General features: G+C 36.8%; 8 protein-coding genes, 1 long non-coding RNA gene and 1 other non-coding gene across 30 annotated transcripts; 5 read left to right on the top strand and 5 right to left on the bottom strand.

Annotated features, from left to right (window-relative positions):
* Window positions 1-585: 585 nt before the first annotated feature.
* On the bottom strand, window positions 586-5,824 carry LOC103331061 (disease resistance-like protein DSC1). Its single transcript, XM_008233676.3, has 7 exons — window positions 5,557-5,824; window positions 4,803-5,430; window positions 3,257-4,352; window positions 2,800-3,102; window positions 1,629-2,711; window positions 1,464-1,553; window positions 586-1,362 (listed from the first exon to the last, which is right to left on the bottom strand). The coding sequence occupies exons 2-7, from the start codon at window positions 5,297-5,299 to the stop codon at window positions 838-840; spliced, it is 3,594 nt and encodes a 1,197-aa protein (XP_008231898.3). The 5' UTR covers window positions 5,300-5,430; window positions 5,557-5,824; the 3' UTR covers window positions 586-837.
* Window positions 5,825-19,863: 14,039 nt separating this feature from the next.
* LOC103331062 (putrescine-binding periplasmic protein-like protein) lies at window positions 19,864-23,517 on the top strand. Of its 2 annotated transcripts, XM_089052731.1 has the most exons (7): window positions 19,864-20,324; window positions 20,447-20,607; window positions 20,742-20,990; window positions 21,660-21,794; window positions 22,089-22,271; window positions 22,566-22,727; window positions 22,826-23,517. In XM_089052731.1, the coding sequence occupies exons 1-7, from the start codon at window positions 19,928-19,930 to the stop codon at window positions 23,246-23,248; spliced, it is 1,710 nt and encodes a 569-aa protein (XP_088908857.1). In that variant the 5' UTR covers window positions 19,864-19,927; the 3' UTR covers window positions 23,249-23,517. The 2 variants fall into 2 exon arrangements, with proteins under 2 accessions (XP_088908857.1, XP_088908858.1); XM_089052732.1 differs by lacking the exon at window positions 22,566-22,727.
* Window positions 23,518-24,043: 526 nt separating this feature from the next.
* LOC103331065 (uncharacterized) lies at window positions 24,044-28,435 on the bottom strand. Of its 18 annotated transcripts, none has more exons than XR_016127100.1 (5): window positions 27,178-28,424; window positions 25,788-25,840; window positions 25,250-25,312; window positions 24,621-24,672; window positions 24,044-24,404 (listed from the first exon to the last, which is right to left on the bottom strand). XR_016127100.1 is itself a non-coding variant. In XM_089052733.1 (2 exons), the coding sequence occupies exon 1, from the start codon at window positions 28,321-28,323 to the stop codon at window positions 27,205-27,207; it is 1,119 nt and encodes a 372-aa protein (XP_088908859.1). In that variant the 5' UTR covers window positions 28,324-28,426; the 3' UTR covers window positions 25,487-25,840; window positions 27,178-27,204. The 18 variants fall into 18 exon arrangements, 1 of the variants encoding a protein (XP_088908859.1); XR_016127097.1 differs by having other exon boundaries at window positions 24,548-24,672; XR_016127104.1 differs by having other exon boundaries at window positions 24,548-24,672; window positions 25,788-25,835; window positions 27,178-28,412.
* Window positions 28,436-32,601: 4,166 nt separating this feature from the next.
* Window positions 32,602-32,708, bottom strand: LOC148916802 (small nucleolar RNA R71). Its single transcript, XR_016127550.1, has one exon. It is a non-coding gene; the product is annotated as a small nucleolar RNA R71 (small nucleolar RNA).
* A 6,914-nt stretch (window positions 32,709-39,622) lies between these two features.
* On the top strand, window positions 39,623-56,860 carry GYRA (DNA GYRASE A). 2 transcript variants are annotated; one of them, XM_008233680.2, is made up of 27 exons: window positions 39,623-40,176; window positions 40,287-40,356; window positions 40,440-40,505; window positions 41,560-41,661; window positions 42,316-42,360; window positions 42,446-42,544; window positions 42,661-42,747; window positions 44,111-44,181; window positions 44,685-44,793; window positions 44,902-44,964; window positions 45,366-45,431; window positions 45,619-45,707; window positions 46,689-46,737; window positions 49,266-49,352; window positions 49,647-49,740; window positions 50,629-50,699; window positions 50,780-50,869; window positions 51,510-51,635; window positions 51,773-51,930; window positions 53,408-53,489; window positions 53,576-53,740; window positions 53,825-53,926; window positions 55,160-55,296; window positions 55,865-55,985; window positions 56,079-56,133; window positions 56,221-56,320; window positions 56,510-56,860. In XM_008233680.2, the coding sequence occupies exons 1-27, from the start codon at window positions 39,752-39,754 to the stop codon at window positions 56,619-56,621; spliced, it is 2,841 nt and encodes a 946-aa protein (XP_008231902.2). In that variant the 5' UTR covers window positions 39,623-39,751; the 3' UTR covers window positions 56,622-56,860. The 2 variants fall into 2 exon arrangements, 1 of the variants encoding a protein (XP_008231902.2); XR_016127437.1 differs by lacking the exons at window positions 56,079-56,133; window positions 56,221-56,320; window positions 56,510-56,860 and adding an exon at window positions 55,531-55,599 and having other exon boundaries at window positions 55,865-55,943.
* Window positions 56,861-59,679: 2,819 nt separating this feature from the next.
* Window positions 59,680-61,593, bottom strand: LOC103331067 (DNA repair REX1-B protein). Its single transcript, XM_008233681.3, has 3 exons — window positions 61,128-61,593; window positions 60,443-60,730; window positions 59,680-60,013 (listed from the first exon to the last, which is right to left on the bottom strand). The coding sequence occupies exons 1-2, from the start codon at window positions 61,497-61,499 to the stop codon at window positions 60,461-60,463; spliced, it is 642 nt and encodes a 213-aa protein (XP_008231903.1). The 5' UTR covers window positions 61,500-61,593; the 3' UTR covers window positions 59,680-60,013; window positions 60,443-60,460.
* Window positions 61,594-67,736: 6,143 nt separating this feature from the next.
* Window positions 67,737-68,534, top strand: LOC148916803 (uncharacterized). Its single transcript, XM_089052292.1, has 2 exons — window positions 67,737-68,109; window positions 68,209-68,534. Exons 1-2 carry the CDS (start codon window positions 67,737-67,739, stop codon window positions 68,532-68,534), a joined length of 699 nt encoding a protein of 232 aa, XP_088908418.1.
* Window positions 68,535-86,858: 18,324 nt separating this feature from the next.
* Window positions 86,859-88,531, top strand: LOC148916804 (uncharacterized). Its single transcript, XR_016126655.1, has 2 exons — window positions 86,859-87,477; window positions 87,863-88,531. It is a non-coding gene; the product is annotated as an uncharacterized LOC148916804 (long non-coding RNA).
* A 2,264-nt stretch (window positions 88,532-90,795) lies between these two features.
* LOC103331068 (NADP-dependent D-sorbitol-6-phosphate dehydrogenase-like) lies at window positions 90,796-95,286 on the top strand. The gene is made up of 6 exons (XM_008233682.3): window positions 90,796-91,130; window positions 91,899-91,993; window positions 92,108-92,225; window positions 93,660-93,792; window positions 94,519-94,738; window positions 94,865-95,286. The coding sequence occupies exons 1-6, from the start codon at window positions 90,998-91,000 to the stop codon at window positions 95,093-95,095; spliced, it is 930 nt and encodes a 309-aa protein (XP_008231904.1). The 5' UTR covers window positions 90,796-90,997; the 3' UTR covers window positions 95,096-95,286.
* An 889-nt stretch (window positions 95,287-96,175) lies between these two features.
* On the bottom strand, window positions 96,176-100,842 carry LOC103331069 (TRAF-like superfamily protein). Of its 2 annotated transcripts, none has more exons than XM_089052715.1 (4): window positions 100,689-100,842; window positions 100,018-100,090; window positions 98,474-99,412; window positions 96,176-97,825 (listed from the first exon to the last, which is right to left on the bottom strand). In XM_089052715.1, exons 2-4 carry the CDS (start codon window positions 100,024-100,026, stop codon window positions 96,689-96,691), a joined length of 2,085 nt encoding a protein of 694 aa, XP_088908841.1. In that variant the 5' UTR covers window positions 100,027-100,090; window positions 100,689-100,842; the 3' UTR covers window positions 96,176-96,688. The 2 variants fall into 2 exon arrangements, with proteins under 2 accessions (XP_088908841.1, XP_008231905.2); XM_008233683.3 differs by having other exon boundaries at window positions 100,181-100,703.
* Window positions 100,843-101,574: the final 732 nt, after the last annotated feature.

A 101,574-nucleotide genomic window follows, 5' to 3' on the forward strand; every position in this document is an offset into this window, starting at 1 on the left:
CAGCTTTCCAGGGTTAATAGTGTACTAGATGAACGGGGCAACTGTCGTACCAACGAGGAAGAAGTTGGCCAAATATTTATACACATGTTTCCTTCAGGGGAGGCACCATATTTTAAGGAAAAATGACTACCAACATGTTAGGTCAATTAGGTTAACAAGTTAGAAGGATCTGAGTGGGATTAGCTAGGTGATCGATGTCCTAATGCTTTATCATGTTTATTTTCATCTATTACATTATTTACTTATTCTTAATCTACTTCCTTAATTATATTTTTGTCATCGTATTCCTCTTATTGTTTAATTCAAATATAATTAAGAATAAATCACTCTAATAGATTAACTCGATCAATTACTACTATATTAATTTAAGCGATATTATCTACTTGCAATTAATCACATCATAAAACCCCTTATTTTTCTGGTTGGTCGAGCTTGGTTTGATTCTGTCATGCGGTGTGGTCATCGAATAGCTTTGTTTTTTTTTCTTTTGATGTATTGTCCTTTTTGTTGGCTTAGCTCCTTGGAGCTCTTAAGTTGCATTGTAACTGGTTCCCTGGTTCATTTGTTATTTGGATTACCCCCAAAGAATCAAATATTAATCATTCTGTAGGCGAGTAAAAATATATACATTTATCAGCAATTTTGCATATCAAAAGGCAAGGTTCTCATCTGTGAATTTCACCTTAGCCTCATTCTGTATTGTACCAGCACTGATACTAGGGCATCCCCAGGCTTGACAAACCCAAAAGCATCCTCAGCTACAGCCACAGCACTAACACTCGCTTAGAGCTGAGGAAGTAGTTCATCTTCTTGTTCCAAGTTCGAGCAGAAAATTTCTCAGCATGACATCACATTCTCAGCATCTTTGGCGTACAACAACCATAACCCACACTTCTTCACCTGAACTTTGTAATCCTTAAGGGGAAACCCGTTTAAATCCATCAGGAAGAAATCAATAGAAGCCTCAGTGACATTGTAAAAACCAGTGCCACTGGAGTATTTTGCTGCAGCTACAAGCATGGACGCAGTATACCATGCAAACACATAATCTGAATTGAAATTGTTCCGTCCAGAGCTGCTTATATCCTTATATAGACGATGCAAATGACACCTGATTTCATGGCCTTCACCGTTACTGGATTTGAAATTGGCTCTACATGCAAACTTCAAACCCGCCCGTTTAACATAATAGTTGTTGAATTCAACGACAAGGGATAGAGCTAAACCCAAGAAATCTGTACGAAACCAATTTGGAGGAAGGGTGATATTTATTGAAGATCCCTCGTTTTGATAGCTGAACCAATTTGGAATTTCATTTCCTGGACAAACAATGCTAACTGAAGGACTTGCAGGACCATAACCCTGTACCGTGGATGGAAGTTGTGCTTATTGAAGGCTTAATGAGAGAGAGAGAGAGAGAGAGAGAGAGAGAGGGAGACAGAGAGACAGAGACAGAGACATACATAATATGCATCGTCTGTAGGGTTTAATGATGCAGTTGCCATTTGCATAATTCTAAGCTGTGCTTCACCCATCATATTCCTCCAAGCATTCTGATGCAATATTAGAAAACATAAGTTAATTCCTTGCCAAGTTGTAGAAAAAAAAATGATCAAATGCATCCAAACCTTCAGTGACGTGCAGCCATGTGCTTCAAGATGACGCAGCACAGGGAGCTCAGGTAAAGATGGAAGTCCCTTGCAATTTGTTAACCACAGGTAACGCAGCTGAGAAGCTTGTTTGATGCTTGCAGGTAAGCTCTGAATCATGGTTCCACTTAGATTTAAAGATCTTAATGAAATTAAACAAACAAGGGGATCCGGGACTTGTAATATATTGCAGTAACCGAGGTCTAGTTCTTCCAAAGAGCACAAACCGATCGAGAACGGAGGCAGGCTTTTAAGTTTCAGACAGCCATAAAAACTGAGAGTTTTAAGACAGTTTAGATGGTAGATGCTGTCTGGGACAAACTCAAGGTCCTTGCACCGGCATAGATTTAATGTTTGAAGCCCAATCAGATTTTCGATCTCCAAGGGTAGCTCTTTAACTGCTGTTTTAGATAAATTAAGAAGTTCCAGATGTTCAGTAGGCTCCAAGATGTCGGGGAAGCATTCAAAGTTAGAGCAACCATTGAGATCAAGGCTCTTAAGAGATTTCAGCTTAAAAATGCTGGTTGGCAGACTCACAAGCCTTTTGCAATCATTCAGGTAAATTGTAGTGAGACCAAAGAGACACTCGATTGATGAGGGCACCACTTCTATTGCTGTCCAAGTCAAATCTAATACACTTATATTCCTGGGAAGTTCTGAAATCTTACCGAGAGATGAGCAGCCCCCTAGACGAAAACCAAAGCATTTTAGCTTGCAACTGCTGCTGGGAAGATTCTTAAGGTATTTACAGCGTTGAATATTCAAGAAAGAAATTTTTTTGTTAGACCAAACTGATGAAGGCAATTCCTCAATTGCAGTGCTTTCTAAATTCAATAATTCAATATTGCCTGGCATCTCCTGGAGATATTTGAGATTTGAGCAGCAACCCAGGTCAAGAAAAGTAAGATTGCCAAGATACTGGAAACATGAAGGAATTCGAACCAAACTTGTACAGCCATAAAGATTTATATGCTCCATTTTTCGACTCTGAGAAAGATCTGGAAGTTCTGTCAGATGTTTGCAGAAACTAAGATCAATCAATTTTAAGTTCCCGAGATAAATCTGTAACAAATTAAAGAGAAATTGCAAGAATTAGTAACTTGGTCTAAATAACTACATTTTATACAAGAAGTACAATAAGCATATATACCAAGTCTTCTTCCCAAAGTTGCTTAACCAGGCTGCGGGGCATTTTGAGCTCAACAAGATTTTCTGGAGAAAATTTTGATGGCAAAGATTTCAAAGGGTATCCATCCCAGTAAAGATACCTAAGAGATTCAGGAAGAGTCTGAAGACCTTGAGAAAGGTATAATTTGCAGTACTTCTGGCCATAGCTAGAATCATAAATTTCTAGCAATCTTAGATTGTACATCTTTTTGAAGGCTGCACGACTCAAGTGTAGCTCTCTAATGTTAGACGTGTTAAAGGATATGGCTTGAACCATTGCAGTTGCCTGACAATAAAAGAGCAACTATAAATGAGAATGATAATACAATACACAACAAAATTTACTCAAACTATATCTGTAGACATAAATTTCCTACCTTTCCATAGAAATTTTCATGATAAGAATTTTTTTAGAGAAAGCGAATGCATTTGGATCTTACTGTATTGTTTTTGAGTACATGACAGACATCCTCAGCAATGAACAACCTATCACGCTTTCCGGGCTCAATACATTGTTCGCGAACAATTTCCCAACCGATTTCTTGTACCAAATCATGCATCTCTAGGCAGTAACTTGTTGAAATTGATATTAGAGATGTATCAATGAGAACTCCAATTCCCACCACAAAGAAACCACGAATGTCTAACATTCTTTTCACAAAATCCACATTCATTCCTTTATAAAAACATGCTATATCAAGGAATATCTCCTTCTCATTTTTTTCTAATCCATCATAACTTAGTCTCAACACATTCTGAATTTTTTTGCTGGGAAAGTTTTTCAATTTTTTCAATTCATTTTCCCATTCTTCTTTGCTCTTGCAGTGAAGGAATGAGGAACCAAAAATATTAAGAGCTAACGGAATGCCTTCAGCATAATCTACCACCATTTTTGACAACTCTGCATAATCGGTTCTAGGAGAGTTATTTTTTAAGGCATGCAAATGAAAGAGCTGAAGAGCTTCATCACAATTTAATCCTTTAACCTTGTATATCTTATCATCATCAACCTTCTTCTTAAGCAGGCGCCTATTTCTAGTTGTTATAATGATTCTACTTCCGGGGCCAAACCCAACATGATCTCCAGCTAGAAGTTCTAATTGGCTCATGTCGTTCACATCATCAAGAACAATGAGGACCTTTGTACGGCAAAGCCTCTCCCCAACAAAAGTTGATCCTATTGATGGAGTGTCGATTGTAAGATTTTCGTCCTCTAATAACACATGAAGAAGTTTATTTCGCAAGTGATTTAATCCATGCTTTTCTGATTCCTCTCTAACATTTGCAAGAAAACAAGAAGCCTTGAATTTAGAAGAGAGTCGATTATATACAGCACCAGCAAGGGTGGTCTTGCCAATACCACCAATGCCCCAAATGCCTACAAAGCAAACCTCTGGTGAATCAATGCATAAGGATGATTCAATTTGCTCAATTTGGCTTTCAATTGCAACCAGGCCCTTTAAATCACTTGAGGATTTTCGATTCAGTTTGGTCAAAATATCTTCAACAACAGTCTCAACTAAATATGCCTCCGTCCTGGTATATTTGATTCAATATGGACAATTAATAGATAGTAAGTATGCATCAATTAATGTAATTCTCATAATTGAAACATCACACCTAGAAAGTAATACAAATACAGACTCTTACCTCGCTTAGCTTGAATTATCCAAAGTAAATGCTCGTTTGGAAGTGATTCGGAAGAGTCCAACAATCACTTTTATGGAGAATCACTTCTCCAAATAATCACTTTAAATGATTTTAAGTGATTTTATGGAGAAGCACAGGATAAGTGCTTTTTCTCAGAATCACTTAAAATCACTAAAAGTGATTTTCTGGAGAAGTACTCGGGAGGTGCTTCTTCCAAGAAGTGATTCTGGCCTATCCAGAACCAGAATCACTCCCAAACGAAACATAAGGACATGAATAACCAATCATCTCATCTCATGAATCAAATAGGCACAAATTAGAGGAGGAGCTTGTTACCTAGTTTTGTTTGAATTATCAAACCCAGATAGATTGGCTGCTTTCTCCAAAGCATATCTCCACATGAGCACCTTGTCCACACTGTCCTTCCAACGTTGTTCATGTTTAGCAAATGCATCTGCATAACTCCCCAGCTGTTTTCGTACATGAGATGAATCAATGTCGTAAAAAATGGGTACAACAAACTGTCCATCTCTCTCTCTGCATCCTAGTATATGCACAAGTTCATCCAAACACCAAGTAGAAGAAGCATAGTTTTTCGAGAAAATGATTACTGAAAGCTTCGATTTGTGGATTGCTTCGACAAGGGAGGGTGCAATTTCATCTCCTCTCTCAAGTTTATCGTCTATGTAGGTTTTGATTTTCTTCCCACATAAAGCAGCATGAAGATGGCTGGTAATAGTGTAGCGTGTATCTGCACCTCTGAAACTAAGAAACACATCATACTTGTCTTGAGGATGGAGGATAGGAGGAGGAAGAGCAGAAGAAGCAGCCATGATCAAGTTGGAGCTTAAGAATCAGGGGGATCGAAGGAAGAGAAGTAGAAAGAGTTGCAGCTGGAGAGATTGTTCAAGCGAGTGTGGAGTTTCAGAGACTAAAGATAAGCTAGCTAGCTTTGTTGACTTGACTGGGATTGTGTGGTATGATTGTTCAAGTAAAACAAAATTACAAAATTCATCCAACCACTTCAGAAAAATGGAAAATGGAGAAGATAAGAAATTACCCAACAAAAGATTCAAGCATTCACACTCACCCATATCCGCGACATGCAATGGGGCCCTTCTTTACGCGTTACAAAGTTTTGCTTTTCTATTTGCAAAGAACTTCACTTCCACTTGCTTCAGACTCATCATCACGTTGTCTTTTAGTTTTAGCATCTTCGTCCAACATCATCAAATCAAGTTTTTCAGCATCTGTGGCATTCAACACTTTTCCGCATTCAATTTGGGGAACTGATGCCTGACTCCTGACTCCTGACCTTCATAGCTTTAAGAAATGAGAAAATCAATGGGACAACCCAAGAGGCTAGGTGAGTAAGAATTCATTGTTCTCTCCTCTAATTTGTACAATATATATACAGAGCAAAAAGCAAGGAATTGTGAAATATTTAAAACATTATAAAATGTTTTTGATTAATACAAATTGAAATTATTAATTAAATAAGGATAATATGGTAAATTCACACATTTTTATGTTTTTAAAAAAATTAAAAGGAAAATCAGATAATGGTTTCTATTCTTTTTTAAAAATAGTATAGCCACGCGGCTCTACTCGGTTTTTTTCTTTTTTTAAAAATAATATAGCCGCACGGCTATACTCGGTTTTTTAAAAATTTCCTTCTAAGAAATTGTATTGCCGTGCTGCTATGCTTAGTTTTTTAAAATTTTTCTGAAAGAGATAGTATAGCCGTACGGCTATACTCGCTCACTCTCTTGCGGGTTAGTTGATGGGTTACTTATTCCAGGGCTACTACTCCGTTATACCCTTTTTTCTTGGTTTTTCTATTTTTTTTTTTAAGAAATAGTACAGCAGCGTGGTTTTAAAGAAATATCAGTTTTTCTAATGTTTTTACAAATAAAATAATATAGCCACGCGGCAACACACTGTTTTGTTTTTTTTATAAAGAAATATCGGTTTTTCTAATTTGTTTTAAAGAAATAGCACAACAGTCTAGTTGAAGGGGGTTACTTATTCCAAGGCTACTACTCCTTTATACCTTTTTTTCTTGGTTTTTCTATTTTTTTTAAATAAATAGTACAGCAGCGTGGTTTTAAAGAAATATCGGTTTTTCTAATTTTTTACAAACGAAATAATATAGCTGCGACACGCTGTTTTTTTTATTTAAGAAATATTGGTTTTTCTAATTTGTTTTAAAGAAATAGCACAGACGCGAGGCTATACTCGGATTTTCTAATATTTTTCAAAGAAATAGTATAGGCGTGCTTTGTATACGTCTTAAAAACTCGGTAAAATTCACAATTTTGAAAAAGCAAACATTCAAATCTCGTATTGAACATGTACGTGCGTATTTTTTCATGTTTAATACACATATTTCTTTACAACATTTTCAATAATACTTAATAAATTCATGTATTATACACATAATTTTCACATATTATTGAAATTGTATCTACATATAAAGCAAAAGACAGAGAATTGTGAGATGTTCAAAATATCATAAAATGCCCTTAGTTAATGCAAACATTAAAATTAAAATTATTAATTAAATGAAGATAATATGGTAATTCACACTTTTCCATATTAAAAAATTAAAATTAAAAGAAAATCAGATAATGAATCCTATTTTTATGTAACATAACTACCCATTATCTTTTTTAATTCTAAAATAATTTTAATTTTTTTAAAAAAGCCTCTCGCAGGCGCGGAAGCACGTGCGTAGAGGCTAGTATAATTGAAACCTAAGACCAAATGCAACTGTAACTCAAGCCCATTATTACCAAATTTATCAAAACTTGGAGTAGTTTAGTACAAGAGTATCATTAAGGGATATAACTCATCCATGTGTTATAATATAGGTGGATATTTATTGATAAGCTCCATTTGGTTCACGAATGGATTTGACGGGAAATCACTTCCTATGTCATTTCTTAAGGGATGGGAAATGGAAGATTCTTTTCTCATGTTTGGTATTGGTGGGAAAGTAACTGAGAGATATCATTTTATTTTATTTTCCATGTTTGTTTTGAGTAGGAATGGAAAACAAAGTTTGTATAATTTTCCAATTATAACCATATTAAATCAAATTAATAAAAAAAGATTGCATTTAATGATATATTGTAATTCTAAATTTTAAATGGGGACAAAATGGTCATGAAAAATGTGCATTTTATGTTGGCTTATTTTCCAAAACTTTTTCATGAGGAGGGAAAACAAAACCCAAGAGGGGAGGAGGACTTCACTTCCCCCCTACTTTCTCATGTGTCAGGCAACCATATATCATGCCTAGACTTACCAAACATAAAAAATCAATTGATTTCTCATCTCCAAGCCTCCTTTCCCAAGAACCAAACGGGGAAGGAATTTTTTTGCAGAAATACCACCCCGACTATAAACAGTGTATGCAATTACCAGCCAATAATTTTTTAGGAAAATTAGGAATTAGACATAATTAACTTTAGTAATTTGGATTTGAGACATTAGGTATTTTGGTTTGGGTTTTAATACTCATAAAAGAATATGTATTTTGGATTAGGCCAAAGAGGAGGCTCAGATTCGTTGGCCCACCTTCTATTAATCACTGAAAAGACAATTATACGCTTTTTATTAAAATATTTATTGGTCTCCCTTTTTTATCAGATTAGATCTATCTCTCTCTCTCTCTCCGCAGCAACGACGACCACACCTTCACTTGCAGCTGGGATGGAATTCTCAAGCTGCTCATCCCTTCGGCCTTCACCAGTAACTCCAAGGTCTTCTAAATAAAAATGTTGACCGTAGAAAAACTTTGAGCCCAAGTAAAATAGAACAGCTTCAACTACGAAAACTCATTTTCCTTATAGGATTGAGAAAGATTTACCCCTTTTCCTTATAGGATTGAGAAAGATTTAGGCTATAAATAATAGTCGGGCACCTTTTATTTTCTACCTTGAGTGAGTGAGCAAGCCAGTAGGAAATCAACTAGGTTTTGCTTCTGGGCAAACGTCAATTTCCATATTTGACGAAAGCTCTTGAGTTTCCAGTAACAAAGAGAGAGTTTTGTTGGGTCTGTGTTGTTTTCTTGAGATAGTTTGAATAGAGAATTATTGGTTCCTTAAGCCGCTCGGTGAAGGAAGTTTTGGGGTTGTATGGAAGGCTTTGCACAAGGTGACTGGTGAGATTGTTGCAATTAAGCAACTGAAGAATGAGGTATCGAGGTTGACTTCATGGGAGGAGTTTCTCCAAATGGCGGAAGTTGAGTCTCTGTCTCAGTTGAAGAACCACCCGAATATTGTCAATTTGAAACAAGCTTTCATGGAAGTTGATGGCACGGCTTCCCTTGTCTTTGAATTCATGGAGGGCAACGTATCTCAATTTATGCTTGCAGCATTATATTTCTTTATTTTTCAGTAGGTGAAATTTTATACAGGTTATACATTGCAGTTTTGGAAACTACATTGCAGTTTTGGTAATTATAATTGGATTTTTGCTCTTTCCTTGGCCTTCAACCTCACCAATTTGAAGAGTAAAGGCTACCCAGATGAGGAATTAGGTGGGCAAGAGAAGAGTAGAACTACCCAAGAGAAAGGGAACTCAAAATTGGACTTTTAGAAACTGGAAACTGCATTGCAGTATTGGAAACTGCATTGCAGTTTTTATTTAATTACAATTTGATTTTTGTTCTTTCCTTCGCCTTCAACCTTACCAATTTGAAGAGTAAAGGCTACCCAGATGAGGAATTGGGTGGGCAAGAGAAGAGTAGAACTACCCAAGAGAAAGGGAACTCAAAATTGGACTTTTAGAAACTGGAAACTGCATTGCAGTTTTTATTTAATTACAATTTGATTTTTGTTCTTTCCTTCGCCTTCAACCTCACCAATTTGAAGAGCAAAGGCTACCCTGATGAGGAATTGGGTGGGCAAGAGAAGAGTAGAACTACGCAAGAGAAAGGGAACTCAAAATTGGACTTTTAGAAACTGGAAACTGCATTGCAGTATTGGAAACATTGCATTATTGGAAACTGTATTGCAGTTTTTATTTAATTACAATTTGATTTTTGTTCTTTCCTTCGCCTTCAACCTTACCAATTTGAAGAGTAAAGGCTACCCATATGAGGAATTGGGTGGGCAAGAGAAGAGTAGAACTACCAGAAACTGAGATGCATAAAACCAAAACCAAAACCAGCGAGATGAAAACTGCAGAAAACCAAAACCAGCGAGATGCAGAAAACCAAAACCAGAAACGAGATGAAGAATCGGCTTCGATCGTTGGTGGTCTTCGATGATGGTCGCGCGAATGGGTTGGTGGTCTTCGATGATCGTTGGTGGTCTAGAGGTTTCTGGAGGTGAAGTTGAAGAGGTTTCTGGAGGTGAAGTTGAAAGGTCGCGTGAATGGGTTGTGATTCAATTTTGGTTTCGGTTGATGTCGTTTTGGTTCAGTTTTGGTTTGATGTCGTTTTTCAGATTTGGTTTAAAACTAAATACTGAAAATGGCATATGTTGTAATTTTCATATTTTGTAATGGTATTTTTGTTACATTTTGGTTTTTGGCCTTTTGCTAATTAGACTAAATTGTATTTCTTTCTACTAAATTAGTAAACTATATTATGGTTTAAAACTAAAGCTCCCTAATTTTTTTTCTTCACAATTTGCCACGTAAACTTTCGAGAAAGGTGTCAAACGGCCTAACACGGCCCGTTTAGAGTTGGCTCATTTAATAAACAAGTTGTGCTGGACTCGTCTATTTATGAAATCATCGCCCCGAGTCCACAACCCTAGCCCATATGGGATCTAGTTGTGTTCATGTCAGGCCACTAGACAGGCTGATATGGGCCCACGCCAAATTTGACTTATGTATTGCTATTTTATTTGTAATGTAGAGTGCTGCTATTTCCACCCACATGTCTTATTTCTTCACCTACCTTATCTTTCCACCCACTATGTAAATTTTGAAAAACATAATCCTATCTTTTCACCCATCATTAGTCCTAAAATACCCTTTATTAATTCAATTAAGTTCATGAGGCTCTTCCCCAATCTCACGGTGGCTTCTCTCCATAGCCAGCACACCCACCCGACAACCACCTAACCCCTTCCCTAATTTGAAATCAAATCATTCATGGGCACCTATTTTTGAATTAAGATTCTATCACTACTATAAAAAAAAACCTAAAAACTTGGGCTAAAAGCATGAATTCCATTCGTGCTCTTCATGTTAAATAACAGGATTTCGTGTTCTATAAAGCTGACCACGCTGCAGCCACTTTAAGGTTGTCAATGCTCTTTATAGGAGTTTTCATTGATTATAGAGCACAACAGCTCTTTGAGAGAGAGAAGGGAGGAGGTAGATGAGAGAGCTAGGAAGCAGAGAGTGAGGAAACCCAAGCCAAAATCAACATGCAATACAAAATTAATCAATAAACCAAAGAAAATAAAAGAGCAAGGAGTGAGAGTGACAACAAGTAAAAAGAAAAGAAAATTGTAAACAAAGAGAGTTTTAAGCACGGTTTAAAGTTTTTCATGCCTTGTTGAGGGGTTAATAGAACTAAGGGTGTTTTCGAAAAAGGCCAAGCAAGAGAAATATTTTAAAAGAAGCCAAAATATTTTGTACTTGGACAATAATGCCCTTATTTATTTTTGGATTACCTAAGGAATCCTTTTTCTGCTTTTCAAATGATGCCAAGGGATTGTTGCTTGATGCTTGCAGTATGGAGCTAAAAACTTGCTTTGATAGTTTTTAGATTGATGTTGCATATGCTACTATGTTGCTGGGATGATCTCTTCACATGAAAATGTAGTTGATGATGCTTGGCTTCACATGGTCTTCTTGTGTTTGTTGCTATGGCTTTATCATGCTTCCATCATGTTGTCTACATTATGTAGCTCTTCTTCTCCTAAGCTATTCCAGTACGAGTTATCATTGTCTTTTGTTTCAATTTGTTCTGCTATCTGGCTACAAATTTCATCAAAAACTTTTGCTCATTTCGTGCTTATCTTGAATTCATATGTGTCATCTGGTCTCCTGAATATAGTCTTTGAATAAACCTTAATAAAGTTAGATTGGTGAAGGAGGTTCAGACGATCATTAGTAAATAATTGTTGCTCAGCTATTATTGCTCCTCTATGTTTTTGAATGTCCTACTTGGTAGGGATCCATGTCTTTGTTGATTCTGCCGAACTAAGCAATTCATTATAAGAAATACTAATACTATGTTGTGCTCTGTCTAGGTAAATACTATCCTTAAACCATTCTGGGAGTATGCTTGTGAAATCTAATTTTACGCTCTTCCATAGAGGAATATAAAAACTTACGACTTCTTTCGATTTTGAGGAAAATGAATATAAATGATCACTATTTTCAATATAAAGTTGACCTAAATAACCATACTCTACTAAAAATGCTGGAATAACTGTGATAATTTTTTGTTTATGCTCTAAATGCAATTCTCTATATTCAACCATGTTAATACTAGCTAAGTAAATAGTATAATGAGAACAACTTTTGATAATAATTTTTATACCAGGATATGAATTATTTTTTAAATTAAAAAGAAAAGCTTGAATGTATAACTAAAGGTATGTATTTTGCTCATACTCTAATCTAAGCATATAACTCTTAACATCTTCTGGTAAAAATCTATATCTTTCTCTAGCTAGAGTTTGAAGAAAATATGGATTTTTAGTTTTTTGCTCAAAACAAAATTCTCTATTATGCTCAAGTAAGTTGGGCTTAATAGCCCCTTTTTCTTGTAGATTTTGACATCTTAAATTAATAGTTCTAAAATTTCTTACTATTGTATCATACTCTTTCTTTTGCTCTTCATGTTTTTCCTGCAAAAGAGAAAGTTATTGTTTTGCTCTTTTATAATCATAATTATATGCTAAAAACTCTTGCTCAAGGGCTTTAGTAAGTTTTTCATGCCTTCTTCTCATGCTTTCATTGTTAGTTCTAATGTTCCAAAAGTTGTCTACAAGAACTTTTTGTTTATCTCCTAATGATGCTTGAGTACGATATTTTAAAGCAGGATTTCTAACTTCTTGTACTGGCATTCCATTATTAAAAAAAAGTATTCATTACTGGTCTTGCTTGACTACTTATGCTTAATGGATTACCACCTTGTGATGGTGTATCACTATTTTTGCTGCTAGAGGAGGATACTCCAAAATATGGCATACCTGTTAATGAATAATACGGGATAAGATATCTGCTAAAGTATTATCCATACCTTTAATATGCTCAAATATAGGTCTAAATCCATTTCCTGTAATAGAATCAATAAAATTGACCAATCTTCGGGCTGCTTGTTTATTAGTAGTAATTTTATTATAATGTGAAACAATATTCTGACAATATGTCCTAATAGTAAATATCTCATTATGTAAAAACAATGAAAATGCTTCAAGGGAGTTAATGACCCTTAATATTTCTAAGTCAGTAGCTAGAAGTCTAGCATGTATATCACTAAATTTTCCTAATGCATATCTATAAACTTTTTCTTTAGATTTTTGTTCTTCCTTATGTTTCTTCTAGTATAAAATTCATGCCATCCTATTGATGATGTGTCTGTCTCAACTATCCTGTATATTCTTGAGGCCATCCTAAATTAACATATTTAAATTCCTCATGCTTTTTTTTGTTCTTCAAACATACACATATATTCATCTAATTCACTCTCGGAATTACTAGAGTAATCTGATTCTGAGTCTAATGCATTAACACTATAAATACTTTCATTATCGCTTAAATTATCATCAAGACTATAAATTGATTCTAAGTCTTCATCATCTTCTAATTAAAATTGCTCAATTAATTGTATTTTTTCTCTGGGTTGCTTTCCTAATTTGGGACACTTAGGTCTAATATGTCATACTTCACCACAAAGATAACATGTACATGTACTTTTATTAAGTACTTTATATTTTCTAATCCATGGTTTGTTCTTTTCCTAAATTGTTTAGGGATATATTTTCTTCTTCTAAAAATTTTTGAAGGTTGAATTCTAAATTTTTTATATTGTTATTTATAAGGTCTATATTTTTTTTTTATAACTCTATCTATATGGTTTTTTCTACTTAAATTTTCTATGACATCCATATTGTTTAGGTAGATCTATATTTTTACAACTCATGTAAAACTATTTTCTAATTTGTCTTTTTGCTTTTATTTGACTACATTCTGATCGTAATATATCATATACATGTTGTATTCTTACTCCCATGGATACATCTAGTTTCCTAGGGTGTTTTTGCCATTCATTCCAAATTCTTTCTCCTGTGGGTCCTTTAATATTTGTCATATAAGTATCTAATAAATTAAGATCATCAATTCTGCCTATTCTACCTAAATACTTGAAAAAGGCTGAAGTATATTCACTTATATATAGTAAATCATAAATTTGTAGTTGTTTTAAATTTCTTATGGCTCTAATTTGTTCTTGTTCATTTCTACCATCTAATCTATTATGATATAAAAATTCATATTTGATAAATTTAACAAAAGCATCTATATTAAACATTTCTTTTGCTGCTTGATGTTCTCTTGGATTTTTAATCTTTCATGCTTGGAAGTAATCAAAAACCATTCCATCTAAAGTATGCTCAAAGTAATCTAACATATCTTTATTATTACTAAAATCTAACATTAATGCTACATGTACACATCCTTTTTCCCATCTTTCTATAGTTTTTTCCCAATCTTGTGGGTCTACGTGATCTGAGTTTAATATATTTCCTACTAAACTAATTTGTTCAATTCCTTTATAAGGGATTCTATTTTTTCTTAGTCCAAATGTTTCTTGTTGAAAGGCACTCCTACTGGTTTCTTCATTATTTTGTCTATATGGTTCATTAGTTTGCCTAAGATTTTGCTAGTCTGTTCTATTGGCATGAATTATAGATGGTCCAGTTGAACTATATTGATCTTCTGCTGGCATGCATTCTACTTCAATTAACATATTTTGATATTCTTTTTCTCCTAGAATATGTTCTAATCCTATATTTAAAATTAAATCTTTCATTTCTTTATCGAATAATCTATGTAATCTTAAATCATAAGTCTTATATTTTTCTATATATTCTTTTTCATCTAAATTATTTATGTCATCTATGAGTTTATCAACTATATTATCAAAATTATGCTCAATCATATTTATTTCTAAATTATCAAATGCCATATGTATTTATTCTTCTAATTCACTTTCTAAGACTTTTATATAATTTATTTGTTTATAATTTGTAAATCTTACTATTGCTTCACCTATATGATTTTCAAAAATTTGTGCTTTATCAGGTTGTCTATTTTTTGCTACTTGTAAATTGGGTAAAATCCATTATGTTCCTTTTAAAAAGCTATTATCTACTGGTTTTGCCTCTATCATATTAACATGTTTACTACCAAAAGTTTGTACGAAATTTTGAAATTCTACATTAAATTTATAATTATAATTATCTGAACTTTTCTTACATACATATGGTTAATACTTAAATTTTTGTAGGCTAATACTTAAATTTTTGTATTCACCTTTCATATTATAATTTTTGATTTGTTTTATTCATTGAAAACTTGAAGGAGGAAGTACTGAGATTTTTTCTTCTCTGATGTTGTACTTCTCTTCTTCGGAGCTATAAGCTATATACACTATTTCACCGACTCTATTCTTTCTACTAAGTATGAGAAGAGATACCTTCCTTCTTTGTGTACACACACACTCTTCTCTATGCACTCTTCACTCTTACACTTCACATGGAAATGGACAAGACACTCTTTGCATGGCTTGTTTGATGGCAGAGTTTCCTTTACATACCTTCTTTTTTTTTTTTTTAATAGTAGAAGAGACTTGCATGTCTTTAGTTCTAAAGATGAGGGGGTTTTGTGTCTTTTTGAAAATGTTTGGTTTTGTTTGTGGTCTTTTACAAAAAGCTAGAGTTTTCTTGTGCGTGAAAAATGAAATTTCGTTAGAACTAAGCACTTTGTTATACTTTATATATATATATATATATATATATATAGTCTTATTCTGTTGAGGGATCTCTCAAATAATTTTATTTGAGGGACACCTTTTAAGGTACATGACAATTTCTTTTTCCAGTGATCCAAACCATCTATTTTTTAGGTCTTCATTCATAGATCATCCTTACAAAAAAATTAGATGAATTGGAAACCGTTTCGACATCCAATTGTGTCTTACAAAATCAATGAACACGATGTTTTAAGAAAGTACTAAAATTTCAATAACTCAATTGAGTGGTCAAATGATATCGGATTCAAGTGATTTTTTGCAGAGATTATCTTTGAATGAGTATCTACAAAATAGATGATTTGGATTAGTGAAATACAATTTGGAGTGAGACCTACAAAGGTGTCTCTCAAATAAACTAATTTGAGGGATCCTTATAAATCGTTGTAAGTGTGTCCTAAAGTTATTTAGCATATTAATAAATAAAAAATTTGGCATTTCCACCAAAACTGGTTCTTAAAAAATATATACTAAAGACGCGAAAATCAAGAATTTGTACTCTTTACTAAGCACAAATTGGTTTGAAATTGGAAATTATGTATATTTAAGCATTTTATATAGACTATAATATGCGTGCAAAACAAATTTTTTGGGCACGAATGATATAAATATGGCTTATATATCCAGTTTCTCGATTTATGAGACAATTTTCCTTATTCATGCTCTATAGGCTACCTAAAGAGACACATTTGTAGTATTCATGCTTTATAGGCACAATACTTTGAAATGTGTGCAATACAAAGACACAAAAATTTAGTATCCGTGCTTCATATAAGTCATGAGACTTTAAAAAAAAAAAATTGTATATATATATATATATATATATATATAGAACCATTAGGCACAAAAGTTGTCTATTTGTGCTCTCTATAGGGCACGAAAGTTGTGCCTAAATTAATTAAGCACAATGATTTCCTCCTTATGTTCAAGTTGGGCACAAAACTATTGTATTTTCTCTGCATATGACACAAATACGATATATATATGTGTCCAATGTAATTCAAAATAACATGACCCTATTTTTTGTGGCCTTTGGATCATGGTTTTTGCCCAATTTTTTAGTAGTGTGTGCAACTGGCCCGGCATTTGTGTTCCACTTTGTGTAATTGCATTCTTATTTAAGGTTTAGATGCATTTCTTTTAGACCCTTTTGTTTTTGTTTTTTGTTCTCTTCACTTTTTTCTTTCTTGAATTATTGCCCTTTCACACTGTATGTGAAGAATTTGGGAACTTTATGATTCATGAGGTGATAGTGGAATTAGGTTTTGGGAATTATGTAGGTTACAATAGCGTGAAGAGGGGGCAAACCGGGGGTGAGGGAGAGAGAGAGAGAGAGATAAGGGGGTCAGTGCACTGGCGTGTTGGGGCAAGTGGGTCATGGGAGGGGAGGAGGGCGACCACAATATTTTCTACAATTTGTCTTCTTGAAACAAAGCTAACTTGAGTTGGACTAACAAGTTTAGCCATGCAAGATCGAAGCCTACAAGGATTTTAAAAACAACCTTGTAAAGCCACATAGAAAAACTGATAGGCTTGAGTATAGCCATAAAGACAGGTTTTTCCACTTTGGGGACCATAAGGCCATCTCCAACCCAAGGATCAAAACTCAAAATATCCCAAAATATTGCCCAAAACCTCTCCCAATCCAAGAAAGTGAAGGGGCTAAAATTTCCCAAATATCAGTCCAAGTATTGCCTAGACACAAAACTATTCAGTGGAGCTCACCAAAAAAAAAAAGGCACAGCCCATGTGCATCAGAAAAACAGTGGGGCCCGCGCTGGTGGCTTTGTTTGCTGGCTCATCCCACGTGTCTGCTCCTGGTCAATTGGCCGTTGCAATTCCAATGCCTTCTTAAAAAAAAAAAAAAAAAAATCATGCAAGTAACTTCAAAAAGGAGTATGTTTACTTTTTAAATCATGCAATTCCATTGGCTGTTGCAATTCAATCCTCCTTTTGTGTTTTTTTTTATGTTATGTGTTTATTTTTGGAATAAAATTAAATTTATGGAATTTCAATTTTTTTTAGGTCAAATTGTTCAAAAAATTAAATTATGACGTTATTTAAAAAGATAAATGAAGAAAAAAATTTCATTAAAAAAAAATTAGACTTAAACCATTATTAAACAATTTAATAAAGTTGTGGACTTAAAATTTGAGTTCTGAGGGTTGGGAGAAAAAACAATTTGAGTCCGGGTAAAACCCAAATATTCACTTTTTGGAGAGGGGAAATTTAGGTTTAGCCCCTCATGGGTTGGAGAAGGCCTAACTATCAAAGTATCATTCACTAATCAGGTAAAGAAGCAGTAACAAAGCCATTCAATCTTGACTGTTGGATTGTATGTATATTGCATTCACCAACACATTTAATGAAAGGCTGAGAATATGAAATTATAAACTCCACCAATGAGAAAAATTTGAGCTCCCAAAAGGAATGTTCCACTCACTTTACCAACGTCACCATTCAAATTTCAATGTCCTGATCTTTCCTCATAAACCCCAAATTTTCCAAGTGCTACTTCAGTGTTATTTACACTACCACTTCCTGAGGTTTTTTTTTTTTTTTTTCATAATGTTTTTACAAAACCCCCTCAAGTTTGAAAAATTACACGAACACCCATTAAAGTTTCAGTTGTTTTCACAAAATCCTTTATTGTTGATTGTTCATCCAAAAATTGATGATTTCATTAAAAAGAAAATTATGCAAATGACAAAAGTAACATCAATGAATGTATATGCAATCTAATCTAAAAGGTCAATTGTATGGGTTTTTTTTATTCCAGCAACCTAACAAATGGGCTTGGGAGGGTAAAGTGGCCCCTTGTATCTGAGTTCAAGAACCAGGCTCCAAGAAGGTTTTGAAAAAGTTCATGGTAACCTTAGCAAACACCCTGGATATCTTTCACCGGTAAGCCAAATGCACGTGGCAAATTATTAATAATACTTGCTTGAGGAGCTTGTGGCATGAGAAATAAGTCTTCACAAGTTTAGCAATTTGAGAGAGAGAGAGAGAGAGAGAGAGAGAGAGCATGAACTTCTTATAGAGAGAATAGGTTCAGAATGGGAAAGAGGAAAATTAGGAGGATTTCTATCTCAGGAAGAGAGAAAACAATGGAAGTAGAAGATAGGGTGTCTTGAGTAAATTTCCAGTTGCTTGACAAATCTTGGTCGTGCTCTAGATGATGGTGTTTTGCTGGGTAGAGGAAGCTCCCTTTCATAGGCACTTAGAACCCCTAATTTTATCGACCTCCCCTCTTCCTTTTCCTTCACTTCCTTCCATTCACTCTTATTTGGTGAAATTTCCCTAACCAGAGCGCATGGGTCACAAGTCCTTTGGGGTTCCAAGATTTTTATGCAGCTAGACCTCTCCATGTGGGTGAGGCGCCACCCACTTTTCTCCTTGGTTTTCTTGTTAGAGCTCGCCGTGGAAAAGGAGAATGGATAGAGCGTTTACCCAACATGTATTCCTCCTACACATATGAATTTCCTTTGGTTTTTGCAATTGCTTCTCGTTGACTCTACTGACAAGGGCTGAACACAACGCTAGATATTTTATAAGGCACTGGGCTGGGCTTTTCCTAAGGTATTGGGTCATTGATACTCTATTTCCAGCGCGCTGTGAGTTTGGTTTCGTCAGGCTACTAGAAGTTGTTCACTTGCTTCGTTTTTGACAAGGTGTTGGATGCTTTAACTAATGTGGGATTTTCTAAGTGTTGCAACAGACCATTAGATATTCTCCTAAAACATTTGGATCACTTTTGTCTCTCTCATGTTTACCCATGTGCTTGGGCCCAAGAAATGGGCTTAAGTTTTAATCTCCCAAAACTTCCATTCATTGAACCATCAATAGGTCTTGTGAGTCTCGTACTCATCTATACCACAACCTTCTCAACAAGTCCCAGATATTTACGTGGCTTGGGCCCACTTAAGCCTGTAGCATGGCTTGACATTAGAATAGCGGTCTTTTTGCTTGGCATCGCGTGTTTATTTAGCATGTTTGTGCTTGGGTTCTATTATGCCGTAATAAGCTATGATTGGGCCAAATATCACTTGATATGTCAGTAAGCGTGAATTTATAGAGCTGGTGCATTTTGACCGTTTTGCGTGGTGGGTGCGTGTGTTTACTTGGCATGGCATGTGGCCTATAACTTGTGCAAGTGCATCCCACAAGTTCTCATATGTCCCAGTTGGGCCCCTTCTGTGGTTAAATATTTGTGCTGGACTAGGAATAAGTCTGGGTCTAGCCTTTGGATTTTTGGGTCTTAACACCAACTTTGTCATTTGGAGAATTTTTTTATTATAGAAAAACATTAATTTTTGGACCAAAAATCAATGAAATTGAATTTTGTGAAAATAATTTAAAACTTGAGGAGGTGTTCATATAATTTCTGAAACCTCAAGAGTTTTGTGAAAGTTGGATTATATGAAACTCTGCTCCCTCCGTCATCACTCTTTTTATGTTCGATTATTTCTCTTCCATGGCTGCTGCTGCTGCTGGTGCCGTTCCATTGGTGCCACCACACATCTCGTTCCCCTTGGACCTCTCATCTCTCCAAAATCCTAATAAGCTTACCCTTTTCTTCCCTCGCCTCCATCGCTCTACCAAATCCCAACCGACTCTCCGCTGTCATAGGCCTCTCTCGTTCTCTTGTGGCCTCAGACTCACTCCACATTCTCCGGCGTCGGAGCAGCCCACCTTTGCTGTGCCTCAGACCTTGCTTCGGCTTGCCGCCTCTGCCGCCCTCTTCTTTGGGCTTGGGCTTGGGCTTTGCTGTTGGGCCGCTTCGGCCCAATGTCCGCCTCTTCCTCTCGGCGACCCTGGGGCGGTCCTAGAGGAGGAGCACCCAGCTCAAGGTAATTTCCCAAAGCAGCTGACATAGTTTTTTATTATTATTTTATCAATACCAATAAGGGCGGGCTGTTTAGTTTATGTTTGATTGTTGTAATTGTGGTGATTGTACATTTGTTGAGCACAGCCACAGATGATGGTGATGAGGGTAAATCTGGCAATTTGGAAAAGTCAGAATATAGCAAGTTGGAAGCAGCATTTGGAGCTTGGAAGTCTAAGACATATGCTTTGACTGTACCTTTGAGAATTGCTGCTCTGCGTGGCTCTGTTCCACCTTCATGGGTTAAGGTCTCTGGCGCATTTCTTTCTCTGTATTTTGTCATATGACATGGAATTTAGTATTTGGTTTGATGGGTAGCTGGTTTTGTGCGAGTTTAGGCAACATGCGTGGTTCATAACTTAATTTGCTTTTTGACCTGTAGGATTTCATGCAATCTCAAGGAAAAAGATCAAAGGTTCACTTGAAGTCCCATGGAAGTCTTGAGGGCATCTTTTCTGATCTGTCAATGGCCTTTAGCAAAGGCAAAGTTGGGCCTTCATCTATTGTAGCAGCTGACCTCGTTAGTGTTGGGGATTCTTGGCTCAGTTATGCCATTAACAAGGCTTTAATTGAACCCATTCAAGGGGTAGAAGACCAGGACTGGTTTAAAGGATTGAGTGACAGATGGAAAGTAAGAATACAACTGCTCTTTCGTGTCCTCTTGTTTCCTGATTCCTGAATAGTGTGTTCTAGTGGATCCCCTGTTTACACATTAAGTGATGCTATCTATGCCTATTTTCAAGCTATGCCATTTTATGTTGATGTCTGTCCTGTGCAAATTATTGAAGGTCACAGGTCGTGTTGAACTGCAACACTTGTTTTCTTGTCCAGAAATCAAAGGAATAGATAAATTTATTATAGTTTTAGTAGCATCCATGTGATGGATTATACCAGTAGCTTTATTATAAATCTTAAATGAGCTACCAAGAGGGCAAGCCCTGATTTCTAAGATCTGTGTTGTGTAACTGGAAACTCCGGAATCACGCATATTCTGAAGACTATATACATGTAGATGATGTGTGGATTGAAAACCTGCTTAAATGTTTCAACTGGCATGCCAGACCTCAGAATCAATATATGTTAGCTGGTGTTGTTGTTTTCCTGCTGTCAACAGTGTGTTATATACCCGTTCTTAGTCAATATCAGTTAATTCTATGAACTTCCTGAGTTTTATTGTGCATGTTTCCTTAAGTTGTTTAACCATTTGCTTTTGCTTGGTGTACTGTTTCGAATTGGCAATGCCTTTTGGCTCCATAAAAAATCGCTTTATGGTGTTTTACTTTTGCTAAAAAGGTATCAGGTATATCTCCGCAGGAACTCTGAGGGGAGAATTGATCCTGATGGTAAAGTATGGGCTGCTCCATATCGCTGGGGCTGCATGGTGATAGCATACAAAAAAACTAAATTCCGAAAGCATAAGTTGGCTCCTGTAGAGGTAACATGTCTCTGAAGTTATTTTATTATGCTATACTTCTTTCTCCTTGAGAGAGTTTTAACAATTTCATTGATACACATGATGTGCCATGGAGAAGGGGAAAATATTAAAAAAGAAGTTGGGAAACTGATTCAAGGGCTATAGTGGTTTGGCAAGGTTACCTGCTGGAACTTGCTTAAAGAAAGCTGAGAGTTACATTAAATTCTGAATAACTGGTTTTGTTTGTATTTGGCATGTTTTGGTTTTTACGAAATGTTGTCTTAAATACAAACATTCTAAGAGCTGGCATTGCAGGACTGGGCAGATTTATGGCGACCTGAACTTGCAGGAAAGATTTCAATGGTTGATTCTCCTAGAGAGGTTATTGGTGCAGTTTTGAAGTACATGGGAGCATCATACAACACAAAAGACATCCATTTGCAAGTTGATGGTGGGAGAGATGCTGTCAGGCAAAATCTTGCTTTACTTGTAAAACAGGTATTGAGAGAAACTATCTAAGTTAGAGGCACTTGATAAACTACTGAAAAAGTAGATTACTGCCAAATCTGGAGCTAAATTTGGGTAATGGGAGTCAGTTTTAGAGCTATGGCTCAAAATTATTCTACTTTAGGTAGGGGTATTTCTAGTGGTGGCTGAAACATTTATGATAATTCATGTGGTGAACATGTCTCAGAATTGTTAGGAAAATGAAAAAAAGTCTGTCAGAATGATGCAGAAGGTTACTTGCTCTGTTCTAATTTGTATCATGGTGTGCTCATTGGCCTTATGTAGGTCCGACTATTTGACAGTGTACACTATTTAAAAGCGTTTGGGGTTGGAGATGTGTGGATGGCTGTTGGGTGGAGCAGTGATGTTCTTCCTGTTGCCAAACGCATGTCTAATGTTGCAGTAATTGTTCCCAAATCAGGAGCTAGTATATGGGCCGATCTATGGGTACACCCTGCATCATGTTGTCGTAGAAATTTAAGTTGTCCTTTATATGATATCTTCTCCCAGATGTCAAGTTTTTTTTTTTTTTTTTCTTTTTCTAGGCAATTCCTGCTGTCTCTCAACTTGAAACAAATCGAATTGGGGGGAGAGTTAGAGGGCCATCTCCGCTCATCCATCAATGGATAGAGTTCTGCTTGCAAACTGCTCGAGCACTCCCTTTTAAGCAGGAGGTAGTCCCCGGAGCATCCCCATCTGCTCTTGATAGTGCTCCGCCCGAAGTTTTGAATGAGCTCATCAAGGGAAAGCCAAGACTAGACACAAACCTCGTTGCAGGAGTACCTCCACCTCAGATTTTGGCAAGGTGTGAATTTTTGGAGCCATTATCAGATTCTACTCTGTCGGACTATCAATGGTTGATCGCTAGTATGCAGAAAAATAGGGATGGTTTAATCGCTAGTATGCATTCTTACATGTCATCATTGATTCAAATTTTTTGGCTGAAGCTGAATTCAAAGCCAGCATAATCATGAACTTTAACAGAGGCCTAGCGTAAGTTCAGAAGTGTTCTATGATGAGAATTAATTCATTTGTTTATATCCAATCCGGTACTTATAACTCAAGTCATAACATCATGGAACAGATGTTTACGCATATTTGGAAAATTTGCATGTATAATTAGATAGGTTGTACTTGAGATTCTTAACCAAAGTATGAGCATGATTGCAGAGCCTATGTTAACTGCTTTGTTACAAATTCAAAACATATGGTATTTATTTATCTTCTAATTGTTAGATCAAACTATTTGTTCACTGTTAAGACTAAGCAGAATTTTGTATACGGCAGCCTCCTCTAATAAGCATCTCATTGAGTTTTTTCAGAGATCGGTGCCTTAAGCTAGCCCACTACCCCAAATCAATTAACTTCATGTAGAATAGGGTTGTTTTTCGTGAAGATCGTCTTATAAATTGTGGTTAGGCCTTCAAAGTTTCCGTTAAGCTGGTCTTCATGAAACTACGTTCTCCCGTTGAATATGCAATGCCAAGTTTCAATGTCTGGCATGCAATTAACTTACCAAAAATGCTAGGGAGACCACATCCCTAATAGAGGTAGGACCTGCCTAGCATTACTCATTAACTTGATTGATTAATTAAGTGTTTTTTATTAAAGGATACAACTTTTAAGTCATTGAACAAGGTATAATCTGCCCATCCCAAAAAGGTATCAAAACTTTCTTTGGACTTGCGTCTTTCCTCTTCCTCGATTGGCTAGTTTTCATTTGGAGCTCGAGAGAGCATGTATATTTGAGAATTTATTGGCCATTTGTTGGAAGGTACAGGAACATCAACATGGATTTATTTTTCTGCCAGTTCCATTAGGCTACAGAGGGAAAGAGTAAATTGATAGGAAAGTTTCACCAAACCCATTATTTCGGCCCCTCAAAGGGTCGAATCATTCCATTGAGTCCATAAGCATCAAGATCTGCCTAGAACAAAAAGATGCGTCCTAGAAACCCCAAGGGCAATAGCATGGATTAGCCAGACAACTCCTTTCAATCAGATTATGATTGTCAATATTTTCTATACTTTTGGTATCCAAATCAAAAGACTTTTGAAGATCCAATAACATCTACATGAAATCTCCTCGACTCCCAAAACTTGAAACCTCCTTGAAAGGAAAGACCTGCGAAATCCAGGCGATAATTATTGGCCAGCAACAAAAACATTTTTTCAAATATCATGCAAATATCATACACTTTGCACCACTCAAGAATGTCCTATATTTTCACATTGCAACTTGAACTACAAAATCTTGCAATATCAAACCTAACATAAAATGCCCTCAGATGTGTAGACATGGGTCCATGAGTTGATACATCACAAAAGAATTGAGACCCACCCAAGCCTCGGAGGAAAAGCCGAGAAGAGTGACGGCCTAAATGATGGAGGGGCTGCATTGAAATGATTTGTAAACGTTAGGTTTGATATTGCAAGATTTTGTAGTTGAGGGTGACATGTGAAATTTGGGTCGTATTTACTAGTCAATCAATGTCTTCACCACCAACCAAGAAAATCTTGCGGTGCATGGCACTCTATTTCTTAAAGTAATTGAACAATACTGTAAATGATTATCAGATTGCTGAATAGTTGGAACAAAACTTAACTACATGCTTAAGTAGATGACCTTGTACAACAACTTAGAGAGGGACTTCAAAAGGCAGAACAACTCATCCAAGAAAAAGAAAGTATCCATACATGAGGTGATGTAACGAAAGAACCCCACATATTTTTTCTTTCCATGTTGTTTGATAAGAGAAGAAGCCAGAAGAGTAGAAAGAATTGCAAGCAATAGAGCAACAAGTTCAAAAGTAAAATCTTATGGCAAACTTGGAGGACCAGATAGGACGATTGTTTTTATAAAAATCAAGGAAGCATTTTATATCCAAACGCACAGGAATCTCCAAAATGATTTGATAAATACAAAATTCAATAAATGGGTGAAGGAAAACAAGAAGGAAAAACAATTACCTGTCTTGAATGGAGAAGTAGGCCAGCTGCTCATCGTTAATTTGTTGTTTGGGTCGAAACCAACTGCATAAAAACATACGGACTTAAAAAGAACTCCTTCACATCTGGCAAAAAAACAAAAATATAAACTCCTTCACATGTATAGGCATAATGATTTCAATTTTCTTTCATAGACATGCCGCAGATAAAATTTTAAAAAAAAAAGATATTCAGAAATGTTTGCAAAAGTGAGAAGGATGATAAAGATAGTAAGAAAACCTTTATTATTATTTTTTCATAAGTTAAAAGAAAACCAAATATAAAAAGTCTGCCATATAAAGAATTCCTATTTGCAGGATTTCCCCATGTTGTTCTTATATCAGAAAAGGCATCACATTGGAGGCATAGTCATGGTGATTACACAGGTAGCATGGAACTGAAAATGGAGGCCCCAAAAATATTACATACACAAAAACCTTCAAACAAATACAGTGACCATCATGTTCTTTTGACACAACAAATACAGTGGGAACTGAGAAGCAATTGGTCCATGAAAAACCTTCAAACTCCTTGATGACCAATCTCAGGACCGCACCAGCCATCCAACCTACCCTAAAAGGAGGAAAGAATGTTAGGGGAAACTTAGTAATAAGGCAATAATGTAGCTATATACAGAAGAAATGATCCACATTATTTTAATAGGAAACAGAAAAATTGAACAAGAATGAAAGGGGGAAGTACAATATAAGTGAACAAGCTGTCTATTAAAAAAACAACCATCAAACTACAAAAGTCTACAAAAAAACAACATAACAGCAGAACAGCCAGGCTGAAAACAGACCCAAACCATAAGAACTAGCTGCTTCCCAATCCAAAGTCAGAGGGAAGAAAGGGAAGCCTGGGAACTCAGAAGAAACAGAAGCCTGGAGCGAGGCCCAGAATCTGGCTTTGTCCTATAAGAAAAGCATCACTCATTCTTCTACCATCACATGTAGTCACAACCCCAATTTCTCATTACATGTTCCTTCCTGATTTCCATCTACATACTAAAAATACTGCTAAAGAATAGATCATTTATCCTCCACACCCCACTACAAAAGGGAAAAACAAAAGTAAGGAAATGACTTTGGAACCAATGAGACCTCCCAGTTTCTACCATAATAAGTGCAAGCACCATTAGGCATTTCCAAAAGAACTGAACATCAGCTCACTCACCACTGATAAGTTGCCAGGCCTAGTAGCTTCGTGTCATCTCATCCTCAATTTCAATCCATCATCCAATAAATCATATCTAAAAGTGCTAGTAGTTCTCATGCCTTTTCCTCAATATACTCTAGAAAAATAGACATACATGCGCATTGTCAAGTTTCAGGTTATTTACAGCATTCCTGGTACAGAAATAATACTCTGCCAACAATAGAAGATTCTTATTATCAGCAGCGGTCTATTTGCATGGCCAAGCAAATCAAGACTTCGAACAGTAACATGGACAAACACATAGGCAGACCACCTACCAACTCCCCTAGCAAAAAACATATTAACAGCAAATGGTAGTCTTCCCTTTTATCAGATAAATGCATGGTTCCGTTCCAAAGACATGCTTTTTCTTTTTTTCACCATGACATATTTCAAAAGAGAAATGCATAGCAAATGAATAAAAGGAAAAGGAAAAACACTTCAAAAATGCTTTCATAAGGTTTTTGTCTGTCTGCAAACTGGTTCACTAATCAGGTTTCAGCTTTTTAAAAATAAAATAAAAATATTGCCTTATTACTAAGTCAGAAAATTATACTATGAAAGCACAACATATATTGAATTAAAACAATTGCCAATATAGATAAAAGCAAATGAAACCATAATCCCGTCAAGGTTCTTCAATAACCAAATCATGAACCAATAACAATAAATAAAAAAACCTAATTATTGCACAGAAAAATAAAAGCTCCCACCTCATTGCAAGGAAACAGAGTCACATATCATAAACCTTGGAGCTTTTTTTGGTACATCTCCAAAAGTTCAGGCGCATGCTCTTCATATCCGTTCACATACTCGCTCACAAACTTGTCCTCAGTTTGCATAAATGCCTTCGCAGTAGTCTTCTTGCTCTTGGTTATAACACCTTTGGCAATCAAAACTTGAAGTATCGACCACCTCGGCAACACCCTCTTTTCAAAGCTCAAGCAAAGCAAAACTGGGTACTTGAGAATGTCCGAAGTGCCCCACCCCATCTTGTTCATGAAAAAGTCCAATGCCCTCTTTAATCGCTCCTCCGACGACCTCATTACCGGGGGTTGCTTCAAGAACAAAGCCTGAAACTCCGCCTCCGACCACCCAAAACTCTTCAACACCTCAAATTTTGAAACCCACTTGTCCTTCCTCATCGAAAAAAGCGTACACACGCCATGGATGAACATCATGCTCAACGGATTGAAACCCAGTTCCTCAACCTCCCTCACAATCTTACTGAAAACCTCAACATCCCTTGAAAATATCCGTGGCTGGCACGCGATCATCTTTATAATGTTACTGTGAGGCACACCGTGTTGTCTTAGAGTCTCAGCGTTCGCGCCCATAGAGTCAGAAAATCTGAGCACAACCGCAGTACCACGCTTGACCGAAAAGTGCGACAACAAAGCCGAGGCAGACCCAAGAAAGCTCTTGAGGAACCCAATACAGGGCGCAATCTGTTTGTTCAAACTCCGCTCTAGAATTCTGGGGTTGTTGGTGATTGTGCTTACAAGGTCTTGACCATAAATGCCATTTTGGGCGAGAAAGTCTAGCTTGGGCTTGAGGGTTTTTTCTGGGTTTGCCCAGAGGAAGGATGGGCATATGGTGATGATTTTGGCTATGTGGGTAGGGGTAAAACCGTAATGTTCGAAGAGGGAGTGGACTGGGTAGGGATTGTTGGGGGGTCTACCATGGATTTTCTTGGAGACTTGAAGAGCTGACTCTGGGGTGAAAGCCAAAGTGTTTGTGAGATAGTCTGTGAGTGCTGGGTAGGCACAAATGCTGAGAGTGGTGAGGGATCTGATATTGGAATTCAGGGTTCTGGTTTGTTGAAGATGGAGAGAGGTTTTGAAGATAAAATGAAACATTTTAATGTCAGGTGTGTATTTTGTGCCGGTGGTTCTTCACGTTTCCAGGATTCAGAGAGGCGCCTACTTTCATCTGTTTTGTTTGGGCGGGGCGGAACGGTGAGGGTGTATTAAATGGAGATTCTAATACTGCGGGTTTTAAAACTGTGTGAAATGTGAAATGTTAAAATATTGACTATATTTTAATAAATCAAGCAGCAATCAAAACACCAAAATATCAGCAGTTTTGAGATGTTCATTGTTCAAAAGAGTTTGGACAAGTATTTATATACATACTACTGGGTGGTGGAAGGGGATTTTTATGCTTTCATGTTTGCTGGAAGGGGATCCATCTCTTGCTTTGCTGGCTCTGCCATAGAGGTGGCTTATGTTCTTTCTTGTTCTCTGCAGGAGGATTTCAACTTTGTTGGTACAAATTTGGAAAATGACAGGATTAGAGTAGATAAATGAGAAATTGGTGTTGTGACTAAATTATTATAACATAATTAAGTTTAAAAAAATCCAACAGCACAAACAACGGTTTAAATACATCAAGCATTCTATTAATTTGATGGACATAAGTATAACCTCATTCTATTTAATCAATTGGTAACAAACTTCGAACAATTGTGACAATTTATTAAATAGGTATAAGAAAATTAAGCCAAAACACCTGAGCTTTAACAGAATCAAATCAAGGGGCGTTGATTTTGTTGCTACAAATTTGGAAAATGGTAGGTGTTTGTGTAGACAAATAGGAAAATTTGAGCGAAGACAATGGCTTATGGCCACAAAATCAATTGCACAAACCACAATTTAAATACGCCAAGTATTCTCCAAATCCAGTGAACAAAGTATAATCTCAGTCATTGCCACAAATTATTGAATACCTGTAACATAATGAAACCAAAAGACCTAGAGCATAATAGAATCAAACCAAAAACTCATAAGAGAATCAAAGTATAAGCAAGTTTGTTGTACAGAAGCAAAGATAATCTATAGACACCTATGGTCAAAATTGATACATGTATTGCCATTTATTGGCTAATTTAATCAAATGGAGAAGTAAGCTGATAATATTACAATAATACATGTTTATTTCCCTTAACATTTAATTTTAAAAGCAATTATAATGGGTAATTAAATAATCTTATGCATTTATATTTTTACTTGGTCAAATTGGTTTAATGTTGTTTTATTAACTTTGATCAATGACTTCCTATGTAGGCTTGTGTGCTGTGAAAATCAACTCAATTTGCATGCCAAGAAGTGTGCCACCCAAAGATAATATGCTAGTGGTCAATTAAAGAACTTCAACATATCCATGAAGAATGATGATGAAGGAAGAAGTGCAACTAGCACAAGAAGAAAAGAATGCATGAAGTGCCACACCCATGCCAAAAGAGGAAAGGAAAAAAAGTATGGGATGGAAGCAAATAAGAAGAAATTGAATTCACATGCTTGTGAGGTATCATCCACTCCAAAGAAGCTCAAATTCAATGCCAATTCATAGGCAAGATGAAGTGGGAGTTAGGTATTGCATTAAAATAGGAATGGTGGTGTTAGAATCCGTCATCATGTTTCTCCTTCTTAGCCCTATAAATAGAGAAGTCTTCAAGCTTCAAAACACACACCAAGCTCACAATCTTCTCTTGAGCTCTCTCCCCTTCCTCTGATTCTTTTAGTTTTAATTTCTTTAGTTTTATTTTATGGGAAACTAACTCCCTAGCTAAGGCTAGGGAGAAAGCTTTTAATGAAACGACCTGATCCAATTTCCACTTTGGAATCCGGTGAAACACATTTAAAACTGACACTGTGACTCTGGGTCAAAAATGACAAAAATGACCAAAACGCTAACACAAACTCTAGGGCCCTAACTCGTGGCTGCGCTTGGTAACTATAGGCTGCCTACGTACCCTTCTGAGGGATCAAGCCACACGTAATTCTCTCCTCTATTCTTGACCGCAATGGTTAGTTATTTTGTAATCTGGTTTACTTAACCGTAAAACCTACTCTAGGGCTGACATTTCTGGAGTATCCGGGACTCCGTTTTACGATCCGTCAAATACTATACGATCCTGGAAATACCTAGATTAACATACTTGGACCTAACAACGATCCAACGGCTCAAACCTGCTGAACCCGGAACTCACATACTAGACGAGATCCGTTCGGGGTTCAAACGGTAACCGAATTAATATCCGCGAATTCCTACGCGCTCATGACGACCCAAGGATCATTCTGGAATTGAATGGGGTCTCGACCAATCTGCCCACGCGCCGCCACACACGCCGGCAGCGCGTGAGTGTCCTAAGCGATAACGCCTCGCCAAAAAACTCAACAACTAGGCTCAAGACTCCTATCCTAGGTATAACACCCTATTTGGAGCCACTTTTGTTCTGGGACTACCCCAAAAAGTGGCCGGAAGTGGCTGAAATTGCGATCTCAAAACCGGCTGAATCCTAGGTTCAAAATTAACGCTCTCACGCTAGAAATTCCTCAAATCCTACTCAACCATCAGCTAGATCATGAAAAATAGCTAGAAATTCATACCTCACACGACCGGATTGGTGGCCGGAGGAGGGAGAAATCGCTGGCCAAAGTTCTGTCAAAACGGTCGGAAACCATGGTTTTTCCGATGGTTCGAGGCGGCAGCGGCGGGAAGGTGGACCGGGCTAGGTCGGCGGAGTGACGCCGGTGGTCCTGGTTGATCGATGGGTTGGGGTGGCCTGTGGTAGTGGCTGGGAGGAGAGGACCGATCGGACTCAACAGGGGGGGGAGATCGCGACGGGAGAGAGAGAAGTTGAGGGTTTTTAAAAAATCCTGATTTTCCAAAATTACCATTTTGCCCTTGAGCGTATTTTGACCGTAATTTCTTCGTTATAATTCCGATTCGAGCCTAATACGTGTCTACGGACTCGTTTCGTCGCACTCTACACAACGGTGTAAGTGAAACGGTCAAATTCTTTCTCGGTCAAAGGGTCAACCTTTTCCTCAATAAAATATTCTAAGGGCATTTTAGTCTTTTCCTCTAATAAATTAATAATTAAATATTAATTTTTGGTTTGGGTTGTTACATTTAATATGAGTATGTAATTTTTATTAGTTTGACCCAAACTTAAGCTTTAATGTGAATTTGTAGTTTTCTTCAAATGGAAATTGTAGTTTTTCTTTTTAATTAATTGATGAATGTTTGATAATCTATTTCATGGGTTCAATCATGTTTTTCCCATTGTGCAATAAAAACTTTCATGCTTTTAAAAGAGGAGATAATTACCAAGATTAATAGAATTTCGACGAAGATTATTTTTTGATAGTTTGTTGCCAATGGTACAAGTTATGCTTAGAATACTTCTAAAGGAAATTAAAAAGAGCTTTATTTATTTTGAACAACTACAATGGAAAATATTTTGTGGATCAAATTAATAAGAATTGCATGCTTATGTTAAAAGTGGAACCCCAATGTCTTAGTGTTTTAATCAATTAAATTTTCTTTAAATCAAATCTTGATTAAATCTACACCTTTATCTTAATTGTTTTGTCTCAGCTCTGTTATTTTCTTTACACCGCTCTCTGTGGATACGACACTCGAACTTCCGAGCTACACTTCTATACGACACATTCACTTGGGTTTTGCAAAGTGGTACAAATCAATTGGCGCGTTGCTAGGGAGCGGCTTGTCAAAGAGTACAGAGATCCCCTTGGTCAGAGGTTTGCTGGTTACGTGAAATTCTTCACATTTGGTACACTCTTTATTCAACCTAGAGATCATCTTGGAAGATTTGTTAAAAAGATTGAAATTGTTAATTTAGAACATTCTGCTTCAATTCTTCAACTAAAACATTTGACAAATCTGAAAGCATGGCAGAAATTGTAAATAGTGAATGAGAGGTTAATGCTCAGATTGTGAATAATGAAATAAGAGAAGAAGTAGTTGCACCTAGAATTTTAGAGACATTATTGCATCCTATTCGTGCACCAAATCCTTCATGCATCATGTTTCCACCTAACATGCCAAATTATGATTTCAAACCTGTAATGATTCAATTGCTACCAATTTTTCATGGTATGGAAAGTGAAAATCATTAAATGCATGTTAGGGAATTTGAAGAGGCTATTGACACTTTTTACAATGGTCAACTTGATAGGATAAATTTCATAAGGTTAAATTTTTTTCCATTTTCTTTAAAAGAGAAAGCGGAAAGTTGGTTATATTCATTAAGGGCTAGGTCCATAGGTTCTTAGGCAGAGATGATTCAAGCATTTTTTAACAAATATTTTCCTAATCACAAGACAATTGCTCTTAAGAAAAGAATCTCCAATTTCTCTCATAAGGAAAATGAAACTTAATATCAAACTTGGGAAAATTTTAAAGAGCTTTTGAATTTGTGCCCACACCATGGCTTTGAAAACTGGCATCTTGCTAGTCATATCTATGAGGGACTTCTCCCTCGTGATCGCCAATTTGTTAAGTCTATGTGTAATGGAAATTTTATGCAAAAAGACCCTGATGATGCCCTAGAATTTTTGGATGAAATTGCTGAAAAAGCTCATCAATGGACTGTCCCCAGTCCAGTCAGTTCAGTTGAGACCACTGATCGGTCAAGAATTGCCACATCTTCTACTAATAAAGGAATTTATCAATTAAAAGAAGAAGATGATTGGAAATTAAAATTTGAGGTTTTAACTAAAGAGATAGCCGCTTTGAAAATGGAAAAATCAAATTTGCCTCAACCTGTTTATCAAGCTGATGTTAATCAAGTATGTGATTCTTGTTATGAGATTGGTCATATTGTTAAAAATTGCCCAATTTTTCAAGAAATGAAAGGAGCTTATGAGGAGCATTGTGCTGCTGTTGGAAACTTTAAACAACAATATTCTCCTTTTTCCAACACTTACAATCCAACAACAAGGAATCATCCAAATTGTTGTTGGAGCAATGAGCCACAACCTCAAGTAAGTGATAGAAATTCTTTCAATCATCATTTTCCTGAAACTAATGCATTTAACGCTAGACCTTCTTTGAGCGATACTCTTCAAGCATTTATGCAGGAACACATAAGCAAAATCAAAGGTATGATACCTTTTTTGGTCAATTAGTTGAAAAAAATAAAGAAACTAAAAGCCAAATTTCTAAATTTCTAAATTCTTTTGCAATAAATGAAAAAGGAAAATTTCCTTCTCAAACTCAACCAAATCCAAAGAATGTTAATATGTGTGAAACCTCAATTGAACATGCTAAGTCTGTCATTACTCTTAGAAGTGGTAAAATAATTGATAACACACCTTCACCAAAGGAAGTTGAAAAATCTAGGAATAATGATGAACTAAACAAGTCCAAATTGAGTGAATCAAATGAATATCATTTTCCTGCTCCTTTTCCCCAAGCTTTAAATCCTCCTTGAATCAAAATTATGAAATTTTGGATTTCTTTAGAGAAGTTAAAGTTAATATTCCTATGTTAGATGCTATTAAACATATCTCTTCTTATGCTAAATTTTTAAAAGATCTATGCACATTTAAAAGAAAGCATCAGGTGAAGAAAACTGCATTTTTAACCGAACATAAGGTCCCTCCCAAATACAAAGATCTAGGAAGTCCCACTCTTTCATGTGTAATTGGAAAAAATTACATAAATTGTGTTTTGCTTGATTTGGGGGCTAGTGTAAATTTATTTCCATATTCAATATATTTGCAGTTAGGTCTTGGTGAATTGAAGCCCACAGCAATGAAGTTACAACTTGTTGATCGTTCATACAAATGCCGAGAGGGGTAATTGAGGATGTATCGGTCCAAGTGGACAAATTTTACTACCCTGTTGACTTTGTTGTTTTAGATACACAACCTGTTTTGCATTCTGAAAATGAATTTCCTGTCATTTTAGGACGTCTTTTCCTTGCTACATGTGACACACACATTAGTTGTAGAAGTGGGGTAATGAAACTCAGTTTTGGTAACATGACATTGGAAATTAACATTTTTAATGTTTTTAGGTGACCTTATGAAGATGATGAATGTGCAGTGGTGAACTTGATTGAAGCTGCAGGATCAATTTAAGAAGACTAGTATTTCTGAACCTTTAGAGGCTCTTTTATTGAATTATAAAGAATCTGAATTACTTGAGGATCCAGAAATTGCTGATCATAATTCGTTGTTAAATTCCTTGCAGGTTGATAAATGGAGGCCAAGGTTTGAGAAACTTCCACCTCGGAAGGAAAAGACATTGCCATCAAATGTGGAAGTTCCTAAGCTAGAATTGAAGCCTTACCTACGAGAATTAAACATGCATTCTTGGGGTCCAACAACACTTTTCTACTGATAATATCTTTTGAATTTGACTCTTTGCAAGAAGGTAAGTTACTTAATGTGTTGAATTCTCACAGATCTGCCATTGGTTGGACTATTGCTGACATTAAGGGAATGACATGAGAAATAGTTTTAATGTTTTAAATAAACAATCATTAATTTTATTTTCTCTCTCATACAAATAAAATAAAATAATTTTCTCTCTCCTCCCTTTTTTCTTGGAAACGTAATATCTCTTCTTGGTAATTTCCTTTTTTTCTTGGTTATCTAATCTCTCTCTCTCTCTCTCTCCCTCCCTCCCTATATAGGTACAATTCATCTAGCATATTAGTTCCTAGAATATAATAATTAAGCATCCACTCGCGTGATCAATCCTGGACAATGGGAGGTTGCGCTTGGTAGACAGTTGCTTAAGAGATTTTGGTACAAGTATTTGTGCATCGACTGTTGGAGGTTTTCAATTATATGTTGTAGTCATGCTGATATTACCATGCATGCAAACTATCCCTCCCAATATTATAAAATTCATGCATAATTATTTTAAGGGACAACATTTGAAAGAATTAAAAAGTAAAAGTAAAATTTACAGTGCAATGGGCAACCTAGTTTGACATGAAGCCAAACTGAGTCATAAAGGAATTGAGAAAACCATATCGTTTTGCACTTTTTTATTTATAATATTTGTTTTATTAGGCTACAGAGTTCATAACGGAATTGAGAAAGACAAAGTCAGCTAAACCAATCTTGTGCATGTAACCCTTGAGAGGTATAGTGAAGGTGCGGCCGAGTCCAAGATCAGCAATCTTCAAAATCCCTCTTTCCTTGTTCAGAAGCAATGGCATTACCAGAGAGAGAGAGAGAGAGAGAGAGAGAGAGTCCCTGTGATTTGTGGTTTAGGTAGGATAGGGGTTGGAGTGGTGGTGGTGAGGGTGGCTTTGGGGATGAGAATGGAGAGAGAGAGAGAGAGAGAGAGAGAGAGAGAGAGAGAGAGAGAGAGAGAGAGAGAGAGAGAGAGAGAGAGAGAGAGAGAGAGAGAGAGAGAGAGAAAGAAAGAAGAAGCAGAGGCAGAGGAGAACGTCAATTCTCTTTAGAAGAGAGAGAATGAATGAATTAAAGATAATTAATGAGATGAGAGAGAATGAATTCTTAATTAATATGGTATCAGAATTTTAATCATAATGTATAAATATTAATTAAAGAAAAAAAAAATATTGTTTTGCCATGTCATGTTTAATCTCAATCATTAAAAGTGGAGTAATCTAATGGCTCAAAAATTGTGTCAAAACTTGTGTAAAAAATATGGTGCCATGGTGACCACTACCAAGTTTGTACCGGGGAAACAATCCAACCGAGGAATTGTTTGACTAGTCGACATGGAAGAATCCTCAATTGACAATGTAGTTGGAACGAGTCGTCCAACTGCGATTAAGCTCACCAGCATGTACAATAGAATCCTCAATACTCATACGTCTGTGACAAGTCCTACGCGTGCAGACTAACCCCGCTAAGGGTCTATGAAAGACCCCATCAAGGGTGCCCGGGTTCCAACATATCCAAAGTATCCCATAGTTTCAACATTTCCAAACCAAGTATTCCAAATCCGGGGAGGTACATAGGGTAGTGCTAATAGCACTCAAACTAACTTAAACCACAACCCAATCCACATTTCATAACTCTTCCCAACAGTGGCGGAGGCACTTGGGGACCAGTGCAGTCATTGGCCCCCACTGAAATTTTATTGAAAAAAAAAAAGTAGTAGTATTAGAAGTCTGAAGCCATATGGACATGGGCCAAAGAAGATTTTAGCCAAATAAGTTGTCATAGTGGCGTTTAAGTCAATGGCGTGGTCTAGTAGATTTCAACGTGGGCCAGCTAAATATCCTAAAATTATACACTACTCATTTCTAAAAGGATTAGAATTATTATTATTATTATATATTGTCTTCTAGTATAAATCAATAAACTTAAGCCTTTTTCTATTTTCTTATGTCAGAAAAATGATGAGACCAGCCAGTTGCTTGTGAGTTTTTTTTTTCTTCTCAAATTTTAATATATTATCAAGTTTTTATTTATTTATTGATTTTAATGGGTCTTTCAATTTATGTGTAGATTACCAAAGAGAAAAGGCTTTGGAGATATTTAGTAAATTGCTATTCAACTCCAAGTATGTATTTGTCTATTCCTTGTAATTTTTCTTGCATCGTATGTAATTGTTTATCCCTTTAATGTAATTGTGACCTTGTGTTGGTGAAATTTTAATTTTAATTTTATAAATTTCTATATATATATATATATATATGATTCTCTATTGGTTTGATTAATGATTGCTTGGTTGCATATATTGAGAAAGACATTTTTAATAGTATAGATGATGAGGTTGTTATGCAACGATTTCAAAATATAAAAGCTCGTCAATGACAATTATTATTGTAATGAATGGACAATAGACAATATGATTTTTGATGTTTTGATGTCTTATAGGCCCCCAGACACATGAAATCTTGGCTTCGACACTGCTTCCCAACAACCCCATGTACTCAACACATATCCACATATAAATAGTCATTCTAAAAAAAAATATATATCCATTCAAAATATTCACAATATGCAATTATTTGAATATAATTCCAATACTTTCATAATAATATTATATTCATCATTTAAATAAATAATAACTTAATAATCAAGAAACCATTATGCATATTTTTCCCATTCTTGAAAATAATGATTATAGTTTCAAAACAAAGTCCACTCACAAGTAGTCCCAAGCTGCTTGACCCTGAGAGGGTCCTGCATGCTGAGTACGAGTAGTCGGAGTACCTATTTAAGAACATGAGGACGATATTAAAATAAGGGGCTTCGAACGAGGACTTTAAAATAAATTCCTAATTTTCTAGGATTAAAGTGTGTGTACATCGAACGACAAGTTCCTAATGTCCAACTACGTGTTCTGGATAATGAATTAGTCTCGGAAGACACTCGGTCAACTGAGTGGTCAAACTTTTCGAAGTTGGTCAACTGGGCCCGCGGGGCCCACGACTTAAATTTCCATTCGAAAGTTTCAATGAGTTCGACAAGGTTTATAACACATGTCCTGCAAGTTTGGTCCAAATCGAACAGTTGGATTGCTCAAGATCGTACGATCGGATAGTTATCGTTTAACCTAATCATTGAATCGAAGTATCCGGGGCCTTTGATTCACTATCCACGAATTCCTACATGATCCTAGAGATCCCTAGATCAACATATATGAAATTGGGGTCGATCCAACGGTCTGAACATATCAAACCCGTATAACGCCTAACATGAGTAATCCGATCGACAGTCAAATGATAACCAAATTCAAATCCGAGCATATCGTCTTGCTCGGGGCGACATGTGGAACATTTTAGGACCAAAAGGGTCACCCAAACAGTGCCCACGAGCCGCCACACGCGCTTGCGTGTGGGTGCCCAGAGAAATTCAGGTGATAGGAAAATCTCCAAATCATCGATCAAGACCTATACCTACGTGATCAGGAAAATGAGTGGAACAACTTTTGTTCTTGTTCCATGGCCAAAGGGTGATCGGAACTTGCCGTAAACACTAGCCAAAAACTGGCCAAACTTTAAGCGATAATTTAAGTTCCAAAACGCAGAAATTGATCCTAATCAACTCAACCATCAGCTAGAACACATTGAGAGGATGAAAAAGCATACTTAGATTGAAGAAATTGGTGGTCGAAATTGCCGGAACGAGTGGTGAAAGTTTTGGGTCAAAATCGGTCGGTTTTCTCAATATTCCGCCACGGCGGTTGGCGAGGCGGTGGAGGGTGAGCCACCACCCATCGATTGGGGTGGCGGAGGTGGCGGCAAGAAGCAAAACGATTGACTGTTTGAAGGGGGATTGTTGCTTGCACAGAGAGAGAGAGAGAGAGAGAGAGAGAGAGAGAGAGAGAGAGAGAGGAATTCAGGTTTAAAAAAAAACTAACTTCGAAATATTTATGATTATGTCATTATGCTTATGTTGATCGTAACTTCATCGTTTCAAGTCCGATTTAAGCCCACTACGTGTCTACGAACTCGTCTCGACGCAATCTACGTCATGGTCCCATTGGTTTCCCCAAAACCTTCCAGATTAAAAGGTGAACAAAATAACCCTATTTCCAAGAGCAAAATTGTAATTTCATAATTTATTTTTGTAATTAAATTAAACGAATACTTAAATTTGGGTCGTGATGTTGCACATTGCATTTTGGCTACTTAGAAAAAAAGTTGGTCCTTTCAATAGAAGGAGGAGTGGGGAAACCAAGTTGGAAGCTCACCAAAAACTTGACTAATCCAACCAGAGGAATGTTAACAACCTTCTCTCTAACATTCTTCTTTGGAACTTTTCCCTTTTCCTCATGACAAGTATCACTTTCCTTATACTTAAAACAATATAATTAATGCATCACACAAGTTAGTTTTTGTTTTTCAAGTTTACCCTTATTAAATGTATTAGCTTTTATATTTCCTTCAACTTATCCAAATTTTGTTACAATTTCCTTAGCATATTGTTAAAAATTAAATAAGAAAAAAGAAAAGAAAAAATGTATTTAAAAAAAAAAAGTTTGTTTCATGACATTGTTATCATGAAAGTGATATCATCATTATTTTGTGTTTAACAAAACATACGTCCTCTTTGGAAAAAAAAAAAAAAACTTCAGTTTTTATTTTCTTATTTAATTTTTTAACAAGGTAGTAAGAAAGTTGTAAAAAAAACTAGCTTGTTATTAAAAAGAGTTAATACATTCAATAAGGGTAAATTTGAAAAACAAAAACTAGTTTGTGTGATGTATTAATGATATTGTTTTAAATGTAAGAAAAGTAAAATTTGTCATGAGAAGAAGAAAAAAAGTCCAAAAAGAAAGGTTAGAGAGAAAATTACTAGCATTATCCGCACAGCTAATTTATCTAGTGCATTTGCATATTCCTTTGAAATGCTTTTGGAGTAATCCTTTAAAATGCTCTTAGAAAGTCACGTGCCGTGCTTCCAATCCAAAAACCCACACGCATCTTGGCGCGCAAGAGGCCTCGAAATTCCAAAAGCAATCGCAAGCCAGGGTTTTAGATTGTAGCTGAAACCCCAAAAACCCCCAAATGGCGCCTTCAGCCCTATCTCTATGAAATCCTCAGTTTCTCCCCAAACCCCTACCATGGCCTTAGCTTCCAGTCTTCGCCTTTCTTCCTCCATCCTCCGCTACCGCCTCGCTGCCCCGCTCTACCCGACCCGATTTTCCAGTCTCCGTCACAACCTGTCGGAGCTCCGCTTCCTGTCCGCATCGTCCTCCCGTCCCGGGACCCACGTCCGCCCAATCAAAGCGAGGCTCCAGGACGACCCGCAAAAGGAGGACCCAGGCGAGGGGCAGAATGGGAATGGAAGTGTGCTGGTCAAGGACACAAGTGAGAACAGCGAAGAAAGAATCGTTCGTGTTGAGCTCCACAAGGAGGCCACTGAAGCCTACATGGCCTACGCTATGTCTGTCCTGCTCGGCCGCGCCCTGCCGGATGTTCGCGATGGTTTGAAGCCTGTGCACCGTCGTATTTTGTGAGTGATGTTTGCTTTGTAGATTGTATGGTTCCTGATAAAATTTTCTGGGAAGAAAATAATTTCTGTGAGCGATGTTTAATTTGTTCTCTGTTGTTCTCAAACTACAGGTATGCAATGCATGAATTGGGGCTTGCGTCACGAAAACCATTCAAGAAATGTGCTAGAGTTGTTGGAGAGGTTAGTAATCAGAGGCTTTCTGTGTCATTTGTATGAATTCCTAATATTTATATTTACGATTGATAGAAAATGCTTGGATGCAGGTTCTAGGAAAATTTCATCCCCATGGTGACACTGCTGTCTATGATTCCTTGGTGCGAATGGCTCAGGTAACAATAACTTTTTCTATTAACCAATACGTGAATTCATTACAGAAGTAAGAGGGATAAGCTAGTAGTAAATACAAAAAATACTTCAACATCTGCGATCTCTCTCTCTTTTTTTTTTTTTTTCTTTCTGGATGGCCTCCTTGTAGTGTTCCATTATTCTCATTTGTTACATTTTTTTAGTTTTCTCAGCTGTAGGAGTTAGTTTCTTTAGAATAACTCTGAAACAGGGCTATGTATTCTTTCTTTGTTTGCGGATATTTGAGTGCTGTCATTTTGTGTTGACCATGTCTTCTCTGGATGACATGGTAGGTTTTTTGAAAAGTGTAATTATAATGGTTATAGATAAATACTCTGCAACTTTTTTGTAATTTGGCTGGCGAGGTGTAAGAAGATTTTTGTGAATTATAGTGGTGTGGGGATGGAGGTGTTATGGGGTAAAGTCAGATTTTGGTCTCAACTCTAGGCTTCTGTGTCTTCGAGTTTTGGAAAGCACCTGTACAGTCTAATCTGTTTTTGGGGTTCCAATTGTGAGAGAAATAGTACTGTTTTCAGTCTAATCTTGTTTTGCTGTTCCCGTTATGTTGATGTATTGTTTTGGTGGGCAATCTATCCAGTGGATATACTTTATTTTATTTTTCAATAGATTATTTCTTACCATAAAAAAAAAATTTGCACATCTTTAGGCATCCATGGTTGGAAATTAAATACCAAAGAGCTTTTGAGGGATGGAACAATCAATTTGGAGAATGGAAGCTCAACATCATTGATAATTCTTTGGATGGACAAGCAACATCGGTTGCTGCCTCTTTTGGTTTTCTATTTCTATGTTTATTTGCTGTATATACTAGGCAATGCCCCTTAATGTCTTTACAATAAAATTTCATTACTTCTTTTATGGAAAAAAAATTTCCTCGTATAAAAAAATTCCAGCTTTCTGGATTCTACTCCATTTGTTTTTGAACCTTTTGTCTTTGTAAATATTGATTTAGATCGCATTATAAGTCGTTATTTAGTTCATGTGTCCTCCTGATTGCTTTGAATCTTAATTTTCCAGGATTTCTCCTTACGATTCCCATTAATCCAAGGGCATGGGAATTTTGGGTCGATTGATGCTGATCCTGCAGCTGCCATGCGTTACACAGAGTGCAGATTGGAAGTATGTTCAGATATTTTAGTTACTTTGAACACCGTATGGGTTCTTAATAATCATGATATCAAGATGAATTTTAAGATCTTTAGGTTATATTCTATTCCAGAAATGGGGCAACCTCTCTCTCTCTCTCTCTCTCTCTCACATCCCCCTTCCTTCTCTCAGTATGTATGTCATTATAGTGATGTTGTGAGTAATTTTTTAGTGCTCTAAAAGGTAAAAGATATTGTTCCAGAGTGTTTACTTAATGCCTATTGCACATTGGCAGAGTGCGAAAATGCTGCATTTACACAAATCCAGGGAGTGTAGGGGGAACCATTGTTCAAAGCCAATTTTTTATATTTTAATATTTATAATTTTGCCTTGGGCAGCTCTTTTACAAGTCCCTGTGCCACATAGCTGGTTGTCCCAGTAAATATGTCATCATGAATAGTTTCCCCCATCATCACTAGGTTATAAAATAAACGTCATTATTTAAATTCAATTCGGGTCTCAAAAAATCTCTTATTGCTAACTTTTACAGTGAACTTTATGCCATGATACTGTGCTAGACATGCAGATATATATGGTGCTTTAATTCCCCTTTTTGCTATATGCTTTTTGTTTATAAGGAATATTTTTATCTTTGGTAATAACCATATCGACGCTTTATTTTTGCAGCCACTGACTGAAGCAATGTTATTGGCAGATTTAGATCAAGATACGGTCAGAGATGTTCCATACATTATCTAGTCATAAAATATTATTCTTCATTAATTTGTTTTTGCATGATGTGCTTCATTTGGCACAGGTTGATTTTACTCCGAATTTTGATAATTCACAAAAAGAGCCATCAGTTTTACCTGCTCGACTTCCAACTTTATTACTGAATGGTGCTTCTGGGATTGCGGTATTTTTCTTAGGTTTAATTGTCCTTCATGATCAAAAGCTGCTGCTTGTGTTTTGTTCTTGTTCTTCCTCAGTACTTGTATATCTTCAATTCACATATGCTAAATTAATTTCCAGGTTGGCATGGCAACCAACATTCCTCCGCATAATCTTGGAGAGTTGGTAGATGTTCTTAGTGTGTTAATTCACAATCCAGAAGCTACAGTAAGTGGCGAGACCTTTTATTTATTTTATATTAATTAGGTATGTTTCAATTAGTTTTCTTTTTTAAAAATAGAAGCTCTGTTGTACTATATAATGGGTGTTGATAATAATTACAACAATGTGCTGTATCCTTCAAAGGACTATCCCCCCCCTTTTTTTTTTGGGGTTGAAAAGAAACAAATTTTATTAAAAGATAATCTAAGATAGACAAGAGATAGTGAACAAGGAGTCCACCAAAAACAAACTACAAATGATTCCTATAAATGACTCCCAATTTAGCAATATAAAAAGGAAAAGATCCCTGAAATCTGATGTAACTGAAACCCAAAGGGATGACAAAAACCTCACCCTCTCCCACAGCTCTTCTACCCCCATCCCCTCATTCCTCTTCATCCAGATCACCCACAGGACAGCCATCTGGCAACAACCCCGTAAGACCCGAGCCTTATTTCCTCTACCAAAAGAAGCAAGACTTTCACTAAACAATGAAGGGCACCCTTGTGGAATTACCCAACTGACTCCAGCCTCCTTGAATAGTAAACACCACAAGTTTAAAGCTACCCGACAATGGACAAACAATGATCTGCATTCTCTCCTTACATTTTACACATTATGTACCAACTTGGAGTCAGTTGGGGAAGAGTCTTTGACATAAACTTGAGTCTTTGTCTACATGGAAAAATTGCTTCTTTTCTATCAACTTATAAGATAGTTGAAATGAATCTAGTATTTCCCTTTGTTATATCCTAGGATGAAAATCTTGATGTCACTGAAAATATTGCTGGAAATATTGAAATTAATGAAAATGATAAAATTTTCTTAAAAAGTATGGAATTTTTGAATGAAACTTCAGGAAATACAAAACTAATCAACTGTGCATCAATTTTACATATAAACTGTGTCCATGATTAGTATATAACAATTTGGGTTTAATGGCAAATAAATATGTTTAGGCAAGAGTTAACAAGTCTTTAATGTAGCATCATATACACTTATCTTCCATCAATTCCTGTAAAACCAATCAGAGAATTCCTTTTTGCATGTGGCGCCGCTCAATAACTTTTTTGGAAGTAGTCTTTGAGAAATTTTGTGTTGCACCTGTAGTTTAGTTGTCCATTAAGATGATTTGAAACTTTGATATTAAAGAATCTCAATGATTGGCTAAACAGTAATGTTTAAGTATGACTTTATCATTGCCATCACTGTTCTCCATAGAAGTTAGAGCTATTGGGCATAATTCGAACCCTCATGTTAACTAAAAAGAACTTTTCTTTCTATCGACCCATTTTTGTTTTTGTGTTTTCTTTATTTTCCATTTCATTTTTCCTTTCGAGTATTTGACATTTGGTTTTTGCTGTGACAGTTGCAAGAATTACTGGAATACATGCCAGGGCCTGATTTTCCAACTGGAGGACTGATTATGGGAAACCTTGGGTAAGTTGAACCATTCCTTTGCTATGTAAAGCATGGTTCATTCTAGTAAGCTTGGACGAAAAAGTGTAGCCTCCTCCTTGTAGGAGTTCTTTCCATAACGTTTGAATAGGTTGTACTAAAGGGATGCTTTCAAATTGAATGTGATGATGGGCAGTGGTGATATATCTTATGTTGCATACTTGCTGCTAAATTCATGGGGTATACTACTCTGTTCGTACAAACAGTTTTGTTTCATTTTTCTGAATAAGTAAAATTGCCAAGAAACTTGAGCTAAAGGTGAAGATAGATTAAAATAGTATATACTAGTGTAATTGAAGATGTAATATAATACAAATGCTGAGAGTAATAAAGGATTGCCATGGTGGCAGAATTACCCCTTTTGCTTATGCTGGCTGCATCTTCCTTATATATGTGTGTTTGTTCTTGTGTGTGTGGGTAAGAACATTCATGGACATTTATGTTTGCACAATCATAATGTTTGGATAAATGTTCATTTTGTGAAGCATTTTGGAGGCATATCGAACTGGGAAAGGACGCATTGTGGTCAGAGGAAAAACTGATGTAGAATTGCTTGATTCTAGAACAAAGAGAAGTGCAATTATCATAAAGGAGGTTTGCCTTGCTCTTCTTGTCTGGTTTGCATTAAATATGCATGTAGGCTTAGATTGTCATGAAAGAGTTTATTTTTTATAGTGATTTTATACTTTGTGAATGAGTCAGATCCCTTACCAAACCAACAAATCAGCCCTCGTGGAGAAGATAGCCGAACTTGTGGAAAATAAGGTGACATTCTTGCAAGTAGCAAATGATCCTTTAAAAACTGCTGGATTGTAATTTTTCATTAAAAAGTAGTTTTCTGATTGATTTTTATATATGTTATTTGATTCTAATCTGAGTCCAAATGCATTTGTTAGTATTATAATTCTTATTTAATATGTGACTATATTAAATCCAATAAGTACCAATATATTCATCTAAGTTATGTGCTGTATCACTCACATGAAATTTATTAAAGTAATAAGGTCATACATTGTTGTTAATTCTTATCTCGTTTTAGTATTTATTCTTAGATTTTGATATCATGTTGACCTTATATTAGGGATGCAGCTTTTTCATTGAAGATATGTTACCTAATATGTTCTCATTTTAGTATTTATTTATACTTTTTTCCTTTTTTTATACAGAGTTTAGAAGGCATAAGTGATATTAGGGATGAAAGTGATCGCTCTGGAATGCGTGTTGTCATTGAGGTATGCAATTTATTTATTTAATTTTAATTCTGTTCTCCTATGAGTACTTTGTAGCTTTTAAATACTAACATTCTGAAGAATTCACAATACTATGGGAGATTTAATTAGTAAAATGGTTTTGCTATTCTTCTTAAATAATAAACGGGTTCTGCAATTGGATTATGATATATTTTTATCCTCTTTTCAGCTCAAGCGAGGATCTGACCCATCAATTGTTCTGAATAATCTTTATCGCCTCACATCTCTTCAATGCAGCTTTAGTTGTAACATGGTTGGGTGAGTGATATCTTTATCATCATTTTGGTTCTTCACTGTGTATGCAATTTCTCTCCCTATACTTCTCTAGTTGATTTTTAGGGCTAAAATTTGAAACTTGCATTTTGGCCTTGAAAGTTATGACTTTGATTGAATATTATAACTTCAAGGAACCAAAATATTTTGGTTTGGAAACTAATTTTATAAAGAAAATTAAATTAGTCTATTGTCGTTGAATTAAATAATTTTAGTCAAAAGCTGAGCTGTAATAAAAATATCCCAAATACAGGGATTGTGTGATAAAACTAAACACAAAGTCGTGATTTTGAAGGCTCTGGGCCTGTTGGTTTTTCATTTGATTTGTTTCAACATTGTTGGGAATTGGGATATTTTGGAGGCAAATTTGATGAAAGCCTTTGAAAAGTTCCAAAAGGATGGGTGATAAATGCAATAACCTATTAGACAATACATATGCCTTATTGCGAAGGCAAAAGGTTCAATGGGAAAGGATAAATCTACGCCACTGAGTTTGGTTTCCAGCTTGTATGAAGTACTTTATAAGCTGTTGTTTTTGAGATTGGAGTAGGTTTTGGGAGATACAATTGGACAAACACAAGGTAATTTTGTGAAGGTGTGGAATACTTGTCCACCATGCTTGCATGGCAAAAGCTGCCTTTTTTTTTCATTGAAGAAAACAGAAATGTCAGTGAAATATTGTCAATATCACTAGAACGTAGCCTTAGAAATTTGTTTAGATATGATCCACATAGTGGTGCAACCAAGAAGCATGTGTACATTGTAGCCTTCATTGCAATGCCGCACATAATGATATTAACTAACGATCTGATTGGATGAATTTCTTCGTTCAAAATGATTCTGGTGTTACTAAATTATGGCTTTCCATTGTTCTAGAAGTACACTATATTTTCTTGATTGAACTTTCTTGCTCAAATGATTCATCACAATGCTTGGGTTTTCATTTGGTATTTTGTCTATTCACAGTATTCATAATGGGCAACCTAAGCAGATGGGTCTAAAGGAGTTGCTGCAGGTGACTACCTAAGTTTAATCTCTCCAGTATAAATGCCCACCCACTGACCCACTTGCTCACTCATGCATATATGCTATTTTAATATATTTGTATATTGTAGGTAAGCTATTTCAAGAAAATGTTTTTTCTTGCTGGAATTTGTTTTCCCTTAAGAATCATTTTGTAATTCACGCTACTTGGGCTGCTGTTTTCATGAGTTTGTACTTGATTTTATATGGTTTTTTGATGTGTTTTCGTTTTTACTGCACCGCTTTGTCTCCTTTAATGTAAGTATTATTTGTAGAGGAAACACGTGAGGCACTAAGGTAGCTAAAGTTGTAATAAATCTTGTCAGTAAAGTAGTGAAAAAGAATTAAGGAAATGCTTGTGCTTTAGAGAAGTTCTCTAAACGGGAAATCCTTTTTTCTTTTTTTGTTGGGTTCAAACAAACATCAAGGAATTGAAACCAGGTAATTGTTATAATTTTCTGTCAAAACAAACTGATCTAGGAGTCTTAGGATTTGCATTTTCTGCTGAAGTAGTAAATTTCAGAGATAGAATTAAAACAATAGAAACACTACACTTTCTTATATGTCGATGCAGCAAAAATGGTCGAACTGTCAGGGATTTGTGGCAAGGTGGAATTTTTATTGTTGATCAGTTTTAGCTGTTCATCTATTTCTGTTGATAGTGTCTTGAAAGGGGCAGTACTTCTGTACTTCCAAGTCTTTCAGGAATGCTTAGCCATTGATCAGTTTTAGCTGTTCATCTATTTCTGTTGATAGTGTCTTGAAAGGGGCAGTACTTCTGTACTTCCAAGTCTTTCAGGAATGCTTAGCCATTGATCAGTTTTAGCTGTTCATCTATTTCTGTTGATAGTGTCTTGAAAGGGGCAGTACTTCTGTACTTCCAAGTCTTTCAGGAATGCTTAGCCATCAATCTGAAGGAATTCCCAGCATTGTTGTCACTCCCATGAGAATTGTATTCTGTGAAATGAATGATTCCTAGTTAACTAAACTAAATATATAATAAATAAATAAAATTAACTTATGGCTATGGAAATAGTTGCAGCAGATGGACATGTTAGTGCACTGTTCATGTAGAAGCTGCAAAAAGAAAACTTATACAATAAGCATATAATAATTAGGTCAACTACTGATATGGAAAATCAAATAAATCTTGTTGGATTGTAGTGTTCTAGTTTCTGATATCTAGTTAGATTTGTGCAAGTACAAATTATTTTAACATTGCTAGCACTTTTACGTACTGGCAGTTTGACTAGTATCGTAGTCGTCTTTGAAAAAATTGACGAGCTGATGCATTGAGATCAACTACAATTTGGAAAGAGTTCTTGGATAGTGAATTTCTTCTGATTTCTTTGAACACATTCAAAACTTAAAAGCAGAAAGGTATTGTCCAAACTTTCAAGAGACCTCAATGTCGAAAGAAAAAGAGAAACTGTCAAGAGGCCATCATCTGAAGATATATGCCTTATTAAATTGCCATTTGAAAATATGTTGCTCTAGTGTGGCAAACTTTTTTGGTAATTCAAAAATATTTCACTTCAATGGGTTGGTTAGTTCAAATTCTTGAGCCCCCTGGCTTATATTTTATTGGCTTTTGAGTTCCCCTGCTCCTATTGACTATGTAATTGATGCAGGACACGTAGGACCTAAATTTATTAGTTTCCTAATGTATTTGTTAGTTTCATAGATTCTCTAGTTTTCCAAATTCTAGTAGGATTTCTACTTTTCCAGATTTCCAGGTTTCTAGTTTTAAGTTTCCTATTTTATTTGGGTTAGGATTTCTGTTTAAGCAAGGGATTTTTATCTATTATGTCTAGGTTTTAGTTTGCTATGAATACCCCCATGTAGTTCTGAATGTTGAGTAAACCTTTTATAGAACTCTATGATTTCTGCCCCTTTCTTTCGCCCCTTTGATCTATATTTTCTTCTCCTCGATCTCTGATATTCTTCTTTGTTCTACTGTTTCTGCCCTTTCTTTCGTCTCTTCGATCTATATTTTCTTCTCCTTGATCTCTTATATTCTTCTCTGTTGTATTGTTTAAGTGCTTAATCTAATACCTACAGGCCGTACTACATCAGTAAGTCTATTCAGCAAAACGTTTATTGGAAAATTTAGATTCTGATTTCATGGATAATGTTTTTGCTCAGCTTTTGTATTACTCTGTTGGGACGTTTAATGGCTTCAAATCTTGGATAGTTTGTCTTATCTCAACCTACCTGGTTACTGATTTTTTATTTAATTTTGCTCTTTTGATTTTAAAGCACGCAGTGAACGGTTAATATTTGGTTCATCACTCCTAAGTATTGACGCTTAACTCATTCATTGTTGTACTTTTGTATTGATAATCAAGAGGAGAAATTATCCTCGATCATACAACAAAAGGAAAACGGACTCATTCATTGTTGTATTGAGATTATGATATTCTTGCATTAAGATATTGGTACTTGTTTTGGTACAAGGTTCTCAATGTACCAAATGGTGAGGCTGTACTGAATATTTCCTTTGTTAATGAATATTCACAGGCATTCTTAGACTTCAGATGCTCTGTTATTGAGAGACGTGCCAAGTTCAAACTTTCACAAGCACAGGAAAGAAGACATATTGTTGCGGTATGCTACCCTTTTTTATTATTTTTATTTTCCTTCTAATTCTAGATAAGATTATTCATAAGTTGTCTCAAAGTGATTATTTTGATGTTTTTGGACATCCATACATGTCCTTGGATGTGTGCTCTAAACCACGGGTGTGAACTTGAGAAGATTTCATTCTTTTTCCTATTGCATTTCACATTATTCTAGCTTGTCTTTATGTACTTCTGTGTTATTGTGACTATTTTACTGGATTCATATTTATGTGACCATACTACACACTCATAGTTCTTATGTATTTTCTTGTTGAAATAGGGCATTGTTGTGGGCCTGGATAATTTGGATGCAGTAATTCGTATACTAAGAGAATCTTCTAGCAATGCAATTGCATCATCTGGTCTAAGGAGCGGTGAGCTCCCCTATGTTTTTGAGTTTTTCATTTTCTTCAACTTAAGTAGAAGTTGTGGTTCAAAAGCACTGAGACATGATTTTCTGGCTTTGTCATTAAACTTCTGTTGTTCTGCATGTATTGTTTTTCTGTTTTTTCGCTTTCCAGCTTCTGCTGTGAGGAACTTTTTTTGGTGCAGTAGATTTTTTGTCATGTGCTTTGTGTTTGCTTCTTTTGATCAATGAAATTTCTTGCCTAAAACATGTGAATTTTTTTTTTTTGGGCACCTGGGTTCTAGTGCAACACAAGTTTAAGGACACTTATGGTTTTACTAATTAGAATTTTCCAATAATCTGTTTTTTTTTTTAAACTTAGTTCTTAGGGGTAGGGTTTATTTAATGCCTTACTTAGCAAGGTTTTTAAGGGAGTAGATGAGAGTTCCAGTTCAGTAATAGAATGTAATCATGTTTTGCAATTTTGTTATTCAAATTTCCTTGATGTCTAGGGTTTGGTTTTCTTTGAAATCAGCTCTGGAATGCAGACTTTTTTTTATCTGTATTCTATCCATACCCTGTTGTTTTGATTTCCTTTTTCTTAAATGTATTCCTTAGTGAATCAACTGTGTTCAAAGATCTGCTTCCCAAGCTGAAGCCATGAAATATGGGCCTCCTATTTCCAATTTATTTTGGGTTGAATGCTCTAATTTGAAAACTTAATAACTTGTGAAGCCATATATAACTCTAGTTGTGAGATTCCCCAGCTTACACCTTAGCCAGTTTCGTGTCTTTATACCCAATGGTGAATATTATTTTCAGGTTATTTTCATATTTTCTACTTAATTGTGGCGGCTGTTTTTGAGCAGTAGGCGTGGTTAAAGGTACTGATATTATCTTGTATTCTTTTATGCAGAGTTCAATCTTTCTGAGAAACAAGCTGAAGCAATATTAGACATTAGCCTGAGAAGAATTACCATGCTTGAGGTGTATTCAAATGTAATTTCTGATTGCTTAATGAGAGACCTTGGGTAATAACTTCGTATCCTTTTCTCCTTATTGTGCAGAGGAAAAAGTTTATTAATGAAAGTGAATCGTTAAAAGAGCAAATTTCAAAACTAGAAGAACTCTTGTCAAGCAAGAAATACATATTACAGGTATAGTTCTAATACCCATTGGTTGCATATATTGTGAAGGTGTATATGCATGCCACTTTAGAGGTCATTTATAATTCTTTTTAAAGATTAGGACATATTTTCAGACTTGCATTTTTCGTCACACATTATGTTTAGACATACATATCGATTCCCGTATTTCTATGTATCTGTCTGAAAATTTTCCCCTGTTTTGAAATAAACCTACTGAGTTGTACACTTTTGTATTATATATTTCTTCTGATTATTGTACATAGTTTTAGGACTCTGTTTTGTAATCCTTCAGATAGGTTTTTTCAATGCACTTCTTTGTATTATATTATTTAAAAAAATGCACATTTGATGAGGTCGAACCTCTTGCGCCACGCTCCTGTTGAGGCAGTGTAGAATGCATTTAATTAGGTTGGAAGTGGGATCTTGATCATTATGTTGATTTAACCTGTTGTGGAAAAAAAAAATGGTGCATAGGCTGTCTTTGTATCATCATTTTCACTTCCATTTTTCATCTACCCTTTTTGGAAATGATGTTAAATGTTCTTAAGATGACTATCGTACTGTTTATAGGGAAGATACTTTAATTGCCTCCATTTGGTTCAAATTGAATTACAATTTTGTTTTTATTTTATTTTTTTATTTCAATCAGTTGATTGAACAAGAAGCAAATGAGTTAAAAAGCAAGTTCTCCAGTCCAAGGCGTTCAATGCTGGAGGACAGTGATAGTGGCCACCTTGATGACATAGATGTTATTCCAAATGAAGAAATGCTTTTGGTATATGCTAATCAACCTTCTTTATCATGAAGTTATATTTTACTCCTTTACTTCCGAAAAAGGAAAATTTAAAAGAAAAGAAACCATTAGTACTTCTTCTTTTTTTCCTTAAAGTTTTCTTTGCATATAATTGTCAGGCATTCAGTGAAAAGGGGTATGTTAAGCGGATGAAACCTAACACTTTCAATCTACAAAATCGAGGAACCATTGGCAAATCTGTTGGGAAATTGAGGGTAAATGATGCAATGTCAGACTTTATTGTTTGTCGCGCACATGATCATGTTCTGTACTTCAGGTATATTATCTCTTGGCTTTCTTATGCGATGGTTTCTTTTATCTAGTAATTAGAAGGATTAAAATGTTTGAAACTCTCGGTGTGTATTGGAGGGCTCATAATCTGGTGGTCTAGTGTTATTCATGTTGACAGCAAAGGTTTATGCTTGGCTGTGCCAAATGGGGATTTGGCGAAATATAACTAGATCCAATGCTTCTGTCCTCATCACTACCAAGGTTATATTATATGTAATATTGTTAGCTTGAAGAGACAATGGGACAAGGATTGTGACGGCATAGTAGATTATAAACAAGATGAAGGTTTAAAAAGTGTTTCTCAGGTGGGCGTTGAGAAGAGGCGTCGGCAAACTGCCTCAGGTGTACAATCGCTAGCATATTGCATAAAGGCGTACGCGTTGGGTGCGGGGCAGTGCAAGGCAGTTGGAGGCATACACGCTGCAGCTAAAAGTGGCAACAATGGCAGCTGCACCTTGTAAAGAAGACGACTCCTGCCCTGCGCGCCTAACTTTTGTGGAATTTTTAAAATTGAAACGCAGCTGTTTTGTCAAGTAGGCTGGTTCCTTTTAATAAAACTCCATGTTTCATGGAAGGCTAATATCAAAACATCATCGTTTGTGAAAGATGTTTAAAAAGTGAACACATCCTTTTTTGTTTAACCCTTACAACACCACCAGGTTCTTCATTCCCTACCACTGATACAATCCAATCCCAAATCAGACCATGTAAACCCTAATTCAACTAACTCTCCCAAAATTGCAAACCTAAGCTCTCAAATCATTTTATTCTAATCCTCACGCCAATTGTGTCAGCTGCCATCTCCCTTCTCTCACTGACTTATCTTCTAAGATTTCTTTTAAATAAATTTTAGCACATATTTTTAATATTTTAATTACTTTTATATTATTTTATTGAAATAATTTACGCCTCAGTTGTACGCCTAGCCTTTTAAAACTTCAAGATTCAACTTACTGAGACATTAATGTTATGGTTCAAAGATTCATCCTCCCCATAGTCCCTGTTGTGCCAAGTGAAATTTTCTTCACCAAGACCACATAGGAACTCAGGAATCATGCACAGTAATATATTGTGCCTCTTTACTACTTTGGCAAAATGAAAACAAAAGGCTTGCCTTATCAAATTGCCACTTCTCTACGCTCGTACTTGAATTACAAACTGTTCTCGTCCCATGGGTTATTCTCCAATCTATGGTATGAAATATTAATTACTCACAGCCCACGCAAGATGTTGCTTTTACTAGGCTAAAATCTTGTCTTGATTCCTAAAAGATGGTGCAAACCTAGTTCCTAGAGTCCTACCATATGGCTTGCCTATGACTTGAATGTTAAGGAGGAGCTTGCTTTTGTACTTTTATGATGAGAGGACTTTTGCATCTGGTGTCCGTCTTAAGATTGTCAATTTTTCCAAATTTATTTGTTTGATGTTTGTCGATGGATGACTTACAAAAGTTATTTTTGCAGTGATAAAGGAACAGTGTACTCAGCTCGTGCGTATAAAATTCCTGAATGCACTCGGACAGCTGCTGGTACACCACTGGTTCAGGTAATTTATTTACTAATCAGTCTCTCTTTTTCAGACATTCTTTTTTAAATTGCTGAGGTTAATAATTGTTTTTACACTGGAGCAAGATCTTATCGTTGTCAGATGGAGAGAGAATTACATCTGTTATTCCTGTGAGTGAGTTTGCTGCGGATCAGTTTTTGCTTATGCTTACTGTCAATGGCTACATTAAGAAGGTCTCTTTGAGTTATTTTTCGTCAATCAGGTCAACAGGAATCATAGCAATTCAACTGGTTCGTTCTCCTTCTGTGCAAGTCTTGTATTTCCGGCCGTGCATAAATTTTCTTTTGGTTCACAAATCATCATTCATGTGATAGGTTCCTGGTGATGAGCTAAAATGGGTCCGTTGTTGCACAAATGATGACCTTGTAGCGATGGCATCACAGAATGGAATGGTCATCTTAAGTTCCTCTGATATTGTAAGTATACATCACTTTCCTTCTCATTGATATACACATTGGTATGCAGTTAAAACCTGTTTACATTTAATAAAATATTTTATTTAAATAAACAAATTTAAATACAAATACTAAAACGAGACCAGGTTACTATTATTTGTTTTTTTGCTTTTGTGTTAAGTGTATTTGTTTTTTTCTTCTTACTAAATGATTCGCTACAAAAGGATTTTTTTTAGTGAACATGTCACAATTAATTACTCCTATTTTTTATTTTTGTAAAGACGAAGAAACAAATTATATTTTCTCGCCTATTTACTACAGCGACGAAGAGTCAAATTATCACTATATTTATTCCTTTTTCTACTCCTTCCAAGTGCAGGATAACCCCAAGGGGCGGTTATTTATTTATTTATTTATTTAAAATTTTTAAAAACCAATTGGGGTCCTCCCTTCACCAACCCCATTATTATTGTTATCATCGTTGTTATTCTTATTCTTATTGTTAGTACTACCTATTATTTGTTTTTGTTATTGCTATTGTTGTTATTACTAGTATTGTTATTGTCATTACTACTATTGTTATTTTTACTAGTATTATTACTGTTTCGTAGGCTCGTAGCTCACCAGCCTCGTTTGAATTTTTTGCTATTATTTGGATTTTGTATATCATTAAACTGAGTGTTAGGGTAATTGCAAGGCACAATGTTTTGTATATCATTTTTTCCTACCAACTAAGCACAATTTTTTCATCCTCAAGAAGTTTGTTAACCTCTGGACTTCAGGTGTCCCCATGTTCCTGATGTAGAGCCTCTTGAAATGAAGAACAATAATAATTTTATAATTCAAGTTCTTGTGTCTTGAGATTGCTATTCTTGTGGGCTACCCATGTTCTCCCATTTTATTTATTTGTTTATCTCTTTATTTCTCTCTTTGCTGGGATCATCTTGTATCTCCCGTGCACTTTGGCACCCGTTTATGTGCAAGTGTCTAAAACTCGCAAGTCCTAAATCTCTGGAATTGAGTTTCTGTAGTTGTTTCACTATGTTCATGTAGAAATCTCATTATTGTAGAGAACTAGTACTACCTGTGGTCCTATATCCTTGGTCATTTTACAAAAAAATAATAATAATAAAAAGAAAAAAAGTTTTAGAAATTCTTGGCGCTATATTACCACCATCTAACGGCTGCATTTCGTGAAGGATTTTTGTACTTATTAATTTGCATCTTGTCACGTTCATCTTTGTTATGTACCAGATTCGTGCACTAGGGAGAAACACTAGGGGGGCAGTGGCCATGAGGCTTAAAGAAGGGGATAAGATGGCAAGTGTGGACATTATACCAGCAGCTATGAGAAAAGACTTGGAGAGGGTGTTGGAAGCTCCCCATATTGCGTAATTTCTTTAACATTTTGTTTTGTTTTGTTTTTTTTTCTAGCTTGTTATTATTACCTAATCATTGGTTAGCACCATACTGGACTTCAGGTTTGCTGCTATATAAGCATGAATTACCAACACCTAGTAATATAAGTACTTTTGGTTGGATGTTTGGTTATTTGGCCAATCTGAATGGCATCTCATTTATTAATACAAGAGAAATAATGTTGATAGAATGTTGGCAATCTGTAGCTAGAAAGTGGATGTGCGGGACGAGTGGAAATGGAGGCAAGACTGAATAAGAAATAAACCTAATTTATGGTAGGGGTTGAATGGCAGAAAACCTGAGGGATAGTCACTACTAGTTGACCTAATAGTTAACTAGTTACAGCTAACAAAAAAAGCTAAAGGGAGGTTGAAAATGGAAGGGGTTAATGTTGCAACGACCTAAAGAAAATTGGCCTTACATAGTTGAACCTAGTTGCTTGGGATTAAGATGGTTTAAAGCTGAATTTATTTTCCAGATGCAATGTAACCCGAATAACCGGATATGCTAATCTAATAATTTGTGTTGATTTTTCCACAGTGCTAGAAGTGTGAAGGGGCCATGGTTGTTATTTGTGTCTGAGAGCGGATATGGAAAGCGTGTTCCCTTGAGCAGATTTCACTCCTCCAAATTGAATAGGGTTGGCCTGATAGGATATAAGGTATGCTTATGAAGTTCCTTGTTCAAAGCCTTATGAAGTTACTTATTCAAGACTGAATAAGAAATAAACCTATTTTTCACTGCTCTTTTTCAGTTTGCCTTGGAGGATCGCTTGGCAGCAGTTTTTGTGGTGGGCTTCTCTTTGGCAGGTGACGTTTGGAACCTATATTTGAGGCTTTTTTCTGATATCTATGAGCGTTCTCTTGAATTTTGTTCAACTTTATGTAACTTAACAGAAGATGGAGAAAGTGATGAACAAGTGGTTCTTGTAAGCCAAAGTGGTACAGTCAATAGAATTAAGGTGCGGGATATTTCTATACAGTCTCGCTATGCAAGGTAAACTTCAACTTTGGTATTTCCTTTCCTTCTATTCTGAAATATATTGACATAATATGCTTCAACTTCCCACTATGATGGAACGATATGATTTGCATGTATTATAGACAAATTCTTTTCATCTCTTATTGTGGTTGGCAGATGTCGTGATCATACATTTTACTCACTATACGTTTTTCTTTCTTTCAGGGGAGTCATTTTGATGCGGCTTGATCATGCTGGAAAGATTCAATCTGCTTCATTAATCTCAGCAACAGACGAGGATCCGGAGGTAGAAGTTGAAGCTGCCGCACTCGGCTAACCGCTCGTCAAAAGAAGTGAATAGCTCTCAGCAATAGGATCAATTTATAGAGCTAATATTTTGTCTTGGCCGGTGTATTGGTGCTAATATGTAAAGGTAAATTAGGCCACAAATTTGGTGACCATTCCCAGTGAGAATGGTGACCAATTAGTAACTCGAACCCTGAACAAGTTTTTCCATATTATAATGCCCCTCCTTGAGAATAGGTCACATTTAATGGATGTCAATCATTTTGGTAAGTCTGCCTCCATTTAAACGCAACTATTTTCCTAACCTTTTAACGATTTTTAGATTTCAAATTTTACCCGATTGTTAAAGGACAACATTACCCTAGTGTCAAATGGTACATCATATTAAGAAAAAGGAACTCACTGTGAGAAATACGGTGTATTCTCTTCCTCACACTATTGTACCTACAAAATCAACACTCATTGCTCATTTCCTCGCTGAAAACTCTACACACAATTAATGTTTGCTTGCGTTCCATCATATATCGGTAAAGTTAAATTAGTCGATTGACGAATTGAAACTCTCATATGCAAGGTTTTCGACATTTCTAGTCTTTAATTTTTTGGGTGTTTTTAGGTAAGGATATTTTTTTAATCACAAATGGTCTCAAAGATTTGGGAAATTATCATCTTTGGTTCCTTATGTATTTTTGTTGTTGACATTATTGATCGTCTATGTTATACCTCACACATTAATTTGGTCATGCTATTGGGTTATGTCGAAATTTCTATTAAGTTGATGATGTGACATGTATATGGAGCCCATATGTCCAATAATAACATGCCAAGTGGATTTGAAGAAAAAACAATTTATGTTTTGAAAATGTTTAAGAAATTAAAATTAAAAAACAAACAGAACACTAAATTTAAACCTTTAAAAAAAATTAAACTGCAACTCCAACTTCCCCTCCCCCTACCACGAGTCCAATTTTCCTGTTACTAAATCCCCAGTGCCCCTTGTTTCCTCCTTAATTTTATGACATGTGACAAACAACTTAGCACCAGTTTTAACTCTGTTAACTCTCTTCAATGCTTTTTTCAATTAAAACACATTAAAATACATGTTTGACAAACACGTTTGCACGCCTCTTCATCTTCACCCCCTGCATCTTCTCCGCTTGGCAAAACTCAGGCCCTGCGATATAAGAACGAAGAGATTTAAAACCAAAACAATTAAGATGCAGAGCAGATTTGCGTTTTCTAGGGTTTTTAAAAAAAATTTGTGTGCGATTGATAGTTTTTTGCAGGAATATTTGGGTCATTGGCGGCGGTGATGTTCAATGGGGTTAAAAAGGAAGACATTGATTACTTTCCATACGAAGAGGGCTCGTGGAAGTGATTGTAGTAGTGCTCTTTGTGCCCGGCTAAAGATAATGACCAAAATTAGGGTTATGCTAGGGAGGCCAACTTTAGATACCAACTTGTGTACCATCTCTCTAATAGAGGTGGAGCCCACCAATACAATGGGTCCCACACTCTATTAGAGAGATGGTACACAACTCCACTTCTATTAGAGAGATGGTACACAAGTTGGTATCTAAAGTTGGTCTCCCTAGCATTTTCTCCAAAATTAACATGAGTCTTTTTTAAGTAGGGTGGAGAAGATGAAGAGTCGTGCAAACTATTTTTGTCAAATATGTATTTTAATATATTTTAATTTAAAAATTACTGAAGGGAATTAACAGAATTAAATTGATGTTAAGTTGTTTGCCTCGTTAAAAGGGCAACGATCCAACGGTCGGAATTCCACGAATCGCAAATTTGGGTGGCGTGTAAGTCATGTTCAATGGTCACACGACCAAATCTCGGAACACTACATATAAAGTTGAGCTCCTGAGGACAAAAGGAGTACCACCTAGGGGTGTGCCCCATGTAACACCTAGGGGTGGTTGGGTGTGTACATCAAATTCTAAAAACTCAAAAACAACATAATCAACGCATATGAACTGGTAGAACACAAAGAGAGGAGCAAATTTAATACCTGGGTGGGTCGACCCCAAAAGTGGCCGATATTGGTCGGAACTGGTGAAAAACTGCTGAAAAACATAACTTTTGGCCTTGGTCTTCGTGTACAGTAAGTTTCAATGAGTGGATCTTGCACCAAAAGAAAGAGGACATTGATACGAATTCGTACATGAGAGAGATGACTTGATACACGATTCAAAACCAACACGGAAAATTAACTGGTCAACCCGCACGATTAAATTTTTAGGTGATTTCAAGTCAACCTGCCACTGACTCGTTTATAAATGAGTGAGTTTTGGGTCAACCCGCCAACCCTCTAAAATACTTATATAACCCGTTTATTAAACAGGTCAACTCACCAACCTGCTGAAATACCTATGAAACCTACCAACTCGCTAAAATACTTATGTGACCTGCCAACTTGCCAACCCATTTCTTTGTTTCTTCATTTTCTTCATTTTATTCATTTTTTTTTAAATTTCTTTTTCTCAATCTTCATATACTCAAAACCTGTGCTGGAAATAAGTGGGTCAACCTGTAAATGACACATTCATTAAACGGGTCGGGTTTGAATTTGACACGTATATAATCATGACATGACACGAACCCACACGACACGACTCACAACCCACAACCCATTGCCAATCCTCCTCTAAGCCAGCCCTACTCAAAGTGGAGGGGGCGGGGGGGAACAACTTTTCATCAATAAAAACGTTGGATTGGGAAGGATGTATATTCAGTAAATAATTTTAATATTTAATTTTTTAGGTTCAATAGCCATTTCATGTCAGAACAAAGCACTTTTTCATAATAAAAATTTAAGTGACAGCAAATGTAATAAAATTTCTCAAGTTTATATGATGTGGCACATTGCTTCAATTCTTGTTTTTTTTTTTTTTTTTTTTTTCAGGTGAAAATTAGAATAGAAAGAGTGAGAGAACATGAGATAAAAAAATGAAAATTAGAATACAATTGTTTTATCTTATGATCCTTGAATTTCAAATCTATTTATTAAAATTGTTTCAATTCTCAAGTATATTTAAAATTTTCTCATATAGTCGATGAAGTCCTAACAACTAATGAGATTAGGAGCAACACATCTGAACGCATGAATTAGCTAAGCAGTGAACCAAGAAAACATTCAATCCTTGTGAAAGGAAGTTAAGAAATTAGATTGTTTCTACACTGAACAACAAATACTAATAGCATGACCAACAACGGCACGTCGTATGTCACCCTCTTTCAATTCCATTCCATGGAACTGTTTCCTGTGAACTTTCGGATGAGAAATCTACCTACGAGCTGAGAGAAAAGTGGATTCGGCGAACATGCAACTGCAAAGTTCATTGGTGTTTTGTGCTAAGATAGCTCTATTCCTACAACACAAGGAACCACTAAGGTTTTTCCCATAAGATATCCCTGCAATATTTGGCAAAAGAAAGCACAGGTTCAGAATGGCACTCAAAATTTGATGATCCCTGCAATTATTGTTTGTAGGAATAGAGCAAACATCTATAATAAGAAGACAACTCAAAAATGATCAATCTATTCTCATTACTTTAAACACTTTAAAAATATATATATATATATATATTTCAATTTCAATCAGGGTAGGGTAATTACATTGCCCACTTCAATCTATTTACTTTCATGCCACATACCACACATGTTTCTAACTTCTATAACTTCTATAACCTCCATTGCATTCCTAGCCAGAGTAAGCTGCATCATATTTCAAATGCATAGCATGTGTATGCTGTATAAATTTAAAGATAACATTATGCAAAAATCTGAGCATTGTGCATTCCTTGTTCACAGTTTTAGTTGTCGAAACCGAGAAATGCATACCTAATGAAACATGTGAGTTTACTCAGCTTCAAGGGCAGCAATTTCATATCTGACTTCTTCCAAATGCTCATTTATAGCGGTCACAGCATCCTGCACCCCTCTAATGGCTTCCTTGAGATCATTATCATACTGGGCATCTGCTTCTGCCTCTTCAGTTCCAGCAGCTTCTGTTATCTCATGGAGATGCACACACTCATGCTCCATTGGTTTCTTAAATCTGCAGTTTTCATGACTCACCAGACGCTCCGAGGGTCTACCAGCCTTCTTCAGCACCTGAATTGTAGCTGTCTTCAAATCAAACAAAGGTATACTTAATGTCAGCAGAAAATGGAATAAAATCTGGTAGCAAAAATAACCACACACATTGCTTAGAATATGTACCTGAAATAAAGAAAAAAAAAACACTTAAAAAAAACCAACCAAAGCTTCCAAGAGCACAGCATACCCATTAATCAGAACCCATGATCATTTACAAAAATATATGCATATTAATGTTTGTGTAGGTTGGTATTGGTTCTTTCTCTAGCTGTTCCACAAGCATTATTTAGTACAACACCAAAAAAAACAAAAATCTTGGCAATGTATACATGAATTTGGTCGTCCATTCCATGATCCATTCATAACCAGATTAAATAACCAAACTAAATTACATAAAAATGTAAAGTATACATGATGAAATAAATACCAAATTCAATTTCTGCTTCTCCTGGGTTTGGACAGCTCTGAGGAGATGGGCCAAATCAACTCGGCCATAATCGGGATCGTTGAGAAAGAGCGATTCAATACGAAGCACATGCTTTGAGCACTCGTTGAATTCCAGCGTCACCTCACTGCAAACTTGTTGGTAGGCCAACTCCCCATGTGCCCCTGAACACACCATATACTCCCCAAACCCTCTTTTCAACTTCGCGTATGCTTCCGCCCTCCGCTGCTGAATTCCGAGGAACTCGCGCAGTAAATCGACGGTTTTGGACGAGCACTTTCCTGCCTTCTCCCTTTCTTCTTCGTCTTCTTCCATTGGGTCTCTTAGTGAGACCTTCTTCTCAAATTCTTCCATACTCAGATTTTGCTTCTCGCCCTACCTTCTACTTCCTCCTCTTTTCTTCTTCCAGGGCCGACCGGTGTAAATAAATTTAGATTTTTAGGGAACTGATATCCGCCGTTGAGATTTAATAATATATTATTTACTAGCCAAAAAACTAAAAAGGTTTAATAATATATTAAGAGTAAATTGCCGCACACCCCTTGAACTAGGATCCATTTGAACTTAACCCGTCGAACTAAAAAATTAGCCAATTTAACACCTGAATTAATTAAATTGGCCAATTTAGCACTTGCTGTTAAGTTTTTTGAAATTTCATCTATTTTTCCGTTAGTAATAAGGGTAAATTTGTAATTTTGAATAAAATAATAGTCAAATACATAAAATTAAAAAAAGATATATATATATATATATATAAAACGTTATTTATAATTGTAAAAATGAAAAATGATTTCTTTTTTCTAAACACCCTCTTCCCCACAAGCCCACCATGCCAACTGCCACAACCCACCTTTTCCTCCACCCACCCATCCATCTCAACCCCATCCCTCCTACCACAACCTATCTCAGCCACCCAATATCCCCCACCTCTGTTACTGCCTTCCCTGATCACCTCAGCCCAACAACTCAACAACATAATCGACGCCTTCATCGGAGCCGGCGACTTCAGGAACTGGGTCGTCACCTTCTCCAAGCTTCAATTCTTCAATCCTGCATGCCGACACCTCTACCGCACCCTAACCCAAAAACCCCACCCACCTGTGACACACCCTCTATTCTTCTCCCTTGTCACTCTACAATTTTAAGCTTGAGATGACGGACATACCCAAACCCAATTCTAGTTGTGACAAAGCTAGAATATTTGAGGGCTTGGACCTTGGTAACAGCATGGGATTCCAAGCTTTATTTGATTGAAGATTTTTTTGAAATTGAAAGTTTTTTGTGAGGTAAAATACCTCTAGGCCAAGCTAGGCCAGAGCACGTGTTAGTGGTTGAGTTGGGCCCGAGCTCGATCGCCATATATTTTTCCACCTTGACCCAAGGGGGCTTATGGGCCTATTGGCCATGAGCTTGGGCTTGGTGTGCATGGTGTTCACTCAAAGGACTTCTAGTCTTTGAGAAGCTAGGATGTTTCGATATCACCGAGATGCCTATCTAAAAGGAGTCCTAGTCCGAGAAGGACTAGGTTGTTCCGGAGTCCTAGTTTGAGAAGGCCTAGGTTGTTCCGGAGTCCTAGTTCGAGAAGGCCTAGGTTGTTCTAGAGTTCCACTCCGAGAGGGATTAGGTCGTCTGGGGTGATATAAAAGGATGAGGTCACCTTTCGTCAAAGGTATGCAATTCTAAGCACTAGAACCCATTGTGCAATTTTGCTCTCAAACACTTGACTGACTTAAGCATTGGAGGGTCCGACACCACATCGGTGTCATCCACTGAAGCTCTTTTGTTTTGCAAGTTATGGAGGACAACTTGGTTAGTCACGCTAACCTAGTCCGGAAGAATTATCCGACCTCGATCTCGAAGATGTCATCTTCTGTTGAACCAATTTTAGGCATCAATAGTTTGGCGTCGTCTGTGGGAATCAACTTCTAGCCCTGACTAACCCGTCACCCTCGCTACGCCGAGGAAATGAAGGAAGAAATCTAATCACCTAACTAACATTGAGACCTACCTGAAGGAGATGAGGAAAGACATTAATGAACTCCGTGATCATAACAAGAAGGTCATGGAGGAAACCAAGAAGACCCATACAAGAAGAGAACGAAGGTTAGAAGAGTGGTGTTAGGAACATGAAGATTATCAATGCAGTGGTCCAGTGGACCCCAACGCCAAGGCGAACTTCAGCGTGAGGGACATGACGATGAAGAGGGTGAAAGCCATCCCCGATCTCCTTATGGAAAGAATTGTGGGAAGCTGCAAACTTTTGAGCCTACCATTCACGACTCATTCTTTGGTTTCTCTCGCATGCCAACCGAAAGCTAGAATAAGTACAGCAACAAAGCCTAAGATTAGATGACTGATTAGATTACTAGTTTGGTTAACTCATGCTCTACTACTAAATCTCATATATGAAAGAATATAACTCAACAGAAAGCAACCTTTACTTGACTTTAAGTACCATAAAGGAAGGAAGAATAGATGAAAGCTAGAGAGTAGCTGCCTAGATACAAACTAAAAAGCTTGGATTTGGCTAAAATATCTTGACCTAAGAGATTTGCTTGAGGAAAAGAAAGCTCAGTAAGTACGACCTCGTAATCGCTATCGTGAGGTCGATCATGATCGGAAAGTCGATCAATCCAAAGTCCGCCCTAATGGAGACGAGCATACTGAAGAAAGTAGAATTTTGGAAGCCATGAAGCGGATGCAAGATGAGATAGATCGAAAGCTAGAAGTTCGCCTAATAACCCTCGAGCGTGAGCGAGGTCCAGGACCTTTCGACGTGGCCATGACAACTGACACCCTACTATTCACTAGAGACATCCTTGAATTCAAGCTCCTAAAGGATTTCAAATAGCCCAAGATGCGACTTTATGATGGGACCACCGACTAGGTGGACTTCTTGAACAACTTATGTTACTTGATGTATGTGAAAGATGCCAGAGATGCCATGAAATGTCTAGCTTTTCCTCTGCTCTTAAAAGGATTAGCTAAGGATTGGTTCAAGTCCTTAAAGCCTGACTTCATCAACTCATTTGACTTGCTCAAATAGAGCCACATGAACCAATTTCTATTTGCCTCAAAGAAGAGGCACCCACCCAAGTACCTCATTAGCATCAGGTAGGGCCCTAAGAAGAAGTTGCGAGAGTACATCAACCGTTTCAATCAAGAAGTAATTAGCATCCCTAATTGCTCCAAAGATATGGCCTATAATGCCCTTCTAGCTGGGTTCCGAAGAGGACATTTTGTGCTCCATTTCAACAAGTTTCCACCTAAGAGTTATGAGGACCTGGTGTCTGAGGCGTATCATCATGCCATCACTGAGGAGATGACATAGGACACACCAGAAAGGAAAGATCCATCGCAGCCTAGTGTAGGAGATAAACAACAAAAAAAGGTTGAAATGACGTACGTGATAAGCCACACGACAAGAAAAGAAGATTTGAGATTTCTAGGCGAGGCGGGAGAGACCGAGATCGAATAAAAATCCATTTCAAACGCAGTTCGACAACTACACCTCGTTGAATACTAATCAAGAGGAGGTCTTCTTCCACATCCAAACTAAGTTGCTAAAACCCCGAACTTTGAGGTTTTCCAAAGGGTGAAAGGATCTAAATCAATATTGTAGATATGACTGCGAGAACGGTCATACGACGGATTAATGTTACGAACTCCATGATGAGATTGAAGCACTAATTAGGCGATGTCGTCTAAACCGATTTGTGGGTGAAAAGAAGCAAGCAGGGCAGCACGACAACACACCAGACAAGCAACCACATGCTTTGAAAGACATCAATGTTATCTCACGTGGAGCAACTCTAGCTGGGGATTCCAACAAAGCACGAAAATAATATGCACGACGTACCCAAGTTGGACTCGAGATACTCTTGATTATGGGTGGCATTTTAAACCGAAAAAACCAACTGACAATTTACCGCAATGAAACCGCAATCGCGGTAAACCGAATCGCATCTGCGGTATTAAGAACTGAACCGCATTTGCGGTATTTGATTTTCAAAACTTGCGGTTACCGCAAATCGCAAAGTATAGCCGCACGGATGATGAGGTTGAATTCTACAAGGAAATGGAACATATGACAACTTGTAAGTAATTAGTTTATTTATGCTAATGTTATTTATGCTTCTTCTTATAATAAAATGTACTAAACTCTGTTGTTTTATTTGTAGACAACATTGGTGCTCAAACAACACAACTGGGTTCTTCAAATCCACTCACCACCAACACTTGAGTTTGTAACTTTAGTTTGTAACATTGGTGCATTGCATTTTCCTTTTAGTTTGTAACTTTAATTAACTTTGAATTGGAATTTTCTTTTTGGTTGTAATTTTAATTCATTTTGCTTTGCATTTTCCTTTTGATTTGTAACTTTAAAGGATTTGGAATTGGAATGCTTGGAATTGTAACTTTAATTTTCTTAGGTTGTGAATGCTTGAGAAGTTGAGGAGATTGTGAATTTATATATGCTTGAGAAATTGAGGTTGTGTATTTATTTATTTAGGGTGTGAATTTATATTTTTGTGAATGCTTGAGAACTTGCGGTTTTAAACCGCTAATTTGCGGTAACCGACCACATTTTGCGGTTTACCGCAATGCGGTAAACTGCAAAACGAGATCGGTTTGGGGTTTCAAAAATCACCAAACTGCAAATAGTCGGTCGGTTTGCGGTTTGAGTAAAAATTTGTGGTTACCGAACCGCAATCACTCCTACTCTTGATTGGTCCAGGCTACAGTACTCCAAAGTCACCCAAGCTCGGGTACTCGGTGATCACCTTTAAGAGGAGGAGGAAAGAGGTGTAGTTCACCCACATGATAACCCGTTTATAATCCAAACTGAGATCGTAAATTGTTGCGTGAAACGGGTCTTTATTGACACAGGAAGTTCAGTCAGTATCATTTTTACATTGGCTTTCGAACAAATGGAGATATCACGAGAAGAGATCAAGTCAGTGGTCACTCCCTTGCTTGGATTCACTAAGGACAGGATCAACTCCATTAGAAGCATCACACTATTTCTGTCACTTGGAATGGCACCCTAAAGAACAACGGTGTACACAACTTTTCTAATAGTTGAATGCCCTTCTGCTTATAATGTTATTTTAGGTTGGCCAATCCTGTGCTCTCTTTGAGGGTTCATTACCAGCCACATGCTCTTGATGAAGTTCCCAACCAAAGCTGGTGTGGGATATGTGAAGGGTGATTTAAAAAAAAATAAAAAAAATAAAGCCTACGGAGTGCTACGCTGTGGTGTCCACGTAAAAAGGGAAGGAAAAGATGGAGATGTACGCCATCGAACAAGATGGGATAGACCATGCGGTTGAGCTTGACACACAAGAAGGTGCAAGTATAAAACAAGCCATGCCAAGAGGGGACTTAGAGAAAGTGCAAATCGATGATAATCACCCAGATCGGATTGTCAAGATTGGCGCCCAATTACCACCTCAAATTCGTGATGGCCTGACAAACCTCCTACGTGAGAACGGTGAGGTCTTTGCATGGTCGTGTGAAGGCATGCAGGGAAAAGATCTTGAGATCATATCACATCATCAAAGTATAGATCCTGCCTTCAAGCTAGTATGCCAGAAAAGTCGAGCTTACAATGTAGAACGGGACGCTGCCATGAAAGAAGAAGTGAACAAGCTCACGAAGATTGGTTTCATTCGTGAGGTTAACTATCCAAGCTGGTTGGCCAACATGGTCATGGTGAGCAAGACACTTGTAAAATAGCGAATGTGTGTTGTCTTCACTAACCTGAAGAAGGCGTGTCCTAAAGATAGCTTCATGTTATCCCATATTGATCAGCTCGTCGATTCGACCGGGGGCTACGAGCTCCTTAATTTCATGGATGCATACTCGGGATACAACCATATTTTGAGGTACCCACCAGATCAGGAGCACACCTTGTTCATCACAGACCGAGGTCTTTATAGTTACAAGGTCATGCCATTCAGGCCCAAAAACGCAAGTGCAACATACCAGCCACTTGTCAATTAGATGTTTGCCAACTAGATATGAAAGAATATGTAGGTCTATGTCGATGACATGCTAGTCAAGAGTGTCATGGTTGATCATCACATTCAAGACCTAACAGAAACTTTCAAGGTATTAAAGTGGTATAAGATGAGGCTTAATCCAGCCAAGTACGCCTTTGGGGTTAGCTTGGGAAAATTCCTCGGGTTCATGGTCAGCTAGTGTGGCATCGAGGCGAAGCCAAAAAATATCCAAGCTCTGCTTAACATGAAGTCACCTAGGACCTTGAAAAAAGTACAAAGCCTAACAGGTCGTATGGCAGCACTAAATCGATTCATATCCCGAACTACATACCATTGTCAACCATTCTTCCAAGTTATAAAGGGGAAGACGAAACTTATTGATTGGACCCCTGAGTGTGAGCGTGCTTTTCAAGAGTTGAAGGAGTACATGGGAAAACCACCTCTTTTGTCTAAGCCTGAATATAGTGGAGATCTGTAATTGTACCTATCTGTGTCTTCCACGACATTAAGCTCGGTGCTCATTAGAGAGGTAGGCAAGGGTCTAAACCCCATGTATTACGTAAGCTCAGCTCTCCAAGATGCCGAAATGAGGTACCCTGAGATCCAGAAGTTATCCATCGCCCTTGTTATTTCAGCTTGGAAGTTGAGACCTTACTTCCAGTCTTATACCATCATTGTGCTGGGCAACCACCTATTGAGGCAAGTCTTGAAAAATCCCAAGACCTCAGGTCGGCTCATCAAATGGTCAATTGAACTTGGTGAATTTGATAGCATATACCACTCACGAGAAGCAATCAAGGCTCAAGTTGTGTCTTATTTTCTTTCTGAGTTCACCAATGTAGAGCCACCACCATTGCTGACTAATCGGCCTATGGTGAGCACGGAGAAGAAGATACGACCTAACCTTCCACTTTGGATTCTACGTGTTGATGGTGCTTCAAATCAACAAGTGGGGCGAGGTTAGTATTAACCTCACCTGAAGACGATGACCCATTATGCCTTACGGTTTGGGTTCAAGGCCTCGAATAATAAAGCTAAGTATGAAGCACTCCTTGCAGAACTATGCATAGCCTCCGAGCTCAGTGTTAAACAACTTTGCATTTTCAGGGACTCCCAATTGGTGGTAAACCATGTCACTGAAGAATACCAAGCTCAAGATGGAAGCATGAGTGCCTACCTAGCCAAGGTCAAGAAGTTGTTGGATGATTTTATTGGTTATGAAATCATTCAAATTCACCAGATTAAGAATACGAAGGTTGACTCCCTTGTTCAATTGGCGTCTTCTTTCTATATTGACCTTGGAAGATCTATCCCGGTGGAATTATTAGTTAGCATAGAGGAATATTCCGTGGAAGTTTTCCCTATTAGTTCCGAGCCAACTTAGATGGATCCAATATGTGATTATCTAGCTCATGGAGTCCTACCTGAAGACAAAGCAGAAGCTCAGCGTGTATGGTGTAGGTCATCCCGATATTTGATCATCAATAAGAAGTTGTATAAAAGAGGTTTTTCTTTGCCATACCTACGATGCCTGACACCAAATGAAGCTGATTACGTGCTTTGTAAATGTTGAAAAAAATAAATTCAAACATGGGATTGGATAAGTCCCACAACTTTGAGTGGGTTTGATACCCAAGTGCATTGAAACGACAAAAAAATCAAATTGGCTTTGGTTATGTGCCACGTCCAGCAAGCCTCAAATTGAAGGTAGAGATAAAGCACAACTTGGTAAACCATGTATAGGAAAAGAGTTCAAAAAATAGGGGAGTTTGACCAACCAATGAAAACTCTCAAACGAGGTTGGTGGCTTCTGTTTTTGTGGAGATGATTATTCAATATTTGAATGAAGCATCCTACACTAAAGAGATCTCTCACATATGACCTATAAAAAGCATAGCAGCAAAGAAAAAAAAAGGAGAGGAGAAAGAAGAAAAAAATGCTGGTGGAAAAATAGTTAGAGCATAGAGACAAAAAAAATTGTCACAGGCATATTGTCATCTCCATTAATTTATGTGTGGTGGCAACCCTTGTGTCAAATTCTTGGATGATAAATCCATGTTGGGTGGCAACCCTTGAATCAATTTCTTGGATGATAAATCCATGTTGGGTGCCCTTAAATCACATATATGGATAGCAAATCCGTGTGATGATTCCAGTTCAATAAATCTCTGCCGAGCAAAAGAAAATCTATGGGAAAACAAAAAAATTGATGTTTTGGGAGTTAATTCCAAAATGTGCAGAAAAACAGGAACGTGTTCTACCCTTGGTTAAGGAAATCACACCAATTCCTTCTCTGTAGCTGCAAATAAAAAATGGGAAGTTAGTTCTCTACCACAAGTTGCAGTAAAGGAGTTGATGACAAAAACGAAAACATAGGAGTTTAATCTCACGACAAATGCCAAATGGGTTTATACCTCTTGAAACTCTTTGACCAACTCTCTCCCTCTCTGTTAAAAACCCCACTAGTTTCTTCCATGTCTGAGCAAATTGCAGAGGCCATTCTCTTCTCAATTTGAGTATGCTGCATCAAAAGCAAAGAAAAAAAAGAAATTAGTTGTTGCAAATAACAAAGAAGAAAATATGGTGTTGGGAAGGTTGCTTTGTATTGTATTTGCATACAGATAGAACAAGAAGAAGAGGATAAGTCAGCAAATAAAAAAAAGAGAAAGAAAGTTTAAAGGAGGAGGTTACGTTGCACAGTCACTCTTGCTTGAATTCCTCATATTGTGTTTGTGTGCAAATAGACAAAACAAAGGAAAAGTTGCCTTTATATAGCCCTATTTGGAGGATGGCTTTGTGTTATGTTTATTTGTATATAGACAGAAAAAAAAAAAAAAAAAAGAAGTCAGCAAAAAGAAAGAAAAAGAATAGGCATGCGCCTCTTGGGACCCTAGGCTGGTTTTCAATTAAAGTTGTTGTCTACTTTAACTGAAAGAAAAAAAAAGATGCTACTCTATGAAACTCTTGGTTGTGTGGCCTGACAAAGAGAAAGGTCATGCATACCTTTTGTTGTGAAGACAAAGATTGCTCTCTAAGAAGGTCTGATAGTGAAGCAAAGGAAAATTGGTATGGGGATTTGTTCTAAATAAAGGAGGGATTCTTGGTGGTGGAGTAATTGTTTTCTAAGTCAATCAACACTAGAATTCCTTCCCGGCTTCAACACCTGTAGTCCTAATTCAATTGTGACTGGTTTACCAAAAAGGGATGAGCTTCATGCTGATGACCAGTCACAGGCAAACTGATAAAAAATGTTAGGCACATAAAACAAATTGTTGGATGCCTATTAATTCTCAAAAGCCCAAAATATTTAATGAGTGATCCAAATAAACACTCATTAAATTTACAAAGACCCACATTGCCTATTATATGGTTAATGGATCAATTTTAAAATCCTTAAAGTTATATTTGGGTCCAAATGCAAATGTCAATTGTAGGAAATTAGTGGGTTCATCAAAATTGCTCATTATTTTCCTTGGACATTGACAATAAGAAAAATGGTACAAAACCATCCAATTTTTTCCCATGGGTCATCTACCTATGAAAATCTTAAAATCTCCAAATTGTTTCAAAGACACAAATTCTAAATTAGTGGGCCACACTTACTCATTAATTTCCAAATTTCTGAACTACGCTGGTTTGATCCCTTCGAAAGGGTATGTTGGCAATCTAGAGACTCAATCTAGATGCAACCACCCAAATCTTAAATCCAAACACAATTCCATGTTGAATACTTGGTTTATTCAGCTAAATTCATTCAAACACTCATCAATACAATTTAAATTAAATTTTCCCTACAATGAGTCATTTATTCATTGCAATTTCTTGAACTACGAGTGGCTTGATTCCTGTGAGGGATACGTAGGCACCCTGAGGTTGGACTTGGGAGCAGCCGCAAAATGAAACACACATGTTCTATTTCTTTATGATGGAATCAAAGGGTATTCCCTTGAAGCAAGGGATTGTAATTAAGAGATACCGTGTCTCAAATGGGTCGAACATAAAATAATAAAACCCAATTATTTAAAAAGTGATGGTGAAATTATGTTGGGAGGTTCACATTTTTCTTCAACATAATTTCTAGCATGCCCAGTGGGATCCATTTACTTTTTCATCTCCAATCATAAGGTGACTAATGTTTTTATTAATTTGTGTTTGCCACAGGTTATCAAAACCCGAACAAACTATGGCACCACAAGTGAGGCAATGTGAGGAAGAAAGAAGAAAAGAAGCAGTCTATTGAGGCAATTTTATCCTAGCTTTCTGGAACAAACCCAATGGTGATCGTAAGCGAGAACACCTCAAGCACCTTGACTGTGCCTACTCCCCAGAGGAGTAATACTACCCTATTTGTCCAAATCATTATTGGATCAATCCCGATCAACATGTATCCTACAGATTCAGTCCTGATGACTTCCACCAATAAAACTAGTGAAGAAAGTCCTTTTGAGGAGAACGCTAAGGTCCAAGGGTCCAAACCTCCATCAAGCCCTTGAGCCCATGTTGTGGAATCCCCATCACAAGAGTTTACCTGTGTTCTTCCAAGGGTAAAAGAAAAGCCATCATCATGAAAAGGAATGTGGTGAACATACCTCATCCATAAAGGAAGCTCGTGTAAGAGCTTAAGACAACTGATACTTTAAGGAATTAAATTCCTATATCACAAGGGGCACTCCTCAAGACCAGTCGAGGTCCTACATGGGTCCATTGACCTGTTCCAAATCTTGAGACATTCTGGGGATGATTATTCTAGAGCTATCCGCTCTAAACTCAACCCGCATGGAAAAATATTTGATATGGAATCCTCTTTATGATGATCCCGTATCTCAAACTCAAGAGAATGATTACATAACATCCCAAGGGGCCAAACTTATTGTGGGAGTAGAAAGCATGCAAGTCATGATAATTGGTACTTCTAATACTGAGGATCAATTACCCTTAATCCAATAAATGATGCAAGACCTACAATGGGAAATATAGCAGAAGTTAGCAGAGAAAGACGCAGAGAAGGAAAAGTCACCATGGGTGAGCAAGACAAAGGCAAAGCAAATGAATTCATGACTCACAAACAGGAAAGAAAAGAAGAAAAAGGTGAGGGCTCTAGGAGCGCAATTTCCCCACATGACATAAATGCATTGATTGCTTAGGGGATTCGTGAGTTCCAAATGTTCGTAGCACCTCATATTCTTGGATATCGAAAGCCCTTCCCTTCTCACTTTGACGCCATCCCATTCCCAAAGGGTTATCAAGCTCAGGTTGCAGGGGTATTCAACAGAAAAGTTAAGTTCAGATATTTCTCAATTGGAGATTTGGTTTTAACTGTTCGAAGACCCTTTGTCATTATAGGAAAATGCATGGTAAGTTTAAACCTAAGTAGGAGAGGCCCTACATCATTACTAAGGTTTTCTTCAACGGTGCCTATGAGTTGTCAAACTCTAAAGGCAAAAGCATATATCCTTGTGTGAATGGGAAATTCGTCAAGAACTTTTTATATAAAAAAAGTTATGTGGGCTGAAAACCTGAAAGTGCAGCCCAAGCAAAAGAGCTACGGTCGACTTGATCCCTCTCAAAATGGGTACGTAGGCCGTATAGTCCTTAAAAAGCTAGATTTAGTCACAAGTCCCAAAATCCCCCTTCATTACCTCAATTCAAGGAGAGTGAACTAAGTTTGGCTTGATCCCTTAACATGCTACGTAGGCAAGCTAGCTCAAAAGCTAGGTGCAAGCCTTATATGACAGGACCTGCCCCGAACTCCTCGGAACACGGGACAAATCCTATGGTAATTTCGGTATCAACTTGATGTCGGGCCCACTTACTAAAGAAACAACTTTATGCCGAAATTTTGGCAGACTCTCCCCTGAAAAACGGACATTCCCAAAATTTTAAACTAGTAAAAAAGATATTTATACATCTTAACAGGCAACGTGCACAAGATAACAACATGCAATTAACACTAGTGGCCTACGACCTTACAATCAAACCCTACATGGGCGACATTAGAGCAATTTAAAGAGTTTCAATTTACAAAATAGGCCTCTAACCTTCCAAAGCAGAACCACCAGCAATGCTCTTAAGTCAATATAATACACTAACAAAGTAATTAATAAACCCAAAAATTTACGAATACCCATTGTAATCAACATAAAATAACTTCCCAATTTTCCCTGTGTGATGTTGACGACTCAAACACAATGGCAAGTAGCTTAAAGACTCGGGCCCAAATCGTACTTCAATCCAGACGGGTTTCCTACCCGTCTTAACCACAAACACATTTCAACAACACACACTTAGTCAAACAGGAATATGAATAATCCTTTAATCATGCCTCGGTTTCAATCGAGCTTTAGGACCACCGACAAAGTCAAAACCAAACTCATAAAAAACAAAAGAAGTAAGACTAGATCCAGGTGACCAAATTAAAGTTCCAGAAATAAACTTTAGTTCGCGGCTACCCTTACTGAGGGATCAAGACACACGTAGTTCTTCAATCAACAATCAAAATTCAGATAATATACTATTATTTAAAGTAATGCCAACAATTAGATTTTGATTTATTACAACATGACATTCGACAAGGCAATCCTTGCACACTTTATGAGTTCCTTTCCTATTTTCAGTTCTTTCCCCGCAACCATACCCTATCCAAGGCGTATGTTGCCGAACAACACTTCCCAATCCATGATTTAAACATTCATACTTGTGCAGGGTACTCACGAAGCACAAATTCAGGAATCTCAACCCGGAAACGAATCCACATAGATACACACACACACACACATACACACACACACATCTCACACCATTATCATGTACCAGGGGGAAACAATCCAATCAAGGGATTGTTTGACTAGACTATATGGAGGAATCCTTAACAACCATGTGGCCAGGGATGAGTCGTCCATCCGGGGGACTGGGGTAACCAGCAAGCACAGCAGAATCCTCAATACTCATGCGCTTGTGACAAGTCCTACGTGCGCGGACTACCTTGCCAAGGGTCTACGAAACATCCCATCAAGGGTGCCCGGGTTCCGATCATATCTAAGTATCAATTTTCATGTATCCAAGTATCCATATCAAATGTTTCCAAGTATTAGTATCCAAGGGGAGGTACATATGATAATGCGCATCATGTACTGGGGAAAACAATCCAACACGGGGATCATTTGACTGAACCACACGGAGGAATCCTCAACAACCATGTGGCCAAGGACGAGCCGTCCAATCCGGGGACTGGGCTCACCAGCATACACAGCAGAATCCTCAATACTCGTGGGCTTGTGACAAGTCCTACGCGCGCAGACTACCCCACCAAGGGTCTACGAAACACTCTGTCAAGGGTGCCCGGGTTCCGATCATATCCAAGTATCCATATCCATGTATCCAAGTATCCATATCCATTGTTTCCAAGTATCAGTATCCAATGGGAGGTACATATGATAATACACATTATGTACTGGGGAAAACAATCCAACACGGGGATCGTTTGACTGAACCATATGGAGGAATCCTCAACAACCATGTGGCAGGGACGAGCCGTCCAACTGGGGTACTGGGCTCACCAGCACTCATAGTAGAATCCTCAATACTCATGCGCCTATGACTGAACCACACGCTGGAAAATCCAGTGCCACGTGTGGGTATAGTGACTAGGGAAGATACATATGATGGTGAGGTTTATAACCCTTATATAAATATTCTAAAAATAATATTTCCTTCCTTACTTCAATTTTTCCCAAATATTTATTCATAGTATAGGAAATAAACTCTCAAGTGTATATTCCATAAAGACCCAATAATAATTCAAATAGTAATAAAAACTTATTTACACTTAATTTCCATAAAATACTGTATTCCACAATTAAAACAATAGATTTTCGTAGATAACCCGATATCACCCAATCCATATACTTTAATAATAATAATATTATTATTAATTTATGACAATTAATAACCTTTAGAGATCCCATATCCTCATTAACCCATATTGAATAATTTTCAATCCAAACTCATTATGCAAGAAATTCCTTATTAAAAGAATGAAGCACGCTTAAAAACAAACGTCCACTTGTCTACTAATAATCATAGCCGAGACCCAAGACTCACTTTCACACCCTATCGATCAAGTATCCCATGCTCATCCATTCCATAACTTCAATTATCAAACTAATATCCAAGAATTCTATACGATACTATAAAACAATCTCGTAAGCCCAACATAATCAACATAAATGAAATAACAGTCAAGACTCGTTAATAAGGTCGTTCTAGTACTCCTTGAAGGGTGAAACTACCTCAGAAGACACAAGGTCAACCGAGGGGTCAAACTGCCCTAATCGGTCAACCGGGCCTGAGGGGCCCATGATCTCTAATTTTCGATCCAAAAGTTCCTATGGGTTCAACAAGGTTTATTAAACATGTCTTGCAAGTTTGGTTCGAATCGAACGGTCGGATCACTCGCGATTGCACTATCGGACGGACTCCAATTCATGATCCGCGAATTCCTACACGATCCTAGAGGTGTGTAGATCAACATATTTGAAATTGGAGTCGATCCAACGGTTTGAACATATCAAACACGGATAACGCCTAATATGCATATATGATCGATAGTCAAACAGTAACTAAATTCAAATCCGAGCATATCGTCGTGCTAGGGATGACATGGGGATCATTTTAGAATCAAGAGGGACACCCAAATAGTGCCCACGGGCGGCCACACCAATTGGTAGTGCTTGGGTCCCTAAAGTAATTCCAGCGATCGAAAAATCTCCAAATCGCTATACCTACATGATCAGGACAATGAGTAGAGCAACTTTTGTTCTTGGATTATGGCCAAAAAGTGACCAGAAATAGCCGGAATTATGAGTTGAAACCGGCCAAAATTTAGTTTCAAAACGCAGAAATCGATCCTATTCAACCCAACTATCAGCTAGAACACATTGAGAGGATGAAAAAGCATGCCTAGATCGAAGAAATTGGTGGCCGTAATTACCAGGACGAGCTCCCGAAACTTTAAGCAAAAACCGACCCTATTTTTTTCTTTTCAGCGATCCAGCAGCAGATGGCGGCGGTGAGGGTGGGGCTTGTGGCGGGAGTGGCTTGTGGTGGCAGCGGTGGTCTAAAAACCACTGGCTACAAAAACTTAGTTGGCTCTGTTTGCACATGGGAGAGGGAGAGGGAGAGAGAGAGAGAGAGAGAGAGAGAGAGAGAGAGAGAGAGAGAGTTTTTTATTTTTAAAAACCTTTTTTGAAATATTTACGGTTTTGCAACTAAGCTTCCTTTGATCGTAATTTTTTCGTTACAACTCTGATTTGAGCCCACTACGTGTCTATGGACTCATCTAGACACGATCTACGTCATGGTGCCATTCATTTCCCCATAATCATTCCTGATTAAAAAGTGACCAAAATGACCATATCCCCAGGGCAAAATTGTAATTTCACAATTTATTAAATTAAATAAATTAAACTAATACTTAAATTTGGGTCGGGATGTTACAGTATATTATCACAAATTTAAAATTTTTTTTTTTCACTAGTGGTGTTAGCATGTGGTTAAACTGCTATATATGGTGCAAGAACTCCAACATCATATAAGTATAAACTATGAAATAGGAAAGCAAAATCTTACCAAATGTTTATTCTAAAAACAAATTGTTCTTGGTGGACGAACTACATTACAAAAGCAAGGAATACTATAACAAAAGCCTACCTATGAGTTCTTGGTGGATGAACCACATTACAAGAACATTTATTAAAAAATGAAATACTAAAAAAAGAAAGAGAAACAAGCTCATTTGTCAGAGCTCGCTACATGAATAAAACAAGGCATTAATCAGTTGGTAAATCTCTTGCTCTTGTGCCTTCATTGACTATTGGGTGCTTCCAATAAGGGGAAGTAGATCTTTTTTTAGCATCAATTCTCGATTGTTGAAGCTGTGCTGCTCATTCATTTTGATGCTCCAAAGAAATCTCCATGTTCATCTTTTGCATATTAAGGGAAGTCTTTTTAGCTTCGTGCTCTTCCCACATCTGGTGAACTCTCTCTTTTGCTTCCCTGATAGTAGCTTCCTTGACATCCAAGTCATCAATCTCTTTAACAACCTCTGTGAGTTGTGTGTCAAAAGCCTATTTGGTGGTTAAACATTCCTCATGTTAACAGATCAAATCATGAATCAGATCAACATTTACATCTCCTAATGCTTTAATGTAAGCGTTGCTCTTGGAATGTCGTATGGCAAGCTTAAAAATCCAGTCCACAAACTGGGCAAATCGTTAAATGCAGCTTCACCACACCTAAGAATGTCAACCGTTGACCCGAAAATTCGAAGGGCCTTGTTGATTGAGAAATAGTGTATATGAGGTTGAGCAAGTGCCTTCAATTTCTCTACTAATAAACTCCCTCTTACTCTGGTTCACTCCATTCCCAAGAATCTGACAAACAAAATTCGCAACATATACCAAATTTTGAAGGGGTTGCACAACTACTATGGGTTGTACACCTTCAAGGAATTGATCATCAGCTGGGCCATTCTAAACTTGTTGAAATTTAGATTCTTCAGCTAGGAGATCTGACCCACTGTCACTCATGTTGGAGTTAGCGCTCTCAGGAAGAATGTTTTCCTCTTCACCTGAAGAAATGAACTCAAAAGCTGGGTTATCCGCATTTATAAGCTTCATTTCACGAGGGAGAGCTATATCATCAAATCTCATTTCCCCTTGAACCGGATTGGAACTCTTTTCTTCGGGTACATGGCTCGAGCTTCCAACCTCAACCCTATTATGATTGTCATGACATGCCCTTTTGAGGTGTGAGTCTCGATTAAACCTTGGGGAGTGGGGCATCACATGGTTAACCCCAGAGAAATGGTGCCCTTTAGCATTACAAATAGGGGTGGGTACAAATAGGGGTGGGTATCGAGATCGCAAAAATAGAAAACCGAGCTAAACAGAATGAAAAAAAACCGTAAAAAACTGAGTTGACTAAAAAGTCAACAAACTGCAACTAAATCAAACTAGACCAATTTCAACTGGTCCTGGCCCCAATTTCACAAGTCATAATATCGATCCAAACCAAACCGAACCGGTTACTATATTTAAAATATATTTTATTTTATTATATATATTATATAATAAATATTAATATATTATTTCGGCCAATTCTATTGTGTTACAATAGAACTAGCCGCATGTAATAATTCCCCCCTAAGAGTGCAGCAACTGAGCCTTAGTCGATCGACTTAGGTTTTTTTGTTTTTGTTTTTCTCATTTCTCTCTCTGCCTGCCTCTTCTCTTCATCTTCCTTTTTGTCTTCAATACGAAACACAACACAGTGAGCGACGCTGACAACGCAGCCCATTCTCCATCGCTGCTCCTTTGCCGACAACGACGACACAGCTCAGGCTCAGGTAAGAACTTCTTCCTCCCCTTCTTCTCCTTTTTTTGAACTAGAATATTTCTCTAACCCGATTTCTACTATTAGCCGTCAAATCGCGATTTCTCCTTTGAAACTCATCCATCTCCCATCTTCATCTTCGTTGGTTTCTCTCTGGTAATCATCATTTTCGTCTTCGATAGTCTGGATGAGAAAATATTATTAGATTTTTAGTTTGTTTTAATTATTTCAAATTGGGGGTTTCAATTAGGGTTTACAATTAGGGGTTTGAATTGAATGACATGTTTCAATTTAGGCTTTTAGTTATGGGTTTTGGGTTACGGTATCAATTCAGGCATGTTGATTCTAATATCTATTCCATTTGTGACAGGGGCTTCGAATTGTTGGAATAAGCTTGCAACTGTTTGTGTTGCTGTTCGCGAATGTATATATTCTTATCCCTTTGATTTCATTTGATTTTTTTTTGTTTTTTTGTTTTTGTTTTTGTTTTTTTTTTTTTGCAATTGATTGGCATGTTCGTGTTGTTGCTGTTGATGATTTGAATTGAGTCTACAAGCAAATATGTTTTATCATGATGAAATAAGATGGCAAAAAATGATGATGATGATGAATTGATATATTGAGAATTAGTTATTTGAATGGATGATTACTGACGAATGAATTGATGATGATTTGATGGGAACATTGATTATTTGAATTTGTTTGATAATGAAATCTGTTTTAACAGCTTTCTTTATATAATGATGTTGATTAATTGACGTTTGATGATGATTTGAATTTGTTTGATAAGAAAACAGATTTCTTTATATAATGATGTTGATTAATTAATGATGATTTGAATTTTTTCGATAATGAAATCTATTTTAATAAATTTTTTTATACAATGGTGTTGATTAATTGATGATGATTTGAATTTGTTTGATACTAAATTATGTTTTTTGGTTTTTGATGAATTGAAATTGAAATTTGTTTATGTCAGTTTGGTTTTTGTTTTTATACAATTTGTTTTTTCGAAAGTAGGTTGTGTAAATTAATATATTTGTGTTCTAAATCTAATTTTTGGTTTTTTGGATTGTTAAATTAGGTTATGATTTTTATTAAATTAGTATATGGTTTTGTTTTGATATTAGGTTCTTATTAAAGGAGGGATGGACCAATTTGAGCAATTGCCTAGTAATAGTAATGAAGTACGATATTCTTCCGCATCCGCATTATCACCATCACTTAGCCTACCAGTAACCCAACCTCAAGCCCAAACACCTCCTCAACTGAGTGGTCTTCCACCATTACGTCATTCCGAGACTAGAAAATCATTAAGAGAAAAATCAGAGGTATAGGATCACTTTGAAAAATATGATGAAGTGGTTGAGAGTGTGAAGAAAGATGGGAACAAATCTTTGATATGTAAAAAGAGAGTTAGGTGCAAGTATTGCTCTATTACTTATGCCGCAGACCCCAATTTGAATGGGACGTCAAGTTTGAGGAAATATATTGAGTCTCTATGTAAGAAATACCCCAGGAGGGTTGGCAATGAGAAAAGGCAAAAGACCTTGCCTTTTGACCAAGCACTTGGTAGTCTTTCAACAATCGGGCATACTAAAGATGATTGGTTAAGGTCTTGTGTAGAAATGGTAGTGATGGATGAGATGCCTTTTAGTGTGGTTGAAGGTAAAGGGTTTTGGAGATTTTGTGAACTATTGAACCCTTATTTTCAAATGTCATCTCATAGGACACTTGTAAGGCATTTTATGATTATGTATGATGAGATGAAACAAAAGTTGAAATGATAATTAGCATCACATAGAATGTGCCTTACCAAAGACACTTGGACAAGTGTTCAAAACATAAATTACATGTTGATCACAACACATTTTATATATGGTGAATGGAATTTGAAAAAAAGAGTTTTGAACTTTTGTGTCATTGTTAACCACAAGGGGAACTCAATTGGTAAACTCCTTGAGACTTGTTTGCCTCATAGTGATTTGAAGAAGATACTCGCAATCACAACTGATAATGCTTCTTCAAGCATGAAGGCAATAGATTACTTGAAGTCGAAGATGGGTCATTGGAAGAATGGTAGTCCTGTGTTGGAAGGAAAGTACACGCATGTGAGGTTTTGTGCTCATATTATCAATTTAATTGTTCGAGATGGCTTGAAAAAACTAGAGAAAAGTATATTGTCAATAAGGAATGCGGTTAGGTATGTAAGATCCTCTCCACAAAGATTAGAGGAATTTAAAACTTTTTTTTTTTGAAGGAGCGAATTGAATACAAAGGGCTTGTGGTGTTGGATATTCCAACTAGGTGGAATTTAACATATATGATGTTGGATGCTCCTTTGAGGTTTGAAAAATCCTTTGTGAGAATGAGAGAAGATGATAATGCCCTATTTTCATTTTAGTTTGGTGAAGATGAACTGGTTAGGGAAGATGAGGTGGTGGTTGCATCTAGACCTAAAAAGAGGGTAGGACCACCAACTAAAGAAGATTGGAGCAATGCTCTTATTTTTGTCAATTTTTTAAAGGTCTTTTATAATATGACATTAAAGATGAGTGTTTCTTTGCATCCCACTTCCCATACCACCTTTCATAATTTGATTGCAATGGTGGGTGAAATTGGTGATTTGTTCTTTGAAGATCAATTACCAAGTCAAACTCATACCTCCACTGTTTTGAAAGATATGGCATGTAGCATGAAGATGAAATTTGAGAAGTATTGGGGTGACCTTGATAAAGTGAACCAAATTTCGATGGTTGCACTTGTTCTTGATCCTTGGTACAAGTTCGGGAACTTGGAGTTTGTATTAAAAAGGAGGTTTGAAAACCTGCAAGATGCTACTAAGAAGAAGAATGAAGTGAATGAGCTTTTAATGAAGCTTTATGAGGAGTATGTTATCTCACCACTTCCTACTACTCAAGGCACTAGTGCTAATGGTGATACTAGTTCTACTATTAGTACCACCAGGAGGAAAGTACCTTTGGGAAATGGAGGAAAGTTAAATAAAAGAATCTCAAGCAAGTAACACCGTGATATTGGAGCATAAAATTTATAGGTAATTAACCGACCCAATTGAAAAAGTGATTCCCAACTTTGATATTTTGAAGTGGTGGAAATTAAATGGAATTAAATATCCGGGTTTGTCAATTATTGCACAGGATGTGCTTGATATTCCCTCATCAACAATGGTTTCAGAATCATGCTTTAGCATGGGTGGTCGGGTGGTTAATTCATTATGTGCTTATTTAACTTTTAAGATTGTGGAGGCCATAATTTGTTCTCAAAATTAGTTAAGGTCCGATGACATCTCCCCTACACAATATGAGATAACCATTCAAGAGATGGAGTTTTATGAATCCATTGAGTTAGGTATTTGTTTCTAGTTTTATGTGATTTAATGATGTATACTATATATATATATATATATATATATTTTTTTTTGCATGCTTACCTAATGTTTCAATGTGTTTATATTTCTATTTGTAGATCTTACGAGTTTACCCGCACCTACCAACTCAAGTCCTGCTACTTTCCAATGATCACTTAATATGTGAAGCTTCCATTGGTTGTGCTATGTTTTAATTTTTGGTTTATGTTTCGAATTTCTAATTTGGTTTGTAATTTAATTATCAATTTTTATATTGATATGAAATTCTTAAGATTGTATGTTTGGATTGGATGGCACATGGCAGCATGCATGTTTTGTGTTTGGAAGTTAAAATGCATATGCATATATCATGTATATGTTGTTTGCTTTGTTGGATTGTACTGAATGTGAAAGAGGTTTTAATTAAAGTTTAGGCCCGATTGAAATGTGAAATTAGATTGAATTATGTTTAGGCCCAATTGTTATACAAAGTGAAACAAGGCCTTATATGCTATTAAAAAAAAAAAGATCCAAATCGGATAACCTTAAAATCCCACCAGGAATAAGCAGTTCGACTTGGTGCGGTTTTCCTCCTATTTTTCTAAAAAATTGGACCGAACTGAACGGGTTGAACAATACTGATTCCGGTTCGTGTGTGAGGTCCAAACCGGATCGCGCCCACCCCTACATTCTACCAATGTGTCACGGGGGTTTGAACTTGAGACCATGGGGCTAGGCCCCTTTGGCTTAGGTTAACATTTTAATTAAAGTACTAGTTCAAATGTCAACAATATATAAGAATGAGTTAATTATATAAAAGTACCCAAACTTTAGGGGTCGTTTCAAATTAGTACCCAACCTTAAAAAAATTTGCACGTAGATATCTAAACTCTCGAAAAACCTACAAATAAATCACACCATTAGTTAGATAGTTAATCAAACTGTTAAATGCCCCCTCCAACAATTCTTATTACGATGATAATTTTTGGCCGATCGATGTGGTTTTGGGTAATTATCACCAGAATTTCAAAACACAACTATTTTAAATGGCCAAACAAGTAAAATAATAGTTTATATTAAAATGCAAATATCTATGCACAACAAAAATTATGTATAAAAATAAATATTAACAAAAATATTTTAACATGCTTATGAATGGCCAAAACACCATGCCAAAGTGTAAGACATTTGAAACTTGAAGGATGCAAGGCAAGAAGGGGCAAGATCAGGGAGCAATCACACATCACTCAGGGAGGGAAAAGTGAAGTACCTATTATGTGTGGCCACTTGAGTTCCTAGCAAGAGGCCCTTGGGCAAGATATCATAAGTTTGAGCCAAGGAACAAAAATGTGAGGGCCTAGGCCGAAAGCGGACAATATCTTGCTAGTGAAGCAATGTCGATCGTGAGGGCCTAGGAACGGAAATGCTACAGTGTGGGGTTATGGTTGAGGGACTTGAGTGAGGGGTTCAATCTAACCATTCAACTTCAACATTTTCGACTTACACATGCTTGAGTTGAACCCCTCATTTATACCCCCTCATTGTAGTAGGTCCCTACCTAGGAATGAAACCAAAGGCAAAAGTCCCATATCTCATAAGGCGAAGCAAATTACATGTTCCAAAGTTTGTGGAACAAAATAAGACATGATCCAAAGGTTAGGAAACATTAATAAAATTTACCATTAAAATTTCTGTAATATATTTTTTAATGAAGAAGATATATAATATATTTATTAACGGAAAAATAGCCCAATTGACAACCATCGGAGAAATTATAGAGTAGTATGGTATCACCACATCAGCTGGTGATATTTCCACTTAAAATATGCTGTGTGTCATTTTAGAAAGAAAATAATTATTCTTTTTTATAGCTGAACTTTATTTATGTCTATTGAAATAAAATTAGAAAAATAAACAACTTAAGAAAAAGGAAAAGAAAATGTCCCAGCAACCCAACCCAACCCAACGCCTCCCCATGCCACAGTCAACGCCCCCTCTGTCTTATTCTTTCTCTGACTGCCATCAACAGTCATTAGTCACAACAACTAAGCCAAATCCCAATAGCCCAATGCATTGTTGCAACCAGGAAACTTCATCATCATTATCAATGAAGTAAATAACCATCTAATCCTAATATCTTATGGGGCTTATTAGATCCACAACCGAGAGCCAACATAATACCCAACACAATCAACCTTTTCAATATCCATATCTGATGTGGCCTGTTTGTGATACACCCACCTCCCATTACAACCTTCTTAACATCAGATGGCAATCTGTAATTTAGAAGTCAACATTCATCAACGAGAAAATATAGATGGGTCTTGGAGTAGCCACTGAACGGTTAAGAAGCATCTGGCTATGATTTAGCAGTTGAAGGGAAACACACAGAGAGAGAGAGAGAGAGAGAGAGAGAGAGAGAGAGAGAGAGAGAGAGAGAGAGAGAGAGAGAGAGAGAAAGAAGGCTACCAGGGCAGGCGATGCGGGGGTAGGTGATTGTTGGGGTCATTGATTGCTCATCTTTTTTTTTTTTTTTCCTTAAATTTTTTTTAAAGGGTGAAAATTAGGTTCCAATTCTAGCTGTAAAATAAAGTGTGAGTTGTTTAACAATATGCCACATGACATATTTTAAATGAAAGTACCACTAGCTGACATGGTGATACCCTACTTTTATATAATTTCTCCAAGCATCGACTTCATTCTTCTTCTTCCATTCCACTTTCTCTTTGTTGTCTTGAAGCATACATTCAAAATGTATAAATGTCAGAATGGTGCATCTCAAGTGTATAAACTACCCTAGTGGTGGTCACCTCCCCCAAGTAATATCATAAAAGTTAATGTAGACGCTTCATGGCGATCTACTGTTCAACAAGCAGGTGAGAGAATAGTCCTTCGCAGTGCTTTGGGGGATTTTGTGGCAGGTGGGGCTCTTCCAATTATAGATGATTCCCCTTTACTCTATGAAGCTTTGGCTGTGTTGGAGGGGTAAAAATTCGCCAAGAAGTAGGGTTGTGCTCACATTGTAATTGAATCCGACTTCAGGTAGATTATCAATGCTCTTCAAGGGTCCATTTCAAGAGGCATGTGTCATGTCTGTCCTGTGCTCACAATGATAAAAGAGATTCAGGCAGAACTCAAGGAGTGTACTTGGTCTTGGGTTCTCAGAACTGCAAACCTGACAGCAGACCACTTCGAGGATGAGCCCATCTGTTTGGGTTAATAGACCCCCATCCTCGCTGGTAGGCATTCTTAATAAAGATGGGTTACCTTGTCCACCCCATCAATAGTTTGGGACTAGTGAGGAATTTGACAATGCCATCATTGGTTGGTTGGGTCGTCTTCTACCTGTGTTTCCTCTAGTCTTTGAATCTGTCTACTTTTTTTTTAGCTGCGGTTATCTATTAACTTTGGACTTTGGCTTTGTAACTTTGGCATTTTGCCCTAATATTGTTATTCCAATTTGAACAAAAAAGAAAAAAGAAAAAAAAAAGCATAATAGTTTAAATTGAAATGAAAATATATATATATATATATGTGTGTGTGTGTATAAAAAAAATTCATAAAAAGAGTCTATTCACAACCAAAATTCTATATAAAAATAACCTCGAGACTGGAACTGAAGGCAGAAGACCCATGTATTATAACGCGAAGCAAATTACATGTTTCAAAAGTTTATGGACCAAAATTTGGCCCAAAAAAAGAGTTGATGGACCAATATGAGACATGATCCCAAGGTCAGGAAACATTTATAAAATTTTCCATTTAAATTTTTGTAATGTATTTTTTAACGTAAATGATCAAAAGACAAATTCGCGTGTCCCACTAATATGAAGAACATATATGATATGTTTATTAATGAAAAAAAAAACGGACGGTCAAATTTGGGGCTCTTTTAGAAAATATATATATATATATATATATTGAAAACCAGCGTGTAATGCTTCAATTTAGTTTGTTGGAGGCTCATGGGCTTACCTTCGGACCTTTATGATCGTGAGAAGGAGGTAGATTGACCCGGGTGGTTCTAGGGTAATTATCACCTTAATTTAAAAAATAATAATAATAAATTTTGTTTTTCTTAACAAAAATTTATTTTAGCTCGCCAACCCTCCCCCTTGTAGTTTAGATTATCACTTGTATTAATTTTTTTTTTTAAAGGATTCATTTTACTTCCGATTTGCGCACTGTTTAAAACAAAACGCTGGGCTCAAGTTGTATATAAAGAGTAAAGGTGGGCACGATCTGAACTAGATTAGTTTTACACCAAAGTTGAACCAATTACAATAGAAAATTTTGGTTTAATTCAATTTGGACAAAAACTACGATGAAAATTAAACCAAACTAATTTTTAATGGTTTGGTATGGCCAGCCTGGGCCTAAGCCCAATCCTTTTTACTTTTATGTTTTTTTTTCAACTTTGTTATAGTATTTTTTAGGACCTTTTTTTTATTGAGAGGGGCAATAATATATTAAACTCACACACACTACATAGATGCAAGGAATTGAACCTAGGGCCTTGCCTGAGGGAGTAATTGCTCTAAACCACTACATCAATGAGTCCTCTATCAAAGATAGTTATTATACAATGAAAGAACTACACATTTAAAATAAACAATATTAATGTACAAGTAGATAGATTGATTCAGTTAAGCCGATTTCAGAAAGCTCAAAACCACAACCAAACCATTAGAGCCATTCCAACCATGCAGCCCAGCCCGAGGGGAGGGGGGAAAAAGCCAAAAAATGGTTCCAGTGGCGAAGCCGGGCCGGGTGTGGGACCCACCTAACCCGAGCTGGCCCAAGGCAACTTTCGCCCTGGTCCAAAACTTCGGTGGAGGTGACGTCATGACGACGTCGGTGGACGTCGTCACGCGTTATTCAAATTTTTAACATTGCGCGTGCAATGCACGCGCCAACGTTAAAAATTTGAACTCGCGTCGACGTCGCGACGCCAACCACAACGGGTGGAAGCCACGTGGCAGTCCCCCAGCGCTCCGATTTGATTCCAAATTTTAATCCAACGGCTGGCGATTTTTAGACAATAAAATTATGAAAAAAAATCGAAATTTTTTAAAAAAATACTAAAAAATCCTAAAAAATTCTGATTTTTTTTCCTATAAATACCTAGAAATACCCTTCACTTTCAACACCAATTCTCATACATTTTATTCTACTTCTACAATTACTCAACATATTTTTCACTCTTCACTCAACATTTTCTTCACTCTTCACTCAACATTTTCATCTCTTTCACCTTGTAATTTTAGTTATTATTTTTATGGCTTCTTCTATTGAAACCGGAGGGGCGTGGAGCACCATGGAAGATGTTTCTTTGTGTGAGGTTTGGCTCCGAGTTTGTCATTGTCCCTTGTCAGGCAATGAGATGAAATTTTTCCATATGTGGAAAAAAATTCATGCCGAATTTTGCGAAAAAATTCCGGACTCCACTCGTACGGAAATGGCATTGTCGAGTAGGTGGAAACTTCTCAACAAAGAGATGGCAAAATGGAGAGATGCCTTGGCAAAAGCGATGAATTTGTATAGAAGTGGGGAAAATCGTACTAACGAAGTAAGTATTTTGTAATTTTCGTAATCATTAAGTTTAATGTCCTAATATATATATGTTGTTAATATTTATTGCATTGTCAATATTTTGTTAATATTTCTTGCATTTCAAATATTTTGTTAATATTTCTTGCATTTGAAATATTTTGTTAATATTTCTTGCATTTTCAATATGTTGTTAATATTTATTGCATTTCAAATATTTTGTTAATATTTCTTGCATTTTCATTATGTTGTTAATATTTATTGCATTTCCAATTGTTTCTTCATATTTCTTGCACTTCCAATTTATTTGTAAGGTTAATTGCATTTCCATTATTTTTATTTTGTTACTTGCATATCCAATATATTTTAAATAGTTATTGCATTTCCTTTTTTTTGTTAAATAGCTCATTCAAGCACAGATGTGGTTCGGTGCAACCGGGGGTGGCAAAAAAAAATTCACCCATCATGAATGTTGGGAGGTGGTGAAATACTGTAAACGCTTCAATATTATTCCAACGGGTCCCGACGTTGTGTTAAACGAGACGCCTCTCCGTGATGCAACGACATCGGATTCACCTCTCGATTCCCCTATGAGTGAAGACTCACCCATCCAAAAGGAACCGAGGCCCATTGGCCGAAAGGCTGCGAAGGCAAAGAAAACGGGTAATTCAAGCAATCATAATTCAAAGTTTTTGGAGGAAATTGCAAGGCAAAACGGCATAAGAATTGAATTGGAGCAAAAACGCCAAGATATGGAGGTGGCAATTCAAGCCGAGTGTGCACGAGAAAAGGAGTATTTGCGCAAAAAAGATATGGAGAAGACGGATCGGGAAACTATGGCGATGGATACAAGCCATATGTCCCCTGATACAAAACAATATTGGAAGCTAGAACGAAGGGATGTTATGAGAAGAAGACTTTTCCAGGATGATGGGCCTAGCAACACGGATTGGTTAAATGATCAAAACCATTAAATTAGTTGGCATACCTTTTATGTATTTTTAATTTTCTTGTTTTCTATTAAAGTTGGTGTACTTCATGTTTTTTATTTTAGTAGTAGTAATTCTTAATGACTTGTATTGGATTTCTTTATTTAATAAACAAAGCCTTTAATAAAAGACAATTTTATTCAACATATTCCATACATCAAACACAACATAATTCAAATCAAAACAAAAACTAGAAACAAGGCACAATAATAAATAAAAAAACAACACAACCAAACCATAAGCAATACTAAACAACACAACCAAAACATAAGGCCTAAAACATAACCAAAGCATCTATGCTCCATCATTCATCTTCATTCCCTTTCACCGTCCATAAATGCTCTATCAAGTCAAGTTGACGGCTTTCATGAATATAGGAAGATTGCATCTCTGTATATCGATCTATCATCCGGGTCATCATACGATCGTCTCTCACCAACGGTTCCAGCTCAAACGGTTCTCCATTTGGCCCCATGGGCCTTTCATAAATCCGGGTCAAGGCCGTGTTTATTGGATCCGGTTCATAGACCTCTCCAGCATCATAATCGTACTCATCCTCCACAATCATATTATGGAGGATGATGCAAGTCATCATAATGCTCCGGAGGATCTCCTCATCAAACAAACGAGCCGCACCTCGAACAATCAACCATCGAGCTTGAAGGATGCCAAAACACCTTTCGACATCTTTCCTGTATCCTTCTTGATAAATGTGGTCTTTCCTGTATCCATTTCGGAGATTCGAAATGGATTTGACAAATGTGGTCCACCTTGGGTAGATACCGTCAGCTAGATAATACCCCATCTGGTAGACTGTATTGTTGACTTCATAGGTAATATTGGGGCCTTGGCCGCTCAAAACATCGTTGAAGACCGGAGATTGACCCAGGACGTTGAGGTCATTTTGGGCTCCGGCAACTCCAAAGAAAGCATGCCAAACCCATGTGTCGAAGCCAGCAACGGCTTCCAGGATGATACTTTTTGTGCCTTTCCTATTTCCGTAATCACCTTGCCAGGCAGTTGGGCAATTCTTCCATTGCCAATGCATGCAGTCGATGCTACCAATCATTCCTGGAAATCCTCGAGCTTCGGCTTTTTGTAGAAGCCGTTGGAGGTCCCTGGGAGTAGGTCTACGCAGGTAGTCCCTAGTGTACTGTGTTTTCAACTGCATCACAAAATCTTACCAAAGCCTCCAACGTAGTGGACTTCCCCATTCGGGCAACCTCATCCACTGATCGCAGATGCTCCATACGCCAACATGCGTATAACATTGTAAGCTTTTGCTCCGGCAGAAGGCCCAAAACCCCAGTAGCATCACACTTTTGAACAAAATATGCATCATAATTGCAAATATCATGCATGATTTTATTGAACAAGTGGGGTTGCATTCTAGATCGCCTTCGAAAATCAACATCATTGTACAAAGCAGTTGGGATAAAATAATCTTCCAAAAGATTCTTACCCCGAGAATGCCTATGTCTGTCCACATTCCGGCGACGGCCGACTTGTGAACCACGGCGGCGACCTTGGTTCTCTTCCTCTTCCATTGCCACTGCTATGAGAACTTGTTCATCAACTTGCCTCTGCAACTCATTGATTTCATCGGCTCTACGGTTTCTCTCCTTTCTTTCTCTCTCATGCCTCTCCAAGCATCTCCTATATTCTTCCATTGAGAATGAATGGAGTATGAATGCTAAACTCTAAGAAATGAAAATATTGAAAGATGTGGTGTGAGAGGTATGAGGTGAGCCTTTTGGTTTTATAGAAAAATTTGGCAAGATAAAGATGCCACGTGGCTTGAATCTAAGGCTGAAAATCTTATCTGAAATTTGAAATTCATCCGAAATTTGAACCCAATTTTATTTGAAATTTGAATTTTGAAATTCATCCGAAATTTGAACCCAAATGTATCTGAAATTTGATTTTTGAAATTCATCCGAAATTTGAATTTTGAAATTCATTCGAAATTTGAACCCAAAAATTTATCTGAAATTTGAATTTTGAAATTCATCCGAAATTTGAACCAAAAAATCTTATCCCGAAATTTTATCGATTATGAATAGTCTTGACACGTAGGAACCCGTAAATCTTATCCGAAAATATTATCCACATAAATTATTAAGGTAAATAAAATTGTGAATAAAACAAAAAAATGAATAATCGCTTCTTAGCAATGGGTGAAACACAAAATTGATTTTAAGGCAACCACTATTCACGTGAATAGTGGCTGCCCTAACTCCCCTTGCCATGGCTAAGGCAATATGTGGAGTTGCTCTTACAGTTTGATTCGGTTTTTAACCGTTTGACTTTTTTTTCACTCATAAAAATCCTCCTACTACCTTGAAGTAGTGTCAATATTGTAAAAAAGGGACCAAACTGTCACTAAGTCCAAACTAGGTGGATGCAAATGTAATTAACCCTATCCTTAATCTTTTACACATAATGCCCAGAGACAACGCCAATAGATTTAGGGCGAAGCAGCTGCGTTGGCGTCGTGAGCTCCGGTAGGACACAGTAGAGTGAGTGTGGTTTTGAAGGGTCCAAAGAAAAATGGCAATAACACTGAACAATGGGTTCAAAATGCCAGCAGTCGGTCTTGGTGTTTGGCGCATGGAAGGAAAAGAAATCAGAGACCTCATTATCAATGCCATCAACATTGGTTACCGCCATTTTGATTGCGCTGGTATTTCATTTTCTCCTCAATCGTCAATCTTGATGTTTTCTCTGATATGTTTCTCTGCTTATTGCATGTACAAGTTTACTCTTTTCTGTTCATATGGGTGGAGGAAGCGGAGTGGGAGTTTAATTTATTTTGTTATCTGTTTTGTTGAAAATGGCTTAACTGGAGCAATTGAAGAGGGTTTTATAAATTATAGGTTCCATGGGTGATGGGTTTTATAAATTATAGTAAAATTGAAACCATAAATTTATTTAGTTGCAAGCACACAGCACAACAATGTGAGAGTTTGAACCCAAAATATCGTCTCTTCTCCAGGGTGATTGCCAGTTACCAATTTGTGTCTGAAATGTTTCACACCTCTTCTACTGGCATTTTGACACCACTGAATGCCATGAGTACGAAATAGCTTATTATCTGGTTTTTGGTTTGGTTTGGTTTTTTTTCCTGTTTACAACAACATTTGAATCTAGGTTCTACTCATTTGCCCGACCTCAGGGCCCTTGAGCTTGAGGTTGGTTAAAAAGGAAATTGTGAAGCATTCTAACCTTGTTTTGCATTCAACCGATCTATAGTATCCTCAAGTCCACTAGATTCCAAAGTTGACTTTGCACTTAAAAATGTGATACATGTAGTTACCAGCTTAATCTCTCTCATCCCTCTATATTTTTCTTTTTCCTGTCTGGCCCTCTATGGTGGTAACTTAGTTGTAGGTAGTAGCACAAATTACCCATTGGGCTGTAACATACGTGAACAAGGTAATGTTCCTTTCAGCTGATTACAAAAATGAAGCAGAAGTAGGGGAGGCACTTGCAGGAGCATTTTCGACTGGGCTTGTTAAGCGAGAGGATCTCTTCATCACCACCAAGGCCAGTTTAATTTTCAATCAAGAGTTTTCTTTTTCTGCTCAAGTAGTGCATATTATGCATTCTAGACTATGACAAATTTTTTTCTCTCTCCCCATGTCTTCATCCTTTTTGCAGCTTTGGAATTCAGATCATGGAAATGTCGTAGAGGCCTGTAAAGACAGTCTGAAGAAGCTTCGGTTGGATTATCTGGATCTATACCTTGTTCACTTTCCTGTTGCCACCAAGCATACTGGTGATTAATTCCTGCTTTTCTCATTATTCATACAATACTCTATATTCTGTTATGTAATCTAAACTCTACTACTTTATCCCTATAATGTTGGCTGTATAAGTTTAAAATCTGTTTGACAATAGGAGTGTGTGATTAAAAACTATGGAGTACAAAAGAAAATGGTTAACTTGCTATCGATGTCTATCCTACAACATCGATGGTGCTGCTGCGTGTCTAGGAAGGGGGTGAGGTCACCATGCAAGCTAATTGTTACAGGACACATCTCTCTGTAAAGTTTAATATTCTCCTTCTGTAAACATCAATATTTGCCATATCTTGATATCGCTATAAATAAAATCAAGTGAGGGTTATACGCCAAGTCGAGTCATATATATTCCCAATTTGATACTTAATTACAAAATAAACCAAAAAGTTACAGTTCATAAAAAGCATTACACTTACACATAAAAAACCAAAAAAAGACGATATGCCTTCATATATTTTCATACTCCCATTTGAACATTAACACATGCCATATCTTCATATGTGAGTAAAAAAGTTAAAGGAGTTACACCTTTGGGTTGAGTCATACTCTCATGTTTAATGTAGGAACGAAAGAGTTAAGTTCATAAGTATCTATTATCAACCTCTACAAAAGCCACAAATTTACAATGTGTTAGAACAGTCATCAGCCATCAAATAGATCCACATCCAGATAGCGTCACTGAGGAGAGTTCTCACCTATGCCTCCTTGTCAAGGATACTAACTGTGGCATAATAATGACAGTCTACATGTGTGGCTTTATGCTATGCCATCCTCATTAACTAGCAAAAACAGTAAATCCCGTGTATGATTAAGAAGAAATTTTATACCATACAGTAAAAAAGAAAAAGAAAAAAGGAAAGCGACTTCATGGGGTTAAAGAACATTTGCTCAATGATCTCATCAAACTTGTTACAGGCCAAATGAGCTCAATAAGAAACAGAAAGCAATTATATTCCAGACTCATGAAACCAAATCAAACTTAAGGTTCATTTGACACCTAAACAAAGATCCCAAAATTGAAGGCTGACAGAGGAAAACAATACATTTGCAGAACACTTTCTCACAGGTTGAACAAGCTAGATGAGAACATTAAAATAAAGAAAAAAAGTTTCAAATGCATCAATGACGTTCCAGTAAGTGGGTGGAGAGATAAAAAGGGGGCTCTGCAACATACTGGACATCCAATTCCAGTGTACCAGACACAACCTTAGTTCTTTTATCATGTATGCTGGTTAACTAATTACTCACAATTACTATTATTGAGTACGAATGGTACCTTTAGATAACTAAAAATAATGAAAAATATAATCATCCTTCTATGAATTTGCTTATGAACTGTTTTCTTGTAGTCTTCAAATATATTGACCCTTATATGGAATTCATATGTCAATTTATTTGCATGTACGCAGGAGTTGGTGCAACTGCAAGTGCTTTGGATGAGGATGGGGTGCTAGAAATAGACACAACCATATCTTTGGAAACTACCTGGCATGCTATGGAAGAACTGGTTTCTATGGGTTTAGTTCGTAGCATTGGGATTAGGTGATTATAATAATTTAGCACATTTCAGTGACTACTTGAATCAATAGTAATGATACTGTGACTTTATATTACCTTTTCCTACTGTTCCATGTGCAATATTATGGTTCTATACGTACTATTATGTAAGTTAGTTCATTTTGTGAATATTTGGGAGACCAAATTGGAAAAATATAAGTGAATTTGCTGAAGAAAATTGAAACCTTGAAGTAATGTGTGCATGCATGTGTATGTGAAAATGGTAATAAATTTCTACAAAAACAGCTTCAGTTGGAGGAGTTATATTAGTCTTGTTCAGGAAAAGGTAAATTTTGTGCCGTATGCTTGTGGCTGTTTGTGCACATTTTGGAATACCGTTAGGTTTGATTTTGTGAGCTATCACATTATTGTATTATTTTTCTGCTACGATCATATTAGTCAAGAAGTATGAGTAACAAGTTTGTGTGCTTCTGAACATGTATAGAATGATATGGGTAATGGTCATGTCACTTTGTTATTGCTCCATCACCCTGTTTGAAACTTGGAAGTTAGAACTGTTATTGTTGCTACTTGGAGTTTTGATCTTTTTGATAAACATATAAATTGAACTTTCTATATGTCCTTCATCAGCTTAGTCTAATATATGCCACCAGCCCTAGTAAAACATTCATATTCTATGTTTTGGCATTTTAATTTCATTCATTTGTGAATTCTCTATGAATTGGGATCTGATGGAACAATTAACTGCAGTAACTCTGACATCTTTCTAACGAGAGATTGCTTAGCCTATTCCAAAGTGAAGCCTGCTGTGAATCAGATTGAAACTCACCCATATTTCCAACGTGATTCTCTTGTCAAATTCTGTCAGAAGCATGGCATCTGTGTCACTGCCCACACTCCCCTTGGAGGTGCTGCGGCCAACAGCGAATTGTTTGGTTCAGTTTCATGTCTGGATGATCCAGTTCTTAAGGTAAGCTAGTTCCCTTTCTGTCACTTGAATCACTAGATTTATTTTCAAATTATTGGGAATATAAATCTCATCATTTTGTGTGCTAATTGTAAAAAATCTGGCTTCTCAATCACATTCCTCTGTCAGAATCTGGCTGAGAAATACAAAAAGACTGTAGCCCAGGTTGTCCTTCGCTGGGGCATCCAACGCAACACAGTTGTCATCCCAAAGACATCAAAACTTGAGAGATTGAACGAGAATTTCCAAGTTTTTGACTTTGAGCTTACGAAAGAGGAAATGGACCTGATTAAAAAGGTAGACAGGAAACACAGGACAAATCAGCCTGCCAAGTTTTGGGGCATTGATCTGTATGCATAGATTTGCCCATAATTCTACCCATGAGAGCAAGGCCTTGTGTTGGCAAAGAATAATGGAGTGCAGGAGTTATGTGTCTTTGACTTGTAAACCTCAAACTGATCCAAGTCATTCTTGAAAGCTCGATAGATGTGTTTGATAAAACGATCACGCACGAACTACATTCCATTTCTCAATGAACCTACTCTTTTTAATGTGATCATCTTCCCTTGCATGCCCTTTGTTTGCTTTTGGATTTTTGAGTTCAAATTTTAAGCTCAACGTTTGTCTTGAACTAACTGAAGGAAGGTCTTTTTAAAAATTGAAATGGTATCTGGATGAGAATCTGCCTCATGAATGCAAGAATAAAGGCGATGATTTATTGTTGAGTTTTTATCTTAATTTTTTTCAAGATCAGCAGAAGTTTTCCAATTGATAAAACATTTTCAACAATAGCTAGAAGTTAATATGCTTAGCCAGAAAGTAGAAGCACTACTGAAATAATACACGTCATGAATTTCTTTTGGAAGAAATAGATGTGCAGTTGGAGTTAGATTTGAAAGTTGAATTGCATAAATAGTTGTGCAGGAAACTTTCAGTCTCTGTTAGGCTATTTTTGTGCAGCAAATGAACACTAGCATACATTATCGTTCAAGCATCTGCAAAGCTATTTTTTTGAGTATATAGGCAATGTCACTCCAATCCAAGCTATGCCAACCAAATGAAGTTATAACTACAAATAGATCATCACCTGACCATAGGTGTAAACTCAATCTACAAGATAGTTTAACTACTCTATCTCTCTCTCTAAAAGATATATTGAGAGAGAGAGGAATCAAACTTAGGACCTCAGGTGCAAGAGTAAATGCTTTTAACCACTTGAGCTATAGAACTTTGCGTTTATTTTGTTTATTATTTGGGAACATTTATCCAATTCCTTCCCACTTGAGCTAAAGCCAAAGCCAAAGGATCACTTTTCCATTGTTATTGGAGATTCTAAACTTCCCTTTTAACTGTTTCATACTAAATGAATTTTTTTTAGAGTGCTCATGTAACTTGCATGTGGCAGGTTTAATGTCAGAGGGGCGCTGCATACAACAGTAGTACACAAGACTTTTTCCCAAATAATAAGAAAAACACCCCACAACAATAGAAATGTCACTAGACAAATACTTCCGCAGTAAATAATTTTTATCACAACATTATATTGCTTACAAAGAGTGATTGGGAGCAAGGAATAAAGAACAGGGCACAAAATAAACTGATCTAAGAGTATATAAAAATCAAACTGCCTGATTGGCAGTGGAGAACAGTTACAGATGCCGTGAGTTTCTGGTAAGGCAAGAACTCTTTAATTTGTGAATAAGGTCTGATAAAACTGGATACTTGACAGGTTTGAGTTTATGTTTCAACTTCCTCCAATACATTTTTTGAAATCGAGGTTTCCCTCCTCTCTTTGCTATCGTTCAGTTTGCTGCTCACTTCCGTTGGCATCAGTTCTGTTTCAAGATCCTTTGAGTCTTTGCTGCTGACTTCCATTGGCCCTGGTTTTGCTTCAAAATCCTTCGAGTGTTTGCTGATCATTTCATTTGGCCCTATTTTTGCTTCAACATCCTGTCAGGGCTTGCTGCTAACTTCCTTTGGCCCTAGTTTAGCATCAAGATCCATAGGGGTTTCGCTATTCACTTCCTTTGGCCCTAGTTTTGCTTCAAGATCTTCTGCAGGTTTGCTGCTCACTTCATTTGGCCCAAATTTTGCTTCAAGATCCTCTGAGAGTTTGCTGCTCGTTTTGTCTGGCCCTACTTTTGTTTCAAGCCCTTCTAGGGGTTTGCTGCCTGCTTCTTTTGGCCCTAGTTTTGTTTCAACATCCTCTGGGGATTTGCTGCTCACTTCCTTTGGCCCAAGTTTTGCTTCAAGATCCTCTGAGAGTTTGCTGCTCGTTTTGTCTGGCACTACTTTTGTTTCAAGACCCTCTATGGGTTTGCTGCCTACTTCATTTGGCCCTGGTTTTGTTTCAACATCCTCTGGGGATTTGCTGCTCACTTCCTTTGGCCTAAGTTTTGCTTCAAGATCCTCTGGGGACTTGCTGCTCACTTCCTTTGGGCCAAGTTTTGCTTGAAGATCCTCTAAGTGTTTGCTGCTCACTTCCCTTGGCCCTAGATTTATTTCAAGATCCTCTGTGGATTTGTTGCTGCTTACTTCTTTTGGCACTAGTTTTGTTTCAACATCCTCGAGTGGTTTGCTATTCACTTCCTTTGGTCCAAGTTTTGCTTCAAGATCTTCAGGGGGTTTGCTGCTCACTTCCTTTGGCCTTAGTTCTACTTCATGATCTTCTGGGGATTTTCCCCTCACTTCCTTAGGCTCAAGTTTTCCTCCAAGATCCTCCTGGGGTTTGCTGCTCACTTCTTTTCTCCCTAGTTTTGCTTCAACATCCTCTGGGGTTTTGTTGCTCACTTCCTTAGGCCCTAATTTTTCTTCAAGATCCTCGGGAGGTTTGCTGCTCAAATCTATCGAATCTAGTTCTGCTTCAAGATCCTCTGGGTGCTTGCTGCTGCTCACTTCCATTGGCCCCATTTTTGCTTCAACATCTTCTTGGGTTTTGTTGCTCACTTCCTTAGGCCCTAATTTTGCTTCAAAATTCTCTGGCTGTTTGCTGCTCACTTCCATTGGCCCAAGTTTGGCTTCAATTTCCTTGACTGCATAAGTTAATGATCTCACATCTCGGGCATCTGCTAATTGACTGGATGATGATGCCTGTCATGTAACATGAAATATGCTCTTAGTTAGCAGAGGGACAAAGTATTTGGTATCATTCTAGACAAATACACAGCATCATAAATACATTGCTAATAAGAACTATAAAAAAAATTGCAGAGAAGCACTCAATTCCAGCATGCACACTCCAAAAGCAATCAAGGAAAATAGTTTTCCTGTTACATTTCTCAATATCCTGAAGCATTAAAAGCTTTTATAAAATCTACATATGGGTGTACACTACCACAAGTTGTACCGCATGTAAAATATCTTTTGGAAACACCCATATGTAAGAATTTTTTTCACAAAAACAAATTGAAAAGCTTTTGTTCAACTAGATTTCTACATGGTTAAAAGAGAATTGCAATTACTGGACTGAAGAGTATAACTGAGTCTTAAAATGGCTAATCATGGCAGAGCACTCCCTCGAGCTGTTCTAATGAAGAAAGATGGAAGTATACAGATCCATAAAGATATTGGCAATCGGAATATTTAGTACTTAGCATGCCACTGTACAAGCAGATTTATTTTTCTTATTCAATGCCTTTAAGTATTTTATATATAAGTTTGCTGATAAGAAATTGCAGATTATTGTGGTAATTTGATCTTAAAATTATTAACATAAATGCAAGGAACCATGAAACTCACTTTTTTTAGTCGCTCCAGCTGTTTTTCCAGATCCTCCGCTGACGCTTCCTTGTGAATACTTTGAAGAACAAAAAGCAAGTGAGAATGGAGATCATCTGAATTATGTTGCTCAACTTTACAGTGCGGAATAGGAGATTGACAACCCACTGCATAGAAAGGACAACTAACAAGCTTCATTGGACAGACAGTAATACAATGTCTGTCCATGTCGCGTCTCATGATGGTATTGGAGCAGTTTTGTTCACATGGAATAATCTTGACGGGGCAAATTGAGTCATGTTTCTCCTTGTGACTTGCACAAAATACGGTACTACACCCTTGATTTGTGCAAGTCATAGACCTAAAATTGCAGTTTGAAACATGCTCCGCAAGCTCCACTGGAGAGTTAAATTTCATATTGCAGTGGTGTTCATTCTTAAAGTCCACATTCTTAAGCAAAGACTGAGCTATTGTTTCTCTTCTATCAAGCAACCAAAACCCATTTATTTCCATCTCTTGCACGAAATCATCTATCTTATCTTCTCTTTTTTCACTTAGCAACCATCCTGAAACCCGACTAAACAAATTTCTCTTGGAACTTGCAAAGTCATCAACAAAATCAGAAATTATATCATAAGGATGATCAGATACTTGTGCATCTGCGCCATCTTCTAAGATAACTGATTCTGCAACAAAATTTTCACTTCTCTGAGTGATATACTCCACCATCTCCTTTCTCACATCAGCAGCCACTGAAGCAGGGGTCCAGAAGATATCACCAGATGTATTGTCAACACAAGCTGTAGCTAATCCAGGGATGAAAACTTGAGCTATCTTGTGAACTAATTCTGTATCGTAAAGATCACAATGGAATGCAGGACCTCCATCTTTCCCATCTTCCATCCTTTCTGGTTCAAGTTCCACATTACTTGCAGGTAGATCATCAATGGTTGACAATTCCTGCAAACAATTTTAGCCTTCAATACACCACTTACTCACCCAGTAAGTTTCTATTTTCCAAGAGAGCGTTAATATGAAGAATTTTGTAGTCCACATATTCATCCTCGAATCTAAAAAGAAACAAACAAGTATGTATTTTATTGTTGCATCTGTATGTGACTTTCAAAGACTAATACATATTTTGGCGAGAAAAGAGTAGCAAGGTATATTAACTAATGGGTGGATGCCTGCTGAGTTTCCCAGATATTATCATAACTTGTATTCTAAACATAACATTCGTAAAAGGGTTCGTCACCCGAATTAACAATACCTAGTATTCTGACTATCACATTTTCATTCTAAAGTCTTTCTGAAATCAAGATCTACATGGTTTATCTACAAGGCTTATTTACTCCTCACAGTACATGCATGAGATCATAATTCCCAGGTAAACATAATGGGAAAAGGTAAAAAGCTGCCACAACATCTTAAATTCCTCCTTTACTACTCTACCTCTTCATTGTCATTGATCAACATAGCAAAACTGATTTAAGCCCATGAATTCAAAACAATTTACTTTTTTTAAAGACTCTGTTTTTGCAAAGAAAAGTCAGGATATTTCTTACCTGCATCATTTCTGTAATGTAGGGGGTAGGAGATGTCCTCAGAAAGCTTCTTCACTTGTCCATAACTAGAATTCTGCAATCAGAATACCCGGAAGAATGAAAACTCAACAGAATTTAAGAGAAAGATAAAAACAATGTATCAAAATCCAAAAACGAAAATTACTCTTTTGAGAAATACGTCTAAATTTGGCCTAATTTGCCGTATCTTTTTTCAACCCTTCCTGTTTTGTAACCTGTTGTAACCGTTCTGAGAGAAAGGAGGAAAAACCAAGGCACCGATGCACCTGAGGACCTGAGAGCAACTATTCATTTACAACCGTAGGATTATGCTTGGCCAGATCTAACGGCTTAAAATATGTGATAACTTCTTGACCCGTTTTGAGTGGACAATCTGTTTGTTTTCTTTTGCTCTACACGTCCACTTCATCTCTGACATTTCTCCCTCAGCTTCTCTTCTCTTTTCCAACTGGTTTAATCTACCGGGACTGTGTCTTACTCGTCTTCCCTTCTCTCTCTCTCTCTCTCAGAAAGCTTCTTCTGAAGGTCACTTCACTTGTATATGCAGTGCAGATCCATAATTCTGCAATACCCAACACCAATACCAATGTCCAGAAGAATGAAAGCTCAACAGGATTTAAGACAATGAATCAAAATTCAAAAACGAAAATTACCCTTCTAAGAAATACGTCTAAATTTGGCCCAATTTGCCATATTCTTCTTGCAACCCCTTTTTTGACCAGACACGTCGTTAGTGGGACTGGGACCCGAGTAGTCTCTGTATTAGTGTTAACCTTTATGTTGTGTAAAGCAAGCATTGGTTTTCACGTTTGACGTGAAACGAAGGAGAGAAAATTTTCTGAGTTTTGGTTCTCGGACAATGCTACTGTGTGATAATTTTTTGGGTCAAGTGTGATAATTTCTTTTTGGGTTTACATTTGAATTTTTGAGTTCTTTTATTTTATTTTTTTATCTTTACAAAAGAAATTAAAATATAGGTTAAATTGTAGCAATAGTCTATAAATTATACCAATTTGCATTTTCATCCTCGAATTCTACTTATAGTTGTTGTTGTTCTCAAATTATGTTACATGTTGCATTAATGGTCTTTTCCGTTAATTTCATCAAATTTTTTGTAAGTTCATGAGTAAACTAAGAAATTATTTTTAGCCGAGGTAGTAGATTTTGAGGTCGACTCAAGCTACATTGAATCATATCTTTCCACTCATTTCTAGTCACCTTCATTATCATATAATTTTCATTTATTTCTTGTTTTTGAACTTTTCTTTAGGGCTTTTCTCGAGTCTCAAGGGAAAATCAATAAGTGTCAGACATGCTCAGAACTTCTCTCGGATTTCAAGGAAAAATTTAAAGGTTAGTCTTGACATTCACATAGTGGTATAATAAGCCCTTTATGAAAGACGCTATAACAAATACAATACCTCCTATCTCTTGGTAGCAATTGACTACTTTATTAAATGGATAAAAGCTGAAGCGTTCACACACATATGAGAAGACAAAGTAATAAGTTTTAGGGTAAAGATATTTGGCTAATTATTT

Source organism: Prunus mume, linkage group LG5, assembly GCF_029339155.1.
Source record: "Prunus mume cultivar Tortuosa linkage group LG5, ASM2933915v1, whole genome shotgun sequence".
Lineage (NCBI taxonomy): Eukaryota > Viridiplantae > Streptophyta > Magnoliopsida > Rosales > Rosaceae > Prunus > Prunus mume.

Coding starts and splice junctions, on each gene's coding strand:
- LOC103331061 (XM_008233676.3), bottom strand. CDS start 5,299: ATGGCTGCTTCTTCTGCTCTTCCTCCTCCTATCCTCCATCCTCAAGAC. Junction 4,353..4,802: donor GATAATTCAAACAAAACTAG/GTAACAAGCTCC, acceptor CAAATATACCAG/GACGGAGGCATATTTAGTTG. Junction 1,363..1,463: donor CTACAGACGATGCATATTAT/GTATGTCTCTGT, acceptor TCCACGGTACAG/GGTTATGGTCCTGCAAGTCC.
- LOC103331062 (XM_089052731.1), top strand. CDS start 19,928: ATGTTCGATTATTTCTCTTCCATGGCTGCTGCTGCTGCTGGTGCCGTT. Junction 20,325..20,446: donor GGAGGAGCACCCAGCTCAAG/GTAATTTCCCAA, acceptor TGTTGAGCACAG/CCACAGATGATGGTGATGAG. Junction 20,991..21,659: donor GATTGAGTGACAGATGGAAA/GTAAGAATACAA, acceptor AAAAGGTATCAG/GTATATCTCCGCAGGAACTC.
- LOC103331065 (XM_089052733.1), bottom strand. CDS start 28,323: ATGTTTCATTTTATCTTCAAAACCTCTCTCCATCTTCAACAAACCAGA.
- GYRA (XM_008233680.2), top strand. CDS start 39,752: ATGAAATCCTCAGTTTCTCCCCAAACCCCTACCATGGCCTTAGCTTCC. Junction 40,357..40,439: donor GTGCTAGAGTTGTTGGAGAG/GTTAGTAATCAG, acceptor GCTTGGATGCAG/GTTCTAGGAAAATTTCATCC. Junction 49,741..50,628: donor ATCATCTGGTCTAAGGAGCG/GTGAGCTCCCCT, acceptor TCTTTTATGCAG/AGTTCAATCTTTCTGAGAAA.
- LOC103331067 (XM_008233681.3), bottom strand. CDS start 61,499: ATGGAAGAATTTGAGAAGAAGGTCTCACTAAGAGACCCAATGGAAGAA. Junction 60,731..61,127: donor AGAAGCAGAAATTGAATTTG/GTATTTATTTCA, acceptor TTTGATTTGAAG/ACAGCTACAATTCAGGTGCT.
- LOC148916803 (XM_089052292.1), top strand. CDS start 67,737: ATGAGGTACCCTGAGATCCAGAAGTTATCCATCGCCCTTGTTATTTCA. Junction 68,110..68,208: donor AAATCAACAAGTGGGGCGAG/GTTAGTATTAAC, acceptor CACTCCTTGCAG/AACTATGCATAGCCTCCGAG.
- LOC103331068 (XM_008233682.3), top strand. CDS start 90,998: ATGGCAATAACACTGAACAATGGGTTCAAAATGCCAGCAGTCGGTCTT. Junction 91,131..91,898: donor CCGCCATTTTGATTGCGCTG/GTATTTCATTTT, acceptor TGTTCCTTTCAG/CTGATTACAAAAATGAAGCA. Junction 94,739..94,864: donor TGGATGATCCAGTTCTTAAG/GTAAGCTAGTTC, acceptor TTCCTCTGTCAG/AATCTGGCTGAGAAATACAA.
- LOC103331069 (XM_089052715.1), bottom strand. Junction 97,826..98,473: donor AGCTGGAGCGACTAAAAAAA/GTGAGTTTCATG, acceptor GTTACATGACAG/GCATCATCATCCAGTCAATT.